This window comes from Harpia harpyja, chromosome W (assembly GCF_026419915.1).
Source record: "Harpia harpyja isolate bHarHar1 chromosome W, bHarHar1 primary haplotype, whole genome shotgun sequence".
Lineage (NCBI taxonomy): Eukaryota > Metazoa > Chordata > Aves > Accipitriformes > Accipitridae > Harpia > Harpia harpyja.
Window position 1 is genome coordinate 33083077 of NC_068968.1, and position 144179 is coordinate 33227255.

At 42.5% G+C, this 144179-nt stretch overlaps 2 protein-coding genes across 10 annotated transcripts; one reads left to right on the top strand and one right to left on the bottom strand.

The window, feature by feature from the left end:
- Nucleotides 1–6439: 6439 nt before the first annotated feature.
- Nucleotides 6440–85683, bottom strand: LOC128136193 (transmembrane protein 161B-like). Of its 9 annotated transcripts, none has more exons than XM_052775381.1 (13): nt 85489–85669; nt 68797–68900; nt 49223–49303; nt 43602–43844; nt 40624–40721; nt 37034–37190; nt 24821–24972; nt 22439–22499; nt 20954–21094; nt 18065–18178; nt 15766–15940; nt 12986–13082; nt 6440–11763 (listed from the first exon to the last, which is right to left on the bottom strand). In XM_052775381.1, exons 1-13 carry the CDS (start codon nt 85489–85491, stop codon nt 11486–11488), a joined length of 1704 nt encoding a protein of 567 aa, XP_052631341.1. In that variant the 5' UTR covers nt 85492–85669; the 3' UTR covers nt 6440–11485. The 9 variants fall into 9 exon arrangements, with proteins under 9 accessions (XP_052631341.1, XP_052631342.1, XP_052631345.1 ...); XM_052775382.1 differs by having other exon boundaries at nt 85651–85666; XM_052775385.1 differs by lacking the exon at nt 43602–43844 and having other exon boundaries at nt 85651–85683.
- Nucleotides 81962–85152, top strand: LOC128136195 (protein NYNRIN-like). Its single transcript, XM_052775391.1, has one exon. It carries the CDS (start codon nt 82127–82129, stop codon nt 83408–83410), a length of 1284 nt encoding a protein of 427 aa, XP_052631351.1. The 5' UTR covers nt 81962–82126; the 3' UTR covers nt 83411–85152.
- Nucleotides 85684–144179: the final 58496 nt, after the last annotated feature.

Below are 144179 nucleotides of genomic sequence, written 5' to 3' on the forward strand. Positions count from 1 at the left end.
TAGATGCTCATGTACCCGAGAGTCAGGCCACTGAAGAACATCAAAACAACCAACAGGTGGATCAGGCTGCCAAGATTGAAGTGGCTCAGGTGGACCTGGACTGGCAACATAAGGGTGAGCTATTTATGGCTCAGTGGGCCCATGATACCTCAGGCCATCAGGGAAGAGATGCAACATATAGATGGGCTCGCGATCGAGGGGTGGAGTTGGCCATGGACACTATCGCACAGGTTGTCCATGAATGTGAAACGTGCTGCAATTAAGCAAGCCAAGTGGTTAAAGCCCCTGTGGTATGGAGGGCGATGGCTGAAATATAAATATGGGGAAGCCTGGCAGATTGACTATATCACACTCCCACAAACTCGCCAAGGCAAGCGCTATGTGCTCACAATGGTGGAAGCAACCACCGGATGGCTGGAAACATATCCTGTGCCCCATGCCACCACCTGGAACACTATCCTGGGCCTAGAAAAGCAGGTCTTGTGGCGACATGGCACCCCAGAAAGAATTGAGTCAGACAACAGGACTCATTTCCGAAACCACCTCATAGACACCTGGGCCAAAGAGCATGGCATTGAGTGGGTATATCACATCCCCTATCATGCACCAGCCTCTGGGAAAATCGAACGATACAATGGACTATTAAAGACTACATTGAGAGCAATGGGGGGTGGAACCTTCAAACATTGGGATATACATTTAGCAAAAGCCACCTGGTTAGTCAACACCAGAGTATCTGCCAATCGGGGTGGCCCTGCCCAGTCAGAATTTTTACGTACTGGGGTAAAAGGGGATAAAGTCCCTGTAGTGCACATAAAAAACATGTTAGGGAAGACACTGTGTGTTAGTCCTGCCTCAGGCAAAGGTAAACCCATTTGTGGGATTGCTTTTGCTCAAGGGCCTGGGTGCACTTGGTGGGTGATGCGAAAAGATGGGGAAGTCCGATGTGTGCCTCAAGGGGATTTGATTTTAGGTGAGAATAGCCAATGAATTAAACTGTATGATGTTAGTTGCTATATAACCCTGCTACTGTATCATTACTATAATTGTTATATGCTATATCCACAGTACTACAGTAAGAATCACTTAGATCAAGCAAGAATGAACTGTGATAAAACTGAGCGAAGCGCAGTAGTGATGGAACCAGAACTGACTCCAGCATGCAACAATCCAACGGTGCACACCATCCTCCTGCTGCGTCCAATGTCACCTGCTCGTCACACCGCACTGAAGCCCAATCTTGCTCTACCGACTGAGAGGACTTTGCCCCATCCCTCCTGCCCAGAAAGACTGGTATGATAGATGGAGCCCAGAGTCAGGAACTAAATGAACTCAATGAACATTTTATGAACACGACCCATAAACTAAAGGAATGATTTCTCTGTGTGTGTATACATATAGACATATATATCTCATTGTACATATGTCTCAAAGGGACGGAAAAGGTGATGATGATTGACCGGGATGTGACTGAAGGTATGGGAAGTGAGCATGATGTCAATGGTATAGAATAAGGGGTGGATACTGTCCTGGTTCAGCTGGGATGGAGTTAATTGTCTTCCTAGTAGCTGGTACAGTGCTATGTGTTTGAATTAGGTATGAGAAGAATGTTGATAACACTGATGTTTTCAGTTGTTGCTAAGTAGTGTTTAGACTAAAGTCAAGGATTTTTCAGCTTCTCATGCCCAGCCAGCGAGAAAGCTGGAAGGGCACAAGAAGTTGGCACAGGAAACAGCCAGGGCAGCTGACCCAAACTGGCCAACAGGTTATTCCATACCATGTGATGTCATGTCTAGTATAGAAACTGGGGGGAGTGGGGGCATGGGGATCGCCGCTCGGGGACTAACTGGGCGTCGATCGGCGGGTGGTGAGCAATTGTGCTGTGTACCATTTGTATATTCCAATCCTTTTATCATTACTATTGTCATTTTATTAGTGTTATCATTATCATTATTAGTTTGTTCTTTTCTGTTCTATTAAACCGTTCTTATCTCAACCCATGGGTTTTGCTGCTTTTCCCGATTTTCTCCCCTATCCCACTGGGTGTGGGGGAAGTGAGTGAGCGGCTGCGTGGTGCTTAGTTGCTGGCTGGGGTTAAACCACGACACACGTTTAAAGTGGTTACTCTTCCACTGTTCAATTAAGCTAACTTGAAATATACTTTCTGATAGCAAACACACATTTCGGTTTTTGTCTAAAACATCAAGTTATTCAGCAGAAAGTGCATTCTTGCTGAACAGTGTGGTAGAGCTAGAAAGGCTTGTGGTGTGTTTTCATTTTGCTTAACCACTACATGCTAAAAAGAGTCTTAACCATAAATGTCTTTCCTCAGTAGTATTTCCTTTTAAAAAACACCAAGTGGTTTTGATGTTTTCTTTTTTTGTACTGTACTTTAAGGTTTCATCTACATTGTTTTAATAGACACTAAAGTGTTTGAAAAACAAAGTTACAATAGCAGCAATCAGAATGTAATTATATTAACTATGGGCCAGTACATTCTGTAATTTTTCAGAGTAGCATTCATGTGTAAAAAATCTTATCATGAGTGAGTGGACTACAAATTGGCAAAGTATTCCAGAAGTGTAATGCAAAAAAATGTAAAGTTCTTTGGCATTTCGGTATTAGAGCTAATGCTAGATGATGAACACTAAACTCATATCTGCAGTGCAAGTAGGGAAAGGAGCTTATGTATGTTTGCAGGAAGTGGACCGTTGAAGGTTTTATAGGTCAGAAAAAGAATATTAAAATCAATTCTCTGCATCACAGGGAAGTAGTGTAATGAACAAAGTAACTACAGTATGTTCTGAGGCTTGGGAGCAAGTTAACAACCTGACAAGAGCATTTATCAAAAGCTCTGCAGAAGTGCCATAGGTCTACTCAGTGTCTGAGTTCCTCAGGCATCCAAAAATATATTCCAAGAACTTGTAAGTATTATGATGTGCCTTCAATTGATTCTCTTTGTAAAAAAAAAGTCAGAAAAAACTTTACACTCCAAGAATAGTCTTCTCCTTTATTTTTATGAATCAAATTAAATAAGCAGTATTTCTAATGCTCACAAATAGGAATCCTCTACCCCTTATTTATAATCTGTGCACATGCCTCTACATTCCTCACAGGAATGATGATTTGTAGAGCTCTAAACCATGAAAGGGGCCCCAGGATGAAGGACTGTGAGTCAGTGGAGATCAGACAATGACTTTTTCTTGTTCTAGTCCCATGCTGTCAAAGGGGAGACTAGGGTCAGAAGACAAGTTTTCCTCCTTCCTGGTCCATCTGCTACAAGAGGAGATTGAGGTCAGTGATGAATTTTCTACTTCCCTGCGCTGTCTAGGAAGGAGACAGGGCTGGCTCAGTGAACTACATACAGAACTGCAAGGACTGCATGCATGGAAAACCAAGCAGCCCTTTGTTTTTATTTGTTTGCTTTGGCTACCTTTTCGAGAATACACATGTGCAATCCTCCCTTGAGAAAAATCCTTTTAAGTCCAACAGCAGGAAGCCCTTTATGCTGTGGGCCCTGAAGAATTTAGCAATTGTTACAGCTGAAAGCACTGTTGCCATCTAATAAGCGAGAGTTAATAAAATTAAGTGGTAAACCAATATGTGAATTATGAAGGTCTTCCCTCACTAATGGGAGTTATCCAGTATCCCATAGATGCTCATTAAGTGTTGCCTATACTCAGTTGTAAAGTCTTCCATTGTTTCAGTAGCATTAACTGAAAATTATATTCTGTGATCATAGAATAAAAGTTATTGAACAGTTTTGTTGCTTATATTTATTTCTGTCTGTGTTTTTTCCTCTCTCATTTCTCTCTCTGTATTTTTTTCATCTCTCTTTTCCTAAGTCTGTGGGAGTATTATTTATGGGAGTAATTTTTCACTCTTTTAAAATGAAGAAAACCTTGAAAACATCTGGATAGATGTTACCATAATGAGCCAAATTAATCCCCAGTGTAAATCCATTTACTTCAGCAGAGCTACACTAAGGATGAAACTGGGTCAAAAATGTCTAAAACAAATGTAATCAAGATATAAGACTCAAATTAAAAATCAGAAGACAACAACGCATCTGTTGCATGCTTTCAAACCGTCTGCATCTTATTGTGATTCCAAAGAAGCCCTGAGGTAAAAACATGATGAACTCTGCCATCCTTCTGTAATATGAAGTGTCACAGAGGCAGAGTTAGCATTACTTTTCTGGTATGCAAAAAAGAGATGGTGCTAACAGGGAATACACAGTTCTAAATAACAGGACCCTTGAGTTTTGAGATACAGTTGAAAAACCTGAATGTATTCACAGAATCATAGAATCATAGGATGGCTTGGGTAGGAAGGGACCTTAAAGATCATTTAGTCCAACCCCCCTGCCATGGGCAGGGACATCTTCCACTAGATCAGGTTGCTCAAAGCCCTGTCCAACCTGACCGTGAACACTTCCAGGGATGGGGCAGCCACAACTTCTCTAGGCAGCCTGTTCCAGTGTCTCACCACCCTCATCATAAAAAAAAAAAAAAATTATTCCTAATGTCCAATCTAGACCTACCCTCTTTCAGTTTAAAACCGTTGCCCCTTGTCCTGTCACTACAGGCCCTGGTAAAAAGTCTCTCTCCATCTTTCTTATAAGCCCCCTTTCAGTATTAGAAGGCTGCAATAAGGTCTCCCCAGAGCCTTCTCTTCTCCAGGCTGAACAACCCCAACTCTCTCAGCCTTTCTCCACAGGAGAGGTGTCCCATCCCTCTGATCATTTTTGTGGCTCTCCTCTGGACCCGCTCTAATAGGACCATGTCTTTCTTGTCCTGGAGACCCCAGAGCTGGATGCAGTACTCCACGTGGGGTCTCATCAGAGCGGAGTAGAGCAGGAAAATCACCTCCCTCGACCTGCTGGCCATGCTTCTTTTAATGCAGCCCAGGATACAATTGGCTTTCTGGGCTGCAAGCGCACACTGCCAGCTTATGTCCAATTTTTCATCCACCAGTACCCCCAAGTCCTCCTCTGCAGGGCTGCTCTCAATCCCTTCCTCCCCCAGTCTGTACTGATACTGGGGATTGCCCTGACCCAGGTGCAGGCCCTTGCACTTGGCCTTGTTGAACCTCATGAGGTTCACATGGGCCCATTCCTCAAGTCTGTCAAGGTCCCTCTGGAGGGCATCCCTTCCCTCTAGTGAGTCAACTGCACCACTCAGCTTGGTGTCATCCTCAAACTTGCTGAGGGTGCACTCAATCCCACTGTCTATGTCATTGATGAAGATATTAAATAGTACTGGTCCCGGTACTGACCCTTGAGGGACACCACTCATTACTGGTTTCCACTTGGACATTGAGCCATTGACTGTGATGCGACCATCCATCCAATTCCTTATCCATCTAAGAGTCCATCCATCAAACCCATAGCTCTCCAATTTAGTGACAAGAATCTTGTGGGGGACTGTGTCAAAGGCCTTACAGAAGTCCAGGTAGATGTCATCCATAGCTCTTTCCTTGTCCATTGATGCAGTCACTCCATCTTCGAAGGCCACTAGGTGGGTCAGGCAGGATTTGCCCTTGGTGAAGCCATGTTGGCTGTCTCTAATCACCTCCCTGTCTTCCACATGCTTCGACATGTCTTCCAGGAGGGTCTATCTTTGCATGATCTTCACGGGCACGGAGGTGAGGCTGACCGGTCGGTAGTTCCCAGGGTCCTCTTTTTTACCCTTTTTAAAAATGGGTGCAATGTTTCCCTTTTTCCAGTCACTGGGGACTTTGCCTGACTGCCATGACTCTTCAAATATGATGGAGAGTGGCTCGGCAACTACATCAGCCAATTCCCTCAGGACCCTGGGATGCATCTCGTCAGGTCCCATGGACTTGTCTATGTTCAGGTTCCTCAGGTGGTCTTGAACCTGATTTTCTCCTACAATGGGAGGGACTTCGCTCCCTCAGTCCCAGCCTTGAGGCTCAAGGGCTTGAGAGATGTGGGCAGAGAAATTACCATTGAAAACCGAGGCAAAAAAATTGTTGAGTACCTCAGTCTCTTCTCCATGTTGGTTGTCACCAGTTCTCCTGTCTTATTTATTATGGGGGTGCATTTTCTTTAATCTCCTTTTCTGGCCAACGTACCTGTAAAATCCCTTCTAATTATTCTTCACATCCCTTGTCAAATTCAGCTCCATCTGTGCCTTAGCTTTCCTGATCCCACCTAGAAAATTTGGAATAACCTGGGATATTAAGCCACTCAGCCGAACTTCAATACCCGGACAATATCTGACAATGTTCCCCCATGAGCTGACAATGGGCCCTTGTGGCAAAGGCGGCTAACGGGTTCCTGGGCTGCATTAGGATGAGTGTTGCCAGTAGGTTAGGGGAGGTGATCCTTCCCCTCTACTCAGCACTGGTGAGGACACATCTGGAGTATTGTGTCCAGTTTTGGGCTCCCCAGTACAAGAGAGATATGGACATACTGGAGAGAGTCCAACTGATAAGTTGAAATCATAAAATCAACATTTTAAAAAAAAAGTTCATAACATTTCAAAGACTTACACTTCTAACTTTTTAAGAGTAAAGTTCTGACTCTACTGTTGATATGGAGTTAGATTCAGCATCTTTTCAATGTTCAAAAATTTTGATCTTTAGAATAAAACTAAATTAAACAGTGGTTTAGTTATTTGCTACCTGTTTCCTTCACTTTTATCATCCTGCTTACTTTTTCTAGCTTTTCTTTGCAGTCAAACATTTTAATGCTATCACATGTGGGAGGGCTTAAGAACAATTTAAACACAATTAGTGATCAACTCAGACGTTGGCACCACTGAACATGTTCTTAGAGAACGGAGTTATTGGACTTATTTAAGTTACTCTATCCACACACAAGCAAAATACAAAATAGCTGTCAGTTTTACTCATCTTCGAAAACTAGGTGTCAATCATTAACATTACTGTCAGGGATAAAAGTTTCAGTGGCTTAAGGAGGTAATAAGCAAAATACACATAGCAGGAGATTTAAATTTCCTGGTGGAATGCAAAAAGCTGGCTGGGTTCTTCCTCAGGGCTGAAATTCAAAAGAATATCATAGAATAGTGACCAATAAGTCCACGTACATTTTCACTGATCATCCTTTTACTGAGACCAGTAATTTGCTTACCAATAGCAGCTTATAAAAAGAATGTCTGAAAACAACCCAGTGAAGAATTCACCACTTCAGGTTGTAATTTAATTTGTTACTCACTCTGTTAAAACAGTGTATTTTCCACTACTGTAATTTATCTAGTGTTGGGTTCTAGTCACTGGTTCCTGTTCTGTCTTCCTTTAAGATTAGAGTCCTTCCCTATGCAGTTTTTATTCCACATTAAGGTATTTTAACTTCTGAATCTTCTCTTGACACTCTGCAGAGTTCTTTTTATGTTTCCCTCTAGAAGTAATTTTTCTAGTGCTTAAATCCTCCACAGCTTTTCATATGAAAAACAAATCCAACAAAACCCCACAAACATTCCTCCCTGCAGTTTTATAGTGTTTGGTCCCACTTATCCCAGATTACACAGAACAAACCTCAACTCATCACTTTTGTTCCTGAGTCTGTGAATCACATTCACTCCCCCACCTCCCAGATTGTTTTCAGTCTAGTATCAGGAATGAAGATTAGATATGCCATCAATTTCAGTACATGCATTGCCAAAGCCACAAAGCATGTCAGATCTGTCTAAAGTAAAAGTTGCTCAAATGTCACTCTGAAGTATAGACTGACTATATCAGCTTGCTTAACAAGATCTAGCATTTAGCTACAATACTTGTTGCCTATATGCTCTTTAGAGTAAATATCAGTAAGGTCAAAATATTGCTCTTAATTTATCATTTGGGATTTAAGATTTAGGCTGCAGATGCTGAAAATAAGAGGCTTACTCATTATGGTAAACATTCACCTTTAATATTTGATTTAGGATACAAGCAACCTGCTGTTGCCTTCTGCTATTAAGATTTTACTCAGCCATAATAGAAAGATTTCCCCAACAGAACACACAATTTTTGGGGCCTTATTTTCATTCAACATTTTTTATTTTCACTGTGCGCTTAATTCTTCAATCTTAGGCAAAACATTCTAGTAACTTTGTAGGGACAAAATTAACTGTGGGTTAAATTTAGAGTTTTTCTGGATAACAAATAAACACACAAATTGCATCATATGCCAAAACATGAAGGACAGTGTTTCAAAACTGTTCAAAAACTTATCAGGAAAAACAAGTTAATGTTCAAATGGAAAACAGGGGCCTTGGAGAATAAATAGTTATAAGGCCTATCTTGTAGAGCCTTCCAGCATTTCTATGAGACTTAAATAATAGGTTTCAGGATTCAATACTTTTATGTTTTCTATGCATTAAATCCAAGACGTCTATTACCAGTTAGCTGTAGTTACTGTGACAAAGTGCGAAACTTTAAATTGTTCCTTTGAGGTTAGTTGGAATTTCTGTACTAACTAACCATATTACATATACACTGAAGTTATGCTAGCTAATTGCAATATTGATGTATTTTGATGGCTTTTTTGTTCATAGGTGAGTTTGACTTTATAATCTGGGAAAACATGCATCTCTGCTCACGTCTTCCAGTATTTGTGACTAAAAGAAGCTGAAGAACAACTGCCATAGAAATGAATTTTTTAAAGCATGGCCTTCTGTACAAGGATGTTCTCTTGCACTGATACTACCTGTTTTTCTTGATACTTTACCTGTTGATTCTTATGCAAGAGAAGTCAGAAAGAGAAAAAAACTGCAGCTGAAATTACCAGAGCCCCTTCAACACCTAGGAAATCCTAAAGCTTGGTAAGGTATCAAAAGAGGACAAGTTCTGCCTGAGAATATTGCCTGCAAAGTAGAATAGACTTGTTACAATCCCTTCTCCGTTTCCTAATCAACTTCTCTAAGCTCAGAAATAGCCAAAGTGTTATATTTTGACTTCCCTGAATCGTGCTGGAATACTTGGATTTATCACTATCCTAATGTTTTGTCTAAAGAGACTTCTATAATAAAAGTGCAGTGCTTAAACAACCAATAACAATTGTATTTCAGCTGCAATTCAAAGTTATTTAATCTATTTAAAGGAACTAATCCTTCACAGACAAATGGATTTAAACCAAAACAATGAAAAAAAAACAAACCCAAAACCCCCAAGCCTGAACTATTTTGGCTGGGTCAATTCTAAACACATTAGTTCTTAACTTAGGGAAAAAGCTGCGGATAGGAAAAAAACATCAGGATAACAAGTCCCATTACTAGAGTGAGAAAAGGAGGGTGAAATGGAGGAAGACAGAAAGACAGACAGACAGAAATGTTGATTCTTTGTCAAAGGCATTTTTTCTTCTAAAAATTCTCAGAAATTAAGTAGTGAGGAAAAAGCAAGACAAATACTTAAGAATTCTGAATAAAAACTAGTAACCTCTCAGTCAGGTTTTACCTGCTTTTCTATTTCTGTGAGCTACTTTTTTTTCCTAGTGCTGATAAAGCTCTTCAAGAAAGAAAAAGCATTTGCCAGCTGCTGCTTTAAAGGAACAAGTGAGCAGATACTTCTTTGAAGCTTACATAATATACGTGGAAGTCAGGACTATGAAGCCTGCTATTTTTCTTTACAAGTCACTTTTTAGTATATCAGGTAGTTGTAAAAAGCATTGCTCACCACTATAGCAATATGCTCTCTCTAGTTCCTGTGTCACCACACATTTCAAAGATATTTACTGCTATATTTTAGTTTTTAAATAAGCCTCCTGGACTCATGTAATGATTAAATTAATCCAAAGAAAGATCATTTCCCACTCAGATCAAACTGCTGACCAGAAGGTCAACTGTTCAGTTCTGTGAAACAATGAAGCAGCAATAGCCAGAAGTGTTGATCTTGATGTGTGACCTCTGAAGAATAAGACAGTGTACTACTTATCAAAAGCTCTGTGAAGCTCAACCACACACAGAATCAATTACCTGTGCTGAATTAAATTTTATATAACTATAGCTCACTTTCAGTTACGAACTTTTAAAATAAACATCTATGGCAACAGAAACTCTGTCACTTAGCATTATTTTGAAGCTTTCTCCAATATCTAAGTTCATTTCTATCCTTCAGATTGCAATAACAGGTTACATCTGTCTAATGAGCTTCTTGGGCCAAGTTCACAAGAAACTGCACTATCTTTTATTATTTTCCTGTATGAAACATTAACCATGGAAATCTAACTATAACTTAAAAGCTGGCCTTATTAATTCCATTACTAATCACATATCTCAAACTAACAGAAAGTGGGTCCAGTATTGCTGGACCTGTCATATTGTGACATTCTATTGGTCCGAATGACATTTCCTAGGAATGTTTCAAGATCTGAATCTATGAAGTCAAATATTCTTTAGGCCAATTCACACAGTTGAGCGTCTGTCACCATTAGTTACAAAAAGGTGGTGTGAAAAAAACAAAGCTTACAGTACCAGTAGCACTGAAATAGTATACTGCAATGAAACTGCTAGAATCATGCAAGGTATTCTCAGATATCCCAAATGCATGCAGAAGGTACAAGCTGGTGTATATTCCTTGTATCAGTAAGTGCAACTTAATAAACTAATAAATAACTTTAAAAACATTCAATGTAGCAAGACAGTTTATCACCAGCTTAAATCTTTAATTTTCTGCATTCACTGACAGTTTGCTTTCCCATATGGTAGTTTGCAATGGATTAAATATTTGTTAAGCTTTTCCATTTATAAATGCCTATTATATGCCAAAGCTTTACAGAAATTCAAGAGTAAAAAACCAATAACGTAAAAATAGCTAATATTAGTTAAACACTGAGAATGCTCTTTACAATGTAATATTAACTTTTAAAAAAAGCTACTGCATATAAATTCCCATTCCTGTTTTCTGATTACATGAATCATGAAAAATTGACATTTTAGTTTGCTTAACAATGTTTTTATACTTAGGATCTATCCTTCCAACTAAACAAAACTTATAAAGTTAATGCTTTGCTCCTCCTTACTATATCTGCTTTATTATACAGAAAATCTATTTCTGAAGTCAAAAGTTATTAGTTATTACTATATGGCCAATTTAACACAGATTAGACTGGCAAAAGATGATGATCTGACAGAGCAGAAACATCAAGATTAACAGCTTTTTTAATATAGGTAAGTACCTTTATAGAGGCACCAAAACCAAATAGCCCTTTCAAGTGAACTGTCAAAAAAAAATTTTTCATTTCAAAAGGGATCTTGAAATTACTAGATACACATATATCCCTGTCAGTCAATCCCAGTACCATAATTCAATTAGTTACCTACCATTTCAGTAACAAAAAGTAACAAATCCAGTTGCGATTTTAAAAATTATAAGAATATTCACCCTGAGAAAACAGAATAAGTGTTTAAGAATAAATGCTGATATGTTTTTTCTTCATATATAGTTTTTTCTTCATCTCCTCTTGGGTACTTGGGTTTGTATCTAGAATTTGACCTCATACTTGCTTTGTCAGTTGATCGGTTTATGCCACAGTCAGGTACTGGTGATAGAAAAGCCCAAAGAGGCTTGTGGAAAAGAGGCAAGCAGCAATCCACCAGGTGAGGAAAGACAAGAGTCCTCGGAATAGGAGAGGAGTGAAAATATTCTTTAGGCTTCCCAAAGCCATTGTTATTTGCACTACAGTTACTTTCATCTTTCCATTGACAGATGGAGACTCAGAATAAAGTGAACTGGGAAGCGGATTGTTTTCTACTGCAGTGTCAGAATTAGATTCTGGGTAGATGCCCCAGGAATAATTACCTGTTAAAAAACAGAGTAACACATAAGATATTTGTAGAATTAGATTTTAAGTTCTGTTATTTCTAGGAACTCTATAGATCATCTTATATATATTTGTCAAACAAAAAAAATTGCAAAATTTTACTTATAAATTAGTAAATGCTAACTGTGTCCATCCACATGGCTTCCTGATAATACTAGTAAGCTATCAGGGTAGGATTCACCTTACCTTTTGACACCCTAACTTTTACATGTGAATCAGTTGCCTTGGGACCCTGTCAGTGCTGGGTGTGATTCATCTCACCAGATGTAGATTTCTATTTTAGGATGGAATGAATCACAGACTAATAATGCCTATTTCTTTCTGTTCACATTTGGCAAAATGAATGCTGCCACTGCATGGTAGGCTGTGAAAGACATCCCTCAAAAGAAAGAAAAAAACCCAGTGACATCAGATCTCCCAATAATGAAATAAACCCCACATCTTACAATTTCTGTTCAAAAAGTCCACTGAAGTTTGAAATACTGAAAAAAAAAATTAACAGATATTCATAAGGTTAAATCAACAATGCTTTATACAGCTCATTGTTGAAAGATGTCAAAAGCAGCAAGAGAAGAGCACAGCTTAAAAACTGTTTATCAGCTGTTTGCCAGCAGGTCAAGGGAGATGAGCCTTCCTCTGTACTCAGCACTGGTGAGGCCACACCTGGACTCCTGTGTCTAGTTCTGAGTTCCCCAGTACATGGACATACTGGAGAGAGTCCAGTGCAAGGCCAAAAAGATGATGAAGGAACTGGAGTATCTTTCATATGAGGAGAGGTTGAGAGAGCTGGGACTGTTCAGCCTGGAGAAGAGAAGGCTCAGGGGGGATCTTATTACTCCATATAAATACCTGATGGGAGGGAATGAAGAAGAGGGAGCCAGGCTCATCTCAGTACTGCCCACTGATGGGACAAGAGGCGATGGGCACAAATTAAAACACAGGAAATTCCATCTGAACACAAGAAAACACTTTTTTACTGTGGGGGTAGTCAAACACTGGAACAGGTTGCCCAGAGAGGTTGTGGATTCTCCCCCCTTGGAGATACTCAAAACCTGACTGGACACGGTCCTGGACAACCTGCCATAGCTGACTCTGCTTGAGCAGGAGGGTTGGACTAGATTCTAATTTTCTTTAGTAGACTACAAATATAAATGCCCTATATAGAATAGAACACAGTTTTGTTCATCAAATTTTGCCTACCTAGTGTTTTCAAAAGCAGAGTTGTGTGAAGGACCATTACCAATGGTGCAACATACTGCAGTGCAATTACACAAAGATAATAGAATACCCGAGCCACCTGGGAAAACAGAAAAGAGTAATTCATGAGTTCTGGGTGATCAAAGCAAACCTTTATGTATATGCTTAGGAAAAACAAGCAATTAATAAAAACCCGCAGTTCTTATGCAAAAAAGCTATTTTAAAAGTTTTATAGCATGTTTTGGTACGTGAAATATTGTCTTCAAAAGATCTAATGAAGAAGTGATTCCTATAATGAATTCTAGTTTCAGGACACTTACAATCCTGAGAGGAATTGCTGAAAGAAAATAATTAAAAGTAGCGGTTCTGTTAACACAAACAAGATTAATTTTGCTTACGCAAACTGAATGCTATAATTCAAATATTTATATTTGAAAACACTAGAACTTTGTAAGCCATCTCAAAGCTAAATATATAATTATCCCAAGTGATTTACAAACTAAATCCCATTTTGAAAATAAAGTACTGTGACTGTAGAAACAGTCCAAAGCCTGATCAAAAGTAAATGAAACTTTGGTTAATATTGCAGTCCCTTTTCAAAGTGAGATATTTGTAAGATCTCCAAATGGAAAACACCAGTGCTTTAAAAACAATGACAAGAGGAATTTTCATTAGCAGTTCATCAATAACAAAGCATTTAAATGATCTTTATTTCAGGTACACAATATGGTTTATTGAAAACCACTCAGATTTATCCCTCCCCCTGCTCCCAATCTGTTCCAGCTTTCTCAAGATTGTTACATTACATATTTTACATAAACTGTTGACCTAAAAGGCTAGATCAAATGAAGAAGGAAAAAAAGTCATAAAATCAATAGCAAGCTGTGGACACATATTTAGGTAACGGTTGCAAGAGCATTCCAGATGCCTTTAGAAGACCTTGAACAGAATAAACAAGAAGACAAAAAAAGAAAGATGCCAATTAGAAGAACACAGGTGCACATTCCACGATAAAGGGAACTTGGCACAAAGAACCGCAATTCGGCAGTTTATCTTGACCAATTAGACTGAGACAAGTTTCGCATGTTTTAGTTAATATAACCAATTGTGTCCTATGTTTATGCGCGTGTACAGTGTTAGTATAACCAATTATATCTTATGTTTATGCGCGTGTACAGCATTGATATAACCAATCATATTTTATGCTTGTGCGCATGTACAGTGACTTTGCAGAATATGTGACTATAAGTATGTGTGTGTTTTGGCAATAAAGCGTCGTCTGCTGTCTGCTCTCAAGATTACAGGCGTCTGTCTACTTCAATCTCCTCAGCAAGCAAGCAGTAAAATAAAGTTAACTGGATTTTAGAAAAGAACAGAATACAGGGTGGCAAAAAAAGATGAAGGCAGCCCTGACATTTTTGGAAATAGCTTTAAAACCTCAAAGGGCTTTGAGATGATCAAGCATCAAAAAAAACTAACATGAGAAAAAAAAGCAGTAAAACATTGACAGAAGAAAAAGCATGAGACAAAATATTTTAAGATAACTGATGGCATATAATGAAAAGAGCAAATAAAAAAAAAGTAATGATCATTGTAGGAAGACAGATAGGAAAGACTTCACTGGCAAAAGCACCAGAAGAAAAGAAAGCAGGCATGGCTAGTAAAACCAGATAGGACTGTATTTAGTGGCCCTGGGCTTCTTAAAGAGAAGATATTCAAAGTACTGGATAAACAGATTTAGGAAACACCACATACAGAAGGCATTATTATTTTATCAATAAGATGAAAGCTCCCAAAACTAAAATTATGCATTCACAACAACTAGAACAGTTCTGTCATAAACACTTGTTGCTAGTTGTATTTCCTAACCTTTTTTCTGAAGTCCAATGCCAGTCACTTGGTTTGTAACTGCATATTTGAAATAACAAAGACAAGATTATAGTAGTGATGATCTAAAAAGAGAGGAAGCTTTGTCCTATGGCATACTTCAATATTCCTTCTGGAATACACCTTGACTCAGTAAGATTATCAGGCAGCACTATCATGCAACACTAGAAATAAGTTCATTTTGCAGGAAACACACAACACCACTCTATATCAAGCTTACAAATTTCTATCTATCTATTTCCTCTGTTTGTTGACTTTTTTTATTACTTTTCTTAAAAAAAACAAACCCTCAAGGAAATCTTTCCCTTTTATCACTTGCCACAGTAAAAAGATGGGCAGATGGTTTTATATCTAGGCTACTGCATTTGAGACTGGTCTTACAGAACTAAACATGTCTTATTTTATCCCAAAATATAACCTTCCTATCTTAAATTTTGCCCCCATTTAAAAATTACAGTTGGGGTTAGGTAACAATATTTTGCCCTTCTATCTAAATCTGACTTTTTTTTCTATGCTGTAGCTAAGAAATCACCACTTACCCTATACGCTCCCCAGGTTCAATTCATGCTGTACAGAAACACTCATCAAGATAAATATAAGGCTTGCCAAGATATTTGTAAAGAATACTTCATGATGGGATCTCTTCGAACAACGGAGGAACAACTTCAGACAAAGCATCTGAATAATATGGATGATGCATCTTTGCATATTTTGGGTTGCAGAATTTTGCTGTAATGGTGCTATTTTTATAAAGGATATAGTTTAGGAAGCTTTCATTCAAATCTCAGTTCTGGTACCAAGGAAGACAACAAACCAGACATTTATGTTTTTCCATGAAAAAAATTTGCACAGACAGAGCACCCAAATATATGTAACTTTAGTGCCATTATACTTACCATTTTTTGTAAATCAATTGTACTTATTCTGCCGGCTTCCTTTTTCATCTGATCCATGCATTTTTGGGCTAAATTCAGATAGGCCTGTAAGTGACTGCGCATCATAGCCAACCGTAAAGCACACAAAAGGATTATAATCCACAACCGCATGGTGTCAAATGTATCTTCTGACATTCTGTGGATAAAAAGAGTAATGTTGTTTTCCAAAGGTCACCTACTGCTACAAAGTTATTTGTTTGTATCATCTGTAAAGAAATCTTTAAGCATATTGTTAAAAATAGTTACACGCAATCCACAGTTATGGAGTTCATGTGCAAGTAATATCCACTTCTCCCTCCGTCCCCTTTATTGCTTGTATTGGGTTTACACGGCAAGGTTTTGGTAGTGGGGGGGTACAGGAGTGGCTTCTGTGAGAAGGTGCCAGAAGCTGCCCCCATGTCGGACACAGCCAGTTCCAACTGGCTCCAAGACGGATCTGCCGCTGGCCAAAGCTGAGCCAATCAGCGATGGTGGTAGTGCCTCTGTGATAACATATTTAAGAAGGGGAAAAAATGCTGCACGACAGCAGCCAGAAGAGAGGAGTGAGACTATGTGAGAGAAACAACTCTGCAGATACCAAGGTCAGTGAAGAAGGAAGGGGAGGAGATGCTCCAGGCACTGGAGCAGAGATTCCCCTGCAGCCCGTGGTGAAGACCATGGTGATACAGGTTGTCCCCTTGCAGCCCATGGAGGTGCATGGTGGAGCAGATATCCACCCTGCAGCCCGTGGAGGACCCCACGTCAGAGCAGGTGGATGCCCTGAAGAAAGCTGTGACTCCGTGGAGAGCACGTGCTGGAGCAGGCTCTTGGCAGGACCTGTGACCCTGTGGAGAGGAGACCACGCAGGAGCAGGTTTCTGGTAGGACCTGTGGCCCCATGGGGGATCCACGCTGGAGCAGTTTGTGAAGAACTGCAGCCCGTGGGAAGGACCCACATTGGAGAAGGTCGTGAAGGATTGTCTCCTGTGGGTGGAACCCCATGCTGGAGCAGGCGAAGAGTGTGAGGTGGAAGAAGTGGCAGAGAAAGCATTATGAACTGACCGCAACCCTCATTCTCTGTCCCCTTGCACCGCTCTGGGGGAGGAGGTAGAGAATTCGGGAGTGAAGTTGAGCCCGGGAAGAAGGGAGGGGTGGGGGGAAGGTGTTTTAAGATTTGTTCTTATTTCTCATTACCCTACTCTGATTGGATTGGTAATAAATTAAATTAATTTCCCCGAGTCGAGTCTGTTTTGCGTATGACAGTAATTGCTGAGTGATCTCCCTGTCCTTATCTTGACCCATGAGCCTTTCATCATATTTTTCTCCCCGTCTAGTTGAGGGGGGAGCGATAGAGTGGCTTGGTGGGCACCTGGTGGCTAGCCAAGCTCAACCCACCACACTGCTACTTCTTAGTAGCCCTACTACAACATTAGATCCAAATTAGTACACATTTGTCTGCAAAGAAGAACAACTCTTAAATGCTTGAATTCTAAGTAATGAAGACAGGACACTAAAAAGCAGGCTCTTTCAGATAATTCCAAATTTTGAGATATATAGTTCTAGATAGCACCTTAAACTGCCTTAGATACATTGTTATAGCACAACTATTTTTTTTTCCTGGATCTAGAAAGCAATAAAAGTGACAGCAAATCATATCAGTTTCAACTCTATTTGAATACTATTTTGAATTATCTGTTAATAAAGTGACAATGACAATCATCTATGCTACTCATACAATATTGATTTCAGATACAGTTCTTCCTGAAAATTCTTTCCCTTTTTATGCTTTTAAATATTTTAGCTATCAAATTTCATATGCGCTTCATCTACACATAGATTTTAAAACAAGTCTCATCATAGTACTAAGAACCTTAGGTCAGTTCTCATACCAATGTATCTCAATTGTCTTAAGTGAAATCACTTCTCTCTTATTGGTATAAGTAAGATGTAAGGTATTAGAAGCTGGCAATGATGTGGTATTCTGTCCCTAGGAAGAACAATGCAGAACTCTGACACAGAGATGCCAGAAGATAGCAGCTCTCTGGGAACCACTGCCTTACCATTCTTCATCGGATTCAACACTCTGCGACTAATTCTCATTCTTCCTAAACAACAGAAGCCCTTTACAGCTCAGTTGGAACTTCTATGATACCTTTCATGATAGATGCTAGTCACAGCCACAATTTTAATTTTTCCATGTTGCTATGACTTTTACAGGGCACTACTTAGACTTAAGGTTTTATCCTCAATACCCCAGAAAGAATTTTTAAAGGGAATCTTACAAAGGTACGCTCTCTTTGCCCAAAGGTGGGTTCATAATGTAGTCCTTAGTGATTGGTTTTACCCACAGTAGAACCATAAGTAAAGGAGCCAAGAAGTTTATATGTAGCAATGTTCTGGAAGAGGAAAAAAAAAGGGAGTGGGTTATTAAATACAGTTACCATACTTTTGAAACTGGTGGTAGAGATTACAGAAGAGTAATACAAATTTTAAAATAGGGGAGGAAAGGTAAATAAGAGAATTACTTCCCTTTTTTTATAAGTATGACTTAATTCTCAACAAAACAGTAATATTACATACTGTGAAATCATACTGGTTGTGGTTTTTAAAAAGTGCTCTTTGGAATAAATCAAATTTTTTAGATATTCGAACAAACTAACCAAAGGAACTACATGCATTATACCACACTATAGTAAAAGACAGTTGTTAAAAATTTCCATACAATGGCATAATACCAAACTGCGGTAGCCATTACTGTTTTAATCTAGAGGGTGAGTATCTTAGATGGATAATTATGGAAAATATGCTGCTATATTAGTGATTTTTTTTTGCTTTATTAAAAATGCACTCAGATTAATTTCTATTATCTATACAGACCAGGAGAAACACTTTTCACAGGTCAGATCATCCAGTTTAATGAAGATTTTTACCTAGGAACCTTGAGGAGCAGTCCAAAGCATTTCAGTAACTTGTGAAATGAGCTTCTACTTATTTAAGACAGCCAATTGGATTAGTGGACTGGAATGTGCCAAAGAGTGGCAAGAACCACTTTGTGTTTATTTGAGTAGAGGTAGAATGGCTGAAAGACTCTTGAAGCAGGCTCTGGAAATGGAGTGAATGTGTAGGAAAATGGTACAAATTGATTAGGAGAACTCCAAAATATATACAGGGAAGGATACTGCTAAAGGAAAACCAAACAGGTGATCGAAATTAAAATTGACACCAGATTATTTTAATTCTATTTAATCCAAAAACTTATTCCCTATTTATATATGCAAGATTCACGTTAATAATTTTGACCACATTACTGAAGTGGCAATTCATCATTTGCCTCATCTCCAATTTATTTTTTTTAAGTCACTGCTCCCTATAAGTCTCCCATTCTGTAATTATGGCTTGTGCCTTTTTTCTTTTACAAATGTATGACCTTATATTTACCTTATGTGGAAAGGCATTGTTTTCCCCGCACCCAAATTAAACAGCTTTGTATCAATGACATGTCATCCTCATTTACTACTCCCCTTTAGTCACTGTCAAACAACTGCAAACAGTCAGTAATGATCTACTCATTGACAAAAACACACCACTAAGGGCAAATACTGATCTTTTCAGAGCCCATTAGAAACAATCACTCAGCAATGATTCTTTGCTTATAATTGCATTACCTAACTACATTGATATCTGACCAAGTTTTAATCCATTTAATGTCATTTTTATAATGTTCCAGTTTAATAGTCAAAGTATTGGTAGACCTTTAAAAAGAATTTGCTTGGTGCTGCACAATGTTATCTTTAATAATCAGTTCTAAAATCCCCTAAACATCAAGTTAGACAAGATTTATTTTTTTCATAACCCCATACTAGTGGTTATTAATTACCCTCTTAGTTCTTGATTAATGAAGTCCTGTTTCAGAGATTTTATATTTCTGCCTAAGATCTCATGTCCACAGATCAAGATAGATGTTGGAAAATTAGAGGACAGTTACAGAAAAGGCACATGAAATTTTAAAATATTGAAAACCATAAAAATTAAAAACTCAGGAGTTTAAGAGGTGACTTGATCACAGTCTACACATAGACTGAAACTTAATAGCAGATACAATAAAAGTCAATAGCTTGCAGATGCAATTGGATGCATTCAACTACATTGAGAGTACAAGTCTAATACAAAGTAATTAGTTAACAATTTACCAAGAGTAAAGGATCCACTTTTAAACATAGTTTAATTTTTAAACGGGGCATTTTTTTGAAAAAAATACACTTCAGTTTGAGCATAAATAATTTACATATCAGAAAATCTAATGGTTCTTATGAAAGTGGCCAGACTAAATGATCACAATGGCCTATACTGCAGAATTTGTTATTAACATGCATTAAATATTCAGAGGTTATGATCTATGAAAGACATTTGGAGTTGTTCCCTCAACCAGAGAATGATGAAGAGAAATAGTTAAATATAAGAGAACATTTTACTTCCAAACTCAAAACCAGCTGAAAATGAAAATATTCCTTTAAAGTGGTACTAACCTCTGAGCCTTATTATATATTCTAGGTCATCATAATGTAAGAAATACTGAAATACTGAAAAGGACAATTTTAATTTACTTTTCATTTTAAAGCCATAAAAGCTTTAATAATTGAATGCACTTCCTATATGTTACTCTAAATTCAATATTTATTAACAGAAGTTTTCACTGAGTTTTAGATTCCCTTTTAATGTGTTTCAGATTGACTGCCTTTCTGAAGCTATTTCTTCAATTTCTGTTTTTTCTTTGTATCTTAACCTAATCTTATTAACAAAGGCCCATCTAGAAAAAAAAGTCTGTGGCTGCACCTCTTCTTCCAGACAGTTATTTGACTTTCCAAAAAGATATGGGGGAAAGGAAACAGGAAGTAGAAACATTCATGATGGATCTCTCACACAAGGAAAGAAAAGGAATGCTTCTTTAACTCATACTCCACTTTCGAGGCAAAGAATGTAATAGATCGGCAGAGGGCAGGTTGAACACAAAGAGTCAGGTCACAAGTCTGCTGGAGATATGAAAAGCAGGCAGCAACATAAGTCTTAGTCACTACCTTCTTATTGGAATAATTTGCTTTGTTTATTTTCAGTCATTAAACTGAGATTTATGACTAAGTACCATATACCTATGTCTATATATTTTCTCTTACTGTGTTATTTTTTCTGTTGCTAAATTCAGAGCATCCAGATGCATTTGAGCCAGTCGCAAGCCAGGGAATGTCAAAAAAGCACCAATAAGTGAACACAGAACAGCCAGGAACAATTTGAAGGTTAGTTTAGACACAGGACCCCTAAAAGAAAAGAAAGGAAATAAGCATTGGGGGGGGATCAGAAACTACTTTCAAATCAACAGTATCTAACATTTAATCAAATTAAAATAAAAAACAAGCAAGTCACGTATTTATTTACTGAAAAGAATAAAAAGCTCTTCAATATAAGAAAACCAAAACCTAAGCTACTTCCTACAAGATGTTAAATTTGTTAGCAGAGAAAAAAAAATCAAAAAAGAATAATTTTATATTGTGATTAACAAGTTATGCAATAAAAATAGCTAGTGGAATGAATTTGATGATTATACTTTTAATAGAAGAACAGATACATTGCAAGTTTAACTGGTCAAAGGCAAATTTTTAATTTTATTTTTAAGTTATGCCATTCAAACTACCAAGAGACACCATCATCAACTCAATCACTGCTGTAAACAGCCAAAGCACTGTGAATGATTAAAAGGAAATGGACACGAACAGAAAAATTAATACAGGAATTAGTAAATTCAGAATAGTTTATGAAAAACAGAGCGAAGAAAGGTTAAGAAACACATAGGATTCAGTTGAAGGGTTTATTTCTCATTAAATATTCATATCTATAAATGACACATTATTCTAAGTATATATTTGAAACTTCTGTTCCTCACAAATAAAATAAAAAATCTATAATTCTTATATAATACTTGAGAATTTCCAAACAAGAAATTCAAATTTGTATTCCCACAGTGATGATATACCCCATACAAGCATTTTAGATCATGTGTTTAAGGCAAGGATTGTAACAGAATTCTGTTTACAATATACAGAGGCTGTCTCTGACAGTGATTGTATAAATAAGTAACATCATAAGCTATGGAACATTCCTTTGTCAGTCTATACAAAACTTGGATGTACTGTAGCAAGCAGATGTATTTGCCTAAGAGGAAAATACTATTATGGCCTGAAAACATGACTGAAAGCCAAAATTTACTCCTAATTCCAACTTTATTGCAGGCTCCATCTGTAGCTTTTGCACTCTCATCCTCCTGCATACCACAGGAACTGCAAAAATACTTATCTCCTGTTTTAAGCGATCTTTTCAAAGCTGAAGGGACTGTTTAAGAATTAACATAAGAAAGACTTTTAAGGTTTTAACTGTATTTTATGGACTGGAATAATTTTGGAATAAAAAGGGAATACACAAATGCAACTTAAGTTACTTTGTAAATATTGATGGATTATTTTCATTAATCCACCTCTTCACGTTAATACAGAGATTATAAGTGTGCATAAGAGCAAAGCATGCAAGACAAATGCTTGCTAAGAAAATCTAAGTGGTTCGGTTATAAATGCAACATAATGAAGACCAATGTATTTCCAGAAACTTACCGGGATTCCAAACCCTGCTTTTCAAGAAACTGCATAGCACTTTCTGAAAAATTTGAGAATCCTGCAAAGACATAAATTATATGTATTTTATCACAGTACAAATATAAAATCTGGTTTTTTGAAAGAAAATGCTAGGTAACAGGAAATATTTCAAACAAATTCTGTCTAGCATTATTATTACTGAAAAATTATTTCTAGCATAGCTCTGTCATGTGCATTATAATTAGTATGCTACAATGCAATAAAACTCAGTTATTAACACAAACAGTCTTTGAAAACATCTCTGATATTTGTACATTTCATGAACATAAATAAAACATTCATTTTTAAGAAGGTAAGTGTCGTGGTTTAACCCCAGCCAGCAACTAAACACCACGCAGCCGCTCACTCACTCCCCCCCACCCAGTGGGATGGGGGAGAAAATCAGGAAAAGAAGCAAAACCCGTGGGTTGAGATAAGAACGGTTTAATAGAACAGAAAAAGAAGAAACTAATAATGATAATGATAACACTAATAAAATGACAACAGCAATAATGAAAGGATTGGAATGTACAAATGATGCGCAGTGCAATTGCTCACCACCCGCCGACCGACACCCCGCCAGTCCCTGAGCGGCGAATCCCTGCCCCCCCTTCCCCGTTCCTATACTAGATGGGATGTCACATGGTATGGAATACACCGTTGGCCAGTTTGGGTCAGGTGCCCTGGCTGTGTCCTGTGCCAACTTCTTGTGCCCCTCCAGCTTTCTCGCTGGCTGGGCATGAGAAGCTGAAAAATCCTTGACATTAGTCTAAACACTACTGAGCAACAACTGAAAACATCAGTGTTATCAACATTCTTCACATACTGAACTCAAAACACAGCACTGTACCAGCTACTAGGAAGACAGTTAACTCTATCCCAGCTGAAACCAGGACAGTAAGTAACTTTTTTTCAGTAGAGGAGTGTATTGGGTTTGCGTGGCAAGGTTTTGGTAGCGGGGGGGCTACAGGGGTGGCTTCTGTGAGAAGTTGCTAGAAGCTTCCCCCATGTCCGATATAGAGCCAATGCCAGCCGGCTCCAAGACGGACCCGCCGCTGGCCAAAGCTGAGCCAATCAGCAACAGTGGTAGCGCCTCTGTAATAACATATTTAAGAAGGGGAAAAAAAGTTGCTGCACAAGAAACTGCAGCCGGAGAGAGGAGTGAGAACATGTAAGAGAAACAACCCTGCAGACACCAAGGTCAGTGAAGAAGGAGGGGGAGGAGGTGCTCCAGGTGCCAGAGCAGAGATTCCCCTGCAGCCCGTGGGGAAGACCATGGTGAGGCAGGCTGTCCCCCTGCAGCCCATGGAGGTGCATGGTGGAGCAGATATCCACCTGCAGCCCGTGGAGGACCCCACGCTGGAGCAGGTGGATGCCTGAAGGAGGCTGTGACCCTGTGGGAAGCCCGTGCTGGAGCAGGCTCCTGGCAGGACCTGTGGACCCATGGAGAGGAGCCCACGCTGGAGCAGGTTTGCTGGCAGGACTTGTCACCCTGCAGGGGACCCGCGCTGGAGCAGTGTGCTCCTGAAGGACTGCACCCCATGGAAGGGCTCCATGCTGGAGCAGTTTGTGAAGAACTGCAGCCTGTGGGAAGGACCCACGTTGGAGAAGTTCGTGGAGGACTGTCTCCCGTGGGTGGGACCCCATGCTGGAGCAGGGGAAGAGTGTGAGGAGTCCTGCCCCTGAAGAGGAAGGAGCGGCAGACACAACGTGTGATGAACTGACCGTAACCCTCATTCCCCGTCCCCCTGCGCTGCTGGGTGGGGTAGGTAGAGAATTCAGGAGTGAAGCTGTGCCCGGGAAGAAGGGAGGGGTGGGGGGAAGATGTTTTAAGATTTGGTTTTATTTCTCATTAACCTACTCTGGTTTGATTGGCAATAAATTAAGTTAATTTTCCCCAAGTTGAGTCTGTTTTGCCCGTGACGGTAATTGGTTGAGTGATCTCTCCCTGTCCTTATCTCGACCCATGAGCCTTTTGTTATATTTTTCTCTCCCCTGTCCAGTTGAGGAGGGGGAGTGATAGAGTGGCTGCATGGTGCTTAGTTGCTGGCTGGGGTTAAACCACGACAAGGAGCTTCACATTACTATGCAAGGCAAAATGGGTTAAAAATAAAACTGGAAAGTAAATATAATTAACAAAGCAAACAACCCAGGTAAAGACTACACCATTTAAAACAAAACAAGGAAAATATACAGGATATCCCTCAGAATCGACATTCCAAAGCAAGATTTCCTAAAAGTGTATTACATATAGAGTTCATTTAAATACAGATATTCTCAAAATGACCTAAAATGCTTAAAATTCATTTTTCAAGTAATGTAATCATTAGAGCTGTTTCAAACCCTGAAGAAAGGAGTTACCTGATTCGAGTCCAAACTCTAGATAGCTTTCTGTCACAATCAGGATTACCATTGCTTTCACAAAGAAGAAGAAGCCAAAGGTAACACAGACTGATCTTTCACCTCCATCCTCTACTATGAAATAATGGGCGGTCAACGAAAACAGTATCTTACTATACAAGAAAAATGTCAAGGAAAATCAAGTTTGTAAAATAACTATATTTATGAATTATAAAGCTGTATTTTGGTCATCTACACTAAGACTGTTCTAAGATGCGCAAATGCTTTAAAAAATAATATGTATTTGGCTAATTTGAGGTTAATTATGCTTTACAGTTTTGTGGGAGTTTAATAAGCACAGGCACACAATCACATAATGCGCAGATAGGAATACACTGTTCCGGAATATAATTTTGTTTTCATTTAGGCTTACTGATAGCCAAATGCAATGGTATTCACTATCAACCTGAGAATAATTAAACCAAAGTTTAAATGTAAATTTTACATACTTGTAAGAATTTACAGAAGTTATATCAAACCAAAAATAAGACAACTGTATCTTCAACATAAAATAACAAGCTAGATGAAAAATATTCCATCAAACTACACAACAACAAATGCAGGGAAGTGAAGAAATACATTTTTAACCACAGTGATGTTATACATGTTCTGTCAGAATGCACAACCCCAAGTGGGTGTATTCAAGATTCTTCACTAAAAAAAATCAAGAGTTCAAATGCAAAAATATAGCACCATTCAAGTCACTGCATGTTTGTTGCTGAAATAATCTCGGTTAAAATACTTCCTCAGTCTTGACTTAACTATATGTGAATGCATGATTGTACACATGCATACATCCGTACACACAAATACATATATATAGTACATATATATGTATACTGTGTATATAACATACATGGCTTTTTGTTCCTTTGGGGAGAAAAGGGGAGAAAAAGGTAGAAAAGGTGTTCCTCCTCACATAAGTCTCTCTTTTTTTCTGAAGAAAAACATAGACATTGATTTTTTTTCTTCCCTCCTTGATTAAAGGCAAGACATTTTAGAAGACATGAGGTGAGAACAGAGAGATTTGTTGCCCTTTAGTTTAGAAACAAACAACCCCCCCCCATACAATAAGCATTTAATGCAAAAGCTGTTCTCTCAAATGTCTGCTGAGCTTTCCCAAGGAGTCTTACAAAAGCTTCCAGGTAGTTTTACAAAATCTGTATCCTTTCAATTAGATTTCCTTTTCTTAGTTTTCAGGACATCATGATTAGCGGAAGCAGCAAAAACTTAACTCTTTGCATAAGAGCAGAGAAGTTGTAAGAATTTTTATATATATAAATAAATGTCAGAAAAGACAAAATAGATTTCTTGCTTTAAAAACACCAAAAGATTCTCTCTGTCACTTAGAAATATTCAAACATCAGATAAAGTAACTTTGTGCTGGTTTTGGTGAGGGAGGGCAGGAAACACAGGGTATACATACAAACAGCAGGGAATGGGATGCCCCAAGAAGCACTTCTATCAATAATGGGATAAAATTTCTCCTCACAGGAAGCATAGACCTGCCTTATAAGAAATAGTGACCAGTGGCATAGGATTGTTGCTTAGATTATTATGTGACTATTTACTAAGCAAAATACATACGAAAAGATGAAACTTGTGTTTCTCTACTTTTGCGTGTATGTGTTCAAGATTTCTCAACGATCAAAGGTAATCAACTAACAGCACATCTAGGAAAGCAAAATCTAACCCATTCTCATTTTGATAAAAAAGAGAGACTATATAGTTCGGTATTATATCTTAAGTCCTTAATGGCTCAATGCCATAAATATGAACATGTAAGAGGTTACCTGCTCTGTTATCAAGCCGTTTTAAAAATGTTTATTGAATATTTTCCTTTTTAGTGCATTTCTAAACATAATTAGTTCCAAAATTATACAGTAGATTAAGATAATTTTTTTATAATACACTGTCAATTCTTACTACTATGAGCTGCAGCCCATTATAATTGATTTTTTTTTCAAATGGCAAGTGATATCAAGTTTATATTTAAATAAAGTACTTGGAGATCATTCCAGACATTACCTGCTTTAAAGAACAAAAAAGGAAGACACAAAAAAGATTTTAAGTGTAAATTGTACCCATTTTTTTCCACTACACAATAACATAATTTATATTTGTACTTTTTAAAATATTGGAAGTATTTTAAGATGTAGATTATGTGAAAATCTATTTTAGGGTATCTATTTGATAAAAACATTTGAACTGTCATCAGTTAATCTCTCAAGAAACCATGTGATTATGCAATATTGCACTTCATTAAGCAGCACACATTTAACATATGCATTGCTGTATTTCATCTATATGCAGAGAAGTACTCATATACATACATTAGGGTGGCCTAACCACAGCATCTAACTTGACTCTTAAGTTTACAGTAATCAACTTAAACTCGCTTTATAGTTAACAGAAAGAACAGGTATCCCTAAAGGAAGGCTTATCTCATCCTAAAAATAGGCACATAATAGGTCATACAGACTGTGTTCTGGAAAGGTCTGTTTCTCTATATTGACCATTAAAAGAGCATCAGGATGATTTTTAAACACTTAGAAGTTAGGCAAGATGACTCCCACCCTTATAAACATTTTAGTTTCTAGTAAAATACATAGAACTTTTGGATTCACAATTGAAAACCAAATAAACTCCTCTATATTATACTTAATTGTATGTAGATAGAAAAAAAAAAGTTTAAGGCTTCCAGAGATTATTTCAAGATCTGATAACTGACTTTCTCTAGATCAACCTTCAGTCAAGTTAAGGAAAGTCTGCTGCTTTCCTTTGCTATCCCACTGATATAACTACATATGAAGGCATTTTTCAAAAGTAGCCAGTAAAGTTTCCTAATCTACTAATGAAATCAGGTTACTTAATCAGCTTTTCAGATGACAGACAGCTTCCCGACTGAGAAATACCTTACTTTTCCTATACCACATTAATTTTCCTAAATACCTTGCTTTTGCAGCAGAAAGGATTGTGTACAGCACTGTCTAAAGGTTCACAACAGATAAAAAATTAAATAAGCTGACGTATTTGTGTTGTACAAAGACAATGATTTAAAATGTCATTCAGTTGTTTTCAATGATGAATTTTAAATAGCTGCATAAGAAGAGTAGTTTAAATTAGACACATGCTACTGTTAAGATAGATCATCTCTCAATGTTGTCCATCTTCACTCTATCCTCATGCACATTTCCCCCCTTGCCAATGAAGTGCTTTGTTATTTTACAAACTCATCCCTTTGCAAGTATGCCAGCTGCAACTGCTACATTTAAAATTGCGATCAACCATTTAATTCACTAATTTTTGAATATTTTTTCTGACAGAAGCCTCCTTTCCAAATTTAAAGTAATGGAAATCAGCAATCTGTGACTAGTGACTATCTGCAACAAACTGTATAGCAAGAATAAAAAAAAAAATTTAGTAACCAGAACATGTGACCTACAACACAATGCGTTTTCACAAACATTAAAGTTACTTTTGCAAGAAGTATTGCAAAACCTATTTTTAAGCCTAAATTCATGTTTAGCAGGTTGCGACCGATAATCTGTCTTTTTAAAAAAAAAAAAAAACACCCTCAACATTTTTGCTTTGCAAAATCTTTTGTTACTCCTCTTCATGTACTGGAAACTGTTCAGTGTGTGCAGGTTATCACCATGAAAAGCCATCAATCAACTAACGCAGTATCCCATAGCCTTTCAAAAATATTAAATAGAGGGCAGGTGGTACAGGAGGTCTTCTAACTGCTGCCTCTAAGAAACATATTGTCATTGAATCTTCCTGAAAGTATAAAGCAATTAAAAACTTTATTGTTCTGTTCTGCTAAAACAATAAGAGAGTTCTGTATACTGAAACTATTTATCTGCATTGCCAACTGTGAGGTAAGCAAGAATACTCTATACTGCAGTCAAAAGGAAAGAGGGAGACACATGCAGACAATCCTCCTCTAGCTTTACACTGGCTAGGTTAGGTTGATCAGTGTCCTGGTTTCAGCTGGGATAGAGTTAATTGTCTTCCTAGTAGCTGGTACAGTGCTATGTTTTTGGGTTAGGTATGAGAAGAATGTTGATAACACTGATGTTTTCAGTTGTTGCTAAGTAATGTTCAGTCTAAAGTCAAGGATTTTTCAGCTTCTCATGCCCAGCCAGCGAGAAAGCTGGAGGGGCACAAGAAGTTGGCACAGGACACAGCCAGGGCACCTGACCCAAACTGGCCAAAGGAATATTCCATACCATGTGACGTCACATCTAGTATATAAACTGGGGGAGTGGGGGCGGGGGGGATCGCCGCTCGGGGACTAACTGGGCGTCGATCGGTGGGTGGTGAGCAATTGCACTGTGCATCATTTGTACATTCCAATCCTTTTATTATTACTGTTGTCATTTTATTAGTGTTATCATTATCATTATTAGTTTCTTCTTTTCTGTTCTATTAAACCGTTCTTATCTCAACCCACGGGTTTTGCTTCTTTTCCTGATTTTCTCCCCCATCCCACTGGGTGGGGGGGGAGTGAGTGAGTGGCTGCGTGGTGCTTAGTTGCTGGCTGGGGTTAAACCACGACATCAGTCAGTACCAGTGCAGATACAGAAGCTTGGAGTTTAGCATGGGCTGCCACTCGAACATTTACCCAATCTGACAGATGAATTCTGCATCTTTCACTGAGGTATCTGCTAATGCAGCCGCACAAATATTTCTGCACATTAAATATATTTAAAGCTAGCTTAGTTGTGCCTAGCAGAATTGCCATCAAAGTAATGCCAATATACTCTAACCATGGAACTCAAGAACTAAACTAATGTATTACTCCTTTTACATTAAAATTCTATTAAAACACAAATGTATAGAATAGTTTCCCATTTGGAATTTTTTTCTGACTATCTATACTACCAACATAAAAAAGCTACTAGTGGGTTACTGCACTGAAACAAAACATCTACCCCTAGAAGACATGGTCAAAAAAAATTCCAGTCAATCATCACTTATATAAGCTTCTTTTGGCCACTTTGCCAGCCAAGTCTCTAGTACAATCCAATACCTCTTAAATATACAGCCATGAAACAGGGAAAAGCATCCATCACCAAAACACAAAACTGTTCTAGAATTAATTCTTGACATATCACATTGGTTTCTTTAAATTTAAAATATGGGGGTGTACTGGTTTTGACTGGGATAGAGTTAATTTTCTTCATAGTAGCTAGTATGGGGCTATGTTTCGGATTTTTGATGAAAACAGTGTTGAAGACACAGGGATGTTTTAGTTATTGCTGAACAGTGCTTACACAGCATCGAGGCCTTCCTTATTTTGCTTTGCTTGTGCGCGCAGCTTTTGTTTTCCCTATTAAACTGTCTTCATCTCAACCCATGACTTTTTTCACCATTACCCTTCCAATTCTCCACCCCATCCCACTGTGAGGGGAGTGAGTGAGTGGCTGCGTGGTGCTTAGTTGCCAGCCGGGGTTAAACCATGACGGGGGGCAACCAGATATTTCAACAATTTATGATGAATCATTTCTGGTCTTGACATACTGAATTAGTAAATAGTTGTATGTTTTTAGGTATTTTCAGTATCCCAGAGGCCCAATGTCGAAACACAAGAATGAACCAGATTTCTTCTGAAACCTCTTTTCACTTGCCTAGGTTACAGTGATCACAAGAATTGTGTCATTAATACTTCTGTATACCACTCCTTGCACCAACACCCCCCCCCCCCCAAAAAAACTGTAATGCCCAGAATAAGTTATGTTAACATATTTACAGAGATGTTAACTCTCTAATACAAAGTTCAGTTTAGACCGTGGTTCCTGGTACTGCAGTCTTCTGCATTGTCACTAACCCCTCAAACTGGACAGGACTAAACAACTTCATCCCATCTGCCCAGGAACCACACAAACATTTAAGCAAGCCCTGTTCAATATTAGGAATATTAGTGATTTCACAAGGATTTCTACAAAACCACCTACTTTGTGGAGAAACCTCCAATAAAAACAAGGTCTCTTTCACGCCACAGAAAAAACAGTAAATAAAAGTTGTAGGAAGTGGCAGAAAACCAGTTCCACCATTTATTTCCTTTGTATAACTATTAAATGACTGTTCAACTATCTATTAATGGATAAGTAATTATATTTTCCATTGTATTCTCTCTTTCAAACTACACAAAAACATAGACTTTTTTTTAAGTGATTCATTAAAAAACATAGAATTTAGACTCTGCTGTTTGACAATGCATTCAAAATAAAAGGTAACACTTTTTATACAGGTTTCCAATGTCCCAGAATTTATTTGTGAAGGCTTAGTCCTGCATACAAGGTCATTCTTCTCCAGGCTTTCTCAAATTCGTGTATGTTTTCAGAAGTGCCATATGAATTTTAAACTTTGAGTTCTCTATTCTTCCTCTTACCCCAACAAACTACCAGAATTTCTTAAGAATTTTCCCTCTACAGTATATTGTCTGCTACCAAAAACTCAAAAGAATATTGGTCCCTTAGCCAATACAAAAATCACACATGCTCAGATAAAGAAACGCTAAAGCATGCAGTTAACTGTTCACAGTTTATTAAATAAAACTTAGCTTTTGGCATATGATCTTTTGATTTTAATACTTTTTTATGTGATCTTACAGCTCAGAAATGTCATGCCAATATACACACTAAATTTAGTTTTGACCTTGCACAATTTGTCCTCTTACAGTGAAAAATTATTTGCTTCTGACAATGGACAAAAATCACCTGTCCATCTCCACAGAAGACCTAACATTTAAAATCCCATATATAATTATGGGATTTGATAATCTACATGAAGATATTTAAGGTGTGAAGCATGCTTCCTGCCAATGTCTCAAAGTAATTATCTTGTGGTTTCCTGTATGTCTCAGAAGTTCTAATGTATAGAAACTGCAATATTTCCTCTCTGCCATACTTCCCTTTCAGTCATTTAAGAAAGCTAGTAAGAAAATATAGGCCAATGTGCTTCTAACATGCAGAATACTAGCTCTGTTTCCATCTTATCCAGCTGCAAATGGGCAATTGGATCTCAAATGTTTGAGCCAGATTAGGACAAGGCTGAAAAATACTGATTTAGGCTCAATTCGTATAAAAAAAGGCAGGTCAAAAAGAAAGAATCAGGAAAAGACCCTAATATGTATTTGCATTTTCACAGTACTGAGACAGAAAAAGCTTGCACAGCCATGCATCTCGATTCTTTTAGATTTCTGTGTTTGGTTTTTGCCTCTGAATTGATGACCAAATTAAAGCAGTGATTAGGAGTGCATTTAAATACCACTGTAAGAATGGAATGTTGCAGTCTATTTTCCTACATAATCCATGCCAATATATAATTCACAACTTTGTCACCTAGAGTTGCAATTACTGTAGTATTATTTAAGTTGGTTACACCCAAGATTTATTTGAAAGATGAAGCAAATACAGGGCATTGTCATCAGTAAATTTAAGAGTGCATTATGGTTATACTATCTGAAAATTGTTTTTCCATTAATTATATTAACCTCCCTCTCATTCTCAAAATGGGAGTTGAAGGTGTTGGCTTGCATCTCTGATTTCTTAAGTAGCAGTTGCTCCTCTCTCTCTCCTTCCCTCTGCCACAATTAAACTAGAAATCCTGACTTCATCCAACCAAATAAAAAAAAGGCTGCTTAGTAACATAGCTATAATATCATTAAAGGTGTGCAAGAGCCAGACACTAATTTTCCTGTCACCACCTGGTAGGTTAGAAAAACCACCTTTTGGATTGTGGATCTGTCTGCTGACAGATAAGAGTCAATGGAGAAATAATTGGTCTGGAGGCAAGCTACTGCCAGTCGGTTATTTCATAATGCAAGTCAACGCCTCCATCTAAGTTCTTACTCATTAAAAGGAAAATTCTAGATATCATTTATACTTCAGGTTACGTGGAAAAGGTAATACTGTCCTTATTGTAAAGGCAGCACACACTTCAATAATTATCAAGTACAGACAAGCTTTAAGCATATCCAGAACTGTCAGTAAAAACTAACCAGAGTTCAAGGGGTTTACGTGACATCACTAGCTAGTGCTAACACCAAAAAAGATCACAATAAGAATCTCTATGGAAGAAGAGGCATTTCCACAGAGGAATCAATTTTGAATATTCAAGTGCTATATTAAGTCTAACTTAGCACTTTATCTGGTTATTAGCTGTTCAGGGAGCAGAGCAGTTGCACAAATTCATTTTCTAACGCACATCTCCATAACCTACTTTCTTCCAGGCCCTTATTACATTGCTTCATCACCTCTCATGTCTTTAAAAGGCAACTTTCCTCCCCAAAGAGTAAGTCTGGATTGGTCTCTGAAAACCAGCTAATTACTACACAAGCATCAATGTCCGATACTGCTTTCTCCAGTACATCACAGCTGCTTCTTTTTATGATTTGATATTGCTTGTTTCCTAAATACTCTGCCTTTGTTTCCTTCAGTTTCAGAGGGGAGTTCAGCTTTTCACAGAACTTTGAAAACATAGTACCGCCTCAGCGCCTACAACTGTCTACACATTTTATTTTCACATAAACTTCATTATAAGTATCTTGAAGTTCTTCTAAAAATATGAATTCATGCATGCATCTTTGCAATAAATGATTGTATACAGTATTGTACTATTCAGCTAAGGAAGCATCAGACTAAACATATCAAAACCAAAAAGTGTGCAGTAAATTGCACACTTCTCCCAACATTTAAATACTTTCTGGTACAAAAATTGCTTCCTGATTGCCCAGCTGGGCAAAACCAAATTAGTTTAGAACCACTACAGATGAGCACTAACTTTTTGTTCACATACATAAGATGCTTTCCATAAATAGTCTGGTATTAATATTTAAAAACCATTGATATCAGCATATCCAAAGAGCATGTATAGCGTATATATTATCTGACAACGCCACTAGCATACACAATCCTTTTTCCAAATATTAAATCATAGACCCATAGAATGGTTGAGGTTGGAAGGGACCTCTGGAGGTCATCTGGTCCAACACCCCTCCTCAAACAGGGCCACCTAGAGCCAGTTGCCCAGGACCATGTCCAGACAGCTTTTGAGTATCTCCAAGGAGGGAGAGTCCACAACCTCCTTGGGCAACCTATAGAATCATAGAATCATTTAGGTTGGAAAAGACCTTCAAGATCATCGAGTCCAACCATCAACCATGCCCACTAAACCATGTCCTGAAGTACCCCATCTACTCGCTTTTTGAATACCTCCAGGGATGGTGACTCAACCACTTCCCTGGGCAGCCTATTCCAATGTCTGACAACCCTCTCAGTAAAAAAATTTTTCCTAATATCCAACCTAAATCTCCCTTGCCTCAACTTGAGGCCATTTCCTCTTGTCCTATCACCAGCCACCTGACAGAAGAGACCAGCACCCACCTCACTACAACCCCCTTTCAGGTAGTTGTAGAGAGCAATAAGGTCTCCCCTCAGCCTCCTTTTCTCCAGACTAAACAGCCCCAGCTCCCTCAGCCGCTCCTCATAAGGCTTGTGCTCCAGGCCCCTCACCAACTTGGTTGCCCTTCTCTGGACACACTCCAGCACCTCAATGTCTTTCCTGTAGTGAGGGGCCCAAAACTGAACACAGTACTCGAGGTGCGGCCTCACCAGTGCCGAATACAGGGGAACAATCACCTCCCTGCTCCTGCTGGCCACACTAACCTGTGCCAGTGCTCAGTCACCCTCACAGTAAAAAAGTGTTTCCTGATGTTCTGTGTGTCCTGATCTCTAGGGAACAGCTTCATGCAGCTCTAATCAATTATTAAATGTGCTTACTCTTGGTTTTTACAAGTGAGTTTAAAACCAGTATTTCACAGTAGTTTTGGAACTATATTTTGCATCAAACACCACAATAAACTTGTCACCAAATTGCAAAAACTTCAAAGTTTCTTCCCTTGCTAAAATTAATCAAAATCCATTCCTTTGAATTCAGCAGGGACTAAGTAAGCGTTCATGCCCAGATTCTCTGTTTACCTTACAAAGCTTCCATGTACATAGTGTGAAGATCTACATGCATATATACATATATCAATTATATACAGGAGAAAAGGAAGCATGTCAGAATGTCTTGCCATTGCTAATTCACTTCAAGTACAAGGAAAAAGTAAGATGTCAGGGTTACACAGCTATCCAAACAAAGGAGACAACGGCTGCCCTTGGTGTGTTATCAGGAGAGCTAATAAAACCGGCTAGCAGGCAGAGCTCAGCCTCTCTGGCTGTTGTCTGCTAGAACCTTTGAATCCTATGTTTTTGTCTCTGGTCTTGGGCCTGCCCTGACAACTAGCTTGGAGAGAACTTCCCCACTGGGAATACTGGGTGAAGATGTCTGGTCCCCAAGCCCCTGCAGGTGCATCTGCAGAGGATGCTGTGGAAGCTCTGCAGTGGTGTATGGAGCGAATACAACAGCTTGAGTCACAGTATTCACGGGAACTGGGATCGTTACTGGGTGAGATATGGGAGAAGACGCAAGCCTTGATAGAGCAGCTCTGTCATCGTGTAGAGGCTCTAGAAAGGACAGGCTCTGCTTCACCTCCCTCAGTCACCTTCACAGTAAAACAGTGTTTCCTGATGTTCAGACAGAACCTCCTGTGTTTCGCTTTGTGCCCATTGCTTCTTGTCCTGTCACTGGGCACCACTGAAAAGAGCCTGGCTCTGTCTTCTTTGCACCCTCCCTTCAGGTATTTGTATACATTGATGAGATTTCCCCCCCGAGCCTTCTCTTCTCTTGGCTAAACAGTCCCAGCTCTCTCAGCATTTCCTCATAAGAGAGATGCTCCAGACCCTTCATCATCTTCGTGGCCCTTCACTGGACTCTCTCCGGTATGTCCAGGCCTCTCTTGTACTGGGGAGCCCAGAACTGGACACAGGACTCCAGGTGTGGCCTCACCAGTGCTGAATAAAGTGGAAGGATCACCTCCCTTGACATGTTGGCAATACTTTGTCTAATGCAGCCCAGGATACCATTCGCCGCCTTTGCAGCAAGGGCACATTGCTGGCTCATGTTCAACTTGGTGTCCACCAGGACCCCCAGGTCCTTCTCTGCCAAGCTGCTTTCCAGCTGGGCAGCCCCCAGCATGTGTACTGGTGCATGGGGTTATCCCTCCTCAGGTGCAGGACTTGGCACTTCCCCTTGTTGAAATGCATAAGGTTCCTGTCAGCCCAGTTCTCCAGCTTGTCAAGGTCCCTCTGGATGGCGGCATGACCCTCTGGTGTATCAGCCACTTCTCCCAGTTTGGTGTCATCAGCAAACTGGCTGGGGGTACACTCTGCCCCATCATCCAGATCATTAATGAAGATGATGAACAGGACTGGATCCAGTATTGACTCCTGGGGTACACTGCTAGTCACTGGCTTCCAACTAGACTTTGCGCTGCTACTGATCGCCATCTTCTGGGGCCAGCCATTCAGCCAGTTTTCAGTCCACCTCACCGTCTGCTCATCCAGCCCATACATCAACAGCTTCTCTATGAGGATCTTATGAGAGACAGGGTCAAAGGCCTTCCTGAAGTCCAGGTAGACAATATCCACTGCTCTCCCCTCATCTACCAAGCCAGGCATTTCATCATAGAAGGTTATCAGGTTGGTCAAGCAAGACTTCCCCTTGGTGAAGCCAGGCTGACTACTCCTGGTGATTTTCTTGTCCTTCATATGCCTGGAAATGGTTTCCAGGATTAGTTATTCCATCATCTTCCCAGAGATCGAGGTGAGGCTTACCGGCCTGTAGTTCCCTGGGTCCTCCTTCTTGCCCTTCTCAAAGATAGGAGTGACATTTGCTTTCTTCCAGTCTTCGGCCACTTCTCCCAACCGCCATGATCGATCAAAGCTAATCAAGAGTGGCCTAGCAATGACATCTGCCAGCTCCCTCAGCAGTCGTGGGTGCACCCCATCAGGGCCCATTATGTATGTCCAGTTTGCTTAAGTATTCCCTGACCTGATCCTCTTCCACCAAGGGTACATCCTCCTTGCTCCAGACTTTCCTTCTGGTCTCTCGGGCCTGGGATTCCTGAAGGCCAGTCTTCCTAGTAAAGACTAAGGCAGAGGCAGTGATAAATATATATTTATTTGTTCTGCAAATCAACAATACACAGATTTCTATGAATTGAAGAATGATGTAAGCTATTTGGAACAGACAGAATTATTTTAAAAAAACAGTAAAGGATACACTGCAAAGGCCAAGACAAGCAGACACCACACTACACTGATATTCATTTCTTGTGAGGGCTTCATGATACTGCAATAGGCTTCAGTCACCACATACACAACTGTAGCTGCAGCAGTGAAATCCACCAGCCACTGATATTCAGGAAAATAATGCAATGCTGAAAAATACAAGTTTGCAAATCTTAAAAGTACAATGATATTTTAAGGCAATTACCGACATATGCAAAAAGGGATGAAAATTAAAAATTATTTTCAAATAATTGAGGACTAGATCCAATCTAGATCCAGATTATCGAAGTTAAGAGCCACTTATTTTTTCACTCAGCAACCTCTCCTTTTAACCTGAACTTCACTCTTCACCTCTGTTGCTTGATACTGGATTACCACTCAGTAATTTATAAGGTTACAAGATTTTACTATTTTATCATCTCAGCTTTTATGCATTAACCTGCTAATTTAAAAAATCATGGCTAATTTAGATCTCAAAATCAAGATAAAAAATGGTTATCCACTGAAGTCTAGCTACAATTATAGGTAAAAGAGTTTTGATTCTCTGTTTAAGATTAAAAGCTCATTGACAATCATTTAATGTACTGTATATAATTGCTTCCTCTTTTTCTTTAAAAAACCCAAAACTTAAAACGTTGATGGTTTGTTCTTCAAGATTTTGATAACATCTCTTGTATAGGAATAACTCACTGTGTAAATGCCATCCTAAACATTCTGGGGAACATACTGTGTTCCATGCAGGTTGGGTGATTTAAAAAGAGAGCGCTTTTCTTTCTCCCATAGATGCTAGAAATTGCAAAGAACAATTCTTGACAATGAAGTGCAGACTGCCCCTCTGTATTGGGTTTGCATGGCAAAGTTTTAGTAGCGGGGGGGGAGGGCTACAGGGCTACAGGGGTGGCTTCTGTGAGAAGTTGCTAGAAGCTTCCCCCATGTCCGATAGAGCCAATGCCACCTGGCTCCAAGACGGACCCACCACTGGCTAAAGCCGAGCCAATCAGCGACAGTGGTAGCACCTCTGGGATAACATATTTAAGAAGGGGAAAAAACTGCTGCACAACAGCAGCCGGAAGAGAGATGAGTGAGAATATGTGAGAGAAACAACCCTGCGGACACCAAGGTCAGTGAAGAAGGAGGGGGAAGAGACGCTCCAGGCGCTGGAGCAGAGATTCCCCTGCAGCCCATGGTGAAGACCATGGTGAGGCAGGCTGTCCCCCTGCAGCCCATGGAGGTGCATGGTGGAGCAGATATCCACCTGCAGCCTGTGGAGGACCCCAGGGCAGAGCAGGTGGATGCACCCGAAGGAGGCTGTGACCCTGTGGAGAGCCTGTGCTGGAGCAGGTTTGCTGGCAGGACTTGTGACACCGTGGGGGACCCACGCTGGAGCAGTTTGTGAAGAACTGCAGCCCGTGGGAAGGACCCATGTTGGAGAAGTTTGTGGAGGACTGTCTCCCATGGGAGGGACCCCATGCTGGAGCAGGGGAAGAGTGTGAGGAGGAAGGAGCGGCAGAGACAACATGTGATGAACTGACCACAACCCCCATTCCCTGTCCCCCTGTGCCGCTGTGGGGGAGGGGGTAGAGAAATCAGGAGTGAAGTTGTGCCCGGGAAGAAGGGAGGGGTGGGGGGAAGGTGTTTTAAAACTTGGTTTTATTTTTCATTATCCTACTCTGATTGGATTGGTAATAAATTAAATTAATTTCCCCAAGTCGTGTCTGGTTTTGCCCGTGACAGTAATTGGTGAGTGATCTCTCCCTGTCCTTATCTCGACCCACAGGCCTTTCGTTATATTTTTTCTCTCCCCTGTCCAGCTGAGGAGGGGGAGTGATAGAGCAGCTTGGTGGGCACCTGGTGGCTAGCCAAGGTCAACTCACCACACCCTCTCAAACACCTTCCTACGTCAAGGAGGTTAAAAAGTCACAGAATATTACTGAGCATTTGTCTTTTGACTACAAGGTATCTGATGTCAAAAACGTGAAATTGGTTGAACTCAGGTATTTCAATGAAAGTCTGATATTTATTTTGAAATAACTATTTGGTTAGATTTAACATATATTTGCATATATAACTTTTTAAAGATACTTAAACCCTACACTGTATCAGTATCTATAAACTGATGCTTGTTTTATTCTCGGGGAGACCCATTAATGCTATTACTTGAAGCAAATAACACTAATTGAAAATCGTGAATGCTTTGCTTACATGCCAGTTTTAAAAAGCTGTGCATTTCTGTTACAGGTCTTTTCAGCACTGTCCTGGATAATTTAAGCTGCAACATCTCCTGCTCAGCACTATGCTTGCTTGCTGTCCTGGTTTCAGCTGGGATAGAGTTAATTGTCTTCCTAGTAGCTGGTACAGTGCTATGTTTTGAGTTCAGTACGAGAAGAATGTTGATAACACTGATGTTTTCAGTTGTTGCTAAGTAATGTTCAGTCTAAAGTCAAGGATTTTTCAGCTTCTCATGCCCAGCCAGCGAGAATGCTGGAGGGACACAAGAAGTTGGGAGGGGACACAGCCAGGGCACCTGACCCAAAGTGGCTAACGGGGTATTCCATACCATGTGACGTCACATCTAGTATAGAAACTGGGGGGAGTGGGGGCGGGGGGATTACCGCTCGGGGACTAACTGGGCATCGATCGGCAGGTGGTGAGCAATTGCACTGTGCATCATTTGTACATTCCAATCCTTTCATTATTACTGTTGTCATTTTATTAGTGTTATCATTATCATTATTAGTTTCTTCTTTTCTGTTCTATTAAACCGTTCTTATCTCAACCCACGAGTTTTACTTCTTTTCCCGATTTTCTCCCCCATCCCACTGGGTGGGGGGGAAGTCAGTGAGCGGCTGCGTGGTGCTTAGTTGCTGGCTGGGGTTAAACCACGACGCTTGCTTGCTTGCTTTCTATATTTATGCATACAATGCATGCATATAAAAATGTGGCTAGGAGGAAAATATGTATCACATGTATACATATCCATATATGACTTCTATGTAACAGAAAAATTGGTTATGTTTAAGGAGTAAAAAATTACCATTTATAAAAAAGCCTATTAACTTTCAAAACAAATGCTGTGTATTTCTGCAGCGTTACTTTTGGTTTCTAAATATTTTACTTCAAAATTTCAGATGTGTGGGTAAAAGAACTAGGTTTCAGTGCTACAGTACATTCCCTATTTCAGAAGAGCAGAAAGTGTGTTTCAACATCTGCCAGTTATCATTTTATTGTACAAAGCTATTTTTATGTCTGTTTCAAATACACTGAGTGATGTGATCCTTTTGGTGTTGTCTCATATTGCTAGGGATGCTTAATGCAGCAATAGATGTGCTTTATGCTGGATTTCACCTACTCATCCTTTTTTCTAATACTGCTATTAAGATGTCACCCATGGAACAACAAAAGAGATTTAGCCCTAATTTTTGCTTTCTCACTTTCTTTCTTTATAATCAGTTGTACTGTTATTCTTTCATTATCTGTTGAAAAAAGATATTCCAGTATTTATTGCAAATAAACACTCGATAGAAAACAACATCAGGATATATTTGTTATAATATGTTGTTGTTTGCATCCACTTATTCTTACCTATAGTGTCCCTTTCAGTCACAGACTTTGTTTCCAGATGAAGATCAATGTCTTTTGGAATGGTTAGGGGCTTGTTTTCAATATGACCATTATATTTTCTGTTAAAAAAAAGTAAATAAATAAAATACACACAGATACAACAAAACTAACTTGTTCATTATATAATAGCATTTCGGATTTAAGTAGTATGCAGACCATTTTTTCCCCCACGTACAAACATTTTCATCTAGCTAGGTAAAAGCATTAATTCAAGTTCAAATAAGCACATACCTTGAGAAACAACCAGGTATGTCAATAATTATTAGCTTTACCTTGCAAGCCTCTGAAATACTACTGTGGTTACACATATAGGTCTAAATGTCATCTATATGTTATGTCCTGAGTACGCATTAGGACAGGATGTGGTGGGCACCATCTACTCCAACACACCGGTTTCCTCTGAAAGGAAGCTTCACTGTTCAGACAGGAAGGAAGCTATAGGGCATGTTATGAAAAATTCACTTTCCTAACTATTATATCAATCAGTCTTTATAGTATGAAAGTGTATTAACTTTGTTAATATATATATTAGTTCACATTATACACTGTGATATAATGAGGTAGCGGAATTTTACTGGAGACTTTGGTATCGTTCATGCTTAAGTAAAACAAACTAAAGGACAGCCTGGCCCTGGAAATAAGGACTTTGCTTCTTGGAAGCTTAGAGCTGTCCATGAAGGATAAAGGATACCCCTGGACAACCAAGATAACGCCAGCATCCTAGCCCCTCTGACACATCTTTGAAACCCTCCCAACGTCGTCTGGCATCATAGATAAGTAACTATAGCAAGACTGACTCCAGGGACGTCTGGATCAATAGACAAGCAGCAAGAATGCTGCAGAAATATAGTTGCTTTGCAAAGTTTTCCTATGATTAGCAATCGGTAGTGTGGGTGTTAGTGATTAGTCAAATCGTGTTGTACCTGAATGTTTGAAGGATATAAGAACCCCGTGTAAAACCACATCCAGGGTGCCCCAATTTGGCTGGGACACTTCATGCGCATGAATATTTACCCTTATAATTCAATACTTTGCGTCCTAGCCTCTCTCCTCGGTTGGCACGGGCCAGTTACGAATTTTTGTGACAGGTGTTCCAACTGGTTCCCCCAGCCTTAACAGTTTATTGATATGACTACATGTACAGTGCAGAACATATCCACCCTGCCATAGAAATACACTGAAGAAAATCAAAGCTAATTTGAGACTTTTCAGTTGAGGTCTAGGCCAGTAGACTAAAAGACAGCAGTGTTAAAGTCTTTGGATTGAAAGTAAGTGAATGAGTAAGACATACTTGGGAGTGTTAATTTATTGATCATTCACTGGAAATAACAAGCAATAATCGATCTCAGAAGATAACCAAAGTTGTTAGGAAAAAATAAATATCAAATTTTCAAAATAGCATTGGGTCCTTTTTTCACAATAGGGTGCTTAGCAAGTATGTCACCAGAGCTGGACTAACCTAGATCCTTGAAAGATCTATCCTACTAGCCATCAAGCAAAGACAAATTTAAGATAGTTTTCTAATCTAAAGGGAAACATGTAAAAATACCATACTTATTTCAGTTCATATCCTGCTTATGAAAATAAGCCCCCAAAAATGTATCACTGTATTAGTAATCCTAGAAAACTAATACAATTTAAAAAGTAATAACCCAGCATGCTCTCTTTGGGCAAAGCAAAGTTAAGTTGGGCAGAGAAAGTTAAGTACATTGTGATGCAGAGGCAGGGTTCAAACCTGCGTTCCAGGTTTTAACCACTCCCGCACAGCATGACAGCAATGTACAGAAGCTTCATAAAGAATCACACAAAGATCCATTTACTCCTATCATACTAGGTGGCTACTTGCTTATACAAAGGGAAAGAATAAGGCAAGCAAAGGTTGATCCTTGCACTGCTAAACCCTTCCTGGCTTCCAGCATTAAGCAACTTGGGGATAACCTGAGCCAGGGACTGCAACCTCTGAAACCATCATTTTTAATAAGTGACATGAATTTGTTGAATACCTTTCTGAACCAGCCTGAAATCTGTTGACCTTCAAGGTATCTTGTAGCAGCAAGTTCCACAAGTTGTGTCCCAAATTAAAAAGTGCTTAAACCTACTCTAATTTAATTCAGCATCTCCTTGTATAACACGGCAGCAAGTTTATTACTCCCTATCCACCTTCTTGCAAAGTGGATACATACCTCTAGCAAAACCGTCCCTCAATCAGTTCCTAGACTAGTAAATCTTAGCCTACTCCTCCTTATGTGGAAGCCTTACTTCTAGTCATCATTGTTGGCCTTTTTTAGTTCTACTAAATAGTCTTTGAAATACTGTTACAAACAAAAGTACGTCTTAGAATATAGAATATGAAGTTAGATTATGTTTTCCAATTGGGATAATGCTTTTCCCGGTGATCGCGCGAAGGCCAGCTTGCTTTTGTTCCGTTCCGGTTTTTTAACCCCCTGCTCGGTCTGCGCCAGAGGGGGCAGAGTGTGGCAGAATACACCGCAGATTTCCTGCGCATGTCGTCGGAGCTGAATTGGGGGGGGTGACCTTTTGTTACCCCTCTATATTCGTGGCCTGGCCGGCGATGTTCGTATAGAGGTAGCCCGAAGGCCGGCGCCGGAAGATTTTGCAGGTTGCCTCTAAACGTGCTTCTGAAGCGGAGCAGCTTTTGCGCTTGCCTGGTTCTGCTCCGGTTTCGGGCCCCCGCTCCCTCCCGACTTCCCCCCCCTGCTTGGCGGGGAGGCAGACGCCATGCTGGCGGTGCCGGGGGTGGGGCCCGTGTGGCCGGGACGGGAGCTCGGAACGCGGTGGCTCCTCCCCGAGTCCGCCCTGCCCGCCTCCGCCCTGCTGCTCGCAGCGGGGTGGAACCCATTGCAAATCGGGGCAGAGTTTGCCCAGTCCCCCTCTCCCCCTGCTGAGGACTCTGCCGAGGAGACGGTTGATTTGGCTACCTTTGGGAACAGTTGGGATTTTCCACCGTTTTCCGAATTGTCCCTTTCAGCGCCCGGTATTGTGGGGTCGAGAAACAGCTCCGGCCAGCGCGAGAAGGGAGGTCGCCGCCGGTGTAGATGGGGCGAGCCCAGGTGCCCCGCTCCTCACGGTGTCGGTCTCGCTTCCGCTCCCGGACGGCAGAGCGGTCGCTGCTGAGGCCCTGGTGGACTCTGGCTCTTGTAGGAATATGATTTCTGCAGAGTCTGTAAAAAAGGCTCGTGCGCCAATAGAGCGCCTATCTGTCCCTTGCCCTATTTTTGCTACTGACGGGAAACCCGCCGGCGGTGGTCCCACTGAGTGGCAGACCCCGCTCTTGCAGCTCTCCGTCGCCCCAGGATGTTGGGAGTTTGTTTTTTTCTGTCCCCTCTATGCCCCTTTTATCCAATCATCCTGGGCACGCCTTGGTTAGTCCGGCACGATCCGGTGGTCGGTTGGGCACAGAGACGAATTTACCTTCCTGTGGGTGAAGTGCGGGAGGTGCTACTGCCTCCCGCCGCAGCCGGCGGGGTACAGCGCTCTCTCCCGGCGCCGGTGGCGGTGCTGGCCAGGGTTCCGAGCAGGCCCTAGTGCCCGCCGGGTGTCCTGTGCCGGCAGCGCCAACTCCCCCGAACCACCTGCTGGCCTGTTGGGGGCGCTGCCGCCAGAATGTAGGGACTTTTTGGACGTTTTTGAGCAAAAGCGAGCAGAGACCTTAACCATCACCCCCACCACCCCCCATCGGGTGTACGATTGTTCCATCGAGCTGTTCCCAGACGCTCCTCTCCCTTCGGGCCATATCTGCCCTCTGTCACAGCCAGAGATGGTGGCCTTGAAGGCTTATACTGAGGATGGTTTAGACTGGGGTTTTATTCAATACTCCACTTCCCTCCCTTGGTGCCACTATAATTTTTGTAAAGAAGGATGGAAGCTTGAGGCCACGTGTGGAGTATCAGGGATTGAATGATATTGCCATCAAGAACCCAGTACCCCCTGCCCCTCATTCCTGAGTTGTTGGAGCATTTACAGAGGGCATGCTGGTTTACTTAAGTGGCTTATAAGCTTTTTTGTGTTCATCAGGGCAACGAGTGGAAAACGGCCTTTGTTCACACGTATGGCCATTTTAAGTATGGTGTGATAGCTTTTGGCCTGTGTAAAAGCCCTGAAAGGTAGCAGGGGCATGTCAACAACGTTTTCTGTGACTTGTTGGACAATTATGTCATTGCACATCTGCATGACATTTTAGTTTACTCGAGGACGTGGGAGGAACATGTTGTTCATGTTCGAGAGGTTCTCTCCCGCCTTTGGCGTCACTGCCTTTATGCAAAGCTGGAGAAGTATGCCTTCCTCCAACAGCATATAGACTTCCTGGGTTACTCAATTGCCTCCGAGGGCGTGAGCATGGACATGAAAAAGATTGATGCCTTTCTTTGTTGGCAGTCTCCCTTGACAGTGTGTGGTGTGCAGTGCTTTTTGTGCTTTGCTAATTTTTATCAGTGTTTTACTTGGAATTTTGCTCAAAAGGTTGCTCCGCTCACAGCACTGGCTCATAAGGGTGTCCCTTTTCAGTGGACGCATGAGGTTCAGGGGGTCTTTGATGACTTGAAGCAGGCATTTACGACGGTCCCGGTTTTGGCCCACACGGATACCAGTCATCCTTTTGTGTTGGAGGCAGATGCTTCTGCCCATGCCATCAGGGCAGTACTTTCTCAGCGTGGTTCACTGGATGGACAGCTTCATCCTTGTGTCTATTTCTCCTGCCAGTTGACTGCCGCAGAGCGGAATTACGATGCCTGGGATGAAGAGTTGTTGGCCATCGGGGAGGCGTGTGCTGAATGGAGGCACCTTCTTGTGGGTCCTGCTGAGCCCCCTTTGGTTCTGACTGACCATCGAAATCCGGAATATTTTAGGAATCTGAAGTGCCTCTCTCCCAGTTGGCTTGTTGGGCAACTTTTCGCTCTCGGTTTCCATTTACTGTCACCTACAGGCTGGGTAAACAGAATGGCAGGGCAGATGCCCTGTCACGTCAGGAAGCCTCAGCAGGAGATGCTGAGGCAGATCTGCTCCCCTGTCATTTTTTCCCTCTGAAAAATTTTTTTGTGGCTGTGCCAGCCAATACCTTGGTTCTGTGCATCGGGTGATGGCTGGTGATCCTTTGGCCATGCAGTTTTGGGCAGGGGATACTTCACAGAATCTGCAGGAGAAGGATGGTTGTCTGTATCGCGATGAGTGGCTGTATATCCCTGCCGACCCGCTGCGCACACAAGGTCCTTCAGCGCTGTCATGACACACTGACAGCGGGGCACGGTGGTCATCAGAAGACTGCATCAAGTCACACAGAGCTACTGGTGGCCTATGGTGCATGCTGATGTTGCAAGATACGTTCAGGCTCACGATGACCATGCCAGGGCCAAGAGACTGATGTAGAGGCTACGGGAACTATTACAACCCTTACAAACTCCTGAGCGGCCATGGCAAATTATTTCAATGGATTTTATTGTGGACTTGCCTGTGTCTCAGGGGCATACAGCGAGCGGTGCTTGTGGTGGTGGACTTGTTTACAAAGGTAGCTATTTTTGTTCCACTAAAGAGGCTGCCCACGGCCCCTCAGACTGCACACTTGGTTTTGCAGCTATTTGCTTCACTGTCATGGTCTGCCAGATAGCGTGGTGATGGATGAAGGGGCCCAGTTTACTGCCCAGTTCTTGAGGCAGCTTATGGGCCTGCTGAGGGTCCAACTCCATCTTTCCACCCTTTATCACCCACAGTCTAATGGTCGGATGGAGCAGGTAAACCAGATCCTGGAGCAGTATCTCCACTTATATTAATTAACATCAAGATGACTGGGTCTCTCTGTTACCGTTGGCAGAATTTGCACATAACAGCAGTGTCCACTCTTCCACGCAGCAGACCCCTTTTTATGCACAGTACAGTTTTCATCCCCGTGACCACCCAACTACTCCGGTGGCTGTCCAGGGATTTTCTCCTGAGGACTCCCTTGAGCGGTTGCAGTATACGCATTTGTTTCTTCAAGAGCAGCTGGGAAAAGCAAAGGCTGCTTACAAAGACTATGCAGACAGTCATCGGTGACCAGCGCCGGGCTTCGTGGTTGGGGACTACGTTTGGTTGTCCGGTGAACATGTTTGTTCTGTGCATCCTTCTTCTAAGTTGGACCACCATTACCTGGGCCTGTATAAAATCTGGTTGCATTTTGTCTGCACCTTCTATGGGCTCTCAATATTCACCCATTGTTCACGTCTCCCTGTTAAAACCTGTTCACCCAGATCCCTTCCAGTGGCAACCTCTACCTCCATCTCCAGTTATGGTGCAGGGCCAGAGGGAATATCGTGTCTGGGCTATTTTGGATTCCAGGATATCCTGGGGTACCCTGCAGTATTTGATTGATTGGGTGGGTCATGGCCCAGAGGTTCCTGGGCACCCGTTATCCTGCTAAGTTTGGTCCACTAGAGGATGTGGGGGCACACCCTGGGTGAAGGGGGGAGATAGATAGCGTCAGGGTTACATAGGTATCCGTTCAAATGAGATGATCTTCTGCAAATATTAAGTCTTCAGCTGCCATTGTTGTGTTATCAGGAGAACTAATAAAACTGGCTAGCAGGCAGAGCTCAGCCTCTCCGAGCTACTGCCTGCAAGAGCCTTTGAATCTTATGTCTCTGTCTCTTGTCTTGGGCCTGCCCTGACAAGCAGCTTCTTCGGAGAACAGAGGTATATCCACTGACTGAAAATTAAGGTTATTATACATCCTATTGTTACAATAGCAAAGTAAAGAAAGCAGCATTTAAGTCTCCACATTACCATCCTGATTCCCTCTGAAGTTTCATATCCATCTGTCAATAAAATTTACCTTATTACAAACAACTACATACACGTATTAAAACTGTATTTTCTTGGTTAGATATTAATGTACTATGAGAAATACACCAATCATAATAATTAAATTACACTGCGTAGACATGAAAACGTAGCACCACATTTGAAACATTACATGCAAAAGTTTAACAAGTGAAAAAGGACTTAATGCAAATAGGTGAACTGTGATACAGTTTTCTACCAAGCTTCAGAGTAAATTTTTCCAAGATTACAAAATTTAAGCTCATATGTAAGTATGCATTAACATGCCATACTTCCACACAGCAGAGAGCATACGATTACTCTGGTGAAAGTGAGAATATGCATGCTTTGGATGGCAGAAGATTGCCACGGTTGAGGAAAGGCATTTGGTGTAAAGTGCAATTATTATTTGGCAATGCAATTGTGTTTTCCTGTTTAAGGTTCATATTGGTGAAACACATAACTTAAAGTTATAGTTATGCAACTGAAGTTATTTTAAATATGAATAAATATCACTGGTTAAATGCACAGTTATAAATTGTAATACTATTAACTATTTTGCTTCAATTTGTTACAGAAAACTTGGATAAAATGATTTTCTGAATATTAACGAATATTGTGACGTGTAATATTGAAGCATTATATATTAAAGAAAAGGCTTAATTTTTTAGCCCAACATTTGGCAAATAAGGTTGCTACCCACGTAGCTTAAGTAAGAAATTGAAAAAAAATGCTTTGATTTTATGATGAACAGGTTATATGTGCAGTTTATGAATTAACACAGAAGTTAGATATTAAGAATTTTAAGAGATCAGTTTATATTGAAATAAAAAACCCCAAACAAACAAACAAAAAACCCCAAACACAAAGGAAACCACCTATGTCACCAAAAAGCAAGTCACCGGGTATTTGTTTTAAACATAGCCAATTCAGAAATCTTGCATAAACATAGCAAGCTCCACCACCTCAAGCTCAGTCTTGGTTCTTGCCCCAGTTACACTTCTGGTGAGGCTGTTCCAGAGCTTCATGACTGAAGATCTGTTTCCAGCTTAAGTTGATAGACAGCTATCCTATCCTTCTCGGACTCTTTTTGCTAGGTTAAACAAGGCAAGCTCTTTTAGCCTCCTCTTGTAAGATAGGTTTTCTGTTTCCTGGATCATCCTAGCAGTCCTTCTCTTCATCTGTTTGAGTCTGAATTCATTTTTCTTGAACATGAGTGATCAGAATTGTACACAGTAATCCAGATAAAGTTCTACATCAGTGGGCTTGTGCAACAGGATTAACACTTCCCTCTCTCTTTACTGGAAATACCTCACCTAATGTATCCTAGGAGCACATTTACCTTTTTCACAGCTGCATAAGAGTGGCGGCTCACAGTTCAACTAATATACTCAAATCTTTCTCACCTTGATTCAAGAAGAAGAGCTTCAATCGTACATAAGATTCCTTATTCTCAGTCTTCATCTAAATGAATAGATTCATTAAGAAAATTCTTGCCATCAAATTAGCAATGTCACAGACCACTTTTGGAGACTGGGAATTACCCAGTTCTGTACAATTTGGGCATGTTAAGCTCTCTGTTAAACCAAAAGAACGCAGTTCAGTACAGAGCTATGGTAATCAAAGCAAGCAGGGCAATAATATGCAAGAAATTTTAGACTCACACAAACCAAAAGTTTGCCAGTAAAGTTGTTATATGGATTAAAAAACCAACAAACAAGAAAAACACCAAAAACTTAAAACAAGTTTTTACCTATCTTTTTTGCTCTTGCCTCTTTGTTTCCCTGCAAGAAGCCTTAGATCTTCTTCAGTAGGATGCCGGTACCATTGTAAACTAAAGAAAAAAAAATCTCAAGTAAAACAATGTCAGTATGAGCAATTCAGAGTGCTTTTTAAAAAGAAAACTATATATCAACACCCATACATACACACATTAAACCATGTCATTTGCAGCACCTAACCAGAATACCTTTGTGTTAAAGTACTAACACTGTCTCAGCTGATCAATTACAGCTAAACTTCAATTCCCTTCAGCATAAAAGACACTTGCTCATAATTAGAAAGGTTTGCAACTATCAACACACCATTCAAGTGAAAGCACTTGTGCTTCTTAAAACAACAAATTTTCAAGTTGTCATCAACCACGGCAGAAAAGGCTGTACCTACATTGGAAAAAGGTCACTATATCATTACAATTACCTATGAGAATCATGTTCTAAATGATTTTATTAAGGATAACTACTCTTCTCTTTTTTGAGTAATTTAAAAAAAAATGCAACAGCTATTATGGAATAACCATAACCAGTCTTTTTTCTTACACAGACCAGATCTTAACATCTACATTCCTGTCCTAAAAAACACCACAGTGATATCATAGAATCATAGAATCATTTAGGTTGGAAAAGACCTTCAAGATCATCGAGTCCAACCATCAACCATGCCCACTAAACCATGTCCTGAAGTACCCCATCTACTCGCTTTTTGAATACCTCCAGGGATGGTGACTCAACCACTTCCCTGGGCAGCCCATTCCAATGTCTGACAACCCTCTCAGTAAAAAAATTTTTCCTAATATCCAACCTAAATCTCCCTTGCCTCAACTTGAGGCCATTTCCTCTCGTCCTATCACCAGCCACCTGACAGAAGAGACCAGCACCCACCTCACTACAACCCCCCTTCAGGTAGTTGTAGAGAGCAATAAGGTCTCCCCTCAGCCTCCTCTTCTCTAGACTAAACAGCCCCAGCTCCCTCAGCCGCTCCTCATAAGACTTGTGCTCCAGGCCCCTCACCAACTTGGTTGCCCTTCTCTGGACACGCTCCAGCACCTCAATGTCTTTCCTGTAGTGAGGGGCCCAAAACTGAACACAGTACTCGAGGTGCGGCCTCACCAGTGCCGAGTACAGGGGAACAATCACCTCCCTGCTCCTGCTGGCCACACTATATCTTCAACTCTTACTAGAAAGAAGAAAAACAAATGAACAGCACAGCTTACAAAAGCATAGATATTTGTAAATTTAAGGTATTTAACTGTAGGGTAAAAAAATATTTGTACATTGGGTTTACATGGGGAGATTTTGGTAGTGGGGGGGTGGCAGCACAGATCTGCAGGGGTGACCTCTGTGAGAAAGCACCAGAAGCCGCCCCCATGTCAGACAGAGCCAGTTCCAGCCAGCTCCAAAACAGACCCACCACTGGCCAAGACCAAGCAGCGACATTGGTAGCGTCTCTGTGATAATGTATTTAAGAAAGGGTAAAAAAAAAAAACGCTGCCCAGGAGCTGTGGGAGAGAAGTGGGGGGGGGGGGGGGGGGAAGAAAAACAACTCTTCAGACACCAAGGTCAGTGAAGAAAGAGGGGGAGGAGGTGCTCCAGGCACTGGAGCAGAGATTCCCCTGCATCCCATGATGAAGACCATGGTGAAGCAGGTGGTCTCCCTGCAGCCCACGGAGGTCCACACCGGAGCACATATCCACATTGCAGCCCGTGGAGGACCCCTAACCGCAGCAGGTGGATGTACCCTGAAGGAAGCTGCAGCCCGTGGAGAGCCCACACTAAAGCAGATTTTTCTGAAAGTCTATAGCCCATGGGAGGGACCCCACGCTGGAGAAGGGGAAAAGCATGAGAAGGAAGGAGCAGCAGAGATGAACTGTTATGATCTGACCGCAACACCCATTCCCCGCCCCCCTGCGTCGCTCAGGGCGGGGGAAGGAGGTAGAAGACTCATAGGATGGCTTGGGTGGGAAGGGACCTTTAAAGATCATCTAGTCCAACCCCCCTGCCATGGGCAGGGACATCTTTCACTAGATCAGGTTGCTCAAAGCCCATGGGAGGGACCCTACATTGGAGCATCGGTAAGATGGTGGTAAGCAATTGGGGTTTTTTGCATCACTTGTTTTCATTGGGTTTGGGTTTTTTTGTTTGTTTTTTTTTTTCTTTTTTCTTATTAAACTGTCTTTATCTCAACCCACTAGTTTTCTCACTTTTACCCTCCTGATTCTCTCCCCCATCCCACTGTGGGGGGTGTGAGCAAGCATCTGCATGGGGCTTAGCTGCTGGCTGGGGTTAAACCACAACAAGGTATCTCAAGAGTTTAAACAGTACTGTGAAAGGAAACTACATGTGTTCCAGGAATTATGAAAACTGAAATCTAATATGAATACAATGGACCTCATTCCAAGACCCCCATCTCTGTCCATGACATAGGAGAGGAATCTGATATATTCTGGATTGCCCCTCATCCTCGGGGCAATACTCAGTGCTTAACTGAGTCAATAGTGTCTTAAAATCACAACAGGGAAAAAAAAGTGGAGAACCCAAATCATAAGGTGGAATGGGCCCAACACTATTATGCCTAAATCCACTTTTGCCCAAGTTTAAAAGTCAACAGTAGAGGAAAAAAGAAGACCAGGGACTCCATACAGATTTAAGAGCTTACCTTGAGGTGGACAGATTTGAAAACCTTGGCCTATAAATCTCCCTCTTCATGTTTCTAACTCCACACTGGTCTAATATTTACCCCCTAAGCAAACTATTTACATTGCTAATTCAGATACATTGCAATTTTGTTTGTTTAGCAGTGGAAACTTAATTTTAAAACCTTTTTAATTGAATGACCTGCTAGAAGTATATTAAAGTGATTTCATTATTTTAAAATTTCCTAAGGAAAGGTCATTTACACAGTGATCATTTTTTCACGTGCAACAGCACTAGCCATTTTTCAGCATTCAGCTTCTACTGTTCCCTTCTTCCCTTGCACTCTTCCACTTTTAATTTTACACTAGGTAGCAGACAGATTTAAGAGACACTGTAACCATGAAATCTAGTCAAGTCATTTTAAATGTAGTTTAAAAGTCTCAGATTTTATACTTGAGAATTCCATGGCTTTACCTTTTTTTCTCTTGCCTTCACTGTGAAACCTCTTAAGCTCCTCAAAACTGATTATAGCACAGAAAGGGGGGTGGGGAAGGGAGCAAGATAAACCTGCAATAAACTGCTAATATACAGACAAACAACTTCTCTTTAATCATTCAATGACAGTAATGGGGCTTTCTGTGTCAACATCCAGGAAAAACCTTCTTAGGCAGAAAGAAAACAAGCAATGAATACCTGGAAGTTCAGATGTATTATTCATGAGCAGTCTCATGCCACGGTAAGTCTTGGGTGTGTCCTGCGATGACAGCATGGCAAAAAAGCACAGCGGCTCTAGACTGCCGAGCACCCCCTGAGCTAGGCTTGCTTAACTTGAGGAGAAGATCTATTAAAAGCCTTGTGGAGGGCAGGAAGGCAAGGAAGTGCATTGGCCTAGAGTCAAGTGTCCAGGTAAGATTTGCTCTTGTATTAAGTACTTAAAAATCCTTTGTTTTCTGTCAGAATGTGGATAGCTAGACTATTAGGGCTAAATCTTGTCATGGAAAAACTGGAATACAATTTAGATCAGGTCAGAATAGAATCAGTGTATTTACTATAGCTATAGGAGAGAACACAGAGCAGCAGAGTAATGGACTCTGCTGATGTGAACTCTGTCCCTGTAAAGTGAATACAAGGCGTATATATACTTAGAGATGCTATGCATAAGACAGATAACAGGATGTGAGTTATACATATCTGTTACATACACAAGGCCACAGAACTGCTCAAGGCCGGTCTGGAGTCTGCTTTCTTCAGTGCAGGGACTAATTTATCATGAAGGTTACACAGTGATTATTGTTTCAGGAGACAGGGTGAAAGCAGTCAAGAGGCCCACTTAGGCCTTAGCATTTCTACTTCCACAATCCCATACCGAATACTTGTGTTCTAGCCTAGTTTTGCCTGAAGCCCCATTTACCTACATGCTCCTTTACTTCCTGCTGTAAAGGTTTAACTACAGCGTTATATAGCAAATTCATTCCCTTGTCAGTAAACACGGAGATGAAATGGTGATGAATTTATTTATTTATTTATAACACGCTCCCAATTGATAGCATATTTCCATACATTCTGTATGGTATGTCTAAATATTTTGATGGTTTTAATATTTTGTACCAGCCGTGGAAACTGGTTTGCTGCTAGGTGACTGTAAAAGTGAGATTTGGTAAATAATTATTAGAAATCTTATACTAACACTATGATTGAAACAATAGACAAAAGTATAGCCAAGCAATTAACTAGTAGAGGTAGTTACTCCTAAGTTTGGCAGTTCTTGGCTCTTATGACTAGATGCTCCTGTACGCTAGATGAGAACAATGTTGAAACTGACCACATGCGATTGAAACTGCGTTAAGCTTCAAGATCAAAGAACAAGGACAAGAACAAAGACTTCAAGGACAGCCAACAAGAACTTCAAATGGGTCGGTGGTCGTAAAAGCAGCCCTTCGACTCAAATGGATCCTTCATTGCGCATGATCGGATGTAGGCTGTACTATGATAATCAGTTATAATCATTTTTATGTGTATGTATACTAATCTGATTAATATGCAATTAGTTATTCTATATAACCTGTTAGTGCTAAAGCTGTGGTATGCACGCTAGGTGGAACTATGCCCCGCGCATCCAGCGCTGCAATAAAGAATGCCTGCTTTCTAAAACTCCAAAACGAGTCTTAGAGAGTTTCTTCGACCGGCTTTTCGGTATCACAGTCAGGAAACTCCTTTGAGACAAGAAGCCATTTATATACATAGAATTAAATCAGAATATAAATACTTGTAATTTTTTTATTCTTTTTCCAGAGGCCACTTTCATAATCACAAGCTCATGAACCAAGCTGCATGCTTAGCTATGATGTGATACTGACTGTGGGGATTGCCTCCTAACATGAAATGTTGTCATGGTTTAACCCCAGCTGGCAACTAAGCACCACACAGCCGCTCGCTCACTCCCCTACCCAGTGCAATGGGGGGAGAATCGGAAGGGTAAAAGTGAGAAAGAAACTCGTGGGTTGAGATAAAGACAGTTTAATAATTTAAAAGAAATAATAATTTTTTTAAAATTGTAAGAAAAAGAGATAAAAAAATAACAAAGAGAGAGGAAAATAAAACCCAAGAAAGACAAGTGATGCAAATGAAAACAATTGCTCACCACCAACTGACTGATGCCCAGCCAGTCCCCGAGCACTGGACCCCTGCCAACCTCCCCCCCTAGTTTTATTGCTGAGCATGACGTCATATGGTAAGGAATATCCCTTTGGTCAGTTGGGGTCAGCTGTCCTGGCTGTGTCCCCTCCTAACTTTTTGTGCACCTCCAACCTACTCGCTGTCAGGGCAGTGTGAGGAGCAGAAAAGGCCTTGTGTGTGTGTATTGGCTTTGTGTGGCAAGGTTTTGGTAGCGGGGGGGGTTACAGGGGTGGCTTCTGTAAGAAGCTGCTGGAAGCTTCCCCTGTGTTCGAGAGAGAGCCCATACCAGCCGGCTCAAAGACGGACCCGCCGCTGGCCAAGGCTGAGCCAATCAGCGATAGTGGTAACGCCTCTGTGATAACATTTTTTAAGAAGGAAAAAAAGTTGGGACAGATGGAAAACGGCAGCCGGAGAGAGGAGTGAGAACATGTAAGAGAAACAACCCTGCAGACACCAAGGTCAGTGAAGAAGGAGGGGGAGGAGATGCTCCAGGTGCCGGAGCAGAGATTCCCCTGCAGCCCGTGGTGAAGACCATGGTGAGGCAGGCTGTCCCCCTGCAGTCCATGGAGGTCCACGGTGGAGCAGATATCCACCTGCAGCCCGTGGAGGACCCCACGCAGGAGCAGGTGGGTTCCCGAAGGAGGCTGTGACCCCATGGGAAGCCCGCGCTGGAGCAGGCTCCTGGCAGGACCTGCGGATCTGTGGAGAGAGGAGCCCACGCTGGAGCAGGTTTTCTGGCAGGACTTGTGACCCCGTGGGGGACCCACGCTGGAGCAGTGTGCTCCTGAAGGACTGCACGCCGTGGAAAGGACCCATGCTGGAGCAGTTCGTGAAGAACTGCAGCCTGTGGGAAGGACCCACGTTGGAGAAGTTCGTGGAGGACTGTCTCCCGTGGGAGGGACCCCACGCTGGAGCAGGGGAAGAGTGTGATGAGTCCTCCCCCTGAGGAGGATGAAGCGGCAGAAAATAACGTGTGATGAACTGACTGTAAACCCCATCCCCCTGTGCCGCTGGGGGGTTGGTAGAGAATCCGGGAGTGAAGTTGTGCCCGGGAAGAAGGGAGGGGTGGAGGGAAGGTGTTCTGAGATGTGGTTTTATTTCTCATTACCCTACTCTGGTTGATTTGTAATAAATTGATTTAATTTTCCCCAAACTGAGTCTGTTTTGCCCGTGACGGTAATTGGTGAGTGATCTCTCCTGTCCTTATCTCGACCCACAAGCTCTTTGTTATATTTTCTCTCCCCTGTCCAGCTGAGAAGGAGGGGGAGTGATAGAACGGCTTTGGTGGGCACCTGGCGTCCAGCCAGGGTCAACCCACCACAATGCTGTGTAAGCACTGCTTGGCAGTAACTAAAACATCCCTGTGTTATCAACACTGTTTTGGTCACAAATCCAAAGCATAGCCCCATACAAGCTACTATGAAGAAATTTAACTCTGTCCCAGCCAAAACCAGTACAAGTGTATTGACCATTACTCACACCACAGAATTCTTCGTTGCAAAAAACAAGACACCATGGTTATGGTTGAAGGCAGTGCGTAAGGAGCTGTCTTTGTTCAGGGAGCTACTTCAGCACGTGGCTACGTTTAAGCCCACTTTCCTCATCCTCTTCATTTCATTGGTAACTTACCCTTTCCTCAATGCACTTGTATGCTTCAGGCTTTGATTTTATTATATTTCACAGCAACCAGCAAAACACGTTTGCTTGATTCTGCTTCTAAAACCCAGTATTTTCACACTGATGTTGTCATCTGGCATTTTTATTTGAATATAAAATGATGAAATCATTAGTAAATAAATATGTTCAGCATCTACCAGTTACACTTTCATCTACAACAGAACATCCTTTGAAACACATAAGCACTGGCAGACAAAATTTCTTTCAGTGTTTTGGCAATTTTATTTTTTATTAAGTATATGAAACATCTGTATGTGAAATGTCTACACCATAGTAATTTTCTTAGACGTAATAGCCCTCTCACAGCAAAGGGCTTGCAAAAAGATAACCTTTTACACTTTTATGCAGTTGAATCACAAGAAACAGTAGAAAAAAAAGCAGGATTTAGAAACTAAATACAAATTGAAGAAAGATATTTTATGTAAGCAGTACATGACCTGACCACTTCAAAACTTATTTCTCAGTATTTTGGAGGGATTTAAACATAATCTAGTTTGAATGTTAAACAGCAGAAATACTAGTAAACCCACTTTTCAGTATGGAGGACCAAATCATAATGGAGGAATACAAGAGTGAGTGTTTAGTGCACAACCCTTCTCTGCCATAGCTTGCAGCTGATAAGCTCTCCACCAACTTTCAGGGCACTTCTTCCTGTCCTGCTGAAGAGCTGCTGATATACTTAACATAGGACAGCATCAGAAGCATTAACAGCTAACTGGGCATATTTACTCCTATTTAATGCCTTCCACAGAAGGCTATTTCCTTCTTTGCTACAGCTCTGCAATAGAGAGAAAAATATCTTTAACTTTTTGTGTTGTTGAAAAGATAAGAGAACACAGATCAAAAGCATCATAGTATTCAACATCTTGTCAAAATAAAGACCATTCCACTGAAAGTAACTATTGATTATGTAATATCTTTTTTTTTTTTTAGTCTAGAATAGGCTTTGTTTTGCATGGATGCAAACATCAGGAAGTTGTGGACAGAGATTGGAGGCTTTTATGAATGGCAACAAAGCTTGACTTCACACACTTTCACCAAAGGATAAATTTATGCTGCAGGGTGGCTTAAGCATGTTTCACCTCCTGCAATAGCTCACATTCTCTAAAATGTACAAGAAAAGCGATTTCTCTAGCGAGAGTAAAGAGATGATAAATTATGCTACCTTGTAAGAAAAAAAAAGGAATTTGAGTAAAACAAAGATATAATTCTTTAATAATCAAACTCAGAATAAAAACAGGCAAAAAACCCAGCACATAACTAAGAGGAAGCATAAAAAGGCTACAACAGGCAGATAGGAACAAAACCAAGAAAGCTAAAAATGTCTAAGGGACAAAGGAAATAAAGAAATATGAATAGCAGTCTATTGCTTAAAAGGGAAATTAAACAAATAACAAGCTGCTGGACTGCTCCTTAACTTTTTTGTTTCATTTTTTTCACAATGACAGGCCAGAATATAGAAAGAAAAGACTAAAGAATATTAAGAGAAGTTACATGCATTTAATCAGGAGGGCTTGATGAAATTCACTTGAGTACTTACTACACTGGCTGATAGTGTCACCACACAATTATTGATCAGCTCCAAGAACCTCATGGAGAAAAGGAAGTTTCATGGGGCTGAAGATGGGGAAATATAGAATCATAGAATGGTTTGGGTGGGAAGGGACCTTAAAGATCATTTAGTCCAACCCCCCTGCCATGGGCAGGGACATCTTCCACTAGATCAGGTTGCTCAAAGCCCTGTCCAACCTGACCGTGAACACTTCCAGGGATGGGGCAGCCACAACTTCTCTAGGCAGCCTGTTCCAGTGTCTCACCACCCTCATCATAAAAAAAAAAAAAAATTATTCCTAATGTCCAATCTAGACCTACCCTCTTTCAGTTTAAAACCGTTGCCCCTTGTCCTGTCACTACAGGCCCTGGTAAAAAGTCTCTCTCCATCTTTCTTATAAGCCCCCTTTCAGTATTAGAAGGCTGCAATAAGGTCTCCCCAGAGCCTTCTCTTCTCCAGGCTGAACAACCCCAACTCTCTCAGCCTTTCTCCACAGGAGAGGTGTCCCATCCCTCTGATCATTTTTGTGGCTCTCCTCTGGACCCGCTCTAATAGGACCATGTCTTTCTTGTCCTGGAGACCCCAGAGCTGGATGCAGTACTCCACGTGGGGTCTCATCAGAGCGGAGTAGAGCAGGAAAATCACCTCCCTCGACCTGCTGGCCATGCTTCTTTTAATGCAGCCCAGGATACAATTGGCTTTCTGGGCTGCAAGCGCACACTGCCAGCTTATGTCCAATTTTTCATCCACCAGTACCCCCAAGTCCTCCTCTGCAGGGCTGCTCTCAATCCCTTCCTCCCCCAGTCTGTACTGATACTGGGGATTGCCCTGACCCAGGTGCAGGCCCTTGCACTTGGCCTTGTTGAACCTCATGAGGTTCACATGGGCCCATTCCTCAAGTCTGTCAAGGTCCCTCTGGAGGGCATCCCTTCCCTCTAGTGAGTCAACTGCACCACTCAGCTTGGTGTCATCCTCAAACTTGCTGAGGGTGCACTCAATCCCACTGTCTATGTCATTGATGAAGATATTAAATAGTACTGGTCCCGGTACTGACCCTTGAGGGACACCACTCATTACTGGTTTCCACTTGGACATTGAGCCATTGACTGTGATGCGACCATCCATCCAATTCCTTATCCATCTAAGAGTCCATCCATCAAACCCATAGCTCTCCAATTTAGTGACAAGAATCTTGTGGGGGACTGTGTCAAAGGCCTTACAGAAGTCCAGGTAGATGTCATCCATAGCTCTTTCCTTGTCCATTGATGCAGTCACTCCATCTTCGAAGGCCACTAGGTGGGTCAGGCAGGATTTGCCCTTGGTGAAGCCATGTTGGCTGTCTCTAATCACCTCCCTGTCTTCCACATGCTTCGACATGTCTTCCAGGAGGGTCTATCTTTGCATGATCTTCACGGGCACGGAGGTGAGGCTGACCGGTCGGTAGTTCCCAGGGTCCTCTTTTTTACCCTTTTTAAAAATGGGTGCAATGTTTCCCTTTTTCCAGTCACTGGGGACTTTGCCTGACTGCCATGACTCTTCAAATATGATGGAGAGTGGCTCGGCAACTACATCAGCCAATTCCCTCAGGACCCTGGGATGCATCTCGTCAGGTCCCATGGACTTGTCTATGTTCAGGTTCCTCAGGTGGTCTTGAACCTGATTTTCTCCTACAATGGGAGGGACTTCGCTCCCTCAGTCCCAGCCTTGAGGCTCAAGGGCTTGAGAGATGTGGGCAGAGAAATTACCATTGAAAACCGAGGCAAAAAAATTGTTGAGTACCTCAGTCTCTTCTCCATGTTGGTTGTCACCAGTTCTCCTGTCTTATTTATTATGGGGGTGCATTTTCTTTAATCTCCTTTTCTGGCCAACGTACCTGTAAAATCCCTTCTAATTATTCTTCACATCCCTTGTCAAATTCAGCTCCATCTGTGCCTTAGCTTTCCTGATCCCACCTAGAAAATTTGGAATAACCTGGGATATTAAGCCACTCAGCCGAACTTCAATACCCGGACAATATCTGACAATGTTCCCCCATGAGCTGACAATGGGCCCTTGTGGCAAAGGCGGCTAACGGGTTCCTGGGCTGCATTAGGATGAGTGTTGCCAGTAGGTTAGGGGAGGTGATCCTTCCCCTCTACTCAGCACTGGTGAGGACACATCTGGAGTATTGTGTCCAGTTTTGGGCTCCCCAGTACAAGAGAGATATGGACATACTGGAGAGAGTCCAACTGATAAGTTGAAATCATAAAATCAACATTTTAAAAAAAAAGTTCATAACATTTCAAAGACTTACACTTCTAACTTTTTAAGAGTAAAGTTCTGACTCTACTGTTGATATGGAGTTAGATTCAGCATCTTTTCAATGTTCAAAAATTTTGATCTTTAGAATAAAACTAAATTAAACAGTGGTTTAGTTATTTGCTACCTGTTTCCTTCACTTTTATCATCCTGCTTACTTTTTCTAGCTTTTCTTTGCAGTCAAACATTTTAATGCTATCACATGTGGGAGGGCTTAAGAACAATTTAAACACAATTAGTGATCAACTCAGACGTTGGCACCACTGAACATGTTCTTAGAGAACGGAGTTATTGGACTTATTTAAGTTACTCTATCCACACACAAGCAAAATACAAAATAGCTGTCAGTTTTACTCATCTTCGAAAACTAGGTGTCAATCATTAACATTACTGTCAGGGATAAAAGTTTCAGTGGCTTAAGGAGGTAATAAGCAAAATACACATAGCAGGAGATTTAAATTTCCTGGTGGAATGCAAAAAGCTGGCTGGGTTCTTCCTCAGGGCTGAAATTCAAAAGAATATCATAGAATAGTGACCAATAAGTCCACGTACATTTTCACTGATCATCCTTTTACTGAGACCAGTAATTTGCTTACCAATAGCAGCTTATAAAAAGAATGTCTGAAAACAACCCAGTGAAGAATTCACCACTTCAGGTTGTAATTTAATTTGTTACTCACTCTGTTAAAACAGTGTATTTTCCACTACTGTAATTTATCTAGTGTTGGGTTCTAGTCACTGGTTCCTGTTCTGTCTTCCTTTAAGATTAGAGTCCTTCCCTATGCAGTTTTTATTCCACATTAAGGTATTTTAACTTCTGAATCTTCTCTTGACACTCTGCAGAGTTCTTTTTATGTTTCCCTCTAGAAGTAATTTTTCTAGTGCTTAAATCCTCCACAGCTTTTCATATGAAAAACAAATCCAACAAAACCCCACAAACATTCCTCCCTGCAGTTTTATAGTGTTTGGTCCCACTTATCCCAGATTACACAGAACAAACCTCAACTCATCACTTTTGTTCCTGAGTCTGTGAATCACATTCACTCCCCCACCTCCCAGATTGTTTTCAGTCTAGTATCAGGAATGAAGATTAGATATGCCATCAATTTCAGTACATGCATTGCCAAAGCCACAAAGCATGTCAGATCTGTCTAAAGTAAAAGTTGCTCAAATGTCACTCTGAAGTATAGACTGACTATATCAGCTTGCTTAACAAGATCTAGCATTTAGCTACAATACTTGTTGCCTATATGCTCTTTAGAGTAAATATCAGTAAGGTCAAAATATTGCTCTTAATTTATCATTTGGGATTTAAGATTTAGGCTGCAGATGCTGAAAATAAGAGGCTTACTCATTATGGTAAACATTCACCTTTAATATTTGATTTAGGATACAAGCAACCTGCTGTTGCCTTCTGCTATTAAGATTTTACTCAGCCATAATAGAAAGATTTCCCCAACAGAACACACAATTTTTGGGGCCTTATTTTCATTCAACATTTTTTATTTTCACTGTGCGCTTAATTCTTCAATCTTAGGCAAAACATTCTAGTAACTTTGTAGGGACAAAATTAACTGTGGGTTAAATTTAGAGTTTTTCTGGATAACAAATAAACACACAAATTGCATCATATGCCAAAACATGAAGGACAGTGTTTCAAAACTGTTCAAAAACTTATCAGGAAAAACAAGTTAATGTTCAAATGGAAAACAGGGGCCTTGGAGAATAAATAGTTATAAGGCCTATCTTGTAGAGCCTTCCAGCATTTCTATGAGACTTAAATAATAGGTTTCAGGATTCAATACTTTTATGTTTTCTATGCATTAAATCCAAGACGTCTATTACCAGTTAGCTGTAGTTACTGTGACAAAGTGCGAAACTTTAAATTGTTCCTTTGAGGTTAGTTGGAATTTCTGTACTAACTAACCATATTACATATACACTGAAGTTATGCTAGCTAATTGCAATATTGATGTATTTTGATGGCTTTTTTGTTCATAGGTGAGTTTGACTTTATAATCTGGGAAAACATGCATCTCTGCTCACGTCTTCCAGTATTTGTGACTAAAAGAAGCTGAAGAACAACTGCCATAGAAATGAATTTTTTAAAGCATGGCCTTCTGTACAAGGATGTTCTCTTGCACTGATACTACCTGTTTTTCTTGATACTTTACCTGTTGATTCTTATGCAAGAGAAGTCAGAAAGAGAAAAAAACTGCAGCTGAAATTACCAGAGCCCCTTCAACACCTAGGAAATCCTAAAGCTTGGTAAGGTATCAAAAGAGGACAAGTTCTGCCTGAGAATATTGCCTGCAAAGTAGAATAGACTTGTTACAATCCCTTCTCCGTTTCCTAATCAACTTCTCTAAGCTCAGAAATAGCCAAAGTGTTATATTTTGACTTCCCTGAATCGTGCTGGAATACTTGGATTTATCACTATCCTAATGTTTTGTCTAAAGAGACTTCTATAATAAAAGTGCAGTGCTTAAACAACCAATAACAATTGTATTTCAGCTGCAATTCAAAGTTATTTAATCTATTTAAAGGAACTAATCCTTCACAGACAAATGGATTTAAACCAAAACATTCAGCTCCATCTGTGCCATAAGTTTCCTGATCCCATCCCTACACATCCCAGCAGCATCCCTATATTCTTCACAGGATGCATGTCTGTGGTGGGTTGATCTTGGCTGACCAACAGGTGCCCACCAAAGCCGCTCTATCACTCCCCCTCCTCAGCTGGACAGGGGAGGAAAATATAATGAAAAGGTTGTGGGTCGGGATAAGGACAAGGAGATCACTCAACAATTACCGTCATGGGCAAAAAAGACTTGATTGGGGAAACTAATTTAATTTATTGCCAATTAATCAGAGTAGGATAATGAGAAATAAGAACAAATCTAAAAACACCTTCCCCCCACCCCTCCCTTCTTCCCAGGCTCAACTTCACTCCCGACTCTTCTACCTCCTCACCCCGAGCAGCGCAGGGGGATGGGGAATGGGGGTTGCGGTCAGTTCATCACATGTTTTCTCTGCCGCTCCTTCTTCCTCACACTCTTCCTCTCCTCCAGTGTGGGGTCCCTTCCACAGGAGACAGTCCTCCACAAACTTCTCCAACGTGGGCAATTCCCGTGGGCTGCAGTTCTTGACGAACTGCTCCAGCATGGGTCCTTTCCACAGGGTGCAGTCCTTCAGGAATGGACTGCTCCAGCATGGGTTCCCCATGGGGTCACAAGTTCTGCCAGAAAACTTGCTCCTGCATGGACTCCCCTCCACGGGCCACAGTTCCTGCCAGGAGCCTGCTCCTGCGTGGGCTCTCCATGGGCTGCAGCTTCCTTCAGGGCACATCCACCTGCTCCGGTGTGGGGTCCTTCACAGGCTGCAATGTGGATATCTGCTCCACCATGGTCCTTCGTGGCTGCAGAGGGACAGCCTGCCTCACCATGGTCCTTCACGGCTGCAGGGGGACAGCCTGCCTCACCATGGTCTTCACCACAGGCTGCAGGGGAATCTCTGCTCCGGTTCCTGGAGCACCTCCTCCCCCTCCTTCTTCACTGACCTTGGTGTCTGCAGAGTTGTTTCTCTCACATATTCTCACTCCTCTCTCCCAACTGCTGTTGCATGGCAGTTTTTTCCCCTTCTTAAGTATGTTATCACAGAATTGCTGCCACCCTGTGCTTGTTTTGGCTGGGATAGAGTTAATTTTCTTCATAGTAGCTAGTATGTGGCTATGTTTTGGATTTTTTAGTTATTGCTGAGCAGTGCTTATACAGAGTCAAGGCCTTTTCTGCTCCTCATACCACCCTGCCAGTGAGTAGGCTGGGTGTGCACAAAAAGTTGGGAGAGTACATAGCCAGGACAGCTGACCCCAACTGACCAAAGGGATATTCCATAGCATATGACATCACGCTCAGCAATAAAACTAGGGGGAAGGTTGGGGGGGGCGTGGGCGCTGCTCGGGGACTGGCTGGGCATTGGTCGGTTGGTGGTGAGCAATTGTTTTCATTTGCATCACTTGTCCTTCCTTGGGTTTTATTTCTCTCTCTCTGTTATTTTCCTTTTCATTACAATGTATTAGTATTGTTATTATTTTATTTCAATTATTAAACTGTTCTTATCTCAACCCATGAGTTTTCTCACTTTTACCCTTCCAATTCTCTTCCCCCCATCCCACTGGGGTGGGGAGCGAGCGAACGGCTGCGTGGTGCTTAGTTGCCTGCTGGGGTTAAACCACAACAGTCCTTTTTGGCGCCCGACGTGGGGCTCGAAGGGTTTGAGATAATAACAGGTTGACCAGAGTGTCAAGGGATTTATATCTGTTAACTGCTGCGGGTCACGATATTGATTCATCTGTTCTCAATATTAGTTTATCTGATCTGCGCCATGCTCTTTTTTTTTTGCTGTACATGTTAAAGATTGGTGTTGGCCTTTGCAGTTTGCTGTGCTCTGTAGTGATTAGTGATGTTTTGCCTGGGAGATTTGTTATTAAAACACTGACCTTGAGCTTAATCTGATGTTTGGGCTCTGTACTGAAGCCATTACTGTACTTAGGGTACCATCTCATGGAGACAATTAACAACTATACTTCTTCCTCTGAGAGGTTTTTTGTGGAGAAAATACAGAATGGCACCTTCGCTACCTTCTTCTGTGATGTTTTCTCCCTAGTTACAATAACTTCTCAGTATCTTGAACATCCTTGGGTAGTTAAAATACTTCTATTGGTATTTCTTAGGAATATTGCTTCGGTTTTGTCTAAGGTTAACAAGCAGTTTAGGAATATGACCCAGGCTCCACAAGAGTATGGTGTGATGGGTTGACCCTGGCTGGATGCCAGGTGCCCACCAAAGCCGTTCTATCACTCCCCCTCCTTCTCAGCTGGACAGGGGAGAGAGAATACAACAAAGAGCTTGTGGGTCGAGATACGGACAGGAGAGATCACTCACCAATTACCGTCACGGGCAAAACAGACTCAGTTTGGGGAAAATTAAATCAATTTATTACAAATCAACCAGAGTAGGGTAATGAGAAATAAAACCACATCTCAGAACACCTTCCCTCCACCCCTCCCTTCTTCCCGGGCACAACTTCACTCCCGGATTCTCTACCAACCCCCCAGCGGCACAGGGGGATGGGGTTTACAGTCAGTTCATCACACGTTATTTTCTGCCGCTTCATCCTCCTCAGGGGGAGGACTCATCACACTCTTCCCCTGCTCCAGCGTGGGGTCCCACCCACGGGAGACAGTCCTCCACGAACTTCTCCAACGTGGGTCCTTCCCACGGGCTGCAGTTCTTCATGAACTGCTCCAGCATGGGTCCTTTCCACGGCGTGCAGTCCTTCAGGCACAGACTGCTCCAGCGTGGGTCCCCCACAGGGTCACAAGTCCTGCCAGAAAACCTGCTCCGTGGGCTCCTCTCTCCACACATCCGCAGGTCCTGCCAGGAGCCTGCTCCAGCGCGGGCTTCCCACGGGGTCACAGCCTCCTTCGGGAACCCACCTGCTCCGGTGTGGGGTCCTCCACGGGCTGCAGGTGGATATCTGCTCCACCGCGGACCTCCATGGACTGCAGGGGGACAGCCTGCCTCACCATGGTCTTCACCACGGGCTGCAGGGGAATCTCTGCTCCGGCACCTGGAGCATCTCCTCCCCCTCCTTCTTCACTGACCTTGGTGTCTGCAGGGTTGTTTCTCTTACACGTTCTCACTCCTCTCTCCGGCTGCCGTTTTCCGTCTGTCCCAACTTTTTTCCTTCTTAAAAATGTAATCACAGAGGCGTTACCATTATCGCTGATTGGCTCGGCCTTGGCCGGCAGCAGGTCCGTCTTAGAGCCGGCTGGTATGGGCTCTCTCTCGAACACAGGGGAAGCTTCCAGCAGCTTCTTACAGAAGCCACCCCTGTAACCCCCCCTGCTACCAAAACCTTGCCACACAAAGCCAATACATATGGTCGTGGGTGGCAAGGCATGTGGGAGAATATGGGCAGGTATCTAGAGAACTTCTCACCTCCAATGGTCTGGAACTTCACTCCAGAACAACTACAGGACCCTGATGAAGTGATAGAATGCTTGGGGGGGAAAAAAAAAAAAAGAAAAAAAATATGCCGTGGCTACTCCAAAGAGGCACAACTTATTGCACTGTCAAGGCCCCTCTGGATGGCATCCCTTGTCTTTGACACTAAACTTAACTTTCATGGGGGATGGGAAGGTTGAAAGGAAGAACAATGGTGGGATAAAAATGCAATGCATGCTTTAGGAAAAACTCCCAGTTTTGGAAGTTCAATTGCTGATATAATGAAGTGTTTAACAGCCAGTTGCATAGAGCTCACTGATATACTTTTAAAATAATTTAAAAGTTAGTATAATGGAGAAGTAAGAGTTCAAGCTGGCAATGCTATAAAGAACACAATGTGTTTTATAGGGGTTTCCACATAGTCTGTATCGGTAGGTGTTATTGTGCTAAATATTTGACTGATGCTGGAATTTGTTCAACAGAAGGTTAGTACAAGCTAATAATATACTACAGAAATTCAAAACATTGAATATTACAAGTTTTCCCTGAAGGAATTCACTGCCGGTTCAAACATTAAAAAAAACCCCAAACAAACAAACACCACCCCCACAAAAATCACAATCAAAAACAAACAAAAAAACCCCACCCCCCACCAAAAAAAAAACCCCAAACCCACCCCAAACAAACCCAGACTTGACATGAAGAAGGGGGGGGGGGGGGGGGCTGAATTTTGTTTTGTTTTTCTTGAGGAATCTGTAAGGGTGAAAATTATTTAATTCATTCATTTTAATTATGAGAGGTCCCAGATGAAACATTTGCTGTTTTTGCAGAAGTACTTTGATACAAAACAGAGACATTGTAAAACTGAGAAGTAAAAAGTCAAAGCAGCTACCTTTTCATCCAAAAAGACAAACTACAAAGATACTTTTTTATTTCTTAAGTTTTATATGATCTAGAGAAAGTGTGGTAAAGCACAGAAATAGTCTTCTGCTTTGTCATTCATCACCTCCCAGATTTGAAGTTGACATACTGAGCGTACCATAAGTAAGTGACGACCCCTTTCAATCGTGCGGATCACTTGTGTTAGAAGCTAATTTTTTAACACAAAAATCTTTCCTATAGATAGACATATAGTACCTAATACAGCAGCAGAGAAAAATTATTCTTCTGTGTAGTGTAGTAGCACAAATCAACAATGCTTAAACCACAACTACGATATAATTACACTATAGAACTACACCGCACATGATTCATAGTGATAACTAATAGTATGAGTCTAATTAATAAACCCTACATACCTTGTGTTTGAAATGTCAAAACCAAGAGATTTAAACAAACATTTTAATAAAGGTAGAATTAAAAATTTGGAGTTCATATCTGCTCCAGCTTATGTATGGTTAAAGCTGAGGTCCCAGAACTATAGCTTTGACATATCCAAATTAGTTTGAATAGCAACAGCAGCACAGATATTCCCTAGTTAAGTCAAATGAAGGTCATTAATGAATGACCAATGAAACATCAGTTTTCTTCTCTCTCCCTAAAATGGCCCGAAAAATAGGACAGAAATAGCTGAGAACCTTAAAAGCAACATTTTGGTAGAGACTGATTTATTAGTTAAAAATGCAAAGGCCTATGCAAATACCTGAGCTGCCAACTGAGTTCAGCTAATATGATTATTGAAATTCTGTTCAAGCTCTGAAAACAGCACAGATTTACTGTTGAAAACATTTATATTTCTTTTCAAATTTAAGTAAATCACTTTTCAATGATACCTGTTCATTCTGTAAATGAATAATTACCTTACATCTATCCATTCTAACAACTCCATTTTAGGACTTTGAATGTACACATACGGGCATCTTGAAATGAACCGGTCAAAGTTCCTGGCTTTTCTATTTTTGAATGGTGATGTGTTTATCCACCCTCCACAAACAGGAGGGCTATCTCATGTAGATATTTCAGACAACTTCACTTAGAAAAGCCTCTTAACCTTTTGCAAAAAAAGTAGATTTGATATTCTGAAAATTTCAACAATTCTAAAAGACAGCATACTACTTTCTAATCACACAGTGTTTTTCTCTTCCTGGAAGAAAAGGCAGAGTGTCTATGTTTTTGTTTGGTTTTTAATATTTAAGATAACGATTTATATTTAAAACAGCTGGTGGTTTTAGTTATTATGGATACAGTCACACATGGAATGCTCCCCTTGCAACTCATGTATTTGATCTACCGTTATGAAGTAGCATATTGACATTTACACTAATCCCGTCCTATGAAGTATTAAAAAAGAATTTTTAGTAAGTACCTAAGCACTCTTTATATGCAAGGCTAACCAGCAGACAGCTTATTAAAAATACTGAGGCAGTAGAGAGAAAAAAAAAAATCCTTCTGTTCAATTTAGCTTTTTAATATTTTAATATGTGGCTTATGCCTTTAAAAAGATAAGAGCTGGACAGCAGCTAACTTAGACTTAAGTTTGTTGCTTTAATTGTATTGGTCAGGTTTTTTACAGCAACACTGTCTTACACTTTGAGCCTGTAAGTCCGGTGTCACAATACTATAGTTTTACTAAAATTCAAGAATAGCAGATTAATTATTTTTCAAAAAAAATTTAATTTAAATTAGTTCGCTTTACTTTTTCTACTCTAATGCGCAATTGTGTTACCATATTCAAACACAGTGCAGCAAATTTTTCTTATCTTACCTGCCACTACAGAGAAGCCAACGAGCAAAAGAATAGTGAGGTATGATCTTCTGTATGACACTAGCCATTACCATGGTAATCACCAGCTGTACACCTATCACACCCTGCAGAGGAATAAATTAACAAGTCAATGTGTTAAAAAAAAAAAAAAAGGCACTCAAGTTTTGTTTTGTGGTTTGTTTTGTTTTTTGTTTTTTTGGTTTTTTTTTAACATTTGAAAAACACCTTCATATAGTAGGGATAACATTTTTGGTTCTTTTTAAACTGCAGGGGAAGAAAAACAATACTGCATCAGTTTTCAAGAAATCCCCTGGAACTTGCTATAATAATCCAAAAAGAAAAGGCATTGCCAAACCACAAGGACAGCAACGTATGTACTATCTGACAGCTGAAATACAAGAGCTTCTCCATTTAACAGATATTAAGCCACATGATGGCGTGACATTTCACAAGACATGATACCTTAAAATTATATCACTGATTACAATCTTGCTTTTGGTGGTCTCTTCAATTCTGACATGACTTAACAGCTGACACTGCACAAATCTACTAGGAATTAACAGTAATTTATAAAATTTGCATTTATGACTTGAAATTTCAGCTTTCTAATTACATGCAACATTTTCACGCTTAAAACATCACAAGAAAAAAAAACACCCACAAAAACCCAAATGTAGACATACAAGTGAAATTTACCAAAATATGCAAGTTAAAAGGCACCAAAGATCAAACAAATAAATAACTTCTCTTTTTTAAACTGATCTGTTTTTCAAAATACTCTCTCATGAAAAGGAGCATATGCACATTTTCAATCAGCACACAAAACACCACATTTAAGTAGTGGCATAAGAATGTTTACATGCCTATTTATTCCTAAACATCAATCTTTGGATATTGCTAGTTACTAACAATAACTTAAAGAGAAAAATATATGCCTTTGTATTTCTAAAGTTCAGAATTATACTTCTGTACTGGGTCTGGCTGGGATGGAGTTAACTTTCCCCATAGCAGTCCTCATAGTGCTGTGCTCTGTATTTGTAGCTAGAATGGTGTTGATAACACACCAATGTTTTGGCATCAAGGCTGTCTCTCCAATTCCCCCACCCCCAAAGGCCAGTAGGCTGGTGGTGGGCAAGAGGTTGGGAGGGGACATAGCCAGGACAGCTGACCCAAACTGACCAAAAAGAGATATTCCATACCATAGGACATCATGCTCAGCAATAAAAGCTAAGAGAAAGGGGGAGGGGGGCATTTGTTAAGGCGTTTGTCTTCTGGAGCAACTGCTACACATACTGAGGCCCTACTTCCCAGGAAGTGGCTGGACATCACCTGTTGATGGGAAGCAGAGAATAAAACTTTTTGCTTTGCCATGCTTCCACACACGGCCTTTGCTTTTCTTTATTAAAGTGCCTTTATCTCAACCCACGAGTTTTTCATCTTTTCTCCCCCTGTCCTGCTGAGGAGGGGACGTGATAGAGTGGCTTGGTCAACCCACCACAATCCCCTACAAAGGGAAAGGAAGAAGGCAGAACAAGAGACCACCTTGGCTTAACAATGAGCAGTTGGGTGTGCTTAAAAGAAAAAAGAAGCCTACTGGCTATGGAAAGGCAGCCAAATAGCCATTGAGGACTACAAGAACCTTGCTAGGGCATGCAGCCAGGAAGTCTATGGCTCAGCCAGAACTGAAATTGGCCAGAGATGTCAAGAACAAGAAAGGGTTCTTCAGATACGTGAGCAGTAAGCAGAAGCACAGGGAAGACATAGGCCCATTGCTAAACAAGGCAGGGAAACTAGTTGCTAATAATGCTGATGAGGCAGAGGTTCTCAATACCTTCTTTGCCTCTATCTTGACCAGCATAGCTGAACCCCAGACCACAGGATCAAGTAGCTATGACAACACACATGTCAACCCACCAGTAATGGAAGGGCTGGTCTGCAGCCTCTTGCAAGGGCTCAACCCATATAAATCTATGGACCCAGACAGAATCCACGCCAGGGTGTTAAAGATAAGTGGCTGACATCGTTGCAAGGCCACTGTCTATAATCTTTGAAAAGCCACGGAGATCAGGGGATGTCCCTAATGACTGGAAGAGGGCAAATGTCATACCCATCTACAAGAGTCCAAAAGAGGACCCAGGAAACTACAGGCCCATTAGTCTTACTTCAATTCCTGGGAAAGTAATTGAACAAGTCCTCCTAGAAACTATCAAAAAACAAATGAAGCTGGTAAATCCATGCTGGCTTTTCCCAATCACCCAAGGCAAATCATGCCAGACTAACCTGATCACCTACAACAAAATAACATCTTCTGTCAACATGGGGAGAGCAGTGGATGTTGTTTACCTGGACCTCAGCAAAACATTCAACACTGTTTCCCACAGCCTTCTCCTAGACAAACTGGCAAGATACAGGCGAGATGGGTAGTCTGCGAGATGGGTAGGAAATTGGCTAACAGGCCACACTCAGAGGGTGATGATCAATGGTTTTTACTCAGGCTGGCAGCCTGTCACAAGTGGGGTCCCCCAGGGATCGATACTGGGCCCCACGCTGTCCAACATCTTCATAAATGATCTGGACAATGGGATTGAAAGCACCCTCACCAAGTTTGCTGATAACACTAAACTGGGTGGCGAGGTGGACACGTCAGAAGGGAGAGCCATCTTACAGAGACACCTGGACAGGCTGGAAGAGTGGGCTAGCAAGAACAGTATGAAGTTTAACAAAGACAAGTACAAAGTCCTGCACCTGGGACAACATAACCAAAGACCCCAGTACAGGCTAGGATCTGTGTGGCTGGGGAACAGCCTTGCTGAAAGGGACCTGGGGGTCCTGGTGGACAACAAGCTGAACATGAGTCAGCAGTGCACCACTGCAGCAATGGGGGCAAAGCGGATCCTGGGCTGCATCTGCAGGGGCATTACTAGCAGACATAGAGATGTGATCATCCCACTCTACTCAGTGCTTGTCAGGCCACACCTGGAGTACGTACGGTGTCCAGTTCTGGTCCCCGCAATTCAAGAAAGATGCAGACAGGCTGGAGAGGGTCCAAGGGAGAGCCACAAAGACGATCAAAGGGCTAGAGAATCTGCCCTATGAGGAAAGACTGAAGGAGTTAGGTCTTTTCTCCCTGGAGAAGAGAAGGCTCAGGGGGACAGGGACACCTCATCAAAGTATTCCAGTACTTAAAGGGCAGCTACAAAGAGGATGAAGGCTCTCTCTTCACAAGGAGTCACATGGAGAAGACAAGGGGCAACGGGTACAAGTTGCACCAGGAGAGGTTTCATCTCAATATAAGAAAGAAATATTTTACAGTGAGAACAATCATTCACTGGAACAACCTCCCCAGGGACATGGTAGAGTCCCCATCACTGGAGCTTTTAAAGATGTGATTGGACAGGGTGATAGATAATCTAGGCTCCCTTTCCAACAAAAGGTTGGACCAGATGATCTTTTGAAGTCCCTTCCAACCTGGGCTATTCTATGATTCTATGAAGATCAGGCTTGAAAGCTCTATGTATCATTTTAAATACTTTGTCAGGGATTCTTGTCATCTTGGAGTCATGTGCATTAGACTACCCAAAGCAATTACTTTACTAAGTGTACTTAGAATGAAACAAAGTGTTATTCAAAAAGTTGCCTGTATAATATATTTGATACATTTAAAATATCATATAGCTCAGAAAGTATATGCTCTTTAATTTGTTTACAAAATAAACCATGTATTTTAAAACCAAATGTTTATTCTGACCATCTCATATGATGAGCCTATTTCCATCCAGTGGGAGACAAACCACTGTCCCTCAATCTAGTTTGCTTACTAAGCCTTGATCCTCAGAGTTCATTATCTCAGGGTAAAGCTACATTAATATTTCTTTAGAAAAACACACCTAAACAGGTGCCAGTGTTCTCTCTCCAATTACTCCTAGGGCTTTGCATTTTTAATTATAAGATGTGCTTTCAAGACAACTAACAGGAAGCAAAATTATGCAAATCAAGGCAGTTAGTTTTTACACAAGGCAGCAGGTCCAACAGCTCAGCTAAAATGCTTACAATTCAACAAACTATTTAAATCTGCATCCACAGAAACTAATTTCCTTTACTCAAGTGATGACTGCAAGTTGTAATTGAACCCATTAGGATCATTTTGTCTTCAGCCATTAGATGTCTTTCTCTGAACTCCTTCCCTTTCAGCAGGAATTCACCATACTCACTCCCATAGAGGCTACTCCTGCATTTCCTCAAAAAAAGAAATGCCTACAAAAAAAATATTTCAACTTATAACTGAAAACATCCTAGTAACTTTTAAACCATTAAAACAAACAAACAACAAAAAAACCCCCCACACCCACAAACAAAAAACCCTAAGAAAACTCAAATCCCAATTTTAATTTTGACTTTATAGCATGCCATGTGCAAAGCACATTTTGTCAACTCTACTCTTTTGCTGGTACGTACTTACACGATATTTATATGCTCATTAATACACACTGGAAAAATCTATACCAATCCAAACTATCTCGAATTACAACACTAAAACATAGCATAAGGGTATGTGGAAGGATAGTGTCTGCTCCTTTAAGGGTATCTGGCCAAAGGAGCCATAAACAAGAACATACAGACCAACACATGATAAGGAAGGTTGTGATGAGAACAAATCTGGTCAATCACACTAATTGGTAAGGATATGGGGAATGTGAGAAAGTTTGTTTTTTTCAGTTGGGAGAATAAGGGAAGGGAGGGGGACAAACACAGAGACATAAAACCTGACAAATTAGCATTAACAAAGACAATAACCAGAAACAAACCTGGTCAGTCACACTAATTGATGAGCTATCAAGAAACTTCAGGCAAACTTGGGACTTTGTAACCCATAAGGATGCAAACCTGAGGGTCAAGGATTTTCAAGTGAGAAATGGAAAAGCTTTTGTATTAGCAACAATCAGCAAGGTCTCTAGGAGAATATAACAAATACTCATCTGGTACAGTCAACAAAGTGTAATGGCATTTATGAAGTCTAGAAGCTAAATGAATACAACGTATTTGAAATGCCATTTAATCAGTAACAAGTTATTGCTCTTGCTATTAGACTGGACTTTTCTACACGCAAAACCTTTCCTCCATATGTGTATGTGCATGCTCAAGCTGCGCTTGGAAAAATAAGACAGTACTTGGCTGAAATGTAAATGTAATTCAAAGTTGGCTACTACATCATATAAAATATTGTATGGGATTACCAAAGAAAAGAGAGCTCACTGTATCAAGTCTTAAAATGAATGCTTTCTGTGTAAAAACTACTTTTACAAAACACCTAGAGTCAGAATGATATCTGATATGGTTGACAATCTGATATTTAAAGGCTCTAAGGCAGTTACAAATCTTACTGTTTGTAAGCATCAAATATCCACAAAGCTAGCTTTGGGAAAGACATCTACATCAGGAGGCCTCTTCAAAATTTAGAGGCATTTTGTTTTCATAACCAAGTTTTCCTAAATTTGTTTCTTGCTTCCTACCACTGTTTAAAGCACAGCAGAGAAGAAAAAAAGATGCATAAAGTGGCATCAAGAACACACAAGGAATTCAGGGCTACCATCAAACTGCTCACATTCATGGGCCTTTCCCACCTGAAGGTCACTTCTTTCTTGACCAGTGTCTTTCCACATGTTCAAAGGAGGGTCATGAACTGCTAGATGGAAGCAGTCAACAGCAGCACAACTCCCTTTGAGATAAGGTGTTTTGTTTAAAAAGAAAATTACCTTACAGTCAGTCAACTGCATTTTAACAGAGAGAGTCCTGCTTCTTTTTTCACTGAGGTTCTCTACACATAAAGATTATAAAACTCTCTGCTAGTGACTATGAAACAAATCAAGTTATTCCTGTAGAAATCTCATGACCAGAACAAAGGCATTTTTAAAATCACAACTATCATTACCACTGAAGCAACCAATATATGATGTCCATTATGCAGAACACTAATATATATTAAATGTATTATTAAATTACAAGTAGAACTAGTCCAAAGAATCTGGTCTACGACAATGGAAAAAAACAAGGTGAGGTTATAATATTATTATTACAAAATTTTTAAAATCCAGTTTACCCATATTTCCCCAATTAACACATGAACAAGAACTATGGAAGCTATCACTCTCCAGAACATTTACTTTTTAAATAGAAAGTTCTGCCATTACAAAGATCATTCCAAATATAGAGAGAGAATAGTCTTTAATGCCTCTGCTGAACAGTCTAAACGCGGCCTTAGGTAGTATTAGGATGTTTGTGTAGAATTTAAATTTGTGAGCATAACTACATAGATGAGTCCCAATGGCCACAACTTGGAAGAGCGTAGCTAGCAAATTATGTTGATAATTTAATTTATAAACCTCTTAATGCAAAAGAAACTGATGAACATTTCATTCTACTCTTGATTCGGAACTGGAGAATACAGCCTTCAAACAGCATAAGAGTAGACCATCACAGATAATCTTTTAATTTTCCTTATATCATGGAATCACGTGCAAGGATTATTTGTCCATACTTCCAGCAACTAGTAAAGAAAATTGGTTCTGATTTTTCAAGCCCATCAGGCAACAGAAACAAGCATTTGGTTTTGTTTGTTGTGTTTTTTTTTTAATAAGGATCTACATTGAGTGGACAAGCTATTTGCCCACAACCTTCCAAAGCCAGTTTCAAGTACACTGCTCATGGAATCCTACAAACAGTACAAGTATTTGAAAATCTTTTGATTCAATATCCTAACCCCTAGATGAAAAAAAATATATATATATGGAAGGAAAAAAAAAAAATCCACAAACCACCCAACAGCTACACATTTCTTTGCAGGTTCCTAAACATACATAAGTAACAGATATGCAAGTAGAATCAGGCCATTAAGTATTTAAATATTATGACATTCTGAGTAAAACCAGATTTTTAAAATCAAAGCAGAACTCTAAAGTGTAGTCCCTAAGCAAGACTTTCATCATTTGAACAACACTAGCATCACCATAGCTAAAATGACACATTGTCATTTATATCCATATGGAATGGAAATATATGTATTAATGGCACATATAAAATGTGCTTTTTATACCAATATAAATGTAGTCCTAGGGTGTGTTGCGGACACATATTTAGCTAACGGTCGCAAGAGCATTCCAGACGCCTTTAGAAGGCCTTGAACAGAATAAACAAGAAGACAAAAAAAGAAAGATGCCAATTAGAAGAACACAGGTGCACATTCCACGATAAAGGGAACTTGGCACAAAGAACCTCAATTCGGCAGCTTATCTTGACCAATTAGACTGAGACAAGTTTCGCATGTTTTAGTTAATACAACCAATTATGTCTTATGTTTATGCGCGTGTACAGTGTTGATATAACCAATCATTAGGTGTAACTAGGCGCGTGGACAGCACATGCTAACCAATCTTTAATCAGCTTATGCGTGAACAGGAACCAGAATGAGTATATAAACCGAGCTATTTGGGCAATAAAGTGGCATCTGCTTGATCATATTGATTGCGTGCAGTGTCCGTGACTTCCGCGTCAACAAGGGTGCCCCATATATCTCATATCTGACAAGTATATTAAAAGTGGACCCAACCAACCCTGGTGTTGCAAGTTGTAATTAAGACATAAATACAGAGTTCAACATATCTTTATAATGAAGGAGATGAGCTCATAAAATACTCATGTCTCTGCTATTTAAACTAGAGATATCCAAAAAGCTTATGTCATTAGTAGTGATTACACCAGTCAAGCTTTGTTCTTCTCTGTTTCTGTCTGTATTACAAGAAGCTCCTTTACAGCAAGTTATGCCAGGTGCAATAGTTTGTGTCTATGCTACATATCAGTATAAAGTCGTTATAAGATCGAAAACAGAACAGTATTTCTCCAACAAGTACTAGTAACAGAGACCAGCTATAACACTTTTGTTGGGGGGTGGGGGGTGTGTGTTTTGGTGGTTTTGCTTCCCCTCTGCTCCAGTCATCCCCAAAACCGAGTTGTTACTGCAGCAAAAACCGGAGGGGGGGGACGGGGACGACCACAGGACCTCAGCCTTAAGTCACAAGAGAGCAGAGGAGTGAAGAGAGCCCCTACCCCAAGCTCAGTATGAGACAAGGGGAGTCAAAAGAATCTCAGTAGACATAATAAAGGGGGATGAGAGATGATGTTTAGCGCTTACATTGTTGAAATTAGCTGAGGCAGAGACAGTCTTTGATAAGAAGAGCTGGTCCCAAGGACCAGCCAATGAGGTAGAGACAGTTCCTGATAAGAAGCAGGAGCAGGCCCCAAGAGCCAGCTAAGACTGGTCTTGCGGCTTGGGTGAATACCAAGAAACCACTGAGCCTGTGCAAGAAAAAAGGTTACTAGCGGTGACGGAGTCATCTATCTTCATCTCTGCGACCACCATAAAGAGGCACTGCGCAAGCGCAGTTGAGAGGAGACTATGGAAATGGCCTCTCGGAGCTAATTTTAATATGAAGCAGGGATAGGTCATGCATATGTATAGGCGTATTGTGAATATGTAACACTTGACTGTATAAACTTGAGACAAACTGCCGAGTCGGGCGCGCACGACTTTGGTGGGACTACCCCCCGTGCTGCCCAGCGCTGAATGAACATACCTACTTTACAATCTCACTGATTGTGGAGTCTGTTTTCCGCACGTCAGTTTGGCGAGCCAGCCAGGAGACTCTCTGCTTGGCTGCGGGACCGACTGCGGGGCGCGCCCCGAGCACTTTCCTCGGAGGAGCCTCCGCTGCCAGCCGCTCACCGCGGGAGCAGACAACAACCTCCTGAAGCCGCGGACCGAACGGTATGTGTCACAAAGGGAGCCTGTAAATCGTACGGGCCGGGGCAGCTGGTAAATCGCGCAGAGACGCCTGGCGTGCAGCGTAGTCCCCGTATGGGAGGAGGGTACCCTGTATGGTAACAAGGGGGGATTTGCTGACCGATAGAGCGGCCGCTAGCGATCTTGGGGGTAGATCGAGCAAATCCGGGGTGACCGCTGCATCCCAGTATCGGGAGCCAGGACGGACCTGTCGATGACTGGTATATAAGAGGCAGGAGAAGGGTAAGCGCACCCCCTCGCAATTGCGCTTGGTACATTTTTGCAGCTGCTGAAAGGTTGTCAACTGGAGTGATGATTGTATGATGTGAATGTTTGGAAATTTATGTTAAAGATTTTGTGTGGGTGTGTGGAAATGATATGTTGAAATTTATAGGTGTATGTATGTTTGTTAATGTGTGAATGTCTTTACGTATTAATAGGGGTGATTCCCTGCTTTGTATGTGGGCTTGCAACTGGACTATATAGTAATTAGCTTCCGGCTTGGGTTTTGATGAAGTGTAAATCTTGTGGGAGAAGGTGGTACTGTACATCTAGCAGACGGAAACTAGACTGCCTTGAGTGTTTTCCCCAAATTCCACACTTTTATGATTGGGAAAGAGTTCACTAAGAATCCGAAATAGTGAGATTGGTGTGTAAAGGAAAATTTAATTCCAGAAATTTGGGACGTGTGGGAGGAAAACTGGGGGAAGACTATAAAGAAGTGTAAGGAACGATTTGCATGGAAGCTTATTAAAAGGAGAAGCCAAAATCAAACTTAAGAATCATTAGGAAGAGTATTAAAATGGGAAACAATCAAGGAGGAGTATTGAGGAAGAGTCCTCTGGGTTGTGTAATTGCCCACTGGAAAGATATTGTTAGGACCGGAGGTACGGAAAGTAAAAAGAACCTTATTAAATACTGCAATCAATGGTGGCCGTTGTATAAGTTAGAAGGTGATGCTAAGTGGCCACTTAATGGGTCAATAGATTATAATACTCTATTACAACTAATGCTGTTTTTAAGGAGAGAAGGAAAATGGGATGAGGTTTCGTATGCAGACATGTTTTTCACCCTCCGAAACCATCCGGAGTGGCAAAGGGACTGTGGAATGATACCCCCACAGGACCCCATGGTGCTCGCACTTGAGCGAGAGAACAACAAGGAGCTTAGAGGTAAACTGAGGCGGCGGTGTTCGGCATGTAGTATTGGACAAAGATGTACAAAGGCAAATAAAATCCATCAGGCACCAGAACAAGATCTAATTGATTTGTTTAAGCCTCCCCCTCGACCACAGGAACAGGATGCAGACTCGGATAGAACTCCAACACCCCCGAACAGCCCTGTATCTTCCTGTACTAGGAAGAAAACTACCTCAACAGCTTTACAAGCACCTCTCCGAGAGGCGGTGGGGCCGGATGGTGGGACGATGTTAATCAAAGTACCCTTTTCTACTGCTGACCTAGGGGAATGGAAAAAGGTTGCAAAAGATTATAGGAGAGATCCGATAGGTGTAACTAAGCATTTCCAATTTATTGTAAAACAGCATAACCCTGATTGGAAGGATATACAGCTATTATTGGAATATACGACTGAGACAGAGAAACAGCTGATTTTAAAAACAGCAGGGAACCTTGCTGAAGATCATTATAAGATTACAGGAGGGGACATTAAGGAATATTTCCCTCTCCAGGACCCAAAGTGGGATGTTAATAGATCTGCACATATGGAAAGATTGCAGGGGTATCAGGAGTGGATTACAAAAGGAATGGAGAGGGCAATCCCCAAAACTATAAATTGGTCAGCTTTATATGCAGTTAAACAGAGTCCTTCTGAGTCTCCATCCGAATTCCTGCACCGATTGAGGGATGTAATGCACCGCAGCACACCGCTGGATCCTGGGTCAGAGGTAGGAGTACAACAATTAGTCTCCCTGTTTTTGGGTCAATCTACAAGGGATATAAGGCGCAAACTTCAGAAATTACGCCCTACAGAGAGTAGGAATTTAGAAATATTGTTGGATGAAGCATGGAGAGTATTTAGTAACAGAGAGGAAGGATATAGGCAAGGGCAAAGGAAATTAATGGCCGTTATCCAGGAAGAAAGAGGAAGAGGGCCTAGACGAGACTTGCCCCGACTGGGCAAGGATCAATGTGCTTTGTGTAAGGAATTCGGTCATTGGAAAAAGGAATGCCCAAGGAACAAGGAGGATCAGAGGGCTCAAACAGGAAGAACGGTAGCCCATGTGAAGGGAGATTGATGGGAACCTGGGGAATCTACCCTAGCGGATCCACCGGTTATAATTAAGCTAGGGAAAACACAACAAGAGGTAGAATTTTTGGTAGATACAGGAGCAACATACTCGGTTCTGAACCAAGCTTTGATGCCCCTGGGAGATGATTATGTCATGGTGAAAGGAGCGACTGGCCAAAGTGAAAAGGCATATTTTTGTAAACCTTTAGAATATAAATTAGGGAAACAGTGGGGCATTCATAAATTTTTATATATGCCCAACTCCCCAAAGGCACTTTTGGGAAGGGACTTGTTGGAACAATTGGGAGCAAAATTGTATTCAAAAAGGGAGAAATTACTCTGGAGGTAAAAGATCAGCAATATATTCAAATATTGAGCCTAACCTTAACCAGTCTCCCCCTAGAAGGAAGCATTAACGAGGACATCTTAAACCAAGTGTACCCGGGGGTATGGGCTACCGATGTACCTGGAAGAGCAAAAAGTGCTCCACCTGTTGAAGTTAGGATCAAGGAAGGCCGAAAGCCGGTAAGAATTAAACAATATCCCCTAAAGAAGGAAGACAGAGAAGGAATCCAGCCGGTGATAGAAAAATTTTTGCAGTTGGGATTATTAAAAGAATGTGAGTCTGAATTCAATACCCCTATATTACCTGTTCAGAAGCCCGATGGGTCATATCGGGTGGTCCAAGACTTACAGGCGGTGAATAAGATAACTGAAGATCTTTACCCGGTAGTGGCGAACCCATATACCCTGTTGACTGTATTAACACCTGAATTGACTTGGTTTACTGTTTTAGATTTGAAGGATGCTTTCTTTTGCCTCCCTCTCCATGAAGCCAGCCAAAAATTATTTGCATTTGAATGGGAAAACCCCAAGAGTGGTCGAAAGACCCAGCTCACTTGGACGGTGTTGCCACAAGGATTTAAGAATAGTCCTACCATTTTCGGCAATCAGCTTGCGAAAGACTTAGAATCCTGGGAAACCCCGTCTGAGGAAGGGAAGCTGTTGCAGTATGTGGATGATATCCTGATCGCCACCAAAACAGAGAAAGATTGTATGACATGGACAGTGAGTCTGTTGAATTTCCTGGGACTCCAGGGGTACCGGGTATCCAAGAAGGCGGCACAGGTAATGCAATGCAAAGTGAATTATTTGGGCTATGAAATTAGTGCGGGACAAAGAACTTTGGGACAGGCCCGTAAAGAGGCAATATGTCAAACTCGGAGACCTCAGACAGTAAAAGAGTTACGGACTTTTCTGGGAATGACGGGGTGGTGCCGATTGTGGATCTATAATTATGGATTGCTTGTTAAACCACTGTATGCGCTGACAGCCACTGAGCAGAAACACCTTGAGTGGAACAAGGAGACCGAACGAGCCTTTGAGCTACTGAAAAAGGCTTTGATGTCGGCCCCGGCCTTAGGACTCCCAGATGTGAGTAAGCCGTTTCTTCTTTACTCCCACGAGAAGCAGGGCATTGCCCTGGGAATATTAGCACAAAACCTGGGTCCGTATCGACGGGCAGTTGCCTACCTCTCTAAGCAGTTAGACACGACTGCAAAAGGTTGGCCTGGATGCCTGCGGGCAGTTGCGGCTGTGATATTGAATATACAGGAAGCCCGAAAGTTTACTCTGGGCCAGAAAATGACTGTTTTGGTGTCTCACACAGTATCAGCAGTACTGGAAGCAAAAGGTGGACATTGGCTCTCTCCGCAAAGATTCCTGAGATATCAAGCTATATTGGTAGAGCAGGATGATGTGGAGATTGTAGTCACTAACACTGTCAACCCAGCTTCTTTTCTCAGCGGGAACACAGGAGAACCGGTACATCATGACTGTTTGGAAACCATCGAAGCAACATACGCCAGTCGCCCGGACCTGAAAGACAGCCCCATGGAAAACGGGGAAACTTGGTTCACAGACGGAAGGAGTTATGTCCTAAATGGTAATCGACATGCGGGATACGCCATCACCGCCAGCCAAGAGGTAATAGAATCAGGGGCTTTGCCCATGAACACTTCCGCACAGAAGGCAGAAATAATTGCTCTAACCCGCGCCCTGGAATTGGCCCAGGGCAAAGTTGTGAACATTTATACAGACTCAAAATAAGCCTTTGGAGTTGTACACGCACATGGAGCAATTTGGAAGGAGAGAGGACTATTGAATTCCCAAGGGAAAAATATCAAACACGCAGAAGAAATTCTGAAGTTACTGGAAGCTGTCCAGCTCCCTAAGAAAGTAGCAATTATGCATATTAAGGCACACCAGAAAGTGAGCTCAGATTTGGAAAGAGGGAATGAGCTGGCAGACAGAGAGGCAAAACAAGTGGCCAAAACAAAGGTAAAAACAGAAGGGGCCTTAATTCCTGATAGGCAAATCTCCCTAGAAGGTAAGCCAGAATACACCAAGGAAGATCAGAAGCTCATTACAGATTTAGAAGGGTCATATAATGAAGAGGGGTGGGCTCATACCCCACAGGGAAAACTAATCATTCCCTCTTGCTTACTGTGGCATTTGATACGGGAGGAGCATAGGAAAAGGCATTGGGGAACAGAGGCTCTGTATAATCATTTGATAAGAGAAATTGTGGCTAGAAATTTATACACCACGGTGAGACAGGTGACTCAACAGTGTGATCTTTGCCTCCAGACTAATCCTAAGAATACCCCCAAGCCGGAAATGGGCCAGATTGGAAAAGGCAATGGGCCTGGACAGCAATGGCAAATTGATTTTACAGAACTTCCAAGAAAAGGGGGGTATCGATATTTATTGGTATTAACTGATACCTTTTCAGGTTGGCCAGAAGCATTCCCAACAAGAACGGCTAAAGCTCGGGAGGTAACTAAAATACTGGTACAAGAGATAATACCACATTTTGGGGTTCCAGCAACCATATCCTCTGACAGAGGACCACATTTTGTCTCAAAAATAGTACAACAAATTAGCCGCCATTTGGGTATAGATTGGCAGCTTCATACTCCATATCACCCCCAGTCGAGTGGTCAAGTGGAAAAAATGAACCACTTAATCAAACAGCAAATTGTGAAATTAGGACAAGAAGCAAATTTGACATGGCCTCAGTCTCTCCCTTTAGCCCTTCTGCGTATACGAACAAGACCAAGGGCGAAAGAAGGACTGAGCCCCTTTGAAATTCTGTATGGACAACCCTATGGGATACAGAGAGGGGTGTCTGTACAAGCGGGGGATGAAATTATGACTTCTTACATGGTAGCATTAGGTAAGCAACTTAATAAAATCAGGAAGCATGTGGTAGGGACTCGAGGGAGAGGTTTGGATGGGCCTGTACATAATATACAACCAGGAGATTATGTGTATATAAAGTCTCTTACAGAAAAAACTCTGGAGCCGCAGTGGGAAGGACCATTTCAAGTATTACTTACCTCCTTCACCGCGATTAGGATCAAGGAACAGAGCGCCTGGATCCATCACACTAGGGTGAAGGCGGCACCCAAAGGACAATGGACTTCACAAGAAAAGGGACCTTTGAAGCTCAAATTTGTAAGACATTGATTGTCACGCTCCTGAGTTGGACCTTGCCTAAGGGGCAGGCTTGGGATTGAAATACTTATTTAAATATGACAGAGAGTATCTCGAAAGTACTAAATTTATCAGATTGTTGGGTATGTAATCCCCTTCCTCAGGGGAACATGGAACTCCCCTTTTTAGGAGTCCCAACCACAAATTGGACATCTCTTATTAAAGACGGGCCAGACAGGAATGGATTATGCCTTTATGGAAAGGGAAATACCCAGCAGGGACCCAGCTTTGATCTGGAGGTACCTGACCCTAAAGAGGTCTTAATTACTGGCCGTTGCTTAAATATTACTGATAATATTTGGGGAGACATGGATAATTGTAGCCTTGCGGAAAATCTGGGAACTTTTGATAAAGGAAAATTAGAACGTCTTGGACTGAACTTAACTATCAGTTTCTATTATATCCGGAAACCAAAGAGGGGGCCAGAAAAGAAGGGGCGAGAACAAGACAGAAGGGAGACACATCTCGGTCCAAGATGCAACACAGGGCCCGGATACTGGTGGCTCTGTGGGGATGGCAGGGCCAGAAAGAGTTTACCCCAGAACTGGAAGGGACACTGTGTTCGGGGGTACCTTGCACCTCAGATCAGTATATTCGAGGGAGCTTCACCTCCCCGAGGGTTTTTGAGAACACCTTGGCTCCGTGTAAAACGGACTGAAAACCCACTAATTATTCGAGGTACTAGGTACCATAGTTTTGTCCGATGGTTAATCCCCTCTTTAGGGGTGAGTTGGAGAAAGCTATCGTGAATATATCTGCTACATTAGAGGTTATAGAAAATGCTACAACTGATGCGATTCGAGGGCTGCAACTGGAAATACAATCCCTAAGTAAAGTAGTACTCCAAAATAGAATGGGATTGGACATGCTTTTAGCAAAAGAAGGGGGCTTATGTGTAGTTATAAACCAAACTTGCTGTACCTATATCAGTGAAAACCAACGAATTGAAACAGATCTTGAAGAGATATGGGAAAAGACTAAAATACTACATGAAGCTTCCCAAGATGACACTTCTTGGGGCTTGACAGGCATATTAGAAAAATTAACCTCCTGGTTGCCAAATTTGGCATGGTTGAAGCAATTGTTTGTCACTATAATAATCATCATTCTCTTGTCTGTGGTCCTTTGCATAGTGGTTCGATGTGGCTTTTTGTGCTGTAAGAGTACAGGAGACTCTTACAGTGAATGGAAAAAGAATCAGTTACGACGAAAACTCGAGACCAACAAATACTTTGAGAGGATGCTAGATAGGGAAACAATGTATTAGAAGTACTAGGATTAGATATAGTAAAAGAATTTACTATTTTCTAGAAAAGGGGGGACTGAGACAAGGGGAGTCAAAAGAATCTCAGTAGACATAATAAAGGGGGATGAGAGATGATGTTTAGCGCTTACATTGTTGAAATTAGCTGAGGCAGAGACAGTCTTTGATAAGAAGAGCTGGTCCCAAGGACCAGCCAATGAGGTAGAGACAGTTCCTGATAAGAAGCAGGAGCTGGCCCCAAGAGCCAGCTAAGACTGGTCTTGCGGCTTGGGTGAATACCAAGAAACCACTGAGCCTGCGCAAGAAAAAAGGTTACTAGCGGTGACGGAGTCATCTATCTTCATCTCTGCGACCACCATAAAGAGGCACTGCGCAAGCGCAGTTGAGAGGAGACTATGGAAATGGCCTCTCGGAGCTAATTTTAATATGAAGCGGGGATAGGTCATGCATATGTATAGGCGTATTGTGAATATGTAACACTTGACTGTATAAACTTGAGACAAACTGCCGAGTCGGGCGCGCACGACTTTGGTGGGACTACCCCCCGTGCTGCCCAGCGCTGAATGAACATACCTACTTTACAATCTCACTGATTGTGGAGTCTGTTTTCCGCACGTCAAGTACAGAGCCGAGAGAGATCCATAAGCATCTCTCACCCATCCACCTCCTCCCAGCGGAGAAATTACACCCCCAGAGACCCAGGCCCGCAGACACAAGCCTCCTCCCAGCCCCTGCGAGGTCCGAGTCCCCCAACCCGCCCACACACAGGGGCTGTCCTCCCTCTCACCATGGTGTTCGAGCCGCTCTCACCCAGCACTGCTGCTCCAGCCGCCCAGCCTCGCCCTCCTCCAGGCACATAAATCCGCCGCCCCGCACCACCTCCACCGTGGCAGCCAAGCGTCCGCCAAACACCCACCACACACCAGCTCCCACTTGGCTCACGCCTCACCTCACAGAGGTCACACCAGGACCCCGCCAGCCAGAGGCCCAACTAAGCTGCCCTCCCAACTGCCTGCGCAGACGGAACCATAGCGCGCCAAGGCTGTTCAATATCAGCCAACTCTGCCCCTACCGTTCTGCCCCCACATACGGAGGGTAACTAGACGAAGAAAGGCACCCATCAGGGAACAAAGCAAGCAAGTCTCCAGTGCTCTCCCCATCAGGCGCAGCAAAGGTAGCTGGTTCTGCGCAGGGCTGTAGCGTGACCCTGACCACGTGACATGGGAGATCACCAGAGTGCTGATCTCGTAGGGGTGAGCGGGGTGTTCCTCAGCCCCACTGAGAAGCCGGCCCCGCCACATGGCCGACTGTAACAGTGGCCCGGGAGGGGCAGGCGGGTAGCTGAGTTGCCTGCAGGGCAAGCAGGCAGGCGGTTAGGGGGTGCTCAGGAGGAAAAGGGCAACAAAATCAGTCCCGGAGAAGGAGGTGTCTCCCGAGAGACAAACGCTAGTCTGGCGGGGGTTGAATTGAAGCCGCAGATCAACAGCTTGCACGGAGAAGGAGTGAAGCGGAGGCTGCTACTGGCAGTAGCTTCAGCCGTAGGGCATAATGGCACCTCCACGCATGCGTCCTGGCACAACTCGGGGAGGCTGGGTGGAATGGCCGGCGTGCATACGCAGAGACGCCGGGGTTCCCCCTTGCGTCTCGGGTGTGGCCCGGTGGGGTAGGAGTGGGATGTGCTGGGCGCCTGCGTGTGTTGCTGAGGGTGGTGATGGTTTCTTCCCCAGGCGAAGCGGTTGGTGGTAGGTGTCTGCCCTACCGTGGGGACTCTTTCAGTGGACCCGCGGTGGTGTGCATAGGCAGTAGGGCAGCTGGGCTTGGCACCACTCTGTTCCCTTGCCTGGGCCAACCCCGGCCCTGTCGCCCCACCGGCCCTGTTAGCTTTCTTTTCCTGCCTGGGGGAACTCTCCTGCTATGCCTGCAGCGGCACGGTTTCAATCTGGAAGCATTGGAAGCTTTAGTTGTGAGTGATCGTTTCGCCCCCATGAGCTATGCTTTGCTTCTTGAAGCCAGTCCCTTTTCCATCTGTAGCCCCGGGATGGCTGGGGATGGAACCCTTCCATGGTCCCCTGCACGGCTTCTCTCCGTGGTGATCCCGAGCTAGTGACTGCAGGTGGCACTAAGGCTGAAACGCTGCTCCAGGAGCTCCTATGCACTCTCTTCTAGTGAATGATGAACAGACATTGTAATTAATCACCTTTTTCCCTAACCTGTGTTAGGGTATTGTGAAGCCTTCTGAAAAGCCTAGCCAGCAGCAGCCTGAAGGGATCACAACCCACCAGCAAGAGATGCATCAGACACACCACTTCCCAGGTTCAAAAGCACCCTAGCCTACCAGTGCTAGTGTCCTGTGCTGCAGACACAAAAAACAGTGCTGTCTGCCAATGTGGAGCTACTGTGTACATTGATGCTTAGACAAACACCTTCCTTTTACTTGAGAGAATTCAAATGGTCTAGAAATAGCCTCTTAAAGAAGTGCCTGCAGATTCATTTTGACTTCCGTCCTGAGCACGAGAATAAGCATGCCTGTTGTATCATGGCACTACACCTGCATGAGCATAAAAGGATGTATGCTACTGGCATTTGACCTGGAAAAAAATTACCATGTTTCTGCTTTTAAGCAGTTCTTCAAGGCAAAAAATATTCACCCTGATCCACTTTATATATAGTCACCATCATAACAGAACATGCCTTGATACCACTTCCACCATCCCAAAAGAACAATTTGAAATTGTATCTATAACTGAAATAACAAAATATCTTTCTTGTAAATCCTACTTCTTTAAATATACCAACACATTACTTCATCATGACTTTACCTGCCTTTCAGAGAATCCCAAGAGAGAGGTTCAGAGTGAGTCTAAATCTCACACCACACAAAAATACTTAGAAAAAGTTAATTTAATAACAAAAACATTCATGGAGACTTATAAACTATGACATTCTGACATTTTTAATTATTCCTTTGAAGTATGTAGCAGCTAAAAGAAAAAAACTGACAAAAAGCACTCAACATTACAATAATAAAACAATAGAGAAATAGAGAAAATATACTTCAAAGGAAATCCACTCAGATACAAGAGATTATAGTACCAAGGGTGAACACAAGATGGGTTTGAACTATTTGAATAATTTCATTTTAGTCAGCAAGTCTTGGGCCTCCCAATTTATTAACACTATGACATTTGTGGCAAATGTAGCATAGCAGAGCAGAGCACTGTCAATTTAAAAAAAATAAAAAATTCTAAAAGTATTCTATTTAAAGTATTAATCATATATTCATGGCATACAGAGAGTACCGAAGAAAATAAGTAAGTTCTTAAAATAGAGCTATAACTGAACAATATTAATCTTGTTCCTAGTATAAGAAGTATAAGAACAATAAGAGATCTGATGCATTTGGAAAGCGACAATTTGAGACACATTTAGAACTTCTAAATTTAAAACTCTCAAAATATGTATACCTTTTGTAGGAAATTCATAATTTACCTATGGAACTCTTTGCCATGAGGTTTCATTGCTGGTAAGAATTTGGTGGTATTTTATTAAAAAAATGCAATTGAAATTGATAACAAGCATGGCTATTTTATTAACTAAAATAAAAATTATTTAATGAGTGGCTTGAATTCTAACAAACATGGTTTTAGAGCCCTAGTATTTTAATTCTAGTATTGTTTAAAGGATGTTTAACAAAAATAATCAATATTCACACACAAAAAAAAGGAGACCAAAGTTGTTGTAATCAGTAAGCAAAATGGATTTTTTAAAATTACTTATATGGGCTTAGTAGGACCTTTACAGCAAGCAAGCTAAAGAAGATTGTACCATGTGTCCTGGTTTCAGCGGGATAGAGTTAACTGTCTTCCTAGTAGCTGGTACAGTGCTATGTTTTGAGTTCAGTATGTGAAGAATGTTGATAACACTGATGTTTTCAGTTGTTGCTCAGTAGTGTTTAGTCTAAAAGTCAAGGATTTTTCAGCTTCTCATGCCCAGCCAGCGAGAAAGCTGGAGGGGCACAAGAAGTTGGCACAGGACACAGCCAGGGCACCTGGCCCAAACTGGCCAACGGGGTATTCCATACCATGTGACGTCCCATCTAGTATAGGAACGGGGAAGTGGGGGCGGGGAATCGCCGCTCGGGGACTGGCTGGGTGTCGGTCGGCAGGTGGTGAGCAATTGCACTGCGCATCATTTGTACATTCCAATCCTTTCATTATTGCTGTTGTCATTTTATTAGTGTTATCGTTATCATTATTAGTTTCTTCTTTTCTGTTCTATTAAACCGTTCTTATCTCAACCCACGAGTTTTGCTTCTTTTCCCGATTTTCTCCCCCATCCCACTGGGTGGGGGGGGAGTGAGTGAGCGGCTGCGTGGTGCTTAGTTGCTGGCTGGGGTTAAACCACGACACCATGCATTTATTAAATACCGCTGATGATAAAAAAAAAATCTCACCTATACTCATGCTCTCCTTAGAACCTCTGATGTTGCACAATTGGAAAATTTTAAGAAACCCATTAGATTAGACATAGCCTTGTTAACACTGCCACCCGGATATGAGGCTAGATTAAGCAACACACATATGCCTCATTCTTTAGGAAACAGGCAAGACTTCCCCAAAATACCCAACCATTTCCTAGACTGTCAAATGCAGTCTCATTTGTCAGCTGCTTTCATGCCCTTCAGTTCTCTATTCCATATCAATAAACTCTCTTTTCGTTTAAGTTACCATTCCCCCCCTCAATGATTCTTTGACTTCTACAGGAAAAAAATCAAATTTTTGCATAACATTCAACATGTTAGATGGCAACCTGTGGTGGGTTAACATTGGCTGGATGCCAGGTGCCCACTAAGCTGCTCTATCACTCCCCATCCTCAACTGGACAGGGGAGAGAAAATATAGTGAAAGGCTTGTGGGTCAAGATAAGGATGGAGATCACTCAGCCATTACTGTCACGGGCAAAACAGACTTGACTCGGGGAAATTAATTTAATTTATTAACAATTAATCAGAGTAGGATAATGAGCAATAAGAACAAATTTTAAAACATCTTCCCTCCACCCCTCCCTTCTTCCGAGGCTCAACTTCACTCCCGATTTCCTCTACCTCATTCACCCGAGCAGCACAGGGGGATGGGGAATGGGGATTACGGTCAGTTCATCACACACTGTCTCGGCTGCTCCTTCCTCCTCACACTCTTCCCCTGCTCCAGCATGGGGTCCCTCCCACGGGAGACAGTCCTCTGTGAACTTCTCCAACATGAGTCCTTCCCACAGGCTACAGTTCTTCATGAACTGCTCCAGCATGAGTCCCTTCCATGGGGTGCACTCCTTCAGGAACACATTGCTCCAGCGTGGACCCCACAGGGTGACAAGTCCTGCCAGCAAACCTGCTCCAGCGTGGGCTTCTCTCCATGGGTCCACAGGCCCTGCCAGGAGCCTGCTCCAGCGCAGGCTCTCCACAAGGTCACAGCCTCCTTCAGACACACCCACCTACTCTGGCGTGGGTCCTCCATGGGCTGCAGGTAGATGTCTGCTCCACCGTTAACCTCCATGGGCTACAGGGGGACAGCCTGCCTTGCCATGGTCTTCACCACAGGCTGCAGGGGAATCTCTGTTCTGGCGCCTGGAGCACTTCCTCCCCTTCCTTCTTCACTGACCTTGGTGTCTGCAGGGTTGTTTCTCTCACATATTCTCACTCCTCTCTCCCAGCTGCTGTTGCACAGCAGTTTTTCCCCTTGTCCTGGTTTCAGCTGGGATAGTTAATTGTCTTCCTAGTAGCTGGTACAGTGCTATGTTTTGAGTTCAGTATGAGAAGAATGTTGATAACACTGATGTTTTCGGTTGTTGCTAAGTAATGTTTAGTCTAAAGTCAAGGATTTTTCAGCTTCTCATGCCCAGCCAGCGAGAAAGCTGGAGGGGAACAAGAAGTTGGGATGGGACACAGCCAGGGCAGCTGACCCAAACTGGCCAACAGGGTGTTCCACACCATGTGACATCACATCTAGTATATAAACTGGGGGGAGTGGGGGCATGGGGATTGCTGCTTGGGGACTAGCTGGGTGTCGATCAGCAGGTGGTGAGCAATTGCACTGTGCATCATTTGTATATTCCAATCCTTTCATTATTGCTGTTGTCATTTTATTAGTGTTATCATTATTAGTTTCTTCTTTTCTGTCCTATTAAACTGTTCTTATCTCAACCCACGGGTTTTGCTTCTTTTCCCGATTTTCTCCCCCATCACACTGGGTGGGGGGGAAGTGAGTGAGCACCTGCGTGGTGCTTAGTTGCTGGCTGGGGTTAAACCACGACAGTCCTTTTTGGCACCCAACGTGGGGCACAAAGGGTTGAGATAACGACAAACCTGACCAGAGCTTGTTAAAACAAATTTGTTGCAAGCATTCATTATATTGGTCTAATAGTCGCTGGTCACTATGTTGATTTTTGTGTTCTTAGAGTTGTTGCTCTCGTTTTTAAAGTTCTGTTATGTATCACCTCACTTGCTGTATGTACTCCCTGTGCTGCTGCTTATCATCCATGGGAGGTGTATTGTGTAACACCGGTTTATGGTATGATAAAGTTATCAGCTGTGGGACTAATCCGGTATTTGCACTCAGCATTGTCACCTCTATACTTCGGGAGCCATCTGTGGGAAACTATTAATAATTATACCATTTACCTTTCCTCCTTGGAGAGCCAATCTATGGGTGGGGTACCTTTCTTCCCTTTTCCCTTCTCCTTCAGTCCAGTTACAATGGCATTTGGGAACTTTGAAAAATTTGAATACCATTTGGATGTTGAGACCAGCACGGTCCTAGGCCTACTGCTAGGAATTAGCATGTTCCTGAATGTGGTTCAGCTCTTGTTTAAGGTTAAACAACTATTTAAGAAGATCACCCAGAGATCTGCCACGAGGCTGGATAATTATGAGTGGCAGAGTGTGTGGGGTAGTATGGGCAAGTACCTAGAAAAGTGGGCACCTCCAGTGTTTTGGAAATTCACCCCTGAACAAGTGCAGAATCCGGAAGAACTAGTAAAATATTTGGAAGAGGTATGCTGTCGCCCTGGCAACTCCAGAGAGATACAAATTACTGCAATGTGCTGGGGCCTGGCCCATGCCTATTGAGCCCTGTTCAACACCACTCAGTACCCTCAAGGGGAAGAGAAGGTCTCTGGATCTAACAACAAGATGACGAGCACTGTGGCTACCCAAACCTCGGCAACGGGCACCGCAGCCCCTCCAGCCCTGGCAACGGGCACTGCGGCTACCCAAACCCAGGCAACAGGCACTGCGGCCCCTCTGGCCCCGGCGACAGACACTGCGGTTACCCAAAACCTGGCGAGTGGTACTGCAACTGAACCAGCGGACCAACCCGCGCCAGTATCAGTTGCCCCCATACAGAAGAAATACACAAAAAAATCAGTTCGCTTAGCGAAGGATGAAGGCGAACCAGGGTCATCACGGGAACAGGAGGAAGAGGCAGAACCAGAGGTAATCACCCGATCCCTATCCTTGAGCGAGCTGCGGGATATGCAAAAAGATTTCGGCCACCATATAGGTGAGCATATCACCTGGCTCCTCCGATGCTGGGACAATGGGGCTAATAGCTTGGAATTAGAATGTAGGGAAGCCAAGCAGCTGGGATCGCTTGCCAGGGAAGGTGGCATTGACAAGGCAATTGGAAAAGGGACACAAGCCCTCAGCCTCTGGAGGCGACTCCTGTCAAGCGTGAAGGAAGGGTACCCCTTTAAGGAAGATGTTATATGTCAGACAAGCAAGTGGACCACCATGGAAAGAGGTATCCAATATCTGAGAGAATTAGCCATGCTAGAGACGATTCATTATGACCCGGACAACCCACAATTACCCAAAGATCCAGACGAAGTCCCATGCACACAGCCCATGTGGTGGAAGTTTGTACGGAGTGCACCGTCGTCCTATGCCAACTCACTGGCGATAATGACCTGGAAAGACGAAGAGGCACCGACGGTGGATGAAGTGGCTCGCCAACTCCAGCAATACGAAGAAAATCTCTCCTCCTCCCTACAAGCCTGCATTTCGGCTGTGGAGAAGCTGTCCCAGGATGTCCAGCAATTCAAAGAGGAGATGTCCTACTCCCCACTTCTAAGGACCAATGTCTCAGCTATTAGGAGTGAGCGTTCCTCTGCCCGAGAGACAGAATATAGAAGGTACACACCATGAGGTACCCTGTGGTTTTACTTATGTGATCATGGAGAGGACATGAGGAAATGGGATGGAAAACCTACCTCGGTCCTAAATGCACGGGTACGTGAGTTGCGAGGAAAAACCACCACAAAAGGGGATTCTACCAGGAAAAATGCCGCTCCAGTTTCCAAACAGACCCATAAACTAAAGGAATGATTTCTCTGTATGTGTATACATATAGACATATATGTATCATTGTACATATGTCTCAAAGGGACGGAAAAGGTGATGATGATTGACCGGGATGTAACTGAAGGTATGGGAAGTGAGCATGATGTCAATGGTATAGAATAAGGGGTGGATACTGTCCTGGTTCCAGCTGGGATGGAGTTAATTGTCTTCCTAGTAGCTGGTACAGTGCTATGTGTTTGAGTTAGGTATGAGAAGAATGTTGATAACACTGATGTTTTCAGTTGTTGCTAAGTAGTGTTTAGTCTAAAGTCAAGGATTTTTCAGCTTCTCATGCCCAGCCAGCGAGAAAGCTGGAGGGGCAGAAGTTGGCACAGGAAACAGCCAGGGCAGCTGACCCAAAGTGGCCAACGGGGTATTCCATACCATGTGACGTCCCATCTAGTATAGGAACTGGGAAGTGGGGGCGGGGAATTGCCGCTCGGGGACTAGCTGGGTGTCGGTTGTCGGGTGGTGAGCAATTGCACTGCGCATCATCTGTACATTCCAATCCTTTTATTATTGCTGTTGTCATTTTATTAGTGTTATCATTATCATTATTATTTTCTTCTTTTCTGTTCTAATAAACCGTTCTTGTCTCAACCCACGGGTTTTGCTTCTTTTCCCGATTTTCTCCCCCATCCCACTGGGTGGGGGGGAGCGAGTGAGCGGCTGCGTGGTGTTTAGTTGCTGGCTGGGGTTAAACCACGACACCAGGAAAAATGCCGCTCCAGTTTCCAAACAGAGTAGAAGGGCTGATCTTATTTCTGATCCTCTTGAAGGGACTTCTGAGCCAATTTTACGAGAAGTGAGTACTGGATACTCTGGCCAGAATTAGAGGGGCCCTGCCTCCAGCCAGGTGGAGGAAAGGGACAACCGGGTCTATTGGACTGTGTGGATTTGATGGCCTGGCACGTTAGACCCACAGGAGTACAAGGCTGTAGTAGACACCAGTGCACAGTGTACTCTAATGCCATCAAGTTATAAAGGGGCAGAACCCATCTGTATTTCTGGTGTGACAGGGGGATCCCAAGAGTTAACTGTATTGGAGGCTGAAGTAAGCCTAACTGGGAATGAATGTCAGAAACACCCCATTGTGACTGGTCCAGAGGCTGTACACATCCTTGGCATAGACTATCTCAGGAGAGGGTATTTTAAGGACCCAAAGGGGTATTGATAGGCTTTTGGTATAGCTGCCTTGGAGACGGAGTGAATTAAACAGCTGTCTACCCTGCCTGGTCTCTCTCAAGACCCTTCGATTGTGGGGTTGCTGAGGGTTGAAGAACAACGAGTGCCAATTGCTACCACGACGGTGCACCGGCGGCAATATCGCACCAACCGAGACTCCCTGATTCCCATCCATAAGTTGATTCATCAACTGGAGAGCCAAGGAGTGATCAGCAAAACTCGCTCACCCTTTAATAGTCCCATATGGCCAGTGCGAAAGTCTAATGGGGAGTGGAGACTAACAGTTGACTATCGTGGCCTGAATGAAGTTACGCCACCGCTGAGTGCTGCCATTCCAGATATGCTAGGACTTCAATACGAACTAGAGTCAAAGGCAGCCAAGTGGTATGCCACAATGGACATTGCTAATGCGTTTTTCTCAATCCCTCTGGCAGAAGAGTGCTGTCCACAATTTGCTTTTACTTGGAGGGGCGTCCAGTACACTTGGAATCGATTGCCCCAGGGGTGGAAACACAGCCCCACCATTTGCCATGGACTAATCCAGACTGCACTGGAAAAAGGTGAAGCTCCGGAACACCTGCAGTATATTGATGACATCATCATATGGGGCAACACAGCAGAAGTCATCTTTGAGAAAGGGAAGAAAATAATCCAAATCCTTCTGAAGGCTGGTTTTGCCATAAAAGAAAGTAAGGTCAAGGGACCTGCACGGGAGATCCAGTTTTTAGGAATAAAATGGCAAGATGGACATCTTCAGATCCCAATGGACGTGATCAACAAAATAGCAGCTATGTCTCCACCGACTAATAAAAAGGAAACACAGGCTTTCTTGGGTGTCGTGGGTTTTTGGAGAATGCATATTCCAAATTACAGTCTGATTGTAAGCCCTCTCTATCAAGTGACGCGGAAGAAGAATGATTTTAAATGGGGCCCTGAGCAACAACAAGCCTTTGAACAAATTAAACGGGAGATTGTTCATGCAGTAGCCCTTGGACCAGTCCGGGCAGGACAAGATGTTAAAAATGTGCTCTATACTGCAGCTGGGGAGAATGGCCCTACCTGGAGCCTCTGGCAGAAAGCACCTGGGGAGACCCGAGGCTGACCCCTGGGGTTTTGGAGTCGAGGATATCGAGGATCCGAGGCTCGCTATACTCCAACTGAAAAAGAGATATTGGCAGCATACGAAGGAGATCGAGCTGCCTCAGAAGTGGTTGGTACTGAAACACAGCTCCTCTTAGCACCCCGACTGCCAGTGCTGGGCTGGATGTTCAAAGGGAGGGTCTCCTCTACACATCATGCGACTGATGCCACATGGAGTAAGTGGGTCGCACTGATCACACAACGGGCTCGCATAGGAAACCCCAGTCGCCCAGGAATTGTGGAAGCGATCACGGACTGGCCAGAAGGCAAAGATTTTGGAATGTCGCCAGAGGAGGAGGTGACGCGTGCCGAAGAGGCCCCACTGTATAATAAACTGCCAGAAAATGAGAGGCAATATGCCCTGTTCACTGATGGGTCCTGTTGCATTGTGGGAAAGCATCGGAGGTGGAAGGCTGCTGTATGGAGTCCTATACGACAAGTTGCAGAAACTGCTGAAGGAGAAGGTGAATCGAGTCAGTTTACAGAGGTGAAAGCCATCCAGCTGGCATTAGATATTGCTGAAAGAGAAAAGTGGCCAGTGCTCTATCTCTGTACTGACTCATGGATGGTGGCAAATGCCCTGTGGGGGTGGTTACAGCAATGGAAGCAGAGCAACTGGCAGCGCAGAGGTAAACCCATCTGGGCTGCCGCACTGTGGCAAGATATTGCTGTTCAGATAAAGAACCTAGTGGTAAAAGTACATCATGTAGATGCTCATGTACCCGAGAGTCAGGCCACTGAAGAACATCAAAACAACCAACAGGTGGATCAGGCTGCCAAGATTGAAGTGGCTCAGGTGGACCTGGACTGGCAACATAAGGGTGAGCTATTTATGGCTCAGTGGGCCCATGATACCTCAGGCCATCAGGGAAGAGATGCAACATATAGATGGGCTCGCGATCGAGGGGTGGAGTTGGCCATGGACACTATCGCACAGGTTGTCCATGAATGTGAAACGTGCTGCAATTAAGCAAGCCAAGTGGTTAAAGCCCCTGTGGTATGGAGGGCGATGGCTGAAATATAAATATGGGGAAGCCTGGCAGATTGACTATATCACACTCCCACAAACTCGCCAAGGCAAGCGCTATGTGCTCACAATGGTGGAAGCAACCACCGGATGGCTGGAAACATATCCTGTGCCCCATGCCACCACCTGGAACACTATCCTGGGCCTAGAAAAGCAGGTCTTGTGGCGACATGGCACCCCAGAAAGAATTGAGTCAGACAACAGGACTCATTTCCGAAACCACCTCATAGACACCTGGGCCAAAGAGCATGGCATTGAGTGGGTATATCACATCCCCTATCATGCACCAGCCTCTGGGAAAATCGAACGATACAATGGACTATTAAAGACTACATTGAGAGCAATGGGGGGTGGAACCTTCAAACATTGGGATATACATTTAGCAAAAGCCACCTGGTTAGTCAACACCAGAGTATCTGCCAATCGGGGTGGCCCTGCCCAGTCAGAATTTTTACGTACTGGGGTAAAAGGGGATAAAGTCCCTGTAGTGCACATAAAAAACATGTTAGGGAAGACACTGTGTGTTAGTCCTGCCTCAGGCAAAGGTAAACCCATTTGTGGGATTGCTTTTGCTCAAGGGCCTGGGTGCACTTGGTGGGTGATGCGAAAAGATGGGGAAGTCCGATGTGTGCCTCAAGGGGATTTGATTTTAGGTGAGAATAGCCAATGAATTAAACTGTATGATGTTAGTTGCTATATAACCCTGCTACTGTATCATTACTATAATTGTTATATGCTATATCCACAGTACTACAGTAAGAATCACTTAGATCAAGCAAGAATGAACTGTGATAAAACTGAGCGAAGCGCAGTAGTGATGGAACCAGAACTGACTCCAGCATGCAACAATCCAACGGTGCACACCATCCTCCTGCTGCGTCCAATGTCACCTGCTCGTCACACCGCACTGAAGCCCAATCTTGCTCTACCGACTGAGAGGACTTTGCCCCATCCCTCCTGCCCAGAAAGACTGGTATGATAGATGGAGCCCAGAGTCAGGAACTAAATGAACTCAATGAACATTTTATGAACACGACCCATAAACTAAAGGAATGATTTCTCTGTGTGTGTATACATATAGACATATATGTATCATTGTACATATGTCTCAAAGGGACGGAAAAGGTGATGATGATTGACCGGGATGTGACTGAAGGTATGGGAAGTGAGCATGATGTCAATGGTATAGAATAAGGGGTGGATACTGTCCTGGTTCCAGCTGGGATGGAGTTAATTGTCTTCCTAGTAGCTGGTACAGTGCTATGTGTTTGAGTTAGGTATGAGAAGAATGTTGATAACACTGATGTTTTCAGTTGTTGCTAAGTAGTGTTTAGTCTAAAGTCAAGGATTTTTCAGCTTCTCATGCCCAGCCAGCGAGAAAGCTGGAAGGGCACAAGAAGTTGGCACAGGTCACAGCCAGGGCAGCTGACCCAAACTGGCCAACAGGTTATTCCATACCATGTGATGTCATGTCTAGTATAGAAACTGGGGGGAGTGGGGGCATGGGGATCGCCGCTCGGGGACTAACTGGGCGTCGATCGGTGGGTGGTGAGCAATTGCGTTGTGTACCATTTGTATATTCCAATCCTTTTATCATTACTATTGTCATTTTATTAGTGTTATCATTATCATTATTAGTTTGTTCTTTTCTGTTCTATTAAACCGTTCTTATCTCAACCCATGGGTTTTGCTTCTTTTCCCGATTTTCTCCCCTATCCCACTGGGTGGGGGGGGAGTGAGTGAGTGGCTGTGTGGTACTTAGTTGCTGGCTGGGGTTAAACCATGACACCAATAGAGCCAATGCCAGCTGGCTCGAATACAGACCTGCCACTGGCCAAGGCCAAGCCAATCAGTGACAGTGGTAGTACCTCTCGGATAACATATTTAAGAAGGGAAAAAAAGTTGCTGTGGAACAGAAAACTTCAGCCGGAGAAAGGAGTGAGAATATGTGAGAGAAACAACCCTGCAGACACCAAGGTCAGTGAAGAAGGAAGGGGAGGAGATGCTCCAGGCACCGGAGCAGAGATTCCCCTGCAGCCCGTGGTGAAGACCGTCGTGAGGCAGGCTGTCCCCCTGCAGCCCATGGATGCCCACGATGGAGCAGATATCCACCTGCAGCCCATAGAGGACCCCACGCCGGAGCAGGTGAATGCCTGAAGGAAGCTGTGACCCCATGGGAAGCCCGTGCTGGAGCAGGCTCCTGGCAGGACCTGTGGACCCATGGAGAGGAGCCCACGCTGGAGCAGGTTTTCTGGCAGGACTTGTGACCCTGTGGGGGACTCACGCTGGAGAAGACTGTTCCTGAAGGACTGCACGCCGTGGAAGGGACCCATGCTGGAGCAGTTCATGAAGAACTGTAGCCTGTGGGAAGGACCCATGTTGGAGAAGTTCATGGAGGACTGTCTCCCGTGGGAGGGACCCCATGCTGGAGCAGGGGAAGAGTGTGAGGAGTCCTCCCCCTGAGGAGGAAGGAGCAGCAGAGACAATGTGTGACGAACTGACTGCAACCCCCATTCCCCATCCCCCGTGCTGCTCAGGGTGGGGAGATAGAGAATCCAGGATTGAAGTTGTGCCTGGGAAGAAGGGAGGGGTGTGGGGAAGGTGTTTTAAGATTTGGTTTTATTTTTTGTTTTTTTACTCTGAGTGGATTGGTAATAAATTAAATTAATTTTCTGCAAGTCGAGTCTGTTTAGTCCGTGTCGGTAATTGGTTGAGTGATCTCTCCCTGTCCTTATCTCTACCTTTGAGCCTTTTGTCATTTTTTCTCTCCCCTGTCCAGCTGAGGAGGGGGAGTGATAGAGCAGCTTTGGTGGGCACCTGGAGTCCAGCCAGTGTCAACCCACCACATTCTCATTTGACATAAATGGTCATAGTATTTGGGCTGTAATTGAGAAATCACACTTTCTTTTGCCTGTGCTCTCACACCACAGGCATGCTGGACATATCTTTCTCAATTTATGCAGAGGTCCATTTCTCTATTTACGTGGAACAGAGGAGGTGGGAGGGAAGGGGAGGGAAGGGGTTGCTTGATACAGATCTTTTCCCTGAAGACCACCATTTGCACAAGAGGTACATAAAATCATTTTGATAAATCTATTTTTTGTCACCTACGTGGCCTGGTTTTTAAAAAAGGATTCAACTTGGCAGTATTCACTGAAGTCTAAATCTGAAGTCCTAAATTTAGACACCCATTCTCAAAGTCTTCATCAAGAAGCCAGTGACAGCATTTTCCCATATATATATATATATATATATATATGGGAAAACTTCTGTGCATGTGCAAGCCCAGACATAGACTTGCTCTTTTAACATTTGTGAAGAACAGCTCTCAGATTACTGCATGAAAGAGTGAATAAACTCTAAAACACTATTTTTAAGCAGGAAACTTTCTTTTTCAGTGTGCTATTAAATGACAGACTCAAATTTATGTGAGTAGAAATATCACATTATCAGCAGAGCTAATAAAGCTGGCTTTGGTTTGTATTTGTGTCTTGTACTTGGATTTACTAATGTCTGAATAAGGGTCAGCTGATGCTTTGCCTGCACTTATCATGTGCTCTTCCACATCATAGATTTTAATAAGGGGTGAGTTCACATCGTAGCCTTTCCCTTGCTGGTAGCAATAATGAAGGTCTCTTTACACTGGCTTCACATTTTCATGGAACTTGTAGGAACTGAATATGTTTGAGATAAATTTTGGTTGGAATTGGCCAACAAGCTCTAAAGTATCTAAGTGAGGGCACTAAGAAACTATCATGCACACACACTGTGACTGACCAGTAAACCCCTACAATGGAAGAAGGCTCAGTGGAGATGGGCAAGGGCCATGTGCCTGTGAAGCTCAGGGAATAATGCAGGGTGTGACTGACCACAGCTGTTGCAAAGAAGCTGACTTTATCTCACCACAAAGGGGACCAGACCTGAGGATGGCCTTTGTTTTAGATAAACAGGTATGTCAGTTGAATGTGTTGCAAATATTCTGGTAAAGAAATAAAAATTTAATCACATAAAAGAGTTTGGTTTGATGAAGAAGTAGAAAATTGTGAAGCATAGGTATGGGAGTGTTAAGTTTGAAATGTAGTCATAGGAACTTAAGAAAATGTACTATGTGTAACCATAAGAATTCAAGTATTGTCTAAAATCAGTTAACCACAGAAACTTTGACAAAGATTTGTTGATTTGTAGTGTTTTGTTTTAGGAAACTAAGGAAACCGTTATGGACACCAGTTTGCTGCTTGGAAACCCCTTACCCTTCCCACCTCGATCTAATTATCGAGGATTCCAATCAGTAGAGTTAAGTGAGATTAACCAATGATTGTTTTAACATAAGAATATTAATGAGATGGTGTGACTGAAGGACCAATTATTAGAAAGGTTACATTTAAGAATAGACATAGTATGCATTTTTATGTAAACTAATATAGACGATGGTGAGAATCGTACTGTGCAGAATCACCTAAGAGAGGTCAAGAAGCGGACAAGTGAGGAAGACTATGGAAGACCACCAGAGACCTTCACTGCACCTGCGTGAAGAGACATTTACATATGCTAATGATTTATCGGAAAGTTAATGATTATGTATAACATTTTCCAGAAATTTAGTGAATATGTATAACAGGTGTGTATTTAACCTGCACAGTTAGACTAGACAGGTGCACACGATAGGTGGAGTGATCCCCCTGTGTGCCCAGCGCTGCAATAAAGGAGTGCCTGCTTCTTAACTTCTCATTGCTGTTAAGGAGTTTTATTCCGGATTTCGGTAACAAGTGGATCAACTGGTGGTGTAAATGTTTCTCCCTGAGTTAATTAGAAGAGTGTGAATGTCTCCCTGAGTTAGCCAGACCAGCACAGGGGGAGTGAACATGTGGCTCAGCCCAACGTAGAGTATAAAAACTGAACAACTAACAAAAGAATTTCAGAGACCAACGGGCTTGAGCTGGCTTCAACCTACATATTCCTTCCCGTTGACTGGGGATGCCCAGTGTCATGACAGTGAGCATATTATAGAGACCAGTAATGGGAACTACATTGGTATTGTGATTGAACTATGTATTGCAATTGCTGTATCTTGCTAAGTGTAACTTACATTTGTATTGTGTCATGCAGTATATTTTGTATCATTCTGCTAAATCAGAAATGCCATGTAACATCAACTATCTTCAAATAAGTAAATCTGATATTAAACATTACACCCTCCACGTATGGAATATCTAAAAGAACCCGGTCAGAGAGTATTGGACTCTGACACACACACACACACATAAAGAGTGATTGCAAACAGTTTAATTCCTTAGGAAAAAAGACTAAAATGCTTAAGAGTGAAAAACATGTTTATTTCCAATATTGTGAGAGACTGAAAGAGTTAATGTCTCAAACATTGTGGTGAGGCAAGTTCTGCTTAACGACAACGAACTCTGCATAACAACGAACCCTGCATAGCAAGAAACCACAGGTGAAAAGAAGCCGAGGAGCACCCATCAGCAACAGGACTTGCTCCATGTTCTGATATGCTGAGCAGGGCAACTCACCCTGCTGTTCTGATTTGCTGAGCAGGACAGCTCACCATGCATGACAAAAGATCATGTCTGCAGGGAAGGGGCAGTTACTCCCTAAACGACCCCCAAGTCCCAAAGGCTCACAAACCGCTCATGACACCTAATTAGCCTAATAAATTTGAGTGCCCGCTCAAAGGAGGGGCAAGGATGATAAAAGGACACAAACTGAAACCCCGGGGCGCGCAAGCCCACCGGAACTGGACCCCTAGGCTGACTGGACCCCTCGGCTGACTGAACCAACGCTGGACCCAAGACCGGTGAAATCTTTCTCTCTTCCTTTTTCTCTCTCCGTCTTGTTGTCTCTTCCTTTTTCCTTTTCCGTAATCCCTACACCTCATCCCTTTAAGACATAAAACCGTTGACCAAGTCTGGGACTAGGAGTGGATCCAGCTGCCCCTAGGCTCTTCTCTGAGAAGGAGTCTAGAAAGCAAGGGGGTCTGCTCTGAACCCGTGACTCAACGGGAGGGATCTCTTTATTCCCTGAATTGATGTATATGGTTACCATGGGTTACACGGTTTACGGAGGTAGCCTCATGCCAATTCCTGTTGTGAGAAACCCTGCCACCTACTGTTATGCCTCCCAAGTTCAGGTTGCTTCTGTCATGAATAAAATGTTTAACTGATCATTTGGTGCCGTTTCACCTTAAGTTAGCCCAAGGGAAGACTCCCTGGTCTGTCCAGCACAGGTCGTGACAAATATGTGTTAGTTTTTCTATACTCCATAATATTACAGGCTGTTAATACAATAATTTTAGAGGAAATACCTCTATGTGAGAAAGTATGCCAGCAGATTTTTTTTTTATTTTATAAATTTTGTGAAAAAATTTTGTAAATTTTTTTAAATTATATTTTATTATTCCTTCTTAAACTCAGAGAACTAAAAGGGCATAATTGAAAAGGGCATGACTGATTAGAGTTTAAGGGTAAAAATTAGGGGCCAAGCCAACAAAGGAAACCTCATGGTTGGTGTTTACTACAGGCCACTAGATCAACAGGAGCCTGTAGACGAAGCGTTCTTATTTCAAGTATGGGAAGCATGACGCTCACAGGCTCTGATCCTGCTGGGGGACTTCAATACGCCTGACATCTGCTGGAAAAGCAGCACAGCAAGCTGTAAGCAGTCCAGGAGACTCTTGGAGTGTGTTGACGATAATTTCTTAATCTAGGTGATAGCACAACCAGAGGACAAGCATTACTAGACCTGTTGTTTACCAACACAGATGAACTAGAGATGTCAAGACTGGTGGCAGCCTGGGCATTCATGGTGGAATTCACAATCTTGAGGGATAAGGGCCACGTGAAGAGTAGAGTCAGGACCCTAAATTTTAGGAGAGCAAACTTTCTGTTGTTTAAGGAATTAGTGGATGGGACCCCCTGTGAAACTGCCCTCAAGGACAAACAAGCTGAACAGAGCTGGCAGCTCTTTAAGGACATTTTTCTTAGAGCACAAGAACTCTTGATTCCCACATGTAAAAAATCAGGCAAGGAAGTCAGGAGACCAGCATGGCTCAGTAAGGACCTCCTGATCAAACTAAAGTGTAAGAAGGAAATGCACAGGCAGTGGAACCAGGGACACTGTATTGGGTTTACATGGCAAGGTTTTGGTAGCGGGGGGGCTACAGGGGTGGCTTCTGTGAGAAGATGCCAGAAGCTTCCTCCATGTCCAACAGAGCCAGTTCTGGCTGGCTCCAAGATGGACCTGATACTGGCCAAAGCTGAGCCAATCAGCAGCAGCATGTCATGGTTTAACCCCAGTCGGCAACTAAGCACCACACAGCCACTCGCTCACCCCACTTACAGCAGGATGTGGGGGAAGAGAATTGGAAGGGTAAAAGTGAGAGACCAGGCAAGCTAGGCAGCTGTTTCATCTTCTCCGTACTCAAGGCAGCTATACCAAAAGCCCACCGGTACCCTTTTGGGTCTTTGAAGTACCCTCTCCTGAGGTAGTCTATGCTAAGGATACATGGACAAGTCACAATAGGATGCTTTTGCCACTCATTCCCAGTTAGGCTCATCTCACTCAGCCTCCAACACAGACAGTTCTTGGGATCCTTCTGTCACTCCAGAAATACAGATGGATTCTGCCCCTTTGTAATCTGACGGTATTAGAGTACGCTGTGCACCAGTGTCCACTAGAGCTTTATACTCCTGTGGGGCTGATGCACCAGGCCATCAAATCCACACAGTTCAATAAACCCAGTTGTCCCTTTCCTCTGCCTGGCCAAAGGCAGGGCTTCTCTATTCCTGGTCAGAGTCTTCATTACTTGATTTTTGTAATTGCAAAACATAAGTCCCTTCATCAGGGTCAAAAGTATGATCAGCCCTTCTACTCTGCCCAACAGACACTGGAGCAGTAATTTTCCTGGATGGATGCTTTTTGGCTGTTTTTTTTCTTGGAGTTCCTGTATCTGAGCTTCTAGTCTCCAGGTAGGTTCACCATCCCATTTCCTCGTGTCCTCCCCTTGGTCACACAGGAAGAACCACAGGGTTGCATGTGGTGTGTGCCACTGGAACCCTTTCCCTTGAAGAGAAAAAGGCTGACTCTTAATAGCTGAGGCCTTGGTTGGTGTGCGTGAGGAAGACTTACCCTTCTTGGCTTGCTCGGACAATTTTTGGTTCAGTCTGTCCACAGCCAAGACACAGGCCCACATGGAGGAAGTGAGATTATCTTCGTATTCTTGGAGTTGTCTGGCCACTCCATCTATAGTTGGTGCCTCCGTGTCTGTCCAGCTCATTATTGCCAGGGTGTGGGTGTATGACGTCGGTGCATTTCATACAAACTTTTGTCACATGGACCGTGTGCACTGGATTTCATCCAGGTCTTTGTATGCCTGGTCATCATTCAGGTTGTTATAGATCACCTCCACCACGGCTAATTCCCTCAGATACTGGATACCTCCCTCAATGGTGGTCCATTTGCTTCAGGAATTTGCAAGTTCTTCCTTGAAGGGATACCTGTGTCACGGTCCACTCAGTGGACTCGTGATGGTTCGTTTGCTACGATCTCGAAAGTGCAAAATTAAGGTGACCAACACCAAAGGGGATAGCAATAATCACACAGTAAAACTTTATTGTATTGCCTGTGAAGAGGCACGCGATAGTTAGAGATGGGTGAAAGAAAGGAGAAAAGTAAAGTTAAGTTTAGAGAGAGGAGAAAGAGAAGTTATAGCTACCACCGCTGATCTCAAGACGTCCTAACGGTCCCGGGTCCAGCTAATGCTGCGTCGTTGATCGTCGTGGTCCTTGGTGGGGAAGCTTCAAATTTCCGTTGTTCAGAAGTCATCTTTTATGCTTAGTAACACACCTTGCTCCACCTCTGCCTCAGGAGTCTCCGCCCTTCTCGAGCGAGGCTATCACGCAGGCGCAGGGTCAGTGTCCGAGGCGTGGTAAGTCTTGGAGGTGGGTAGCCTTCGACCAGGAGGTGTGTTTTAGTATTATAATGAAGCAAAGTTCGTCTAAAGTTCATGATTTCTTCATCGATGTTATGGCAACAGTTGCAATCCATCCTTTTTGACAGTCTAACGGCTCTAGCCAGGTACCTTCCAGGACCCTTGTACCACGCGTTCCGTTCTTGGGATCGGCCACTGCGCTCCAAACAGGCCGTTGTCAGGAAATGTACTGTTCATGTTCCTGATGACAGTGTTGAGACAATGCTGATTTTCTGACCGACTCCTACGACCTGTCCTTCACACTTGACAGGAGTCACCGCCAAAGACTGAGGACTCCTGCCTTTTTTCCAATCCCTTTGTCAATGGCCTTATCCTTAGCAAGGGACCCTAGCTGCCAGGCTTCCTTACGCTCTAATTCCTGACTACTGGCCCCAATATCCCAGCATTGGAGTAACCAGCTGAGAATTAGCTCACCTGGTTGACAGCTAAAATCTTTTCACATGTCTCACAGCTCAATTAGGGATAAGGATCGGGTGGTTTCTGTCTCATTTATGATTTCAGTCTCCTCCTCCTCCTGTTCTTGTGACTGCTCTGCTGCAGAACAGGCTGCCTCTTCTGATTCTCCTGCTCCCTCTTAGGAGAAGCTTCTTCATCCCTTACTAAACAAGCTGACTTTCACTTCCATTGTTTCTTTTTAGTTGTAGAGGTGACTGATATAGTGTCTGGTTTAGCCATAGTGTCTGTTGGTATGCTTTCACTCTCTTCTCCCTGGGGGTGCTGCATAATATTGAGCAGCGTTTGGTAGATGCTGGCCAGGGCCTTGACAGTGCAATAAGTTGTGCCTCTTTGGAATAGCCATGGCATTTTTTTTTTCCCCCAAGCATTCTATCACTTCATCAGGATCCTGTAGTTGTTCTGGAGTGAAGTTCCAGACCATTGGAGGTGAGAAGTTCTCTAGATACCTGCCCATATTCTCCCACATGCCTTGCCACCCACAACCATACTCTTGTGGAGCCTGGGTCATATTCCTAAACTGCTTGTTAACCTTAGACAAAACCGAAGCAATATTCCTAAGAAATACCAATAGAAGTATTTTAACTACCCAAGGATGTTCAAGATACTGAGAAGTTATTGTAACTAGGGAGAAAACATCACAGAAGAAGGTAGCGAAGGTGCCATTCTGTATTTTCTCCACAAAAAACCTCTCAGAGGAAGAAGTATAGTTGTTAATTGTCTCCATGAGATGGTACCCTAAGTACAGTAATGGCTTCAGTACAGAGCCCAAACATCAGATTAAGCTCAAGGTCAGTGTTTTAATAACAAATCTCCCAGGCAAAACATCACTAATCACTACAGAGCACAGCAAACTGCAAAGGCCAACACCAATCTTTAACATGTACAGCAAAAAAAAAAGAGCATGGCGCAGATCAGATAAACTAATATTGAGAACAGATGAATCAATATCGTGACCCGCAGCAGTTAACAGATATAAATCCCTTGACACTCTGGTCAACCTGTTATTATCTCAAACCCTTCGAGCCCCACGTCGGGCGCCAAAAAGGACTGTTGTGGTTTAACCCCAGCAGGCAACTAAGCACCACGCAGCCGTTCGCTCGCTCCCCACCCCAGTGGGATGGGGGGAAGAGAATTGGAAGGGTAAAAGTGAGAAAACTCATGGGTTGAGATAAGAACAGTTTAATAATTGAAATAAAATAATAACAATACTAATACATTGTAATGAAAAGGAAAATAACAGAGAGAGAGAAATAAAACCCAAGGAAGGACAAGTGATGCAAATGAAAACAATTGCTCACCACCAACCGACCAATGCCCAGCCAGTCCCCGAGCAGCGCCCACGCCCCCCCCAACCTTCCCCCTAGTTTTATTGCTGAGCGTGATGTCATATGCTATGGAATATCCCTTTGGTCAGTTGGGGTCAGCTGTCCTGGCTATGTACTCTCCCAACTTTTTGTGCACACCCAGCCTACTCACTGGCAGGGTGGTATGAGGAGCAGAAAAGGCCTTGACTCTGTATAAGCACTGCTCAGCAATAACTAAAAAATCCAAAACATAGCCACATACTAGCTACTATGAAGAAAATTAACTCTATCCCAGCCAAAACAAGCACAGGGTGGCAGCAATTCTGTGATAACATACTTAAGAAGGGGAAAAAACTGCCATGCAACAGCAGTTGGGAGAGAGGAGTGAGAATATGTGAGAGAAACAACTCTGCAGACACCAAGGTCAGTGAAGAAGGAGGGGGAGGAGGTGCTCCAGGAACCGGAGCAGAGATTCCCCTGCAGCCTGTGGTGAAGACCATGGTGAGGCAGGCTGTCCCCCTGCAGCCGTGAAGGACCATGGTGAGGCAGGCTGTCCCTCTGCAGCCACGAAGGACCATGGTGGAGCAGATATCCACATTGCAGCCTGTGAAGGACCCCACACCGGAGCAGGTGGATGTGCCCTGAAGGAAGCTGCAGCCCATGGAGAGCCCACGCAGGAGCAGGCTCCTGGCAGGAACTGTGGCCCGTGGAGGGGAGTCCATGCAGGAGCAAGTTTTCTGGCAGAACTTGTGACCCCATGGGGAACCCATGCTGGAGCAGTCCATTCCTGAAGGACTGCACCCTGTGGAAAGGACCCATGCTGGAGCAGTTCGTCAAGAACTGCAGCCCACGGGAATTGCCCACGTTGGAGAAGTTTGTGGAGGACTGTCTCCTGTGGAAGGGACCCCACACTGGAGGAGAGGAAGAGTGTGAGGAAGAAGGAGCGGCAGAGAAAACATGTGATGAACTGACCGCAACCCCCATTCCCCATCCCCCTGCGCTGCTCGGGGTGAGGAGGTAGAAGAGTCGGGAGTGAAGTTGAGCCTGGGAAGAAGGGAGGGGTGGGGGGAAGGTGTTTTTAGATTTGTTCTTATTTCTCATTATCCTACTCTGATTAATTGGCAATAAATTAAATTAGTTTCCCCAATCAAGTCTTTTTTGCCCATGACGGTAATTGTTGAGTGATCTCCTTGTCCTTATCCCGACCCACAACCTTTTCATTATATTTTCCTCCCCTGTCCAGCTGAGGAGGGGGAGTGATAGAGCGGCTTTGGTGGGCACCTGTTGGTCAGCCAAGATCAACCCACCACAGACATGCATCCTGTGAAGAATATAGGGATGCTGCTGGGATGTGTAGGGATGGGATCAGGAAACTTATGGCACAGATGGAGCTGAATGTTTTGGTTTAAATCCATTTGTCTGTGAAGGATTAGTTCCTTTAAATAGATTAAATAACTTTGAATTGCAGCTGAAATACAATTGTTATTGGTTGTTTAAGCACTGCACTTTTATTATAGAAGTCTCTTTAGACAAAACATTAGGATAGTGATAAATCCAAGTATTCCAGCACGATTCAGGGAAGTCAAAATATAACACTTTGGCTATTTCTGAGCTTAGAGAAGTTGATTAGGAAACGGAGAAGGGATTGTAACAAGTCTATTCTACTTTGCAGGCAATATTCTCAGGCAGAACTTGTCCTCTTTTGATACCTTACCAAGCTTTAGGATTTCCTAGGTGTTGAAGGGGCTCTGGTAATTTCAGCTGCAGTTTTTTTCTCTTTCTGACTTCTCTTGCATAAGAATCAACAGGTAAAGTATCAAGAAAAACAGGTAGTATCAGTGCAAGAGAACATCCTTGTACAGAAGGCCATGCTTTAAAAAATTCATTTCTATGGCAGTTGTTCTTCAGCTTCTTTTAGTCACAAATACTGGAAGACGTGAGCAGAGATGCATGTTTTCCCAGATTATAAAGTCAAACTCACCTATGAACAAAAAAGCCATCAAAATACATCAATATTGCAATTAGCTAGCATAACTTCAGTGTATATGTAATATGGTTAGTTAGTACAGAAATTCCAACTAACCTCAAAGGAACAATTTAAAGTTTCGCACTTTGTCACAGTAACTACAGCTAACTGGTAATAGACGTCTTGGATTTAATGCATAGAAAACATAAAAGTATTGAATCCTGAAACCTATTATTTAAGTCTCATAGAAATGCTGGAAGGCTCTACAAGATAGGCCTTATAACTATTTATTCTCCAAGGCCCCTGTTTTCCATTTGAACATTAACTTGTTTTTCCTGATAAGTTTTTGAACAGTTTTGAAACACTGTCCTTCATGTTTTGGCATATGATGCAATTTGTGTGTTTATTTGTTATCCAGAAAAACTCTAAATTTAACCCACAGTTAATTTTGTCCCTACAAAGTTACTAGAATGTTTTGCCTAAGATTGAAGAATTAAGCGCACAGTGAAAATAAAAAATGTTGAATGAAAATAAGGCCCCAAAAATTGTGTGTTCTGTTGGGGAAATCTTTCTATTATGGCTGAGTAAAATCTTAATAGCAGAAGGCAACAGCAGGTTGCTTGTATCCTAAATCAAATATTAAAGGTGAATGTTTACCATAATGAGTAAGCCTCTTATTTTCAGCATCTGCAGCCTAAATCTTAAATCCCAAATGATAAATTAAGAGCAATATTTTGACCTTACTGATATTTACTCTAAAGAGCATATAGGCAACAAGTATTGTAGCTAAATGCTAGATCTTGTTAAGCAAGCTGATATAGTCAGTCTATACTTCAGAGTGACATTTGAGCAACTTTTACTTTAGACAGATCTGACATGCTTTGTGGCTTTGGCAATGCATGTACTGAAATTGATGGCATATCTAATCTTCATTCCTGATACTAGACTGAAAACAATCTGGGAGGTGGGGGAGTGAATGTGATTCACAGACTCAGGAACAAAAGTGATGAGTTGAGGTTTGTTCTGTGTAATCTGGGATAAGTGGGACCAAACACTATAAAACTGCAGGGAGGAATGTTTGTGGGGTTTTGTTGGATTTGTTTTTCATATGAAAAGCTGTGGAGGATTTAAGCACTAGAAAAATTACTTCTAGAGGGAAACATAAAAAGAACTCTGCAGAGTGTCAAGAGAAGATTCAGAAGTTAAAATACCTTAATGTGGAATAAAAACTGCATAGGGAAGGACTCTAATCTTAAAGGAAGACAGAACAGGAACCAGTGACTAGAACCCAACACTAGATAAATTACAGTAGTGGAAAATACACTGTTTTAACAGAGTGAGTAACAAATTAAATTACAACCTGAAGTGGTGAATTCTTCACTGGGTTGTTTTCAGACATTCTTTTTATAAGCTGCTATTGGTAAGCAAATTACTGGTCTCAGTAAAAGGATGATCAGTGAAAATGTACGTGGACTTATTGGTCACTATTCTATGATATTCTTTTGAATTTCAGCCCTGAGGAAGAACCCAGCCAGCTTTTTGCATTCCACCAGGAAATTTAAATCTCCTGCTATGTGTATTTTGCTTATTACCTCCTTAAGCCACTGAAACTTTTATCCCTGACAGTAATGTTAATGATTGACACCTAGTTTTCAAAGATGAGTAAAACTGACAGCTATTTTGTATTTTGCTTGTGTGTGGATAGAGTAACTTAAATAAGTCCAATAACTCCGTTCTCTAAGAACATGTTCAGTGGTGCCAACGTCTGAGTTGATCACTAATTGTGTTTAAATTGTTCTTAAGCCCTCCCACATGTGATAGCATTAAAATGTTTGACTGCAAAGAAAAGCTAGAAAAAGTAAGCAGGATGATAAAAGTGAAGGAAACAGGTAGCAAATAACTAAACCACTGTTTAATTTAGTTTTATTCTAAAGATCAAAATTTTTGAACATTGAAAAGATGCTGAATCTAACTCCATATCAACAGTAGAGTCAGAACTTTACTCTTAAAAAGTTAGAAGTGTAAGTCTTTGAAATGTTATGAACTTTTTTTTTAAAATGTTGATTTTATGATTTCAACTTATCAGTTGGACTCTCTCCAGTATGTCCATATCTCTCTTGTACTGGGGAGCCCAAAACTGGACACAATACTCCAGATGTGTCCTCACCAGTGCTGAGTAGAGGGGAAGGATCACCTCCCCTAACCTACTGGCAACACTCATCCTAATGCAGCCCAGGAACCCGTTAGCCGCCTTTGCCACAAGGGCCCATTGTCAGCTCATGGGGGAACATTGTCAGATATTGTCCGGGTATTGAAGTTCGGCTGAGTGGCTTAATATCCCAGGTTATTCCAAATTTTCTAGGTGGGATCAGGAAAGCTAAGGCACAGATGGAGCTGAATTTGACAAGGGATGTGAAGAATAATTAGAAGGGATTTTACAGGTACGTTGGCCAGAAAAGGAGATTAAAGAAAATGCACCCCCATAATAAATAAGACAGGAGAACTGGTGACAACCAACATGGAGAAGAGACTGAGGTACTCAACAATTTTTTTGCCTCGGTTTTCAATGGTAATTTCTCTGCCCACATCTCTCAAGCCCTTGAGCCTCAAGGCTGGGACTGAGGGAGCGAAGTCCCTCCCATTGTAGGAGAAAATCAGGTTCAAGACCACCTGAGGAACCTGAACATAGACAAGTCCATGGGACCTGACGAGATGCATCCCAGGGTCCTGAGGGAATTGGCTGATGTAGTTGCCGAGCCACTCTCCATCATATTTGAAGAGTCATGGCAGTCAGGCAAAGTCCCCAGTGACTGGAAAAAGGGAAACATTGCACCCATTTTTAAAAAGGGTAAAAAAGAGGACCCTGGGAACTACCGACCGGTCAGCCTCACCTCCGTGCCCGTGAAGATCATGCAAAGATAGACCCTCCTGGAAGACATGTCGAAGCATGTGGAAGACAGGGAGGTGATTAGAGACAGCCAACATGGCTTCACCAAGGGCAAATCCTGCCTGACCCACCTAGTGGCCTTCGAAGATGGAGTGACTGCATCAATGGACAAGGAAAGAGCTATGGATGACATCTACCTGGACTTCTGTAAGGCCTTTGACACAGTCCCCCACAAGATTCTTGTCACTAAATTGGAGAGCTATGGGTTTGATGGATGGACTCTTAGATGGATAAGGAATTGGATGGATGGTCGCATCACAGTCAATGGCTCAATGTCCAAGTGGAAACCAGTAATGAGTGGTGTCCCTCAAGGGTCAGTACCGGGACCAGTACTATTTAATATCTTCATCAATGACATAGACAGTGGGATTGAGTGCACCCTCAGCAAGTTTGAGGATGACACCAAGCTGAGTGGTGCAGTTGACTCACTAGAGGGAAGGGATGCCCTCCAGAGGGACCTTGACAGACTTGAGGAATGGGCCCATGTGAACCTCATGAGGTTCAACAAGGCCAAGTGCAAGGGCCTGCACCTGGGTCAGGGCAATCCCCAGTATCAGTACAGACTGGGGGAGGAAGGGATTGAGAGCAGCCCTGCAGAGGAGGACTTGGGGGTACTGGTGGATGAAAAATTGGACATAAGCTGGCAGTGTGCGCTTGCAGCCCAGAAAGCCAATTGTATCCTGGGCTGCATTAAAAGAAGCATGGCCAGCAGGTCGAGGGAGGTGATTTTCCTGCTCTACTCCGCTCTGATGAGACCCCACGTGGAGTACTGCATCCAGCTCTGGGGTCTCCAGGACAAGAAAGACATGGTCCTATTAGAGCGGGTCCAGAGGAGAGCCACAAAAATGATCAGAGGGATGGGACACCTCTCCTGTGGAGAAAGGCTGAGAGAGTTGGGGTTGTTCAGCCTGGAGAAGAGAAGGCTCTGGGGAGACCTTATTGCAGCCTTCTAATACTGAAAGGGGGCTTATAAGAAAGATGGAGAGAGACTTTTTACCAGGGCCTGTAGTGACAGGACAAGGGGCAACGGTTTTAAACTGAAAGAGGGTAGGTCTAGATTGGACATTAGGAATAATTTTTTTTTTTTTTTATGATGAGGGTGGTGAGACACTGGAACAGGCTGCCTAGAGAAGTTGTGGCTGCCCCATCCCTGGAAGTGTTCACGGTCAGGTTGGACAGGGCTTTGAGCAACCTGATCTAGTGGAAGATGTCCCTGCCCATGGCAGGGGGGTTGGACTAAATGATCTTTAAGGTCCCTTCCTACCCAAGCCATCCTATGATTCTATGATTCTGTGAATACATTCAGGTTTTTCAACTGTATCTCAAAACTCAAGGGTCCTGTTATTTAGAACTGTGTATTCCCTGTTAGCACCATCTCTTTTTTGCATACCAGAAAAGTAATGCTAACTCTGCCTCTGTGACACTTCATATTACAGAAGGATGGCAGAGTTCATCATGTTTTTACCTCAGGGCTTCTTTGGAATCACAATAAGATGCAGACGGTTTGAAAGCATGCAACAGATGCGTTGTTGTCTTCTGATTTTTAATTTGAGTCTTATATCTTGATTACATTTGTTTTAGACATTTTTGACCCAGTTTCATCCTTAGTGTAGCTCTGCTGAAGTAAATGGATTTACACTGGGGATTAATTTGGCTCATTATGGTAACATCTATCCAGATGTTTTCAAGGTTTTCTTCATTTTAAAAGAGTGAAAAATTACTCCCATAAATAATACTCCCACAGACTTAGGAAAAGAGAGATGAAAAAAATACAGAGAGAGAAATGAGAGAGGAAAAAACACAGACAGAAATAAATATAAGCAACAAAACTGTTCAATAACTTTTATTCTATGATCACAGAATATAATTTTCAGTTAATGCTACTGAAACAATGGAAGACTTTACAACTGAGTATAGGCAACACTTAATGAGCATCTATGGGATACTGGATAACTCCCATTAGTGAGGGAAGACCTTCATAATTCACATATTGGTTTACCACTTAATTTTATTAACTCTCGCTTATTAGATGGCAACAGTGCTTTCAGCTGTAACAATTGCTAAATTCTTCAGGGCCCACAGCATAAAGGGCTTCCTGCTGTTGGACTTAAAAGGATTTTTCTCAAGGGAGGATTGCACATGTGTATTCTCGAAAAGGTAGCCAAAGCAAACAAATAAAAACAAAGGGCTGCTTGGTTTTCCATGCATGCAGTCCTTGCAGTTCTGTATGTAGTTCACTGAGCCAGCCCTGTCTCCTTCCTAGACAGCGCAGGGAAGTAGAAAATTCATCACTGACCTCAATCTCCTCTTGTAGCAGATGGACCAGGAAGGAGGAAAACTTGTCTTCTGACCCTAGTCTCCCCTTTGACAGCATGGGACTAGAACAAGAAAAAGTCATTGTCTGATCTCCACTGACTCACAGTCCTTCATCCTGGGGCCCCTTTCATGGTTTAGAGCTCTACAAATCATCATTCCTGTGAGGAATGTAGAGGCATGTGCACAGATTATAAATAAGGGGTAGAGGATTCCTATTTGTGAGCATTAGAAATACTGCTTATTTAATTTGATTCATAAAAATAAAGGAGAAGACTATTCTTGGAGTGTAAAGTTTTTTCTGACTTTTTTTTTACAAAGAGAATCAATTGAAGGCACATCATAATACTTACAAGTTCTTGGAATATATTTTTGGATGCCTGAGGAACTCAGACACTGAGTAGACCTATGGCACTTCTGCAGAGCTTTTGATAAATGCTCTTGTCAGGTTGTTAACTTGCTCCCAAGCCTCAGAACATACTGTAGTTACTTTGTTCATTACACTACTTCCCTGTGATGCAGAGAATTGATTTTAATATTCTTTTTCTGACCTATAAAACCTTCAACGGTCCACTTCCTGCAAACATACATAAGCTCCTTTCCCTACTTGCACTGCAGATATGAGTTTAGTGTTCATCATCTAGCATTAGCTCTAATACCGAAATGCCAAAGAACTTTACATTTTTTTGCATTACACTTCTGGAATACTTTGCCAATTTGTAGTCCACTCACTCATGATAAGATTTTTTACACATGAATGCTACTCTGAAAAATTACAGAATGTACTGGCCCATAGTTAATATAATTACATTCTGATTGCTGCTATTGTAACTTTGTTTTTCAAACACTTTAGTGTCTATTAAAACAATGTAGATGAAACCTTAAAGTACAGTACAAAAAAAGAAAACATCAAAACCACTTGGTGTTTTTTAAAAGGAAATACTACTGAGGAAAGACATTTATGGTTAAGACTCTTTTTAGCATGTAGTGGTTAAGCAAAATGAAAACACACCACAAGCCTTTCTAGCTCTACCACACTGTTCAGCAAGAATGCACTTTCTGCTGAATAACTTGATGTTTTAGACAAAAACCGAAATGTGTGTTTGCTATCAGAAAGTATATTTCAAGTTAGCTTAATTGAACAGTGGAAGAGTAACCACTTTAAACGTGTGTCGTGGTTTAACCCCAGCCAGCAACTAAGCACCACGCAGCCGCTCACTCACTTCCCCCACACCCAGTGGGATAGGGGAGAAAATCGGGAAAAGCAGCAAAACCCATGGGTTGAGATAAGAACGGTTTAATAGAACAGAAAAGAACAAACTAATAATGATAATGATAACACTAATAAAATGACAATAGTAATGATAAAAGGATTGGAATATACAAATGGTACACAGCACAATTGCTCACCACCCGCCGATCGACGCCCAGTTAGTCCCCGAGCGGCGATCCCCATGCCCCCACTCCCCCCAGTTTCTATACTAGACATGACATCACATGGTATGGAATAACCTGTTGGCCAGTTTGGGTCAGCTGCCCTGGCTGTTTCCTGTGCCAACTTCTTGTGCCCTTCCAGCTTTCTCACTGGCTGGGCATGAGAAGCTGAAAAATCCTTGACTTTAGTCTAAACACTACTTAGCAACAACTGAAAACATCAGTGTTATCAACATACTTCTCATACCTAATTCAAACACATAGCACTGTACCAGCTACTAGGAAGACAATTAACTCCATCCCAGCTGAACCAGGACAGTATCCACCCCTTATTCTATACCATTGACATCATGCTCACTTCCCATACCTTCAGTCACATCCCGGTCAATCATCATCACCTTTTCCGTCCCTTTGAGACATATGTACAATGAGATATATATGTCTATATGTATACACACACAGAGAAATCATTCCTTTAGTTTATGGGTCGTGTTCATAAAATGTTCATTGAGTTCATTTAGTTCCTGACTCTGGGCTCCATCTATCATACCAGTCTTTCTGGGCAGGAGGGATGGGGCAAAGTCCTCTCAGTCGGTAGAGCAAGATTGGGCTTCAGTGCGGTGTGACAAGCAGGTGACATTGGACGCAGCAGGAGGATGGTGTGCACCGTTGGATTGTTGCATGCTGGAGTCAGTTCTGGTTCCATCACTACTGCGCTTCGCTCAGTTTTATCACAGTTCATTCTTGCTTGATCTAAGTGATTCTTACTGTAGTACTGTGGATATAGCATATAACAATTATAGTAATGATACAGTAGCAGGGTTATATAGCAACTAACATCATACAGTTTAATTCATTGGCTATTCTCACCTAAAATCAAATCCCCTTGAGGCACACATCGGACTTCCCCATCTTTTCGCATCACCCACCAAGTGCACCCAGGCCCTTGAGCAAAAGCAATCCCACAAATGGGTTTACCTTTGCCTGAGGCAGGACTAACACACAGTGTCTTCCCTAACATGTTTTTTATGTGCACTACAGGGACTTTATCCCCTTTTACCCCAGTACGTAAAAATTCTGACTGGGCAGGGCCACCCCGATTGGCAGATACTCTGGTGTTGACTAACCAGGTGGCTTTTGCTAAATGTATATCCCAATGTTTGAAGGTTCCACCCCCCATTGCTCTCAATGTAGTCTTTAATAGTCCATTGTATCGTTCGATTTTCCCAGAGGCTGGTGCATGATAGGGGATGTGATATACCCACTCAATGCCATGCTCTTTGGCCCAGGTGTCTATGAGGTGGTTTCGGAAATGAGTCCTGTTGTCTGACTCAATTCTTTCTGGGGTGCCATGTCGCCACAAGACCTGCTTTTCTAGGCCCAGGATAGTGTTCCAGGTGGTGGCATGGGGCACAGGATATGTTTCCAGCCATCCGGTGGTTGCTTCCACCATTGTGAGCACATAGCGCTTGCCTTGGCGAGTTTGTGGGAGTGTGATATAGTCAATCTGCCAGGCTTCCCCATATTTATATTTCAGCCATCGCCCTCCATACCACAGGGGCTTTAACCACTTGGCTTGCTTAATTGCAGCACGTTTCACATTCATGGACAACCTGTGCGATAGTGTCCATGGCCAACTCCACCCCTCGATCGCGAGCCCATCTATATGTTGCATCTCTTCCCTGATGGCCTGAGGTATCATGGGCCCACTGAGCCATAAATAGCTCACCCTTATGTTGCCAGTCCAGGTCCACCTGAGCCACTTCAATCTTGGCAGCCTGATCCACCTGTTGGTTGTTTTGATGTTCTTCAGTGGCCTGACTCTCGGGTACATGAGCATCTACATGATGTACTTTTACCACTAGGTTCTTTATCTGAACAGCAATATCTTGCCACAGTGCGGCAGCCCAGATGGGTTTACCTCTGCGCTGCCAGTTGCTCTGCTTCCATTGCTGTAACCACCCCCACAGGGCATTTGCCACCATCCATGAGTCAGTACAGAGATAGAGCACTGGCCACTTTTCTCTTTCAGCAATATCTAATGCCAGCTGGATGGCTTTCACCTCTGTAAACTGACTCGATTCACCTTCTCCTTCAGCAGTTTCTGCAACTTGTCGTATAGGACTCCATACAGCAGCCTTCCACCTCCGATGCTTTCCCACAATGCAACAGGACCCATCAGTGAACAGGGCATATTGCCTCTCATTTTCTGGCAGTTTATTATACAGTGGGGCCTCTTCGGCACGCGTCACCTCCTCCTCTGGCGACATTCCAAAATCTTTGCCTTCTGGCTAGTCCGTGATCGCTTCCACAATTCCTGGGCGACTGGGGTTTCCTATGCGAGCCCGTTGTGTGATCAGTGCGACCCACTTACTCCATGTGGCATCAGTCGCATGATGTGTAGAGGAGACCCTCCCTTTGAACATCCAGCCCAGCACTGGCAGTCGGGGTGCTAAGAGGAGCTGTGTTTCAGTACCAACCACTTCTGAGGCAGCTCGAACTCCTTCGTATGCTGCCAATATCTCTTTCAGTTGGAGTATAGCGAGCCTCGGATCCTCGATATCCTCGACTCCAAAACCCCAGGGGTCAGCCTCGGGTCTCCCCAGGTGCTTTCTGCCAGAGGCTCCAGGTAGGGCCATTCTCCCCAGCTGCAGTATAGAGCACATTTTTAACATCTTGTCCTGCCCGGACTGGTCCAAGGGCTACTGCATGAACAATCTCCCGTTTAATTTGTTCAAAGGCTTGTTGTTGCTCAGGGCCCCATTTAAAATCATTCTTCTTCCGCGTCACTTGATAGAGAGGGCTTACAATCAGACTGTAATTTGGAATATGCATTCTCCAAAAACCCACGACACCCAAGAAAGCCTGTGTTTCCTTTTTATTAGTCGGTGGAGACATAGCTGCTATTTTGTTGATCACGTCCATTGGGATCTGAAGATGTCCATCTTGCCATTTTATTCCTAAAAACTGGATCTCCCGTGCAGGTCCCTTGACCTTACTTTCTTTTATGGCAAAACCAGCCTTCAGAAGGATTTGGATTATTTTCTTCCCCTTCTCAAAGACGACTTCTGCTGTGTTGCCCCATATGATGATGTCATCAATATACTGCAGGTGTTCCGGAGCTTCACCTTTTTCCAGTGCAGTCTGGATTAGTCCATGGCAAATGGTGGGGCTGTGTTTCCACCCCTGGGGCAATCGATTCCAAGTGTACTGGACACCCCTCCAAGTAAAAGCAAATTGTGGACAGCACTCTTCTGCCAGAGGGATTGAGAAAAACGCATTAGCAATGTCCATTGTGGCATACCACTTGGCTGCCTTTGACTCTAGTTCGTATTGAAGTCCTAGCATATCTGGAATGGCAGCACTCAGCGGTGGCGTAACTTCATTCAGGCCACGATAGTCAACTGTTAGTCTCCACTCCCCATTAGACTTTCGCACTGGCCATATGGGACTATTAAAGGGTGAGCGAGTTTTGCTGATCACTCCTTGGCTCTCCAGTTGATGAATCAACTTGTGGATGGGAATCAGAGAGTCTCGGTTGGTGCGATATTGCCGCCGGTGCACCGTTGTGGTAGCAATTGGCACTCGTTGTTCTTCAACCCTCAGCAACCCCACAATCGAAGGGTCTTGAGAGAGACCAGGCAGGGTAGACAGCTGTTTAATTCACTCCGTCTCCAAGGCAGCTATACCAAAAGCCTATCAATACCCCTTTGGGTCCTTAAAATACCCTCTCCTGAGATAGTCTATGCCAAGGATGTGTACAGCCTCTGGACCAGTCACAATGGGGTGTTTCTGACATTCATTCCCAGTTAGGCTTACTTCAGCCTCCAATACAGTTAACTCTTGGGATCCCCCTGTCACACCAGAAATACAGATGGGTTCTGCCCCTTTATAACTTGATGGCATTAGAGTACACTGTGCACTGGTGTCTACTACAGCCTTGTACTCCTGTGGGTCTAACGTGCCAGGCCATCAAATCCACACAGTCCAATAGACCCGGTTGTCCCTTTCCTCCACCTGGCTGGAGGCAGGGCCCCTCTAATTCTGGTCAGAGTATCCAGTACTCACTTCTCGTAAAATTGGCTCAGAAGTCCCTTCAAGAGGATCAGAAATAAGATCAGCCCTTCTACTCTGTTTGGAAACTGGAGCGGCATTTTTCCTGGTGTCGTGGTTTAACCCCAGCCAGCAACTAAACACCACGCAGCCGCTCACTCGCTCCCCCCCACCCAGTGGGATGGGGGAGAAAATCGGGAAAAGAAGCAAAACCCGTGGGTTGAGACAAGAACGGTTTATTAGAACAGAAAAGAAGAAAATAATAATGATAATGATAACACTAATAAAATGACAACAGCAATAATAAAAGGATTGGAATGTACAGATGATGCGCAGTGCAATTGCTCACCACCCGACAACCGACACCCAGCTAGTCCCCGAGCGGCAATTCCCCGCCCCCACTTCCCAGTTCCTATACTAGATGGGACGTCACATGGTATGGAATACCCCGTTGGCCACTTTGGGTCAGCTGCCCTGGCTGTTTCCTGTGCCAACTTCTGCCCCTCCAGCTTTCTCGCTGGCTGGGCATGAGAAGCTGAAAAATCCTTGACTTTAGACTAAACACTACTTAGCAACAACTGAAAACATCAGTGTTATCAACATTCTTCTCATACCTAACTCAAACACATAGCACTGTACCAGCTACTAGGAAGACAATTAACTCCATCCCAGCTGGAACCAGGACAGTATCCACCCCTTATTCTATACCATTGACATCATGCTCACTTCCCATACCTTCAGTTACATCCCGGTCAATCATCATCACCTTTTCCGTCCCTTTGAGACATATGTACAATGATACATATATGTCTATATGTATACACATACAGAGAAATCATTCCTTTAGTTTATGGGTCTGTTTGGAAACTGGAGCGGCATTTTTCCTGGTAGAATCCCCTTTTGTGGTGGTTTTTCCTCGCAACTCACGTACCCGTGCATTTAGGACCGAGGTAGGTTTTCCATCCCATTTCCTCATGTCCTCTCCATGATCACATAAGTAAAACCACAGGGTACCTCATGGTGTGTACCTTCTATATTCTGTCTCTCGGGCAGAGGAACGCTCACTCCTAATAGCTGAGACATTGGTCCTTAGAAGTGGGGAGTAGGACATCTCCTCTTTGAATTGCTGGACATCCTGGGACAGCTTCTCCACAGCCGAAATGCAGGCTTGTAGGGAGGAGGAGAGATTTTCTTCGTATTGCTGGAGTTGGCGAGCCACTTCATCCACCGTCGGTGCCTCTTCGTCTTTCCAGGTCATTATCGCCAGTGAGTTGGCATAGGACGACGGTGCACTCCGTACAAACTTCCACCACATGGGCTGTGTGCATGGGACTTCGTCTGGATCTTTGGGTAATTGTGGGTTGTCCGGGTCATAATGAATCGTCTCTAGCATGGCTAATTCTCTCAGATATTGGATACCTCTTTCCATGGTGGTCCACTTGCTTGTCTGACATATAACATCTTCCTTAAAGGGGTACCCTTCCTTCACGCTTGACAGGAGTCGCCTCCAGAGGCTGAGGGCTTGTGTCCCTTTTCCAATTGCCTTGTCAATGCCACCTTCCCTGGCAAGCGATCCCAGCTGCTTGGCTTCCCTACATTCTAATTCCAAGCTATTAGCCCCATTGTCCCAGCATCGGAGGAGCCAGGTGATATGCTCACCTATATGGTGGCCGAAATCTTTTTGCATATCCCGCAGCTCGCTCAAGGATAGGGATCGGGTGATTACCTCTGGTTCTGCCTCTTCCTCCTGTTCCCGTGATGACCCTGGTTCGCCTTCATCCTTCGCTAAGCGAACTGATTTTTTTGTGTATTTCTTCTGTATGGGGGCAACTGATACTGGCGCGGGTTGGTCCGCTGGTTCAGTTGCAGTACCACTCGCCAGGTTTTGGGTAACCGCAGTGTCTGTCGCCGGGGCCAGAGGGGCCGCAGTGCCTGTTGCCTGGGTTTGGGTAGCCGCAGTGCCCGTTGCCAGGGCTGGAGGGGCTGCGGTGCCCGTTGCCGAGGTTTGGGTAGCCACAGTGCTCGTCATCTTGTTGTTAGATCCAGAGACCTTCTCTTCCCCTTGAGGGTACTGAGTGGTGTTGAACAGGGCTCAATAGGCATGGGCCAGGCCCCAGCACATTGCAGTAATTTGTATCTCTCTGGAGTTGCCAGGGCGACAGCATACCTCTTCCAAATATTTTACTAGTTCTTCCGGATTCTGCACTTGTTCAGGGGTGAATTTCCAAAACATTGGAGGTGCCCACTTTTCTAGGTACTTGCCCATACTACCCCACACACTCTGCCACTCATAATTATCCAGCCTCGTGGCAGATCTCTGGGTGATCTTCTTAAATAGTTGTTTAACCTTAAACAAGAGCTGAACCACATTCAGGAACATGCTAATTCCTAGCAGTAGGCCTAGGACCGTGCTGGTCTCAACATCCAAATGGTATTCAAATTTTTCAAAGTTCCCAAATGCCATTGTAACTGGACTGAAGGAGAAGGGAAAAGGGAAGAAAGGTACCCCACCCATAGATTGGCTCTCCAAGGAGGAAAGGTAAATGGTATAATTATTAATAGTTTCCCACAGATGGCTCCCGAAGTATAGAGGTGACAATGCTGAGTGCAAATACCGGATTAGTCCCACAGCTGATAACTTTATCATACCATAAACCGGTGTTACACAATACACCTCCCATGGATGATAAGCAGCAGCACAGGGAGTACATACAGCAAGTGAGGTGATACAAAACAGAACTTTAAAAACGAGAGCAACAACTCTAAGAACACAAAAATCAACATAGGTAAGAACGGTTTAATAGAACAGAAAAGAAGAAAGTAATAATGATAATGATAACACTAATAAAATGACAACAGTAATGATAAAAGTATTGGAATATACAAATGATGCACAGTGCAATTGCTCACCACCTGCTGATCGACGCCCTGTTAGTCCCCGAGGGGCTATCCCCCCGCCCTCACTCCCCTTGTTTATATACTAGATGTGATGTCACATGATATGGAATACCCTGTTGGCCAGTTTGGGTCAGCTGCCCTGGCTGTGTCCCCTCCCAACTGCTCGTGCCCCTCCAGCCTTCTCGCTGGCTGGGCATGAGAAGCTGAAAAATCCTTGACTTTAGACTAAACATTAGGTAGCAACAACTGAAAACACCAGTGTTATCATCATTCTTCTCATACTGAACTCAAAACATAGCACTGTACCAGCTACTAGGAAGACAATTAACTCTATCCCAGCTGAAACCAGGACAATTGGACATAGGGGAAGCTTCCAGCAGCTTCTCACAGAAGCTACCCCTGTAGCCCCCTCCACTACCAAAACTTTGCCACACAAACCCAATACAGAGAAATAAGCTAGTTCTGAGACTTCAAAATCATGAACCTGTTAGTGTCCAAAGTCAGACAAGAAAAATAATTTTTCCTTCATGCATCTTCATTTCCTGGCATGTATATACAGCTGCATCCTCCATTGGTATAATTCTGTTGGAAAATAGTAGGTTAATAGTAAATCTCTAATCAGAAGTGCATATGCCAGTTTACCACTGAAGCATTCTAATAGGGTTTTTCTACTGAAAGATTTCATGGACTATGAGGAGGAAAAGAACTAAGTCAATACTTAAATAGCCCCTTTGCTTTCAAAATGCTTCTCTATTCACTGAAACTGTTTGAGGGTTTTTTTCCCCCATATTTGCATGTTTTATAAAAATTTCAAAACATTTTTCTTTGTTTGTCTATGGAGAAAAAATAAAAACTAGGTTCCCTAAAAAAATGTTTGAACTCAACTTAGTGGCTGAACAAGGAGACACCTGTAATGGGATATTAGTTTAGAAGTGGTTTGCAAATAGCAACATTAGTTAGATACAAGTGTTAACAAGCTCAAAAGACACACAGAAAGTATTTTAGCTATGAAAGTAAGCAAACATAATTGTGAATACATATATTTTTACATGTGCTTAATCCAATCTACCCATATGAATTCCAAAAGACTGTAGAAGACATGGGAAATGCGAACTCCACCCCTAGCAACCCACTAGTAGCAGACAGAATTATGTCAATATTAAATTAGGGGGAAATGGTGATTTTGCTATCTTTTTCCTCTTCAAATCTCTGTTCAAATCACATCAGCAATACTTTCAGTCCAGTATATCCATTTTCCATTTCAGTCTCCTGTATGTGGCATCTTTGGGAGCATAAATCATGCAGAGACACTTCTGCTACGGTATCTTGGACTCAGGAGAATTTTTTAAATGGACCATAATTTAGAAACATTGTAAACAATATTGGCTTTCTTGGTGAGTAATATCTTATTTAGAAACCATATTGTAATACACATAATGGAATTCAAATATTTTGCCTTTGGACATGACTGGGAACATGTAGCTGAGACATTTTTTCACACCACTTTTAATTCTATTTTCTTCTTTCTGTCCCTGTCTCCTCAGTGGTTTTGATCTCTGCTATATCTGCATGAATGCTATATCTGCATGAATGCTTATGTAGCACTTATGAATAGTGCATCACTTAAAAAAAACCCCTGATGTAAGTTTTTTTAGCAACAGCACTTTCCTGATGCTTCCATTATGCTAAAAAATACAATCACTTTAGACTTCATTCTTCCATGTATCTTCAATTCTAATGTCCTGAAAAAGCAAGAGACCAAATAACTAAATGCTAATTATTGTTACAAATCAAAAAGTAGTCCTGGGAATTCGGTCACAACCTCTTGTGGGCAGCAAGATCTTTAAACTCTCTCCTTCTCTCTTTTTCTGTGTCGTGGTTTAACCCCAGCCAGCAACTAAGCACCACGCAGCCACTCACTTCCCCCCCACCCAGTGGGATGGGGGAAAGAATTGGAAAAAAAAAAAAAGTAAAACTCGTGGGTTGAGATGATAAGAACAGTTTAATAGAACAGAATAGAAGAAACTAATAATGATAATGATAACACTAATAAAATGACAATAGCAATAATAAAAGGATTGGAATATACAGTGATGCCTTTTTGATATGTCTATTCAATATTTAGTGTCAACTTCAACTAACATTTATATAATATGAATATTTTAAAACAAACTCATTACTACATCCAAGTACTTACTTGGGTAAATATGCTACAACCAGCTCCACCCTCCCATGTTCCTTTAAATGCTAGCTAGTTGTCTGTGCAATGCAAGAGCAGAAAATCAGGAAATAATGTTAAATGAAAATGATTTGATAGCTTTGATTTGGCACATTGCTCCTTCATAGAAGCTCCGCCATTCTTCTTTGTTTACCAGCAGAGTATCTTGAGTATTGCCTCTATAGTCAGAGTTGACATTTTAAAATCATATCATAATTTTCCAATTTTTATATTAACTTCAGCTAAGGTATTTCAGTATACAAATAAGATAAACTCAAGATGCAAGAGAACCTGCCCTGGAACAAGGTAATATTTGTGTGAACTACTGAAGTGTGAGCATATAAGGGTCATGGCTGTACTGTCAAACTAAGGTAGATATCCAGAAGAAAGCTGAAGTTATAAATGCTGAAGATTCTGGTGTATACCTAAAGTGATCTCATGTTCTGGAATCTCTTTTTTCCCTCTTGCCTTGTCCAGGGTTGAATTTTTGTGACAGTCCAAAAAATGGACTGATGTACATAGACTTTTAGGCAGTCATTGACACCAAGTATTACATCCCCTTCTACATATCTGTCCCTATCAGCTCTGCTAGGAGGTTCCTTATTTGTTTGTTAGCCCTGAGCTAGCACCTTTGAATACGGAAAGCAATATAAGAACCAGATCACTCTGTCTTTTTCCTACTGTCTTGCAACTTGTGTCTTGCTAAGCTTTTATTATGCGTACTCTGGTATATATTCCTCTCTGTGCTTAACCCACAAGGAAAATTGAGTTTGGTACAGCTTCTAACCACAGAGGCTGACTTTTTAGCTTTAGCTGTAAGACTAACGTTTAATTTTGGAAGCTCTCAGTTCAATAGCTTGTGTTGTCCAAAACTATAACTCTCACAATAGAATATGATATTGTTATCTAGAAATTGTGCATTTAGTATGTATCACTGAGCCATTTCAACATTAGATCATCTTCATGTATTGATTATTAGCTTTTTTTAAGTTACATTGCTTTTTTTTGTTTGTTTTGTTTTGTTCACCTACCTAGTTTGTTTGTTCAGTCTCTACTGAATGGACATCCTGACTCATAAAATGTAATAGATGTGATAGCTCATAGGATATATGAACACAATAGTATGTAGGGAGCATGTGTTACAAAATCACCTACACAAGATAGCTCTAAGGAGCATGAGCAAAAGTTGAGCTTTATTAAAATAGGTGAGTTAACAATAGATACTTCAATAATCTTTTCAAGGAAATTCACTGATCAGGAGCAGCCTCTTGAAGAGGGAAGGAATTTATCTAATTTACAATCTATTGACTAGTCCTAGAAATCTGTTAGCCAAACAGATCTCAGATTATGCAGGAAAAAGTTGCCTATATATATGGTCAAATGGATTTAAGAGGTCGCTACTGGCTGCTGACCCTCTTGCTATAAAGATTATTTGCATGTACTATGTTGTTTCCTCTATTTTGATACAGTTAAAGCCTTTGTGCCATTTTCTTTACAACTGCCAACTGTGGAGCTACTGCCACATCAGCTCTAAATTACTCAGGCTTTATGGCTCACTGTATTTTTAAATTTCATAAGTTAGTGTATCATTTTGGTAATGTGTAAAACTCCCATCTTAACTCTTTCAAGATTATCAGATGCAAATAAAGGGAATACTTTTAAAAGCAGGAGAAGATTAAATTAGAACAGAATATAAATTGACTGGTGGAAAATTCAAAGTAATTACCCTTTAAAATAAATCTTTGCTGTTATTTTCACAAATTCTAATTCGTTTCTAAGGTTACTGAAAATTCAAGTATCCTTTGATTCAAATCTTACGTGTTTACCTGTGAAGAACTGAGAAAACAACACAAAATTACAGAGATATAGATGTATAGATATTGGAAGTGGAACAGCTGCAGGCTCCTCATTCTGTTCTCACAATGTGTAGTAAACTCATAGATCAAATTAACCTAAAAAACTCTATCTGTAATTTTAAATGCAGTAAAAGATTTTGTCTTTGGGGGTTCTCTGCTGCCTAACTGCACTTATCTACAAAAAGAGACCCAGAAAATCTTCCTGCTGAAAAACCCTAAGACAAAGGGGATTTTGCAGTGAAACAAGATTTGTGGGATCTCCATTTAAGACCCCTGGAAGAGGGTTGAGATGGAGACATAGTTAAAGCACCTACTCTGAGATACTCCCAAGAGCTGCCGGGGTTCACAGCACCCATGCTGAGCAGAGCAACCCTGTGATTGCCTCAAAGCCAGTGCTGCAGCTGCCTTGTCCCTTTTTAGCACACACAGCCTCAAAGCTGGACTCTAGGTATACCAATTTGCAGGATTTAGTCCTGCTTATGGATGGGCTGAGTTTTCTTTCCTTCTGCAGTGTGTACCATTCCAGTGCAGAGAGCAACACTGGTGTTTGAAGACTAATCCATTAAGAAGGGTCATCTACTAACATCACAGACTGTCTTCTGGAAAAGAAAAGGAGCCCTTCGAGGTTCATTTGCAGCCCAGGTTTTTGCCATCCTTAAGCCATGAGTTTCCCCCCCTCATTCGCAGCCACGCAGGGAAGGGCAAAGGCACAGACCCACGGGTGGGGAGCGCCCCCCTGCTGCACGGGTGCTGCAGGAGGAGAGGGCTTGGAGGGGCTTGCGGAGGGGGTGGTCATGGGGCCCGCAGGGGAGTGGAGAGAGCAGGGCAGGGACACAGGCTGCCCCACCGAGCCCCCCATGGGCATGGCAGCCAGGGCTGCATGGCACGGCACAGAACCTCCAAAGGGGATTATTGAACCTGGGACATAGTTGGAAGCAGATCACAAGAATCATTCAGAAGCCTTTCATGATAATAATGCTGTGCACGAATTGCATCATCAGGCTCTGGTGATCTTAGTCTGCTAAGAGGTGTTTTAAGGAAATGTAAAGAATTTAAGGAGGGTGTAGGTGCTTTGCCAAGACAAACGTTTGCCTCAAAGATGCCTTATATCAGCCTTGATTAAATTGTGTGAGGATAGTGCTGTTTCAGTATTGGAAGAAAGCGGATATTGTGAGCAAATCAACTGTCACACATGATTTGACAAATTCTGATTTGTTTTTAGGAAAATGTCTGTTAATCCTATTAGGGGAAGGGAGGGAGAGAGGCATGAGTGAGCAAGAAACAGTTATGTGGCTGGAGCAGTTGTAAAAAATTGGGTTCCAGTTAGGTCTGATTTATTGTCACGTTTTGGTGATGGTTCCCAAATTCTGTGAATTGTGGTGTCATGTGGGTAAGGGCATCTCCGAAATAGGGGGCAGCAGCAGCGAGTGCCCCTGGCCAAAGACTGCTCTCCTGGCTGGAGAGGGAAAGGGAAAGTTGGTGTTTCTTTCAGCAAATTGCAAGATTGCAGGATTTAACTCTCCTGCTGGGCTGTACCCATTCTGTGGACAATGACTAACTTGGAGCCCTTGTTCTGGCCTGAGCTACGAATGTCTGCATTCTTATCTATGTGTTTATTTCTAGAAACACAGGAAGGATGGGACACAGTTTGCACTACCTAAGGCCACTTTGCAAAACCAAATAATATCTGCATCAGAATTTCAGCACCATGTCAGCATTGCTGGGGTTGCAGCTTTGCCCTGTCTATGAGGGTTTATGCTATCCTACTGCAAAGGCTAATATTTCCCTTACATTAGTCTGTTTTGTATTTATATGTGTTGATTGTTTGAGGAATGCAGTCTTTAGTTTTTTACATCTCTCTCATGCCCTTAAACACTTTTAGGCAACATGTTCGTATTTGGGGGCTTTCTGAAAAGGCAATTAAGGCAATACCCAAAGTTTGGGGGCAGGTAGTGGGGAGATTTTCTGAGTGTTGCTTTGGGGTTTTCCTGAGAGATGGGAGGAAGAAATGAGTGGGTGGGTGAAGGACACCACAAGCCTGTCTCTTTTTTCAGATAGATGTTCAAAAGGTAAATTAGAAACTGCCTCCAAGGCGCAGCTAGAGTGGTTGCATGAACATGAGACAGGTGCATTGAAAACCATGGCAGAGGACTGCAGCACTGGTGCGTGTCGAACTTGTACAATACCCACAGGTAGGGCACACACACACACATGCATGCATGGACACACATGCACAACTGTGTGTGGGTACAAGCACCCCGGGGGGGGGAGGGAGGGGCAGAAGGGCATCCCACTTCAGAGCCAAATCAGCTGGTCAGGTGGGAGAAGAGATAATAATTGGCCTGTCTCCTTCGTGGCCAAGCAACCCCTCCTGCTGGGGAAGGTGATGGGGAAGAGCCCTAAAGAGCAGGGCAGGGGCACAGAGTCGAGCCAGGCCATTGTCCGGGGCAGAGCCTGAGGGACAGGATGGCTCAAGGATGGCACCCGCATTTTGCCCACATTTTCCCGCTGTGGATGTGCCTGTGGAAATGAATGGACACTTTGAAATAGTCCTTAGGAAATGTCCTTGAGAAGAGAAACAGCCAATGCTTTACATATAATCATTGGCTGTCCGTCTTCTTCATAAGTATTCAAATATTACTTTAATTATTACAAGTGCAGACTTTTATTCAAGTTCAGGGGTGTCGTGGTTTCAGCCCAGCCGGTAACAAAGGACCACGCAGCCGCTCGCTCACTCCTCCCGCCCCCCTCCGGTGGGATAGGGAGGAGACGGAGGAGAGAAAAGAAAAAAAAACAACTGGAACCTCGAGGGTTGAGATAAGGGCAGTTTACTGGGACAACACAAAAAAAAGGTTACAACAGCAACAACGGTACTAATGAAAGGATATACAAAAAGAGTGATGCACAGTGCAACTGCTCACCACCCGGAACCCAACACTCCGCCACCGAAAGTCGAGAGCCCTCCCCCCGGCCCGCTCCCCATTTATATACTGAGCATGATGTCACATGGTATGGAATAGCTCCTTGGCTAGTTCAGGTCGGCTGTCCCGGCTATGCCCCCCCACCTCCCAGGTTCCTGTAAAAATTAACTCTATCCCAGCTGAACCCAGGACAAGGGGTTATTTTTTAATTTATTTTACCGCCAACCACGAAGACTTACCTACATTTTGTACACCCCCAGACTGATGGATCTCCCTGGTTTTTTGTTTTCTTTGGCAAAAGACTGATTTTGAACTAGAGGGACATTACAGTTGCCTTGTCAGTTAGTGTGCTTTAGCCTACCCTCAGTAATCAGGCTTTAGACTCGAAAAGCTTTGATTGTAGGAGTTGCCTTATTTGCATTGATGAGGATGAACCAGCTGCTGGAGCATACAGAACTGCACCTGACACAATCACCGAGTTCAGGATTAGCACAGGGAATCAAGAATCCACTGTGCTATATGGCAATTTCAGCCCTACATTAGAGTTACTCATGCAAAATGACCCAAATTTGCAATGAGCACAATTAGCAATCCAAAGATGCGTGTTAATTTAGGGTCTGACATTTTCTAGCATTTTACTTATTAAATATGATGATTATGTGCAGCTTAGTATTCAAGACTGAGGAAGAATATCTGAGCTTTTTCCTCCCCCATGAGCCCTCCCCACAACATCCTGACTATAGTCCCTTATATTTAGGACAGGCAAGAAGTTTTGTACTTTGTAACCCAAAAGGTTTTTTTATTTGTTCATTGTTTACAATAATAAAATAGAAGGGACTTATTTTTCCTTTTTTTTCCCCCATGTCTTTTGTGCATATAGGTACTGAAATTCTCACCCATGCTTTGAAAAACATTTTGCAAAAAATGAAATAAATGATAATTTGAAGCAAAAGCATGCGGTTCAAAAACTAAAGCTCCCATTAGAGAACAGAAAATTTAATGAGCTTTTAATGGAATGCAGTAGTAAATTATTTGTTAGCTGATGATGCAATCAGCATGCTGATTAAGGTTGCTTGGGTTTTTACTAAACATTAAATGAATGAAAAAGGTTAGTCCTTGTTCTGCTTGGGGGGCTTTCATGAAGTAAATGGACATTCAGGACAGAGATTGTCAATAAGGTGAGTGTGTCATTTGAATATGATGATAAAATACTTCTGATAAATATTTTAAAGCATTTTAAAACCACAATGTTCACCTTGTGTATAGCGAACTCTGTTTAAAGAAACAATAGGCCTAAAAAGGCCATCCATGAATCCCTGTTTCTCTCTAGGAAGACAGATATATTTTATTTGGTATTTTTTAGTATTACCTTCAGAATGCACATTTGGATGTAAATGTAAGCAAATTACAGAATTTGGAGAGTAAATTACAAGAGGAAATAAAAACTATTTAAAGGAGAAATAACTATTCACCGACTAGATTAGAAGTATAATTAAAGATCTTCTAAATCTACCTGCGATATTTATGCACTTAAAATTAGGTATTTTTAATGTTAAAACCTGGGGTTTTTTATGAAGGGAAATCCCATCATCTTTACCTTGGAACGAGATTCCTTTTTACTTGAGTGGACTCGAAGAAAAGCAACAAAACAAAACTCCAGTGGCATTAACACCACAATAGGGAGGATGGTTATTGTTCTTTTATGTATGTTGACTGTAAATATTTAGTCTATTGAATCATTAAACAAGTTTTGAATTGCACAGATCAATCCACATATTGACTGAGTATGGGTCTGTTTGAAGACAATGTTCATCATTTTGGTCACCTGTCTGCCTTGATTTATAGATTTATGAGAGGCAGAAAGACAAATTAAAGAAAGAATAATTATTATAGGCTTGAAGATTTGCATTTTAACTATAGAGTTCCTCTTCTATAAATCCCAATTGGTTAAATCATACCGTCATTCACTCACAATGATCAGATACCTTTTAAATTCGATAAATAACTATCTGTGTGTTTTAACTATTCCTGTTTATGACCCAAGAGGTTAAAAGTCTTTGACTGGCATTTGACTTCTGACCTCATATAAATGTTATCTTATCAGTTCCTGCTTGTTAACTTGTATTGAGTGCTTGTCCCTGATGGCTTCTAGATAAAGAGGTTTTATTATATTTCCTATTGAAACTGAACCATTTGCTTTGTTCTTCGTCTGTAGTCTCAGCCCACATAGTAACCCTGTAACCTAACAATTTTGCTGAATAGACTAAAATCCAAACTATTTACAGTTTATATGAAACCTTATTTCTGTCTAAACTCCCTAGATTGAATCTAATGTTTTGTAATATAGTTTGTTTGGTTTTATTATGCTTCCAATTAATGATTATAAATCCAATGATGAACATTACCTTTATTTTAATGCTATCATTTTTAATAATTGTAGACTTCAGGCCAAGAAGAAAGGAGTTAATAAGATCATACAAATAAATATTTTTCTTGCTCAAATCTCAAAAGCCTTTCTAAAGAAAGCCTAAAGATATGTTTTAAATATTCTGATATATTATTCACACTGCGTTTTCCCATCTGCTAAAATAATGTGGTTGTTACATGCATCTATCCTAATTCTGCCTTTCATATTGAACTGTTCTCTTTTATCTTACATATCTTACTGCCTTTCTCATGCACCCAAACTGGTAGATATTAGCATGATGACTAACATGTGCAGTAGGCATTGCTTCAGACATATATATGCATATATATAATGTGTATATGTGTGTATATATAATGTTCTCTTGTATTTATATAAGCCTAAATGTGCTTAATACATTTTATTAGTTTGCAGATGTGTTAGGAGAAAGCAACTGTAGTTCCTCTGATTTGCTAAAGAACGTTTTACATTAATTTTCTTATAGAAATGTTACTATAATCATAGAGAAAGAATGAAAAGGCAGCCATCTTGTGGGTGTCATCTTGCACTTTTTCTCCTTGGTTGTTTTCCACACAGTCTTTCTTTTTCTGTGATATTGCCTTTTACTTTAATCAGCCTCAAAGATAGTACTTGATATGTAAAAACATAATCTCATAATTCCACACACTGGAGAATAGTTGCATTTCCCCTTGGCATTCAGGCAGTCACTGTTTACTGGTTACAAGCAAACCATATCTGCCTTTATATTTACTCAAACATATGTATGCAACATAATTTTTCCATTGTATGGTTCTCTGTTGAAATGTTTTTACAAAAAGGAAATATGTAAGCAAAATATTATTCTTGTGAATGAGATTAATTTGTCTGCAAGCTAGCATGCAGGCATACCATTCAGGAATGACAAAAAACTGCTGGATGCTCCCTTTTCCAAATTAACTTAATGCTGTCTAATATTGCTGATATGTATCGAAAGACTTATTTACTGTTTAAATTGTTTATATTATCTCTGGAGAAAGCTTAAGAGCATTAGTTCATGTTAATGTCGATTCTATTTCAATGTGTTGATCATATTTCAACAAAAGGAATATTTCATGCAATTCCTAACTTTGTACTAAAGCTATTGTATAATCTAAAAAAAAATTTTTCCCTACAAAATCTGTTTACTATATAAGCTAATAATTTCACGACCTACTGTTATACAATTTCTTCCTTGTTATAGCTTTATTTTTTTAAGAAGGAAAACAAAATTCTAGAGCTCAAAATTCTATCACCAGGGAGTGAAGTTATTTGTCAATGAAATAAATGCCATCAGCAGCATCGTCATTAACATAAAGACTGTTTGGTTCAAGATTAGCAGTTGCAGAGGTTATTGATTATGCCACTATTGGCAATTTACCAACAAGCTTTCAATAGTAGGTTGAATATAGTGGGGGTTTTATTTGAAAACTTGCAGGAAAATTAAAAACTTTTTCCCTTTAAAAAAAGTCTCAAAATGTAAAACAAAATAGCAACCCTAATTAGAGTGTGTTTGCTCAGCTCTTTGTAAATGCAAAGCACGTCAGAAGTGTTAAGTGTTATTAATAACTCTGAGGACATGGAGAATTCGTTATTCTGGTGTTTCAGAATAATAACCCCCACACATACATCCGCTCACAGAAAGAAAGAAGAAACGAAATGAGTCCTCTTTTTTCTCTTGCAAATACATAAACCAAACTTTTGTTTCTCCTGTTTTCAGAGAATCTTTTAAAAGCTTTATAGACAACGATTGACAAGATCCATTTCCAAAAGGGAAAATTAATGCGGATTAGGAGGAAAACAATTATCACCTCTCCTCCCAACTTTGCCTCCCGACCCCGAAATAAACCACTTTCCAGTGTGTATCAATACAGGAATCGACAAAAAGGAATCTCCGTGCTTATTTATCAGATAAGCCTGAACCTTTCTATGGCACAAAAAAATCCTCTTTTAATAAAACTTAACCCTGAAAAAAAGTATGTGCATGTGTGCCTTCGTTGGTTGGGGGGGATTATTTTTATTTCCAGTGTAAGCAAATTAGTCTCGCATCTAATTTTTTATCTACCGTTGTTATGCGATGAGAAAAAGTTACTCTCGCAGGGACGCCCTGGCGGAAGTGGAGCTCTGCGGAGGTGGAAGCGCCCCCTGCCCCCCCCCGCTCCCGCCAGTGCGGGTAGGCAGCACGGCGGATGCGGGTTCGCTACGCTGCGCTCCTCTAAGCCAGTGTACCTCCGCCGTAACCTTGCGCGCCTGCCTTTTCCTCTTCAGCTATCGTACGGATTCATAAGGGAGGCTTTCTTCTTTCCTGAATAAGAGCAGATCACATCCTCTAATAGACTGATTTCCTTGTGTATAAAACTCATTTTTCTCCTCTTAATGGTATTATCTATGATATTCTGCAGAATTATATGAATATATCTCTATGTCCAGACTTCAAATCTGAGACCTTGTGAACTATTTTAGTTCAGCCTCCTCATATCCTTGCCCTCAACTATAGGTGGCAAAGCTGGATTCTCCTCAGGTAATTCACCCTCCTGCCCAAGAGATACATGTGGCTTCTGCAGAAAGCTCACCAAAAACAGTGGGGCTGCAGGATTGTAGCATTTCACAGGTGGGTGGGCTATCGTATGCCCTTTGTCTCAAAGTATCCTAAATCAGACCTAAATGGCTTCTCCAGTGAAAAGGGAGGCAGGTAGCTTTAGAGTCTGCTGAGACACGTAAATCTTGTCCTGGGCTTTTTTCAGAGCAAGGGTGAGGGATTGAACCTTTGGCTCTCAGTAACTCCCAGACTAATTGCATTAATGCCCTGGGCCTCCTGAGTGCTAACATTCTCCCACCCTTCCCAAACACCTCCAGCACGGGAAAAGTCAAGTTTGGAGAACTGATTTTCATTTTGTAGTCAAAACCAAATACATTTGGGCTATTATGGTAGGACAGCTTCCATAAAAAGATTATTTGAACTACAAAGGCATTCATTTAGGGCTTGTGATGTTGCAGAAAGGGCCTGCTAATTTTTTAGCAGCTTGTCCTGGTATTTGGAGAACAAGAGTGATAACTTATTGGAAGGTCTCAAGGAATCATTTATAATTCACACTCCAGCAGGCAGCTGATTCGAAATTGTCTGTTAGCATAACAAAGGCTCTGAGCCTGTGAACTTCAGAAACCTTTCAACCTCTTAGCTGCTGGCATGAATAGCCCCCAGCCCTGCCTATAGAGATCTTCCGAAGCTTCCCTGTTCGTGGATAAACTGTTAATCAGGGTAATTTAATATAGTTTTCAATATGCCTCATCTCTTATTGAGCAAGGTATTCACAGATCTCGCCCTCTCCCAAAAGAAAAGTTCTCCTTTATTCAAGTGCGAGTGGGGCAGCTGCAGAGCGCCTCCCTCAGCCCGGAGGGCGCTGCTCTGCGCCGAGCCGAGCGGCGTTGCGCGGAGCGGGAGATGACCCGTGCCTAGCACCCACCCCTTTCCCAGGGCCCGACCCCTCCCGGCCCAGCATCCATGCAGCCACAGCACAGCATCCCCAACCCTGCCCCCCTCGACGTTCCTTTTAACCCACTGACCCGAGCCCTGGTGGAGCGTTATAGCCATGGAGGCGCAGCCGGGTCCTGCGCGCAGGGAGAAGCGGTGCACCCTTCGCACCCCCGGGATAGCCCAGGGAGAGCAAGGTGCCTCGCCCTCCCCCCCCCCTGCCGTGGGGCGGCCTCTTTGTGGCTGCCAGCTTGGCCGGTGACACTAACATTAAACCTTCACTTTATTTTTGTGCTTATTTATATATCTTCATTTAGTCGTCGTAGTTCTTCGTGGGTGACATCTGGGTTTTAATATTGCAGTGTGTGAGCTGTGGTTCAGCCTATTCCTTCCAATGCATTTCTGGGCAGAGTTAGGGGGGATCTCTTTCCCTACCTCACACTCCCCTCCTGTTACTTGAGTTTCCTCTCTGTCCTTTCCATCACTCAGCCTGCAAAAGTTGCTGGAACCAAAGTTTCTATAGTGAAAAACGTAAGGAATGAGAGGCACTAGTGTTTGGGGGGAGATGTTTTTTGGGTTTAATATATGCCCGTGTGGTGGGTTGACCCTGGCTGGGTGCCAGGTGCCCACCAAAGCCGCTCTATCACTCCCCCTCCTCAGCTGGACAGGGGGGAGAAAATATAACAAAAGGCTCATGGGTCAAGATAAGGACAGTTTAATAAAGTGAAAGCAAAGGTCGCACACGAAAGCAAAGAAAAACAAATGATGTTATTCTCTACTTCCCATCAGCAGGCGATGTCTGGCCACTTCCTGGGAAGCAGGGCTTCAGTACATGTAGTGGTTGCTCCAGAAGATGAAAATGCCCCCCTTCCATCTCCCTTTACTTAGCTTTTATATCTGAGCTGATGTCATATGGTATGGAATATCTGTTTGGTTAGTTTAGGTCAGCTGTCCTGGCTATGTCCCCTCCCAAGATCTTGCCCAGCCCCAGCCTGCCGTTGAGGGGGGGGCGAAAATGTTGGAGAGACAGCCTTGATGCTGTGCCAGCACTGCTCAGCAGTAGCCAAAACACTGGTGTGTTATCAACACCTTTCTAGCTACTGATGCAGAGCACAGCACTACAAGGGCTGCTATGAGGAGAATTAACTCCATCTCAGCCAGACCCAATACAACGCCAGGTGCCCACCAAAGCCGTTCTATCACTCCTCCCTCCTCAGCTGGACAGGGGAGAGAAAATATAACAAAGGGCGCGTGGGTTGAGATAAGGACAGGAGGGAGATCACTCACCAATTACCATCACGGGCAAAACAGACTCAGCTTGGGGAAAATTAACTCGATTTATTACTAGTCAACCAGAGTAGGGTAATGAGAAATAAAACCAAATCTCAGAACAGCTTCCCTCCACCCCTCCCTTCTTCCCAGGCACAACTTCACTCCTGGATTCTCTACCTACCCCCCGCAGCGGCTGAGAGAGACTGAAAGACTTAATGTCTCAAACATTGTGGTGGGGCAAGTTCTGCTTAAAGACAAACCCTGCACAGCAAGGAACCAAGGTGAAAAGCCCATCAGCTCAGACATCACCAACAGGTGCTGGAGGGTGTGCAGTTCCCTGTTCTGATAAGCTGTTCTGATACAAAGATCAAACAATGGCCATGTCTGCAGGGAAGGAGAAGTTACTCCACAAATGACCCCCAAGCCCAAAGGCTCACAAACTGCTCATTAACCTGACGAGTTCGGGTGCCCACCTGAAGGATGGGCAAGGATGATAAAAGGACACAAACTGAAACCCCGGGTGCGCAAGCCCACCGGAACTGGACCCCTCGGCTGACTGAACCAACACTGGACCCAGGACCGGTGAAATCTTTCTTTCTTCCTTTCTCTCTCTCTGTCTTCTTCTCTCTTTCCTTTTCCTTTTCCACAATCCCTACACCTCATCTGTTTCAAGACATAAACCGTTGACCAAGTCTGAGACTAAGAGTAGATCCAGCCACCCCTAGACCGTTCTCTGAGAAGGAGTCTGGAAAGCAAGGGGGTCTGCTCTGAACCTCATGACTCAATGGAAGGGATCTCCTTATTCCCTGAATTGATGTATATGGTTACATGGTTTACAGAAGTAGTCTTATGCCAATTCCTGTTGTGAGAAACCCTGCCACCTACTACCACACCTCCCCAGTTCAGTTTGCTTCTGTCATAAATAAAATCTTTAACTGATCGTTTGGTGTCGTTTCACCTTAATTTAGCCCAAGGGAATTTCAAATTAAACACGACTCCCTGGTCTGTCCAGTCTGGGTCGTGACAGCGGCGCAGGGGGATGGGGAATGGCGTTTACGGTCAGTTCATCACACATTGTCTCTGCCGCTTCAGCCTCCTCAGGGGCAGGACTCATCACACTCTTCCCCTGCTCCAGCATGGGGTCCTTCCCACAGGAGACAGTCCTCCACGAACTTCTCCACCGTGGGTCCTTCCCACGGGCTGCAGTTCTTCACGAACTGCTCCAGCATGGGTCCCTTCCACGGTGTGCAGTCCTTCAGGAGCACACTGCTCCAGCGTGGGTCCCCCATGGGGTCACAAGTCCTGCCAGAAAACCTGCTCCATGGGCTTCTCTCTCCACAGATCTGCAGGTCCTGCCAGGAACCTGCTCCAGTGCAGGGTTCCTGCAGGGTCACATCCTCCTTTGGGCACCCACCTGCTCCTGCGTGGGGTCCTCCACGGGCTGCAGGTGGATATCTGCTCCACCATGGACCTCCATGGGCTGCAGGGGGACAGCCTGCCTCACCATGGTCTTCACCATGGGCTGCAGGGGAATCTCTGCTCCGGTGCCTGGAGCACCTCCTCCCCCTCCTTCTTCACTGACCTTGGTGTCTGCAGGGCTGTTTCTCTTACATGTTTTCACTCCTCTCTTCGGCTACCGTTTCTGTCTGTCCCGCAACTTTTTTTCCTTCTTAAAAATGTTATCACAGAGGCATTACCACTATCACTGATTGGCTCGTCCTTGGCCGGCAGCAGGTCCATCTTAGAGCCGGCTGGTATTGGCTCTCTCGAACACAGGGGAAGCTTCCAGCAGCTTCTCACAGAAGCCACCCCTGTAACCCCCCCCGCTACCAAAACCTTGCCGCACAAAGCCAATACAGCCTGGTATTTGGGTTATTGGCATACTTTAGACTTCTGGCTACTATTTGTCAGAACTGCAAGATTGGGGGAAGAACTGCAGATGAGGGAAGAATTCTAGATTATTTGCTTACAATATTGGTAAAATGGTCATGCAAAGATATGTTCCAGATACTGCCCCAGTGTGAGACAGTGTGGCTTTTTCCATTGACATGAATTGCAGTATATGTGGACTCTCAATGTGTAATATTAATAGCTATCATTCTGCTTTGAGAGTCACACTCTTTAGTTAGTCAAGATAATATTTGTTTAAAATGTTTAGAATCATGTTTCACTCCTATTTATATCTAAAGATCTTGAAATAAATTGTTCTTGAAATAAAAGAACAAAAGAGAAAGAAGATAGCACATAACTGCAAATATGGTCAAATTACAAACATATTTTCTGTATTTTACTTTCCTGAAGTAGGGATTTTACTTTTTTGCATTTTATTTGCACATTTTGACTTCTATGTTTGTGTCTGTGGACATCTGTGGTAAAAACAATATTCTTAATTCCTTTTTTTTGTCTTTGAAGCTCCAGATTTGTGCTTGATTTCCTTGATAAAATTTTCATAGATTATTACAGGTTTTTCACAGATTTTTACAAAATATATAGAACAAGTTTTAATCAAGATAAGTTTAGGCTTCTAGTATTTATCGAATATCTTTTGAACTATCAAAATATCCAGATAAATAAGATAGCCTCTTTACAGAAATTCAAGAAATAACCTCTGGTTGCTTTTAATTGTGAGAGGGTAAAATGAAAGCATTTTTTCTTGCTTTTTGCTCATTAACACTTTTTTCTTTTTTTATTACATTTTTTCCTTCATCAAAATTTATGATTCATAGCTATCATTACACTTTCACATCTCTGAGTTTCTCTTAAATTTTCTTTGAGTGGTTAATAAACATACAGAAAAAGATGCCTTTGCTCTGTGCCCATGCAAAACTATATTTTCAGGATTTTTTCCCCAAATTATTTTTAGTTTCTTAATTAAAATAATTATATTTTGTTTGAAAATCAAATTAATTCCATTTTGTTTAAAGAATTATGTATTTTTTCCTTCCAGCAATTAAAGAACAGGGGTTTTGTGCATTAGGAGATATTTGCTTAGGTTGTTGCTTCAAAGCTGCTTCCATCTAATGGTACAGTTTGGGCCTATTGTATTGAAAAAAGGATCTATATTTGGGATGGTGTTAAACAGGGGGAATGAATAAATGCAGACACCAGAATAATTATATTACAGTCCCTTTGGGAATGCCAGCACCAAATTTAGCCAGACTGATGGGGCACTGTCTAGACAGTCCTTTTTGTGTATCATCAGCTGTTTTTTCCCTGCTTTATTGTCCAGCTTCAATATATGATTGGAACCTGCATATGGAGCCCAAAGATAACCATTCCTCCAGCCATACTTTGCTATAAAAAACAAACCACCACCACCACCACCCGCAAAGTCTCAGAATAGTTATAAAACAGAAAAGCAAACAAACTATGCTTTTGCACAAAAAATGTAAGTGTGCATATATATATGCACACATATGTTTACAGATAACTATTCTATAATTAAAAATGCAGTTCAGTAGGATTATCACTTGAGTTCACCAGTGGATGCATAATCTTGGCTGTGGCTCTATTTTTTTGTGGGGAGGAAGTTGTGGGGGGGGTGATTTTGAAGGGAGTATTGTTTTACCGAAGTCATGTAGATGAGGGTAGAAATATTGCTCTCTTTTCATATGCTCCACCTATTCCCAAAAGAAAACTGAAAATATATAAAAGAAGCAGGTTTGTGAAGAGGCAGTTAGGAACTATTGTAAATGTAAATTAGAACATTTCATTTTTAAAAAGGGCAAAGGATAAAAAGAAGGAATATTTATCAAATGTTTACACTGTAATTAGCAGTACACACTGCTCAGCTTTTCACTTGCTGAACCTAATACTGAGCTGGAATTAAACCTGTTCTAAAGACTCATAGGACTGCAGGCCATTTCCATTATTTTATTTTATTTTTATTTTTTTTTAAGTAAAAAGCATCAGAAACGTATGATAAAGAAATTGCTACAAAACTTAACTGTATCAATTAATATGCATCATGCCACTCTGTCACAAGGGGATATTTTTTTTTTGCCACTAATACCTAAAAGCATTGTGATGGGTTAACCCTGGCTGGACGCCAGGTGCCCACCAGAGCCATTCTATCACTCCCCCTCCTTCTCAGCTGGACAGGGGAGAGAAAATATAACAAAGAGCTTGTGGGTCGAGATAAGGACAGGAGAGATCACTCACCAATTACCGTCACGGGCAAAACAGACTCAGTTTGGGGAAAATTAACTCGATTTATTACAAATCAACCAGAGTAGGGTAATGAGAAATAAAACCAAATCTCAGAACACCTTCCCTCCACCCCTCCCTTCTTCCCGGGCACAACTTCACTCCCAGATTCTCTACCAACCCCCCAGCGGCACAGGGGGACGGGGATGACATTTACGGTCAGTTCATCACACATTATTTTCTGCTGCTTCATCCTCCTCAGGGGGAGGACTCATCACACTCTTTCCCTGCTCCAGCATGGGGTCCCACCCACGGGAGACAGTCCTCCACGAACTCCAACGTGGGTCCTTCCCACGGGCTGCAGTTCTTCACGAACTGCTCCAGCATGGGTCCTTTCCACGGTGTGCAGTCCTTCAGGCACAGACTGCTCCAGCGTGGGTCCCCCACGGGTTCACAAGTCCTGCCAGAAAACCTGCTCCAGCGTGGGCTCCTCTCTCCACAGATCCGCAGGTCCTGCCAGGAGCCTGCTCCAGCGCGGGATTCCCACGGGGTCACAGCCTCCTTCGGGAACCCACCTGCTCCGGCGTGGGGTCCTCCACGGGCTGCAGGTGGATATCTGCTCCACCGTGGACCTCCATGGGCTGCAGGGGGACAGCCTGCCTCACCATGGTCTTCCCCACGGGCTGCAGGGGAATCTCTGCTCTGGCGCCTGGAGCATCTCCTCCCCCTCCTTCTTCACTGACCTTGGTGTCCGCAGGGTTGTTTCTCTTACATGTTCTCACTCCTCTCTCCGGCTGCCGAATACCTCCATCCCAACTTTTTTTCCTTCTTAAAAATGTTATCACAGAGGCGTTACCACTATCGCTGATTGGCTCGGCCTTGGCCGGTGGCGGGTCTGTCTTAGAGCCGGCTGGTATGGGCTCTCTCGAACACAGGGGAAGCTTCCAGCAGCTTCTCACAGAATCCGCCCCTGTAACTGCCCCCGCTACCAAAACCTTGCCACACAAAACCAATACAAGCATCTTAACAAGAAACAGCCATTGATAATAAAAAAACCCCACAACTCCCTCAAGATATTATGCTGAAGAAGTTTTAGGAACTGCACTGCACACAGTCTGGGAAAAATCTGTGGAAAGCAGATATGTGCAGTGAACTTTCTAGGCCTGTACCTTCATTATCTGAAAATGGCACTCAATAAGTAGGCAGTCCCTCAGATGATTTTGTTTGGCCTTGGCAAGATGCCTGCTACTTATCCAGTTGAGCAATAATGACTCGTTTTTCACTCATCTTACCCATCTCTACCCATTTTTTCCTTTTTTAAAATTGTAAGCTCTTTGGGGAAAGGGCTATCTTTTATATTTTGTTTACTCTGGTCATGATTAGACAGGGGCACTGGTAATAATGGACTTGTTTGTTTACATGCTTAATTGCAAAATTTACTTGCTTCATGTCAATTATATCATTGCCATGGTCCTTCTGCACTTTTTTAGACCACCTTCTTTTGGAGTGTACCAGTCCTTGGAAATATGCTATATTGAACCATTCTGTATTTAAATTGATAGTGCTACTTATAAAGTAGCACAAGTCAGCTATTATGGTTTTATAATTAAGAGTCACATGCTCTTCTGGTCTGTAGTCTGAAAAGCCTAATAATTACTAATACATATAATAGGTCATACTGTGGAATCACTGCTGTGCTTTCATGACCTGGCACAAAGAGAAGTAAAGGAGCAGAAATCTTTATGTCAGCATCTATAATTCCTAGAGTGAAGGGCATTTGTTGTGCAGCATGTTTCTTACTCTCTGTGTGTTTGCAGGTGTCCCTTCATGCCACAGTTTTGATAATGGCCTTGCAGAGCTCAGGAGCTATATCAGATGACTTGGAAGTAGGCATATAGAAATGGTTACTTCTTAACAAATTGTCCTGGTTTCAGCTGGGATAGAGTTAATTTTCTTCCTAGTAGCTGGTACGGTGCTATGTTTTGAGTTCAGTATGCGAAGAATGTTAATAACACTGATGTTTTCAGTTGTTGCTAAGTCATGTTCAGTCTAAAGTCAAGGATTTTTCAGCTTCTCATGCCCAGCCAGCAAGAAAGCTGGAGGGACACAAGAAGTTGGCACAGGACACAGCCAGGGCACCTGACCCAAACTGGCCAACGGTGTATTCCATACCATGTGACGTCCCATCTAGTATAGGAACTGGGAAGTGGGGGCGGGGAATCGCCGCTCGGGGGACTGGCTGGGTGTCGGTCGGCGGGTGGTGAGCAATTGCACTGCGCATCATTTGTACATTCCAATCCTTTCATTATTACTGTTGTCATTTTATTAGTGTTATCATTATCATTATTAGTTTCTTCTTTTCTGTTTTATTAAACCGTTCTTATCTCAACCCACGGGTTTTGCTTCTTTTCCCGATTTTCTCCCCCATCCCACTGGGTGGGGGGGCAGTGAGTGAGCAGCTGCGTGGTGTTTAGTTGCTGGCTGGGGTTAAACCACGACAGTCCTTTCTGGCGCCCAACGTGGGGCCTAAAGGGTTCAGATAACGACAAACCTGACCAGAGCTTGTTAAAACAAATTTGTTATAAGTATTCATTATATTGGTCTAATAGTCACTGGTCATTATGTTGATTTATGTGTTCTTAGAGTTGTTGCTCTGGTTTTTAAAGTTCTGTTATGTATCGCCTCGCTTGCTGTATGTAGTCCCTCTTCTGCTGCTTATCATCCGTGGGAGGTGGATTAAGGTTTTTGCTTTGATGTATTGTATAACACTGGTTTATGGTATTGTCGTGGTTTAACCCCAGCCAGCATCTAAACACCACGCAGCCGCTCACTCACTCCCCCCCACCCAGTGGGATGGGGGAGAAAATCGGGAAAAGAAGCAAAACCCGTGGGTTGAGATAAGAATGGTTTAATAGAACAGAAAAGAAGAAACTAATAATGATAATGATAACACTAATAAAATGACAACAGAAATAATGAAAGGATTGGAATGTACAAATGATGTGCAGTGCAATTGCTCACCACCCGCCGA

Coding starts and splice junctions, on each gene's coding strand:
- LOC128136195 (XM_052775391.1), top strand. CDS start 82,127: ATGCATATTAAGGCACACCAGAAAGTGAGCTCAGATTTGGAAAGAGGG.
- LOC128136193 (XM_052775381.1), bottom strand. Junction 49,304..68,796: donor TGGCTTCTCTGTAGTGGCAG/GTAAGATAAGAA, acceptor TTTTTTCTTTAG/TTTACAATGGTACCGGCATC. Junction 18,179..20,953: donor GCAACAGAAAAAATAACACA/GTAAGAGAAAAT, acceptor TTCCTCTTCCAG/AACATTGCTACATATAAACT.